The 137,838-nt window shown below is 40.9% G+C and overlaps 1 protein-coding gene across 2 annotated transcripts; it reads left to right on the forward strand.

Moving 5' to 3' along the window:
- Nucleotides 1–25,630: 25,630 nt before the first annotated feature.
- On the forward strand, nt 25,631–120,741 carry fibcd1b (fibrinogen C domain containing 1b). 2 transcript variants are annotated; one of them, XM_088435562.1, is made up of 8 exons: nt 25,631–25,952; nt 59,427–59,510; nt 64,541–65,020; nt 69,417–69,576; nt 74,400–74,536; nt 88,557–88,653; nt 113,825–114,004; nt 116,710–120,741. In XM_088435562.1, exons 1-8 carry the CDS (start codon nt 25,905–25,907, stop codon nt 116,973–116,975), a joined length of 1,452 nt encoding a protein of 483 aa, XP_088291688.1. In that variant the 5' UTR covers nt 25,631–25,904; the 3' UTR covers nt 116,976–120,741. The 2 variants fall into 2 exon arrangements, with proteins under 2 accessions (XP_088291688.1, XP_088291689.1); XM_088435563.1 differs by lacking the exon at nt 59,427–59,510 and having other exon boundaries at nt 25,632–25,952.
- The last annotated feature ends 17,097 nt before the right edge of the window (nt 120,742–137,838 follow it).

Genomic DNA, 137,838 nt, shown 5'->3' on the forward strand with positions numbered 1-137,838 from the left:
GACAGACCCAGTTGTCATAGTTTTTTGTTCATATGAACAGGTGTATGATTATTATCCCCACATAGCTAAGCGTTGGGTTGTTCCGTTCACATCCCCTGCGTCTTATTGTTTAGTCCGTGTAACCAGCTTTCTGGTTGTTGTCTACAGACACAAGGTCAGGTTATCTTTACATACACAGTTGTTGTTGTTTTTATTGTCATGTAACAATACATGTTGTTTTGTATTATTGTTCGCGAAGATTACCTAACTGAGTTTCACACTGAAAACATGAAAACCCTGACCTAGCTTTACTATAATAGTTACAATAGGGGAAAGAAAAAGACATACCATAAGCTACTGGGATGAATAAGAAATCAAATAAACTGCATGTAGCTTTGGCTGTGTGCATGCTGTATGCTGGTATTTAGTGTTGTAAATGTTAGCGTCATAATCTCAGCTACGGTTCACATGGAATTAGCAGTAAACAATCACATATGGGCACTAAATTGTAATAGTTCTCATGAGAGCCTTGGCGTAGCGCAGTCTTAATTGGCAAATAGTGGTTTTATTCTCGTTTATACCTGACGGCCCGCCACCCACCACCACGACTACCCCCGCCACGCGAAAGGAATTGCTGTCGCTCCGCGTTGTTCCGGCAAAGCTGCACTTCTGTTGATAAAGTTGATAAAGGAATGCTTGGCCATGCACCTGACGGATTAGACATCAAATCCCCCACTTTGCCACCCTCACCCGGCGGGGGTGCGCAGCAGCCAGACAGCAAACACTAAAAGTTCCCCGACGATCAACAAGCTCTGCCAGTAGGAAAAATAAAATGTCATCGCCCCGTAGATTTGTTTGTCTGGTTGGTAATGCGGCTTTTAGGCCGGCATTTTACAGGAGATTTGGACACCGGGAAGAAAAATAGATTTGTCAGAGGCGTTATTGATTGGATATAAACGAGTGGCGGGTGACATTTGAGAAAATGACTGGAATTCCAATTGCAGACAAATTGGAGTTGCGATCGCGAGACGCTGCGGCGACACCAAAGGGAAGCCCGAGATTTACTACAGAGAAAATATGCGCGTGCTAGATACTGTACAAAACTGCGGCTCGTACGGCCCGGCGTAGTTATAAACCCATGAAACGCGCGGAAACCAATTAATGAGCATCAGTGGGATTGGCTCGGGCCTCGCTTTTACGCACTTGTCAATCTTACGGGCTTAAATGGAAAGCAGATAGAAAAGTAGGCAGATTGCGGCTGCCGCATCTGTGAATGACTGCCGACCGTTCCTGCCTTTTGATAGGACGTTAGATTCCGCCTCGACCTTCACCCCCGGAAAGAAAAAGAACGATAGAAAGGCTTTTTTTTTCTGCGTTTGATGTTTCATAATTCAATCTTTCTGTCATCAAGAGTTGTTCCGTGGTATTACAAGGCAGGCGATGTTTTGGCCGTCGTTTTACTCTGAACTAAGTGTGATTGACTGATGGTCGGCGAGGACTGTAGCCTGCCCTCCGCCCCGAAGCCACCAAGGATAAATGTCAACAATTTGCCGGTTCAATTTGAAACCCAAGTTCCAGAGGGTTTGCTTTAGATAAGACGTCAGGAGGGAGCAAGTTCTGATGTACAAAGAACGACATGACTTTAGTTTGCTCCATTGAAATTGAAGAAGTTCAGTGCCAACCAGGATTTGATTTCCTCCAGACAGGAAAAAAGTGGGTGTAACCCATCAGAATCGATGGTCATACGGGTCCCTGGTGTAAACTTGGCAGAAAAAAAAGCCATTTGGAAGCATTTAGGAAGAAACGCACGCTGCCATTTTGAACATCTACCTGTTTTGACGATCTATTGTAATTTTAGCCTCATAGCCTCTTTTTTTTTTTTTGTTAGACCAACTGAAATTGACACCAATGTGAAAGCTTTTGCAGGACATAGTTCTGACTGTCATCCATATGCACTCCAAACGAATGCAAGTAGATGTGCAATTTCTTCAGAAATTGCTTTTGAATATGAAAAATGAGTCCAGAAATTCAATAACAGGTTCCATTGAAATGTTATTCCCCCCCCCAACTTTCTGTTTTGGTCTTGAGGAGGGTCCAAATTAAGCTAGTACTGAATGAGTTTAAGAGTTTTACCTGAATAATATAATGGGAAAAAATGTTGAATGCCAGTTGTAGGATGGATTATTAAACAACAATATTTGATGTTATATTGAACTATATACAACCATATTGCTTAAAAAAACCCTTGGATTTAGAACCTTGTTCAAGGAATCCATTTTAGGAGGGACACCGATTGAAACAAGTTAGCTAAACCCAAGGTAAGGAAGTAAATGCAATGTTATTGAATTGCATTAAAGTATGTGGACAACTGAAACTGGTTTACCTGGAGAAAAGTTGAGTATAAAACATTAAATCCTCTGAAAATGAAGTAGCTTGTGAGAAAAATAGTCATCTAGTTGGCGTGAATTTTTGGAGAAGAATCAATTTGAAAATCGGACATATGTGAGAGTTGAAGTGGAACAAAAAAAAGTGAAAAGAACAAAGGCTTGCCATTCACTTAATCAAAACAGCAGGGGCCCCGTAATTGAGCCCTGTGGAACACCATGCGACAATGCTCTCTCCTGTCAATATTCCAGAAATCTTTGAGAGTACTCGGCTTAAGGCATTATATTTCCACCGGCGCCACCTTTCAATCGTCAAAGCTGGTAACTGTGGGTCACATGGGCCGGCGTGGCTTTTCTACGGGGCCTGTCTCCTGATTGACAGATGGGTAAAAGGGTGCGCCGCGTGGCGGGTGAACCCCTCACCGCGTGATGGATGTCGTCTCCGCCGAGGAGCAGCGTAGCACATTTGGAGGCGCTTCATCAATGTGCTTTGGAGCGGCACTAACCATTAGTTAGCACGTCTACCGGCTGACATTTTCAATTTGGGACATATTTGCCGCGCTGCGAGCATATGTCGGAATCGCGTATCAAGAGAATAAAGTCGTAATTATGGGAATAAAGGTGAAATATTGGGAGACTGAAGATGTCATTTTACAATGGCAAAAACGGGATAGTAAAGCGACTGTTTTTTTTTGTTTTGTTTGTTTTTTAAGACAAAAATAACAATCAGAATAAAAACCTAATTTTACGAGAATAAAACTGCATGTGTTTTCTCAAATTGTAGGATTCATGATATTAAAAATACTAACAGTTAAGTCATTCAATCCCAAAGACGTGTTCTCACGTATCTTTCAAGAATCTTAAACGTTCGACCATTTTTTTTTTTTTAATGTTTGTAGATATTTACATGTTTAGTTATTTGAGTGTTATTTTGAAGATCTCCTTCACGCTAATATTTTTCCCTCGGATTGAATGTCTGGACTCTGAAAAGACGTGTAATTACGTCCTTGGGATTGAATGATTGAATGAAAAAAAGAAGCAATTTTTTTCAATGTTTTCCTACAAGTCTGAAAAATGTATTTCTTTTTGTCCACTTGATTTTGTCCATTCCATTAGGCAGCCATTTTGTTTCTCTAACTCAACTGAAAATGACATGACACAAGCTCATACAATTGTTATTGGTCGTTACTGCGATATAATTTTTAGTCTGATAATGACATCACACTTGCTCAGGTATTGACCAATCACGGTTGATTGTACAAATGTCACATGACCAAAACCTATGCACTGCGTTAGGATACAACTTTTTTTTCCACTTATGTTTGAACCAGTGGGGCCGCAAAAAAAATGTTCTGGTTGACACCCCATTTTAATCTCCGTCACGTCGTCAATCGTGCACAACAACGGGAATGAGTTTTAGTCGCGTTCCAGCTGTTGGCTTTCGACAAGCGTGCACTTGGGCGCCGGGTCGCGCGGGGACTGCCGAGTAGGATTAAAGTCATTCTGCCTTCATTAAGAGTGCGAAAGCAGAGTAGTAAATTTTGGGGGCCTCTCTGTCCACACTAATCTTTCCACTGCTCATCTCTCTAATCAACTCGACCGGGGGACTTTTTGCTTGTTGTCTTATTTGAACCAGAGCACCAGATCATGTAGTTAAATTTGATGTTGTTGTACAAATACGTTTGTTTATATGTAGGCTAAATACTGAATGGTGGGCTTGGTTAGTTCGGTTTTTTGATTGAAAGTACAATTCTTATTAATGATTTAAATAACGGTTGCAAATCTGCGCTAATGCTAGCTGTCTTTCAGGTTGTTTAGCTAGCTGTTACTGCAGAACAAGAGGACAAACACAAATGCATGAGGAAGAGTTAGACATTCAAGTATTTTCTGAAAATACGAAAAGTAGAAGAGAACACAAATTTGCTCGACACATTCGTTCGGAAAACTCATAAAGTCACTCGTGATATTGTGTTCACTGCTTTCTTGTACTTCGACCATGCTAACAAAAAAGTTTGTTTACATGTTGGCGCACATAGTTTTTGGACACACATCCCATGAATAATAATTATTTTCAATGTTATGTTTATCAAACTAAATGTTCCCAAATTTACAAGAGAGAACGATGAAATAAATAATACAAAAAAAAAATGAAATTTGTTACATTTGAACGGTTTTATTTGAGATTGAATTTGGTCATTACAGGATGCGAGACGAGCAAAAACTCATTTTAGTTTTTTTTTTCCTCAAGCATTCTTTTTTTATTTTTATTTTTCATAACTGTAAATTCAGTCATAACCTGCATGTTTTAGTAATTTGTAAACATATTGTTTAAAATTTGATGAGTAGGACTTAGTGTCCTCCAGTTCTGGAATGACATTTTTTTTCTCTGTTATTATATATATTCTCCGCATTTCAGGTACAAGTACATTCAAAAATATTTGCAAGGACGTCTGAACGTCCTTGCAAATATGTTCAAACGTATTATAAACCAACAAACGTGAAAGTATAACGTTGAAACAACCCATCGCATAAAAACCACCCTAAAACCCAAAACACTAAGTGTATAAAACCCCTAAAATATCTTAAAGCCGGTAACCAGACAGAATAATGGAGGTACTAAAGATGCGGTCCGTATGTCCAATGTCTTCCGTTAAATGAGGCAGAGACGGATTGAGGCAAAACGAAGGGGGGGAAAAAAAAAAACATCTTTTATAATACAAGGACGAGAAGAAGCTCTCACCAGAAAAAAAAACAACTTAATTTTATATGAACAGATGTCCCACCGCGACCTCGGGGAGGAGACGCGGCGGCCGACGGGTTTTGGCTGTAAACATCTCAGATATATACAGCCACTAAAAAAAAACCACACAGGTGAGGGATAAAGTGCAGATTTACCGTTTGCACGCATCCTTCAGTTGGCTGTCCATCGATCTGTTTTCGGCCTCCTTTCCCCCCACGGCAGGGCCATTGATTTCCGTCACGCCGATGCCATTTCCCCATTTGATGCTCGTTAAACCGGCCCGCCCCCCACCGCTTGTTATGGCGAGCGTCGACTAAGACGCGTCAAGCGGGACGGAGCGCCGCACTCGACTTTGAAGTACTCGGGGACGGAAAAAGTTAGACAACTAGTCCGGACCGAGTTGTAAATCGACGACAGTTTAGAGCTCGTCGCTAGTGTGAAGTTGTACAATTGGGTCATTTTTTTTTTTTTTTTGGAGGGTGCGCTAAAAATGTTAACGCTAACATTAGCTTTAAACTATGACTGGAATTGACATCCGTTTATCGTGACGATTTTTTCAATGATTACGCTGTATGTATTTTTGATTTTTTTTTAAACTGTACATTACAGTATATAAACAAAATAAAACCTAAAAAATAAACTTTAGGTAGCTTTGTGGCAAATTTGACTGTCAATTAAAATAATTTTGTCACAGGCCTTTGAAAAATGCATACTTTTCTTGACCCTTGAAAAATACGTAAAACTATGAATGAGTTTTTGCCTATTTATTGATTATATCTGTAAATTTTGGACTACAGTATAAGCCACAACTTTTTTCTCATGATTTGAGCTTTGCGGTCCCAAGTCTTGTCTGGCTTATCTGCATTTTTATGTTTTGTTTTATTAGTCATCAGTTTGCAAATGCTTGTAACTTTTCTAGGTGTCAATTCATGGAACAACTGTTAAACAAAACTGAAAAAATGGCCTGTGTTTCAAAATAGGTGTAAAAATATTGCATTAAAAATATAAATGTCGCAATATAGATGAATAATATAAATAATATTCATGCCTGAGTTGAATAAGATTTTTATAAGTTTGTTATGTAATTTATTTATATGATATATTTATGTAAATATGCATATAAATAAGACTTAAGTCTGATATGTTCAATAAAATAAGTAATAACAAATAAAAAATATGTTGGTTCTCAACATGCGGGCAGTTTTAAGTATAAAAAGTAAAGAATAAAAACTTCCTTGTACCATTTTTCTGCGCAAATATTTACCTGCGGTTTATAGCACGGTGCGGCTTATATACCGGTGCGTCTTATAGTCTGAAATTTACGGTAAATCATTTAGTCTAAAGTGATTAAAAACCTTTAATTCCGTCGTGACTCAAAAATCTTTTAACTCATCATTTTGGGATTTTAGTTTTTGTGAAATGAAATATACGCCTAGATGCGATTAAGGTCGTGAATCACGGCGTTCCATCACGCTACAGATTGGGCGCTTTTGTGGGAATGCTGACATTGATCCAAAATGGCGACGACGGGCGCTCATCGCTTCCCCCGGGGGAGGTTCAATCAGGTGCGAGACGTCCGCACACAGCAAGCCTTCGCCGGCTCGCCGTCCGCATCTATATTTGTCTTTCCGTACGTCTCAGAAGGTCAGCTGCATTCGTGTCTCCTTGTCATGTTCACAGCGGGGCGTTAAAGAGGCCCGTACTCATTATATCTTTACACGTACACACACACGCATACACACACACCCGCTGAGGTAGATGAGCCGGAGTCGGGCTAAGCAGTTCAAGCGTGTCAAAATGTGAGGACGTGGCTCGACGGGAAACGGCCAAAGCCTCGTCAGCGAGACGGCTGTCAGCTGTCTGATGAAGGTTGTCAGTGCCGACTCGGAAAAGTAGCGCAGTGCTTCGTATTGTTGCTGGACGTATTTTGCCCTTCGTATTTTTGGCTGGTGAACCAAAGTCCTAACTAAGGCGACCGCGGCGATCCACACGACGCACTTCTTCAACGTCCCCTCTCCGAGAACTTCGACCCAGGATCATTGGAAGTGTAGTGGTTTACATAGATGACATTTTTGCAGCCGATTCTGAAGTGTAATGATTCATATCGCTGACGGCCATACAAATGTATTATGCCCTTCACGATCTCACTCCTCAGCTCTAACCCAATGTAATGATTCACATAGCACGCTTCTGATAGTGGTTTACTTAGCTGACGTTTGTGAAGCTGTCATGGAAGCACTTTCACATGAGGATTAATTGATGATCCATAAACCTGAATTTTAGACCAAGGGCTAGTGCAATGCTTCACTTAGCCTTCTATCATGGACCTAACATGGGATCCATTCGCACTCAGATTTTAGCGATGATTGATAGATAGGTAGGTAGGTAGATAGATACGCAGATAGATAGATAGATAGATAGATAGATACGTGGGTGGGTAGGTAGGTAGGTAGGTAGATAGATAGATACGTGTGTGGGTGGGTAGGTAGGTAGATAGATAGATAGATAGATAGATAGATAGATAGATACGTGGATGGGGAGGTAGTTAGATACGCAGGTAGATATGCAGATAGATACATGGATGGAAGGGTAGGTAGGTAGGTAGGTAGGGAGGGAGGTAGGTAGTTAGGTAGGTAGGTAGGTAGGTAGTTAGGTAGGTAGGTAGGTAGATAGATACGTGGGTGGGTAGGTAGGTAGGTAGGTAGGTAGGTAGGTAGATAGATAGATAGATACGTGGGTGGGTAGGTAGGTAGGTAGGTAGATAGATAGATACGTGTGTGGGTGGGTAGGTAGGTAGATAGATAGATAGATAGATAGATAGATAGATAGATAGATAGATACGTGGATGGGGAGGTAGTTAGATACGCAGGTAGATATGCAGATAGATACATGGATGGAAGGGTAGGTAGGTAGGTAGGTAGGGAGGGAGGTAGGTAGTTAGGTAGGTAGGTAGGTAGGTAGTTAGGTAGGTAGGTAGGTAGATAGATACGTGGGTGGGTAGGTAGGTAGGTAGGTAGGTAGGTAGGTAGATAGATAGGTGGGTAGGTAGGTAGGTAGATAGATACACAGATAGGTAGGTAGGTAGATACGCAGGTAGATATGCAGATAGATACATGGATGGATGGATGGGTAGGTAGGTAGGTAGGTAGGTAGGTAGGGAGGTAGGTAGTTAGGTAGGTAGGTAGATAGATACGTGGGTCGGTAGGTAGGTAGGTAGGTAGGTAGATAGATAGGTGGGTAGGTAGGTAGATAGATTCACAAATAGGTAGGTAGGTAGGTAGGTAGATACACAGGTAGATATGCAGATAGATACATGGATGGATGGATGGGTAGGTAGGTAGGTAGGTAGGTAGGTAGGTAAGTTGCTATGTAGGTAAGTAGGTAGGTAGGTAGATACATACGCAGATAGATAGGTAGGTAGGTAGATAGATACGCAGATAGGTAGGTAGGTAGATAGATACGCAGATAGGTAGGTAGGTATGTAGATACACAGATAGATACACAGATAGATAGGTAGGTTGGTAAATAGTAGAACTGGCATGGAATCCATTCACCTTACTCCGATCTTAGGAATCACCCTGTGACCCCAACTACAAGTACGAACCCTAATATTGGATCTTGGACCCAGGGCCCAGAATCGTGTTGTAAGTCACGATTAAAGACACTGGTATTGGATAAAGCGTGTTTGACTGAAAATGTCCAAGCTTAACTTCCAGCTTATAGCGTAGCATGTATAAGTGACATTTTACACTTTGTGTCCAGCTCTGTCGCTTTGCTAGCCCTTTGCATTAAAAGAAAAGAAAAAACGCTTTCATCAGCTCACAGGTGGAAGTCTTGAAAGGCTTTTCCGCCTCATGATCAATAATTGCAGGTTCTTTGTTATCCCCCGTTATTGATTGGGGCTCGCTCGGATCCTCGACGGAGTTGATGTCACTATTAGCCGCCGGTCTTCTCCACGTCTAAAAACGGGCAAATGAAAGTGAGGTTGTTTGATTTTCTGACTAAATGGCGCGGCGCTAGACTCTCTTGTCCATATTTTTTGATGATGTGAAAATGGCAATTTTACTGAAAAGGTCAAACGGCAAAGGAAATGAGCTCACTCCCATTGACCGCCGGGCAACCCGCTGGCCGATCGCCCTCCGCTACCCGTCCGGCTCCCTCCCATGCCGCCCCTCTCATCTAGCGCTTTGACGCCGAGCCGCCGCGCACATCCTTGTGATCTCCTGATGAATACGTGGCGGATGTCTCGCCGGGCGGTTTCCCTTCAGCGTCGCCCTTCATCCATCTGACTTTTTAGATCCCGCAGCTGCGAGTCGTTACGGCGGCGAAAAGGAAAAATCATTACGGCAAGACGTAGCCGCGACCAAAACAGATGGCGGAGCCGCCGAGTCGTGACGGGCCTCGTCTACTTTCTGCGACGGGATATTTCTCGACGCTCCGTCATGTGATGTTATTATCCCCCTTGTTCCGTGTCGGCGACGTAGCAATTTAGCACGGCAACGGGTGCGAGGTAATGCCGGGCGCCTCCTTTATCGCGGGGGATATTTTTCAGACCCGTTGGAAATTCGGGCCTACGGAGACCGTTTGGCGGTAGAGCGTGGAGAATCCAAGCGGAGGGGACTCAAAAAACTATTTATCTCTACGGTGGCAGGAGTCTCACTGTTATCTCAGAATTCTGACTTTGCTCTCGGAATTTTCAGTCCAAAATCTGAATCCTCCCCCTAAAGTCAGATTGTTGAATTTTAAGTCAGACTTTTAGGTCAAAATTCAGAAAATAGTCAGATTTCTGATGTGATTGTCACAATCTAACGAGGATTTAGACATTCAGTAAGAATAAAGTCAGAATTCATACTTTACTGTCAAAATTCTGAGAAAAGTCAGAATTCTGACTTTTAAGGGAGGATTCAGATTTAAACAAAAATTCTCAGAATCAAGTCAGAATTTGATCTTAGGTCAGCAGAATTTAGATTTTCAAACAAAAAAAAACTGATAAGGTAAGGATTCAAACATTGACCAATAGTAAGAATTCTTACTTTACTGTCAAAATTCTGAGGGAACTCAAAATTCTGACAAAAAAAAAATCAGACTTTAAATCAGGGATTTCAAACTCATTTTTACGATGAGCCACGTTGTAAGAAATCAGACTTTGAAGGGAAACGTCTCATTTAACTCAGAATTCTCTGAGTGAAGTCAGTGACTTAAAAACCAGAATTTTCAAGTAAAGAATTCAGGCATCAAAGACAAGACCTAACTTTTCCAGTTTTTCCAACTTTTCAACCACGCAAAACATTCTAACAAGTTTTAAACATGTTTTTCCTACTCGAGCACTTTTTGAATCTTTTATTTCTTAAAACATTGATTTTTCAGGGTTCCCTCAGATATATAGTTACGGCGCTCGCTTTTCATGGCCCCGACGGTAACTTCTCACCGATTCGCAACACATCGTCGGACATAAATCCAAACCTCTTTTGACTTCCATTTCCGCCGCGTTTTCCCGCGGGTGACTGATTCCCGTCCATTTGCCTCCCTACCCGGCGGAAATTGCCGACAACTCATTTTTCACCCGGCCGTGACTTTAATTGTTACTAGGCGGGATTCTCCGATTTCCAGACCCGTACGGCGAAGTCGCCAAAGCGTGAACGTCATAAAAAGCCGCTTTTGCTTGCGCTAGCTTAGCTTTGAATTGAAACCGCCGGCGTTTATTTGACGGGATGGCGGGAGGTCGCGGCAAGGTTATCAACATTTGTCCAACATATTGATCAAAGCGTGCCGCCGGGGAAACGAGAGGTCGCCGGGGTGAAGAACTAAATCAAAGACAAATACTAACAGCGAGGCGCGGCTTCGGGTTCGGCTTCGGCTTCGGTGCTTAGCTCGTATCAATTACGCCAAAAGTTGCCGAGTGACAAGCGAGCCAATTAAAGCTTGAGAGGCTGCGGGGCACAACGGCGACCAGTCCTTCTTGGAGGTCAAAGCGCACGCACACACACGTACTTCTTCAATTTAACATGCATTATGTATGCTTTTTAATGAGGCCAGGTGATTCATTGTGAACGGATTTTTACTTATGTGTGACCACGATTTGCTTTTTTTTTCTTTCTGCCGCCGAGAACGCGCATTATTAATTCAGGCTTCGCGCCTCGCCTTATTGATCAGGACGTACTAGCTCCTGACCAGGCCAGAGTGCAGAGCCGTTACAGTTTTTTTTCCCCCCTTTCTCCCTGTACCGCATTACATTAGGTTAAATACTACGCCGTGGGAATGGCATGCAGTATGATGATAATAATACCCCATATTACGAGGCTGATAACCATCACGTGATTTTTTTTCTCCCATCGGTTAATATTTTTGGGGGAAAAAAAATAGCGTTTTTAAATTCCATCACAAAGGTTTTCCACTTGATCCACTTGAATTCGATTTGATAGCAATAATTACAAAATACCAGCTGATACTTTTAATCAGTCTCTCTGTGTGATGCGGCTCTACTGATGAGGTAGCATTTACTATAATATTATATATTTTTAATATTATCCAAATATCACTATACAGTATCACGCAGCCCCAATATATTTGATTTTTTTGGGCGGTGTTGATACTGTATACACTATACAGTGTAATAATATAATATATATCATTTATATATATATATATATATATATATATATATATATATATATATATATATATGGGTTCTCTAAAATAATAAAATAAAATAAAAATAAATAAAATAATAATAAAAAAATAAATAAAATAAAAAAAAAAGTGTCTAAAAATAAACGGTTACTGTTGTAGACGACGCACACTATTGAAAGACGAATGAGTCAAAATATTCACCGTGTTTTTCTGAACACTTGGGATTTCAATTCATTCGGTAACATTCAAATTGCTGTTACTTTGTCAAAATCAAGTGTAGAGTTACAAAATATATCTTAGTTTGAAGAAACGTCAGCCTGCTTTTGTGAAAATGCATATATATATATATATATATATATATATTTGTGAAGAGCTACATATCCATGGAGGTCCGCGGTCTACCGAGTGTTATTCCAGTTGCGTATTTTTCTTTCAACAAGTACACTGAGAGAATGAGTCATGAAATATTGACGCCCAAGCTGGAGCCCGGCCGACGGAGACCCACGCGCGGACCTTCACCCGTTTGCTCATGTAAACTACTACGTTCTACTTCGAAGGAAACCTTGCGCTTTTTCAGCCTTTTCAAATTCGCCGACCGGTATACGAGCTAAATAAAACCCGGCGGAATTTCTCAACAAGTCGATCCCATCCGAGACGTTTGATTTAAATCAAGCGGATGATGTGGCGCAACCGCGAGGTTTATTAAATGAAAACAAATCAAGCCTACGAGTCGGGATTACCTCCGGAGGAGCCCAGACTCCAAACAATTACTCGGCTCCGCAAAAGAAACCAAAATAGAACAAAGCGTACAGACGTCGCGAACCCGTAACGAGACCCGCGCAAACCATGCGAGGATGTTGGCTAATGAGGGGACGCGGCACACTCGGGGAAAGTACAAGGGAAGGTAAAACAGCAGTCAAAACTTCAACACTTCACACCCATGTGACGACTAAACACCCTATACTTAAAGTGTGTTTTACCTCCCGTACGTACGCGCGGTACCGTATATGCTAAGGATGCCTGATTAGCCCTCCGGGGAACAACTCTACCCAAATACGTCAACTGAGCTATAATCGTCAACATAATAGTACCTTGAGTGCGTCTGATGGAGACAAGCCATCTCTCCAGTCAAATGGCCTCCAGTTTTTTCTGTGGTTTGACGAAAAAACAGCCTTGGGTGCTCGACGAGAGATTTTGAAACCTTTCTTCCCGACATTCGTATTGCGTTAAATATCTCATTTAAAACACATATGAAAAAAAAAGGAATCTTCCCTGTAGGAGAGGAAAGGTAATCCGCGTCCGAAAAAGTTCTAACGGTTGTAAACCACCTCCTGTATATGGAAGGAACTAAAAAAATTAGAGGAGCACAGTATTGGTTGGAACAGGTTGGTTTGACCAGGAAAATGCTTCTCCTTTTATAAAGATAAAATATTAACGATGATAATGATGACTTTAAATCTCATCACGATGATAAAACTCATCATGACGACTTTGAGTCTGATCGTGATGACCTAAAATATCATCATGCCATAACCTCCTTGTGGATGTAATTCAAATGACTAAATCTCAACATGACTAAATCTCATCATGATGACTTTGAGTCTGATCGTGATGACCTAAAATATCAGCATGCCATAACCTCCTTGTGGATGTAATTCAGATGACTAAATCTCAACATGACTAAATCTCATCATGATGACTTTGAATCCAGTCATGACGACTTGAATCTCATCGTGATGCCCTTATCTCAGCATGACGACTTGGAATCTCATCTTGATGACTTAAATCTGGTCACAACGATCTAAAATATCATCATGATGACTTTGAATCCTGTCCTAACGACTTGAATCTCATCATGATGCCCTTATCTCAGCATGACGACTTTCAATTTTGTCAGGGACTTGGTATCTCATCTTGATGACTTAAATCCGGTCACAGCGATCTAAAATCTCATCATGATGACTTTGAATCCTGTCATGACAACTTGAATCTCATCATGATGCCCTTAGCATGACGACTTTCAATTTTGTCACGGACTTGGAATCTCATCTTGATGACTTAAATCTGGTCACAACAATCTAAAATCTCATCATGATGACTTTGAATCCTGTCCTAACGACTTGAATCTCATCATGATGCCCTTATCTCAGCATGACGACTTTCAATTTTGTCAGGGATTGGAATCTCATCTTGATGACTTGAATCTGGTCACAACGATCTAAAATCTCATCGTGATGACTTTAAATCTCATCACAATTCTCACAATTAAATCTCATCGTGAGAACGTTAAATCGTAAAAACTCCTGTTTGTTTTCACTAAGTGACCCTTATATGTCACGGTGGTGATATAACCACGGTGTGAACAATCAACGGGCAATTTGCATTCGCTGGGTTTTTCAAATGTGTCCTTGGTCTGCTTCTCGACTTCTGAATGGCGTTGACTATAACACAATGGAGCATTATTTCTCAAGGGAAACTAATGCGTCTCCTTTATCTGCGCCTTCTTGCGTTCCCCATGTGTCCGAAAAAGAAGACGACTGAGTACATGGAGCTGATGACATTGGTGACAGGTGCCGTCCCATTTTTCTCCCGGCTGCAGCATATCGAGGTCAAAGGTCGCGCCGCAATCACATCACCGCACGGTAGGTCCCCTTGATCATCATCTCTGCCCTCCATCCGTGTCTCTTCTGCCTCTAATGGGTCCTCTTCGCAGGCATCTGACGGTAATAGAATTATGCTGGAGAATACGTCCCCTGTGTTTTGTTCTCCCTTTAACTTATGTCTTTCACTAAGACACTGGGATTTTTTTTCTGAAACTAAATTTAAATCCATTGTTTACACAAGAAGGTTGCAAATTCCTGTTATATAATTTTAATATAATGTTTTTCTGCTGGGGATAGCAGCTGGGCTACAAGCAGGTAGCATAACGTGCTATGTAGCAGTGTTAGCTTACCTGGCAAAGTTAAGTGATTATATTTTAAAACGTTGGTAGCATCATTTCTGCGTTTTGGTTACCAAGCTAGCTACATAGCTTGCTTACGTGCTTATCTTACTTGTTTAGGTAGGTTTGGGTTCACAAGCAGCTAGTCTCATTAGCTTAGGTTGCTAGCATATTCGATGAAATCTTGGTACTGATTTTTTTTTAATAAGAGTAGGATCGTTAGCTCGCTAGTTATGTTAGAATGCTAGTTACCTCCCATGATAGTTATGCAGCAGTGCCGTTTAAAAACAAACAAATAGAAACGTGAGAACATTGGTAGCAACACGCTTGCATTTTGGTTAACAAGCTAAGTAGCTAGCCACATTAGCTGAATTTTAGCTTGACAGTGTCTCATCTAGCAACAGGGCCTCACGCTCATACACGTGTTTGGGTTCACAAGTAGCTAGTCAACGTTAGCTCAGCTTTTGAAGCTAGCTAGCAAAATGGTGTAGCATTTTTATTTTGGTTAATTCAATGGAGAAACTAAGCCCTAATGTAGGTAGCATATTCTTAGCAACGAGCTAAATAGCTCGTCTTGTTATCTGGACGCAGTTCTAAAGTTGATCATGTACGTGAAACCTCTTCAAAGAAAATAAGAACCTGATCTGCTCCTCTATTCTTAACACCTCTCGTTTAGCTTTCCAGTGTTCTTATTATTTGCATCGTTTAGATGAATGCTAAGCAGCATCCAACTTTTTGGTGGAATCGGGTTTTATAGTCCCCTCACGTCTCTGAGTTGTGAATATCTGCAGAATGAAAACATTCCTGCTTCCCTCCGCTCTGGAGAATCACTTTACACAACGCTAAATGTGCTAGCGCTATCGATAGGTGAAGCCTCAGTGTTGCACCATGTGAGACCAATTATAATGTTCAATTGCAGAAGTGTCATCCACTTTAGTCAGACACATTTGCCGCAGATACAAATAAACACAGGGGTAAAACAAAGGCACAAGCGCATCATAAATATTGATTCCCCGGAAGTTGAGACTAAGGGTACGTTAACGGGATGACAACAAAGCAAGTACTTTGTATTAAAGTTTCGCACGCAAATGTCAGTGTCATCAAAAAATATGAATAAAAAGCAGCAAAAAAGCCAATGAAGATTCACATACGAATTTTATTTATTATAAAAAACAACATCACAAAGGCTAAAATTTGCTTAGGAACTTTAACCATACAAATGGCAAGGTTGTCAAAATACACGCGACATTTTACTAGATTAAAGTTTCACATCGAAATACTGTTTGTAACAAAAACGAGAAATTTTGACAAATAACAAAAACTGACATTTTTTTGTTAAACGTATTATTAATGTAGAAATGCTAGTACAAAAATTATGGTGAAAAACAGTCATCGTTCCTCTAATTTCAATTACAACTTCTCAACTTGTGATTCGCGTAGAAATGTTAGCTAGCGTCACGTACAAATGTACAAAAACCTTCCGCTTCCGTCGTCAAACAAACTCCTTTGCTCAACTTCTGATTCGCTGAGAAATGTTAGCTAGCTTCACGTACAAATGTACAAAAACATTCCGCTTCCATCGTCAAACAAAGTCCTTTGCTCAACTTCTGATTCGCGTACAAATGTTAGCTAGCTTCACGTACAAATGTACAAAAACGTTCCGCTTCCGTCGTCAAACAAACTCCTTTGCTCAACTTCTGATTCGCGTAGAAATGTTAGCTAGCTTCACGTACAAATGTACCGAAACATTCCACTTCCATCGTTAAACTCGTGATTCGTGTAGAAATTTTAGCTAACTTTGGATAATATTAGGTTATTTCTATTTCACTTATGAATAAAAACAATGTTGTAAAATAATGACGTTAAGCGTGTGTGTTTTTACCCCCCCTCCCATCGAGTGCATCAAATTTCACCCACATGAGCGAAACGTAAACAACAACGTTGGCGAGGCGGCCGGTAAAGTGAAGGAACGCTAGCCGCTGTCGTGACGGCGCGAAATCAATTAAGCGCTGCGTCCATCGGGATACGGGGGAGGATGTTTGCTGTCGCTCCCTGATAAGAATATTTTCTGCATTTGATTTGCGCCCGTGCCAAGACGGAGATTATCGCCTGGCACGAGTGGCACAAAGTGGCGGGGCCTGCGCCAGTTTCCTCAGCCAACGAGGGGAAGAAACTCTTGGCCTTGTTCGATGTATTTTTTTTTTTCTTAAAGATTACTGACGATTCTTGATCCAGTTTTTGACGCCCGAGGTGGCGAAGGTATGGATTTTACAAGTCGAGCGCTTTATCCCGACACGGGACGTTACGCTGGATTTTCCGCAAACACTCTCTTGTAAGAGTGTAGGAATGTGGGCGGGGCTGCACTCAAGGGGGCGGGGCATAATCAAACTATAGGAGGTGGCATTTTTAGCAGGCTATATTTTACCACTATGACTGCAAATCTATTTGAATAAATGAGTCGTCGGTTGGAAATAATTGTCAAATTTCAGCCTTTGGACTGTAATTTTTCTGGTTGCTGCAGATTTTCATGAAAGTAATTTTTTTGTTTTTAATCATAATAAGACATCTGATTTTACTTTGCGAAAACGATGACCAAAAATTATGTCTTTATTTTTTTACTGATTGATTTATTTATATATTTATGTGTTTATTTAACAGTCCAGACATTGAATCCCCGTTACTTTATTTTTTTTCTATTTTTTTGTGAATTAAAGGTCTAAAACTATTTATTTTTATTTATCAATATTTTTCTTTTGGACATCAAATACTAATCAATTAGTTTATGTACCTAAGTTATCAAACTTACTTACTAAAGTACCTAAAGTGATTAATCACTTTAGTATTTAATTCATTTGATAATGTTCTTGGATCCTTCTTTATCCAAACACCTGAGAAATATTGTGAAAAAACAAAATAATAATAATACCCGGGATTACATTTCTAGATTCTTAAAAAAAAAAAAAGTAAATGTTTTCTTTTGATTTAATGATTTAAATAAAACAGATTACTAACTTCCTGGTTAGATGAGCCACGATCACGTTAGACTGGTTAGCATAATATTTTTAACGTAAAACGTAACATGAGAAACACATTTCCTTATTCGATGAATCTAGCATATACTTCGCCAAATGCAGTTGTGATTAATGAATAATGAACTTCAAAATATGTTACGCGTTTCCTAATGACACGAAACGCAAACAGATGAATTAGCCAAACTTTCATCCGCTAGATTAGCTCAATTTACTGGGAAATTGTTCATTTATAATATAGTTAATGAAAAACACAATATATCAACGTACTATCATTAAATACGACGAGGCAAACTGGAAAGCACAAAATTCAATCCGTTGACGAGTGGAATTAGCGCACGCTAGCTAACATTTGGCTAAGGTTAGCGCGTCAGGTTTGCTTCGCTTTAAGTTCATCGCTTGCCGGCAAATTTTTGAGCGTTTGTCAAATGACTTGTTGGTTTTTGGTCATCTTCTTCACGTTTCGAAGTTCTAATATTAGCCGCATTCCCCCGGGGGGTTGTTTTGCCGCCACCGTCGCTATGTTTAGCCCGGTCCGCGTGGAATTCCAAACTCTCCGAGCTCGGCTGGCAAACGGTGATAATTTTGGACGTGACTTCAAATATCTATGAGATGGGAGGCCTTCGTTTTTATTGAAATATTAAAACGTTAGCCGAGTAGCGTGTCAGGAAATGTCAATTTGATAGAATTTCGTATGAGCGCGAAGCCTAATTATTTGGAGTGTTTCTTTGAAAATCAATTAGACGGAAGGCATGTACTCGGAAAGGAGCTTTTTAGATTTATGAAATGATGCTCGTGGGGGGGTTACGATTCAATGTCAATTTATCGTCATATTACAGTGGGTTTTAATATGCGAGTGAAAATTTGCTTCCTTGGAGTGTTTCTTTGGAAGTGTGTCACATGGTAGATATTTACGTTGACAATGGCTTTAAATAATGTCAACAGTGTGTAATGCTCATTAGGTGAAAATAAAATCAAGTCCCTTATTTTCACGTACATATGAAATTAATCGAAAAATGGAATCAAAGAGAAGATTTTATTGAATGTATTAATTTTTTTTGCATAAAGACTCCCTGCCAGTTTTGACGGGCGCTGATGTTTTTGCCGTTGTTATTTTTGGTTCAAGCCGAGCGTGCGCAAATGCCATAATGGATCCAGCTGGGCCATATCCTGCTGTGAAAATAAAAGGGATTTTCACCTGGATGAAAGTGCATGAAAAAAAAACGAACGGATTGGTCGCAAGTGGAATAAATGTTAAAGAAATAACTCATGAAAAACTTTTCAAAGTCAAACTAAAAATCTGTGTCGTAGGCATATATTCTTTATCCTCTTACTGCGTAGGCAAGGCATTCTTCCTGTACAGTGCATTATACTGCCCCCGGTGGCCACGGCACATACAACAGATGGGGCAGCGCAATGAAGATGATTCCCTCAAATATCAACAAATGTAATTTATGCCTTTTAATGGCATGCACTTAAAAAAAAACCTGTAGATTATGGAATTTCAAAGGCTTTTCTCTACTCTTTCCCATGAAATTAAAAAGTTCATGCCGTGGCAGGAATACATTTTTATTTTCAAATTAAGAGCAAATTAATGAGAACAGGAAGCAACCTATCGCTAAATTGCATTATAGCGACTCTTTTGCAAAACGTTCCATGCTTTTATTTTGTTAATTCATACGCCGATATGTAATGCTGCAATTTTTTTTTTTTTTTTAACAGACAAGCCAAAAACAAAATACATTTAGTTCAGGAGGGTTTCCTACGACATGCTTTCATCTCAAAGTTTCAATGCTGTGACAAGTACACCTGTCTTTCTTTTCAAATTAAGCGCAAATCAAATGGAACACAGTAATTTATTGCTAAATGGCATCACTGTGACTTATTTGCAAAAATGCTTGTATTTTAGTGTCAATATTTGTCTGCAATTTTCCGGCAGACAACGCACAAACAAAATAGATTTGCAAATAACGTCAATGGCGTTTCTTGGTAGGTTTTACGTTGATGCCCCTTTCGCAACAAAGTGTTAATGTGTTACAGGAACAGTAGGGCCTTGTTTTCAAATTAAGAGCAAATTACTTGGAACATGAAGCAACCCATCCCTAATTTCCCTTGAATGAATACACATATTTTTTTGACAATTTTCCTGCAGGAAAATAAAACTGATTCATATTTTGGGGTTACTGGATAATATACACCATCACAAATGTGGTTCCAAATTTTATGAAATCAGGATTCAGTCAAATTGGTTTTCAGGTCTTTTTTTTGGGGGGGTGTACTTAAAAATCATTTCAACGGTTTGACCAAAATACTCGTGCGTCTTTCACCCGGATCTGGACAAAAAACGTTTCCAAAACCTAAAGGAAACATTTCATGCTTCCTTTTGACTGAAAATTTTGCAAACGCTTGCTAATTCCCTTGACTTTGACGCCAATTTTCCGTACATCTTCTACACATTCTTCTGCGGTATTGGGTTGACTCCTTTTATTATTTTTTTTCTTTGACCCTAAGATGAAAGAACCGGAGTCACTTTCATCCTGCTCGTCTCTCCGCTGTCAAGGTGCCCCCCCCCCCTTCTATTTTTTTCTCTTTTTCTCCCGGTAACCACTGTAATGTTTCCAAAAAAAAAAAAAGAAGTTGATTTTTACGATTTACGACGGGTCATTTTCATTCTCCTCGGCTGCTGGGCGAGGTGGTCCATTCTCATTCTGTCCTTTGGATTTTTTTTTTTCCCGTACAGTGCGGTCAACGGTTGCACCCGACACGGAGCGGTGGAAGAATGATGAAATTGCCGTTTTGGAACGCGACGGTGATAAAAACGACCTTTTCTTCCCCCCCCCCCCGGTTGACTCAGCGCACGCTCGGCGTTTGAGAATATTTACGCGGCCGATCGATCGTCGGGAATATGTTGAGGATCAATCAATAAGATCTGAAAGTTTACCATTTTTACCCCAAAAAACAGGTACCGTAATTACCCGTATATAAGACGCACCCGTGTATAAGATGCGTCGGTAATTTTGGGGTGAAATTTTGGTGTTTTCTACGTTACTGTGTATAAGACGTACTAAAGCTTTTGCAACGATAGGAAAACGGAATAAATGACCATTTTTGTAAATTTCTTGCATTCATAATCGCGGTATATTTGTTGCGCGTTGTTGAGCGTGTTTCAGATTTCCCACCTTGTGAGCGGCCAGTGAATGCCACGCCAGTGTTAAACGCGCTTGAGCAGTTTTTCCTTTTCCTCGCGACGCAACTCGATTTCATTTCCCCATATATAAGACGCACCTGTGTATAAGATGCACCGGTAATTTGGGAGTCAAATTTTGGTCTTTTCTACGTTACCAATCACATTTTTTTTGTAAATTTCTTGCGTTCATAATTGTCTTATATTTCTTGTGTGTTGGTAAGCGTGTTTCAGATTTCCCGCCTTGTGAGCGGTCAGTGAATGCCTCACCAGTGTTAAACGCGCTTGTCACAGTTTTTCCTTTTCCTCACGACGCGACTCTATTTCATTTGACCAGAATGAACTCTTTTTTTTTTTTTTTTATATTTCCAATTATGGCAGTAGACGAGCCGGACATGGGCTAAATTTGACATTTGCGGTGTGTACCTCTCAACCTCCCATTTGCAAGCGTTTACAAGGTACGGCATATTGAAAGTCGACATGTTTTGACAATCCACGCAAAAATTTTGCCTCCTAGTTTTATTATTTTATATAAACCATCAAAAACATCTAAAATTTGAGTCGAAATTTCCCCCCGGGGGTTAATCGGTCCTCGGCGTACTCTCTGGTCTTCTCGCCAGCCGAACGTATAGACACGCGGATCCAAATCCAAGCCCTGAACCCGTCTACTTTCAGACATATACGCTAACCGCTAGCTCACAGAAAATATGTCAAATATTTCACCTCACCTACTTGCGAACAAAGAAAAAAAAAAAAGAAATTAGCCCCTTCGACCCGCCGTGTAAATCCCGGGATGCTAGCTAGCTAAGAAGCGCAACAAATCGCGCATAAAGGTTGAAAGTTGCGCTAATGATTTAATAATAAAGAGTGCTATATCGGGATTAGCTACCTGCCTAATTCCCAATCCGCTGGAGAGGTGCGGATCGGACACAAAATGGAGCATTAAGGCCAACTTCTTTTCCTTCCGCCGGGATCCCATTAGACGTAATCTTGTTTAAGTCGTAACCGACGCGGGAAGCGGTCTCGCCCTTCGCCGCCGCGTTTCCCCTCGGCGGGTGGCGCCCTGGGGGGGGGGGGCCTCGCGGATAATTGCACGGGCAAACATTACAGAGTCGCTCGGGGCGAGCCAAACAAAAACGTCCCCTAATGTTTTTTTTTTTCTTTCTAATTCAGACAGATTTAACACAGAAATAATGAGATTATTTTGCAAAGGATTTAGCGATGAGTTTCTTCATGTTCCAATTATTTTACTCTTGATTTGAAAAGAAAACCGTTGCTGTCGTAGCATTTAAAAAAAAAAGATTAAATTGTATTAACTGATACCCATTTGAAAAATACTGGAGGAAAATGGGGAGGAAAATACTGTTTAAAAACAATAATATTCACCAATATCAATGGCAAAATTCATTTTTTATACATTCATTTTTATACATAACTACTACATACATAACTTATTGGAATGAACTTAGTGGTTTATTCAAATACATTCATTGGGATTAAATTTAGTCGGATATTACACACAAATAGCGGCTAGTGAAATCTGTAACAATATATATTGACACATTTTTTCTCTGCCATGAAATAACTTCAAAAAACTTGATAATCAAAATCCTGAAAGAACTTCAAAACAGTGCTTCAGAACAAAAAGGAGTGATTACAATATGATTTAGTAATAAGTATCATTTCAGTTCATTTGCTCTTAATTTGAAAAGAATGCTGTCACAGCATTAAAAAAGAGAGTAAATTATATTTGCTGATACCCATTCCAAAACTACTGGACACAATAATTCTGAATGGCGCCGGAAAACAGAATTTTTTTAAAAATACACCTTTAAAATTATATTTAGATAAGTCAGTGTGTATATGTGTGATACTACAATTTATGTCATAAGGAAAGAGAGGTTTATTTTCCTTTAATAAAAAAAAGGAACTTATTGGAAATAACACATGTTAATGGTTTATTAAAATAAATTTCGATTTATCGGGATTGACTTTTGTTGGATTTGACGTAAAAATAACGGCTAGTGGTTTGTGAAATATTGCAAAATATCTTTCGGCAATAAAATAAAAAGTAGAGCCTCACAAAATAAAAGCATTTAACATTTTTTGCAAAGGAGTCAATATAACATAATTCGGCAATAAGTTGCTTCCTGTTCCAATTAATTTGCTCTTAATTTGAAAAGATGCACTGTTCTGGTTTTCCTGTTGATAAAAGCCATTACATTTGATTTAGTTCTCTTAAATCGATCTTAATAATGATATAATTATAGATTAGACGATACTACATTTTTTTTTAACAACAAAAATGTTCACTTAATTACTTTTCCGGTTCAGATACCCACCAAAATTAACCACGATTTTTGTTTCGGTGTTGCCGTCATCCCTCTTGGCCCTTTTCTCAACATTTTATTCTGTTTATAGTCGTAAAATTATATTTCACCGCCTCGAGGGAGACGGGAAAAAAAAAAGTCCTTCACTGGTGCCTTAATTGCAGCCTTTTGTTTGCGTTTTCTTCTTTAAAGAAAAGAATCCTGCCTTCTTTTTGCTACTTTTTGTTTTTTGTAAATTACCAACCATCCTTGGCATTTCCCAGAAGGGCGAGTCAGGCCGCCATGCGTGCAAAAAAAAAAAAAAAAAAAAAGCTAAGGTGGGAGGAAGAGGAGGCCACATCTCCAAGAAGAGAAACTGCATTCGCCGAGATAAAAGCGAAAGCTCATCCTTGCGGAACCTTTACCTCCATTTGGGGGCGGAGCTACGAGGTGGCTGTTAACTTGAATTATTACGCCTTTAACGGCGTTGACAAAATAAGGAAATAAAAATGCAATGAGCATCATTTGCAAAAGTGTGTTAAAACAAGAAATAAATAAATAAATAAATATGCCCTACCAGAAGTATCCACTAGCTCCCCCTGGCTTGTTATCATATGGTTCTTATTATTGTTTATATTGTAACACGCCCCCCCCCAAAAAAAACAACAAAAAAACAAAACTAACAAATGCATGCTGTTAAATTGAACATCCATGCAGTTTGCAAGGTTTGCACATTTTCATGACCCCCCCCCCCCAACCCCCCCCACTACCTACTTCACCTCGATCGATTCTTTTTTTTTTCTCCCTCTATTTATTATTAATATAAATGACACCGGGCTTCACTCGAGCCTCAAGCCCATGGATGCGGGCCTTTCTTTCCCCTTTATTTTTTTTCATCGCGCGATCAATAAGCACGGGTCAAAAAAAGCACAAATAACGCTAAACGACAAGCGGCACAAAAAGATGCTAATCGATACAAACATGCGACTCAGGAAAATATTCTGCAGCGTTAAGAATCGCCTGGGCGGCAAAATTTATACTCCCGAGAGCTAACCTGTTCATTTGTGTCCGCTGTTGGGTCCAATTTGTCTCGGGAAGACAGCAGAGTGAATGGCAACCCAAAGAATTGATGGTTTTGGCTGCGCAGCATGTCGGCCATTTTGGATGAATATTTTGCTCCTGAAAATGTGGTGAGCGTGTTACTATTCAAAACATTTTATTTAATATAAAGCCTTAACTGTCAAACCTTCAACAAGTACCAATGGCATAGCAAATATAATTTTTTTGGACAACTTTATTGAAACATTAATCCAAAACGTCGGCCATTTTTGGGAACATTTGTCATTGGAAAAAAAAAACATATAATTTTTTGGACCACTTTATTGAAATATTAATCCAAAACGTCGGCCATTTTTGGGAACATTTGTCATTGGAAAAAAAAAAAAAAAAAAAATATATATATATATATATATATATATATATATATATATATATATATATATAATAATTTTTTGGACAACTTTGTTGAAACATTAATCAAAACGTCAGCCATTTTTGGGAACATTTGTCATTGGAAAAAAAAAAAAAAAAATATATATATATATATATATATATATATATAACTTTTTTGAACCACCTTATTGAAATATTAATCCAAAACGTCGGCCATTTTAGGGAACATTTGTCATTGGAAAAAAACCATATATATATATATATATATATATATATATATATATATATATATATATATATATATATATATATAATCAATTACTTTGGATAATTATGCATTAAAGCTATTCATTAGTGTATTTAACTTAGAAATTGATTATCTTTATATTAATCAATGACTTTAGGTACTTTACTAAATTAAGGTTAAAGACTCGCATAAAGGAAGTAAAAGTAAAAGTAAGTAGTAAAAAGAAGTAAAAGTAAAGTAAGTAAGTTTCATAAAGTTTGTAAAAAAGTTAAAAAGTCTAATGAATCGGATTGGTCACAGGCGTACTTAACTGTAACATTCTGTCTATAATTAATATAATCTAAAGTATTCATAACGTCCTTTAAGATTCCAAGAATAAAAGCCGTCGTTTTGTTTTTCTTCACTGGACATGCTCAGTACCTCCAGAAAATCCCCACCAAGAAAAAAGCGCATCTTCTCGATCCATCAAGACGCTCGTTGTGACGTCACGGCCCCCACCCGCTTACACGTCTTAACATATGACGACGGCTCATCCTCATCCTCGCAATCAGCCGTTTGCTCATTCGCACACACTGTGACGGAAGGGGGCGGGGCCGAGTTTGACGGACAGCGAGCGGGAGGGAGCGCAGTAGCGCAGCGGAGGAGCGCTCGGCTCACTCGCTCTCTTTTTTTCTGCTCGGAAGCAGATCCTGCGCGGATGCCGCAAAGAAGGAGCAGCTCTCCTTCAGACGACACCATCGGAACATCCGCCGGCATTTTTTTTTTCCCTCCCCCCCCTCCCGTGGAGTAAAAGACTTTTTTTCGAGGTGCGGCGATTGCGAGCGTTTTTTTTTTTTGGTTCTTTTTTTTTTCCTTCAAGATATTCCCTGCGGATAATCGTAAGCGGCAGTAGAGCGTTGGCCGCACGAAGTTCCCATCCAATGGAGTAAAGGACTTAAGTCGGATGCTTTGGCCGGATGTAATGCGCTGCACATTCTCCGCGGGACGCTGACCGGCCGATGGGGGAAACATGGACGCCTCTTCAGAACTCGAAGACGGGACTCGCCACAAGAACCAGGTGCGTCCACTCACACACACGCGCGCGTGTGTGTGCTAATAAACACCCGCCCACCCCGTCTTCCACCCATCCATCCATCCGTATCTTCTCCCCCCCCCCCCCCCCCTGGGTAATGCCCCCCCCCCTCCCTCCCCCCATTCATCACACAGAATGTCTTTAAATGAAACAAAATACAAAGCACGTACAGTTTTTTTTTTTGGGGGGGGGTAACTTTAGATGTGATTTCAAGTTCTTTTCAAATGGACCAACAGGGGGCGTTTTTTGGCCGTTTTTCAACACATAATGAAGTTGCACAAGGTCACAAGCTGAAATTTCATGACACCGATGCGCTTTGCCCCTCTTTCTTCTCTCCGGTAATCTTGAGCCATTTTGTGGAATTTAGAATTATTAATTCCTTCCCGATCGATAGTCCACGACCCTTTAAAAAAAAAAAGTGCAGGCAGGGTTCTTTTCTGATGAATCTTGATGAATTCCACAAAGAATACTTACCTGTCTAATCGATGTCACTCCAGTACCGCTCTTAACCTCTAGAGGGCGCATTTTCCACACTACTTGGTGACTTAATTAAATTCGTTTTTTTTTTGGACTCATCTGTCATCATTCACACTTTTTTTTTTTTTTTTAAAGTTGTCACTTCTGCTTTGAGCACGAATGATCACATTTTTGGCACAGTCTGCCAGATTTTTCGATCAGATCCGCCCGCTCGCCTCATTAAAAAGGAGAGCCGGTGAGTCATTTGGTGGCATCCTGTTTTCAGTTTCAAGTCATATCGACTCAATATTTAAGAGGTAATTTGTCACGTATGACGTCCGGGGTAAGCGTGATACTTCTCCGGAGGCGCCGATCGATTGCCCCCCCCCCCCCCCCCCCCCCCCCCGCAGAAAATGAGCACGCAATTGTTTGTAGTGTCGTCTGAATGGCTCTACATTAGGAAGGGGAAAACAAAAACAGTTGTTGTATTTTCACTTAGAAAGTGGAATAGATCATCATATACAATATTTAACGGCTTAACTATCTGGAATAATTGTCTCAAAATGGAAGTGGATTTTAAGGTATTAGAAAATCTAATTTAATGCGGTGATTTTCAAATCAAGAGCAAATGAATTGGAACAGGAAGAGTTTTTTTGTGATAAATTTCATAAATACTTGCACTGAGGTGCTACACGTCTACAAAATATGGAGTGTTTAAGAGCATTTTGTCGGCCATTTTTGTGGAGCTAATGCTGCTTGAAAAACAATACAACACTAAATTTGTATAAATATGGTCAAGAATGTTTTTTTTAAGCTGGTATTCGTTTTTGGGTGATTTAACAACAAGTTTTCTGTGAAATGCTTTTCTGGTTTTATCGTAATGAATAAAATAACTTAATAAAACTAATATATTGGGAACTATGTAAAAAAATACTAGGTGCATGTGGTGTTGGCATGTTTTTGGCTGCATTGTAGCAAGTTCTTAGCACAGCATGTCGGCCATTTTGGATGACTATTTTGCTCCTGAAAATATGTTTTTTTTGGACCACTTCATTGAAATTTTAATCTAACACATCGGCCATTTTTTGGAACATTTTTGTCATTGAATCTTTGGCTACAGTAAAAAAAAAAAAAAAAAAAAAAATCAGCTAAGTCCAATACCAAGTATGAATATCAGCGTACCATCTTTTGTTGCACGAAATTTTCCCTAAAAAATATAGCATTTTTTTTCTGAAATTATTGAAAATTTTCCATTGTTTTTTTTTTTTTTTTGTAATTTTCAGTTTCTGATTCGAAAACAGCTCCAAGAGAATAGGACAATTTTGGTATCGGCTGTAATCCCAGATATTGATACTTGGTATCAGTACCTAATTTTGATACTCCGGTTATGCAAAATTTGCGGAGTTGAAGAGTTTTTATTCTTTCGTTTCTTCCGGTGAGGAAAAAAAAAACGACCGTCCACGAGACGAAAAACAAACGGCGATGACTAAACGAGACTAATTCGCTACAACCGCGATGATTAAAGACCAAAAGCCGTCCCGGCACCCCCGAACGATCACGCGGCGTTGGGGAACGTCGCCAGATGCGCCGTTTGCGCTTCCTTCCTAATTTCCCATCACGCACGTCTGGCATCGACTCTATCATAGCAGCCCCAGATTTTTTCTTTTTTGATACTCCGCGTCGGCGAGGCGGCGGGGGGGCTCGGCAGAACAGACATCTTCCCTTTTGTCTGGGCGCCTCCCATTTTTTTGCATATTTGATTTGCCGGCGGAGGTGCGGCGTCACCCCCGGCGCCCTTTTTCCCGCAGATGGAGGCCAATTAAGAGGAAAGCGCAACTTGAAAGTCCGCCGGAGTCTTAAATCTCCCGACGGCAGACGGAGCCGCCTGGCGCCGGGCGGTCAGATACTACGTGGCTAATTGAGACTTAAAGAAACAAACGTGGCCGTCGGCCCGTTCCGGCGCTCGGAGGAAGCGCGCGCGTCACCGGCTCGAAATACAAACTCGTCAACGGTGTCTCCCCCCCCGGGGTCGGACGCGTTATCGGCCGGGCTGATATTTGGTGGCGGTATCCTCCGAGCTGATATCGACATTTGGCATTTCGACGCGGTATCGGTCAGGGGCAGATATGGGCTTTTTGGAGGATTCCCCTGGCCGATGCGCGGCGTTTTGACGACGTGTCCGCCGTGCCGATATCGGACCCCGCCGATACCGGACATTATGACAAAGTGTGCTTGGGTCCAGACTCGGCGATTTGACAAAGTGTCAAATACTGTGGCCAATACTGTTTTAACGAAGGGTTGGCATCGCCGATATCCAACATTTCCACAAAGTGTCGCCCCGGCCAATACCTGACATTTAGACGACATGTCAGGCTCACGATATCCGACATTACGACGAAGTGTCGGCCTCGCCGATATCCAACGTTTTGATGAAGTGTCTTTCCGGCCAAAACCCGCCATTTTGACAAAGTGTCAATGGGCCGATACCGGACATTTTGACAAAAATAGGGCTCGACCCATATCCCGCATTTTGACGAAGTGTCGGCCGGGCCAATACCCGACATTTTGACAAAAGTCGGGCTCGCCGATATCCGACATTTTGACGGTCGGGCTCACCGATATCGAACATTATGAAGAGTGTTGGCCTCGTCGTTATCTGACATTGTGACAAAAGTCGGGCCTGCCAATATCCAGCATTTCGACGACGCGTCGATCCCACCGATATCCGACATCGTGACAAAGTGTCGGCCGACATCCAACGTTTTGTCCGTCGGACTCACCGTTATCTGACGTTTTGACACCACCGGGCCGACATTCGACATTTTGACGCAGTGTCGATCTCTCACATCACCGAAAATTTGACAAAGCGTCGAGCTCGCCGATATCCGAAGTTTTGACAAAGTGTAGGCCTCGCCGATATCCATCATTCTGACGAATTGTCTCCTGGGCTTTTAATATTTTCGTATTACCTTTGAAAAAACATATCTCTCAAAACAAAATATCTCATATCTCTAAAGAGCTAGCTTGAACTTGGTCAATTAGCTTAAGCTAACGTCCACTCCCGTGGACACAAACGAATAGGCCGGGTCTGTTCCATGCGCTTCCTCAGCGTTGCATTCCTCCCGTCGCGCTCTCAAGTAGCGCTCTCTTTGACCATTGTGCTACAGCGGGCGGCCATTGTTGCGCAACAATGACGGCGGCGCCCGCCATTCTCCGCTCTTTCGCCACGCGCTCAGCTGGATGCTCTTGTTTCAAATCAAAATGTCTCCAACCTTATAGAGCCAATTTCAAAACTCCAATCGGGAGAACCAGAAAGCAGCTGAGAAGATATCACACACACGCGCACGCACACACACACGCGAAGCGTCTAGGAGGACTCGCCCATCAGTTTCGAGCGATCAATAGCACTCTGAACAAGTCCAAACTTTTCCAAAACACTAAAAGTCCAAACCCGCCTCAATCGATATCACGCCCACACGCGAGAGTTTCAAGAGGAACGTCCTCTTCGCTCATAAAATTTACCTACACTAGACACTTTAAATATGTCTAAACAGTTATATATACGTATATATTGTTGCTTATCCCCTGCAAAGAAAAAAAAACATATTACTAGCACATATCAACATGTTTGTTTTTGCTGCCCCCGGTGGCCAAGGCACACACTAGCAAGAGCTGCACAATGTCCATTGAATTGAAGGTAAAAAATATCGCAATTTCGTTTAAGACAGCAACTAACGAGAACTTTAACACTCGATTAATCAGTCGCTCGTTTTGTCGATGAATGAATGACTTTTTTGTTCATTTATTTATCAATTTAATCTCCATTGTTAACGCTTTAAAGCTGATAGTTCTAATTCAATTACCGGTTTGTATATAAACATGTTTGTTTTTGCTGCCCCCAGTGGCCAAGGCAAGAGTTGCACAATGTCCATTGAATTGAAGGTAATAAATATCGCAGTTTCCTTTAAGACCGCAACTAACGATAACGTTAACACTCGATTAATCAGTCGCTCGTTTTGTCGATGAATGAATGACTTTTTCGTTCATTTATTTATCAATTTAATCTCCATTGTTAACGGTTTAAAGCTGATAGTTTTAATTCAATAACCGGTTTGGTAGATTAGTCAGAAAAATATGAGAATTTTGTTTTTCAAAGTAAACCCTCGGTCAAATTCTCAGCTCAAACGTCTTTTTTTTTTTTTCTGCGCAAATGAAGAGACGTTGACAAGAAAGACCCTGACAAGTCCTTAATTGTTTCCACCGCTTCAAATTGACGCTGACGGGCGCGACGGCCAGTTCTGGCTTCTTCCACGTCGGTGTTGTGTCAACGCGGAAATGAATAATTAACCTCGAGTAATTGTGTTTGGGAAGGCGACACGCCGCGCATTTTTCGCCGGCGTAAAAAAAACAAAAGAAAAAAAAAACGGACTGAAATAAACACAGAAAATGCCAAGAGGTATTTAGTCTAGCAGGCACGGATGGAAAGTACCCAAAGTACCACAAATAATCTTATTATTATTATACCAAGAGATCTTTGTTTTTCTTTTTACTTTCACTAAACATTTTGATACGCTGCAAAAAGTGCTGCACTGAATATAAGCTGGAATTTTCAAACAAGATAACCACAAAATTTTGGACTGACTTTATTCATTAAAATGATGATTACAATACAGTAATTTAGCCCGCGGGTGTTTATGGTTGTACACGCCGCTAGTATAAAACTAGTTAGAAATGAGCGCATGGTTTTGAACCATGACCTATTTTGACCAACTTTTGTAAATTTTCATGTCCTACTCCTTTGTCTTTGGTGTATCAAGATCAAAGGCCCAAATTGGGCCAAATTGACACATGTGTTAGGTAAACATAATTCTACTATATAATTTAACTTAAATTACATAGTATGAAAGCATTTGTGGAATTTACGTCATTTAGTACATAATTAGTATTTAATGACCTAAATTAATTGATTAATTATCTTAAGTTCTTGATTAAAATTTAACCCTTGTGCAGAATTTTGGCGATTTTTGGTCATTTTCTTCCTCCTTATTCTGGAATGATTTCTGCCAAGGGATGCCACTATACTGGTAGTGTGATAAGAACTTGGGTGAAATTTCAACTCCCTACTACCTTCTTTCACTTTGACCATGAAATTAAAAATCAAAGGTTTGTAGAAAATACCACGCAAAGTTTCGTTACTTTAGTCGTCAAACACGAAACATTCTTTAAAACGCAAAATATGCCTCCGGGATTGAACGAGTTAAAAACGAGGACCGAACCGACCTTTGATCTTTTGACCCCTCCCACACACAAACGCTCGCCAGAGCATCTTTTGTCATCCACAGCTTCAATTTCGCCTTCGCCTCATTTTCCACGCGCGGCAGCGAAATTGGCGTCACGTTTCCCATGCGCGCACATGCCGCCGCACTGCTTTGCCGACTTAAGTGGAATCTATTCGCCGGAGAGAGTCGACGGCCGCGCTGGCCTTTTTTTTTTTTTTTTCCGCTTTTCTCCGCATCCTGCTGATATTATAGAATCTGCCTGCATCATTTTCAGCGCCTTTTTGCAAAAACATCGGAGCGAAGCAACAAAGCAAACAATCCCGCCGAAGATTTTTTTTTTTTTGGATGATGGTAGATTGGACGTCGTAGACGAGAGAGCGGTGGAAAACGAGGAAAGAATACAAATAATGCATCGTGAGGAAAAGTCGCGGTAAGAAGTAAACAAGTACAAACTGTTACTGGACTCGAGTAAAATTTTCAGGTATTTTTACTTGAAGTTTTCAAACTTTACTGCTGTCATTGAGAAAAAATGGTACTTTTTAATCAGTGGCACTTTAATTGTTAATACAATTATTCAAAAGCCGCTCCTTGGTAGCATAACATTAGCGGTTAGCATACGCTGGTTTACTCAATAATACGGCGCAATTGTAGTAAACTAAGTTGTGGGTGTCGGCTTTTGAGGGATTTAAGTGCAAGGGGGAATTTTTGTCTACGATTTGAGGTTTTGTAAATAAACAAACAAAAACAAAAAAAAACAGGAACACTGAGCTAGCTTTGATAATTTAGCTTTTTAACCTCTCCGCGCTAATCGTAGCTGGTTAAATTTGCCTTTAGCACAGCTCGTAAGACATCAGACTAGTTGTGAAACTTCAGCTGTTTTGGCTAACGAGCTTACGTCAACATGGCGTATTTTGACGTATTTTGCGCAATAAGTACCGCGCCCCCCTTTTTCGAGATCGAAACAATCGCGTGGACAGCCGCACGGCCCAATGATCATTGCGAATGCTCGTTTGTCTTTTTTGGAGCGGGGAGCAGATAAACAAAGATAACTAATAAGGGAATTAATTCGACTTTGAGATCCAGCGAATCATGAAAGATCAGCGTAATGGAGCGTTGGTCGCACGGCTGGATCCGGAGCAGAAAAGAAGAGGGTTTTGTGATTTTGGCGGGACAATGGCGGCGGGAGTACAGAGAAGAATACTCGGGCGCGGCGCCAGAGCATCTGTTGATGTCGGGAGCTTGGCGTCTGCCCCGCACTTTGCTGAATAGCGCCTCTTTTTGCTCTCGCCGGGAGCCCGACCGGCGGAGCGGCTTTGATGGAGCCGCCTTTTGCTCTTTAACTTTCCTTTGCAGCCGCCGCACGATTGCCTCTCCCGCCGATCCAAATGGAGCAATTTCCCGCAGTCAAATGCCATCATCGCTTAACAGATAGCCAATCGCAATGAACTCGCTCTTGATGAGTCGTTGAATAGCTCCGAACGTGATCGGCGTAGAGAGAAAAGTGTACGTATGCGCTAAAAGAGTCGTTTTTTTTTTTTTTTTCCGTGGTGCGCCATCTGCGAAATACGTCACGAGATTTTCGTCGTATGGCGGGCAAGCCAAACATATGTTAATTAGCAAATGTGTGTAAAACGCAGGTAAAATCATCAAAATTGTGTATACGTATTAAAAATCGGGATCAAAATAGTATAGTGAGTGCCACTTATATATAATATTTATTATTTTCCGCACTATAAGGTGCACCCTCAATTAATGACATATTTTAAAACGTTTTCCATATATAAGGCGCACCGGATTATAAGGCGCAACCTTAATTAATGACATCATTTAAAACATTTTCAATCACAGTATATTAAGATTCAAAGTAGTAACAATAATAACTCAAATTATAACTCTAAACTCAAAGTCAATATGAGCAACCTTGTTCAACTGTAAACACACAAAAGAAACATTTAAAGCTTTTTTATCAGTTCATTCCCCATCTACAAATCTCAATTTCGATCCATATATAAGGCGCACCTGATTATAAGGCGCACCATCAGCTTTTTTTTTTAAATTAAGGCTTTTAGGTGCGCCTTATAGTGCTGAAAATACGGTATACAATTAAATAACATTGTATATTAAAATTAAAGAAATGATTTATTTACCTTTGAGCCACTTTGAGCCACATATTCCAATCAGTTTGCTCTTACTTTGAAAAGAAAGCTTCCGACCCCGTCATGGCGTATTACTAGATTTACCGAAACCTTGTCGAAACGCTGTTAAAGTCTCACAGCCCCTTGCCACCAGTTTCATTCACGGAACATGGAATTTTCTTGACGTCTATCATTACAGGAAGCACGTCTGAAGGACCCATGCCTGAAATTTAACGGGAAATTGCCCATTTTAGTTTGAAGCAGCCATTTTGGAAAACACCGTATTCACCGGCCGACTTGAAACCGGATGGTCGTGTATCCTGACAGAATACATGGGGAAAAAAAAAAATCTCAAGGACCCATGCGCGAAATTGAATAGCAAGTTGGCAATTTTTGTTTGAAGCAGACATTTTGGGGCGCACTCGCACTAGGAAATTGGCTTAAATGAACCCCTATTCCATTTGCACTTTCACTGTCGTTGGTTGTCGTTGAGGTTGGCTGCGGCTAAAGCCAAGAGTCGCTTTGGGGAGAGAGCTAGCAAATGAAATGGGGCGTGAAAAGGCGACACAGGCAAGGTATTTATTGCCAGCGTCTTATTAAATCGCAAAGACAAACGGGCTCGTGTCTATCCGTCCGACATTTCTTCATCATCGAAAAATCAATCGAGGATGTTGTGTGTCATTATTTCAAACGCGCTATGGGATTGAAGGATTTTACTCGCCGTGTTTTTTCCCACGTTTGTTCCCAGCAACAAGTAAACCAGGAAGCAGAAGATATGTGAAATGAAACTAATGGACAGGTTAGCTCGCTAGCTAGCTAAAGTACTTGACAATCAATCACTGTTGTAGTTTATTTATGGGCCTAAATTTGATAGCGTGAGAAGTTTTGATCCAAGAAAAAAAAAAAAAAAAAAATATCAAATATAATAGAGTAGATTTCTCAATGGAAACTAAGCTAAATTTGTCATAAATTTCTCGGTGGAAACTGTTATTTTGTTGAGTAGAAATTAGTAAAATAGAGCCCAGTTTCTTGATGGAAACTGGGTTGATTTATCAAGTAAAATAAAGTAGAGTAGATTTCTCAATGGAAACTAGGCAAAATTTGTCATAAATTTCTCAGTGAAAACTGGTATTTTGTCGAGTAGAAATTAGCAAAACAAAGCCCAGTTTCTTGGTAAAATCTGGTTTAATTTATCAAGTAAAATAAAGTGCAGTAGAATTCTCAATGGAAACTAGGCTAAATTTGTCATAAAGTACAGTAGAGCAGAGTAGATTTCTCGGTGGAAAGTGAGATTTTGTCGAGGAGAATTTACTAGCATTTCTCTGTGCATTTCTGTGTGGAAATTTGCTGAGTAGAATAGAGTAGATCTCTCGGTGGAAACTGGGCTTTTTTGTCGAGTAGAGTAGATTTCTCAATGGAAACTGGGTTTAAGATCGAATCTGGAAAGTAGAGTTGAAGAAACCTATTTTTGGACTTGATTTCAAGCAACGAGGTACTTGTTAATGAGGTATTGTATTACATCGCCGTCTGTGTCGAGATTTCCCCAGTACGCATCCGCGTTCTGTCATCGGGTTGTTGTTTTTTCCATTCTCTATCAAAAACAACAACTATATCAGTCCAAATTTGCAGCGGATCACATTTTCGCCGGAAGAAAAAAAAAAAAAAAATCGGCATCATTTGCAACGGGAGCGGAAGCGCCGCTGTTTTGCACCGCCGGGCTTGTTTTTCATTAGCGGCGCTGGCAAACGTTTTTTCGAGCATATCATTCCCGACGAGCGAAAGCTCCCGCCCCCTGGCTACGGCTGAAAACAAGCAGCATATTTACTATTTCCCTTGTTTCCTCTGGTGAGACGTGGCACTCCTCTGCAATAGCAATGAAATTGGATATGGAAATGGTAGACCGGCGCAGGTCACTTCTTTTCCGCTGATGCCGCGCAACTCGGCCGGCGCGGCCGAGTCCTGGGAGAAAACCGACGGGCCGGCGCGGATAGCATCTCTCAAGCACGCTGACACGCGAAACCCGGCACGTGCACACAAATGGAAGCGCATCTAAGATGCAGGGCGGCGCGCGGTAGAGGGAATCCGATATATATGTCCTCTCGGCTGCTACTCCACTCCCATCCCCTAGGGGGCAGCCTATTCCCAGAGTGACGACAGTTTTTTTTTTCTTTGCTAGCCTGTTTCGATGTCACTTTTAGACATTTTATGGATGACTCCATATCCCTCTGAGATGGACGATTTGTGAGTGTCCATTTGTTTTTGGTCCGTATCTTTAGATTAATTCGTCCGAATGGACTCAGTTAAATACAATCTGGCTTTGCGCCCGTAAAAATAACCAATCTAGCTGTTGCTGCATTCATTTTATTTAAACAGTTAGCGCTCCTCTTGAATACATGTAAGTCTGTTCTCCTCCGTACTCAACAACTTCTCCCGCTGCGCACCGCTTCATGCATTCGCCGCATGCATCCGGGATGCCCCCCCCACACCCAAAGACAGCTCTTGCACTCACATTCAATCGCCTATCATCGTGAAGAGGTGTTTTTGCCGCTCTTGATTCTTTCAGGCCAAAATGCCCTTATCTAATGCCGTGACTCAGTCCATGTAGAATGATGTGCAGTGGTTTATTTTAAGTGCGGTATTTGGACTATTTTTGAGTCGTTTTCATCCACATCATTCTTGCAGTATTTTAGCACACTCCTGGTAATGTGTGGACTAAGCGGTCGTGCCATTTTCAATTTTGACATATTGGCACCCTGTGGGTGAAATTTCAGCTCCCTGGTGTCTTTTTTCAATGTTATGACCTGCGATTTATAGTCCGGTGGGGTCTGGTGCGGTTTTACTGAAAAATACAGTAAATATTGTGGCATATTGTCACCATCTGGGCGAAATTTCAGGTCCCTAGTGGCTTCTTTCGTTATGAAATACCTTTTGATGTAAAGATCTTTTTTTTTTGGGGGGGGGGGTTGTATCTTTCAAAGTACTAACAACTGGAACAACTATAAAATAGAACTGAAAAGATATGAATCAAGTCGCTGTATATATGAAATTTCAGCTCCCTGTTGACTTCTTTTAGCATGAAATATCTTTTTTTTGGAAGGGGGTGATACTAATGGTATCATATCAACATCTCAAGAATTGAGCGTCAGCGTATATGCCAGTGCGGTTTATAATCCGAAAAATACGGTAAATCCTGGCATATTATCACCATCTGGGTGAAATTTCAGCTCCCTATTGACTTCTTTTAACATGAAATACCTTTTCTTTGGAAGGGGGTGATACTAATGGTATCATATCAACATCAACTCAAGAATTGAGCGTCAGCGTATATGCCAGTGCGGTTTATAATCCGAAAAATACGGTAAATCCTGGCATATTATCACCATCTGGGTGAAATTTCAGCTCCCTATTGACTTCTTTTAACATGAAATACCTTTTTTTGGAAGGGGGTGATACTAATGGTATCGTATCAACGTCAACTCAAGAATTGAGCGCCACTATCCGTCTGGCATAAAAGAAAACGCTAGCAAATAGGATAAGGAGTTAATCTCCGCAGATTTTGACTTTTGGGTTTTTCCAGCCGAGCCGTCAATCATTTCCATCCGGTGTCGGGAGTCTACTTTTAAAAGCCCCTCTCGAAGTGCATCTCTCTCCGGTGCGTTCTCTTGAGCCATTTGTCCGCCGGCTCCAGTCAAATCTCCCCCTCGCACGCCATGACTAATGCATGAAGACTGGAGAGGGACGGGAATCGGCCGGCGAGCGCCGTCCCATGTCCGCAAATGTCAGCAATTACAGTCGGCACACAAAGAATGTCAAGAGTGCGCCACCCCGGCTCGGCGACGACGGGAGTAATTGCCGTGTAATGGCTGACAAATTGTTCCTCGGACTTGATGAAGGCGCCGCGGGTTTTTTTTTTTCCCGCGTTGTATTTGTTGAAAAGAAAGGAACTCTCTCAAGCTTCTTCTCGCTCGGGACGTTGAAAGCGGGCCGGCGCTTCCTGTGATGTGTTAACGCAAGAAATCAATCGGGCTCGCACACCTCCCGCGGCCCTTCGCCCGCTATTGATTTATCGCCGAGCGCATGCCCGGGGGACGGACACGGAGATGATGGACATCGGGGACGGGGGGTGGAAAAAAATACGCGCCTGAAAAAAAAGTGACGGGATCGCTATTTTGGGTCGTTTCCGGGTGTCTCTCGGAGGGTTCCTCCAGACAGGTGAAAAATTCGGGATATTTGGAAAAGTAGACCTCTGTCTGGTTGATGTTTTGGTTGGAAGACAGCCATTTTTCGGGCATTTCCATGAGAACTTTGATGGCCCGGTTGTTCGCGAGATGGTTTGAAAATCAAGCCCCGTATCAACACTGGATTTGGTCAACATGCCAATCTTGAGGAGATTTTGGTTTGGAGCCAGCCATTTGAGTCCTCAAAAGGCCGATTTGTTCATGAGATGTTTTGGAAATGAAGCCCTTCGCAACCCTGAATTTGTTACATGTGCTCATCTTGAGTAGACCCACATAAAAAACCCTCAGAAATCCATGCCTAAAATGACTTGGAGAAGCCAGCTAATTTGGTTCGGAGCCAGCCATTTTTGGCTCATTGCAGCCATTTTAAGTGTCCTTCAAAGGCCAAATTGTTCTTGCGATATTTAGACCCACAAAAAACCTCAAGAAGCCATGCCCAAAATGACTCGGAGAAGCCAGCTAATTTGGTCTGGAGCCAGCCATTTTTGAGCTCATTGAAGCCATTTCAAGTGTCCTTCAAGATCCGAGTATCTTCCAGGTATTTTGAAAATGATCACTCAACATTGAATTGGTCAACATTTTGAGTAGACCTACAAAAAGAACCCGCATCTCAAAGGACATTGGAAGCCAGCAATTTTGGTTTGGAGCCAGCCATTTTTTTAGCTCATCGCAGCCATTTCAAGTGTCCTTCAAGATCCAAATTGTCCTCAAAGTCCAGTATTTTGAAAATGATTAGTTTTAGCAACACTGACTTAGTCAACATCTTGAGTAGACCTACAAAAAGAACCCACATCTCAAAGAACATTGGAAGACAGATATTTTACTAGCCATTTTTGGCTAGTTTCAGCCATTTTGAGTGTCCTTCAAAAGCCAAGTCGTGTTTGGAAAATTGGAAGGTTGAATTTGGTTAACATGGCCATCTCCAGTAGACCCACAAAAAGCCTCGAGAACCCATTGCCCAAAATGGCGGTGGAAGCCTGCTACTTTGGTTTGAAGCCAGCCATTTTTGCCTGGTTTCTGCCGTCTATGGCTGTCCTTCAAAAGCCGACTTGTCCTCCATATATTTTGATAATTATCCCCCTCGCCAGTACTAAATTTGTTAAACATGTCTGTCCTGAGTAGACTCACAAAAAAAAAAAGGTTCTGTCATGCCCAAAATGACACAGCGAGCTGGCTAGTTTGGTTCCAAGCCAGCCGTTTTTGCCTCATTTCCGCCATTTATGGCTGTCTTTCAAAAGTCGAGTTGTCCTGGAGAGATTTTAAAAATGATTCCCATTAGCAACACAAAATTTGCTAAACACGTTTGTCCTCTCATGTAGCTCATTTTCGCCAAATCTAGATAGCCTTCAAAGTTCAACTTGACACAGAAAATGGCTTTTTTTTTCCACAGCACTAGTTCATTTTAACCAAGAGCGCCATCTAGAGGGGATGAAAAATATCAAGCGCTTCATGAAGCTTCATTATTTTTTCCAAGCGGGGTCGGCTGTTTTGATTTAAAACAACCGTTTTAGGCTAATTTTTCATCATTTTCAGGTCGAATTTTGAATGACTATCCAGTTTAGAAAAGTTTAATTCATTGCTACAAAATTCAAAGTACGTATATCAGACTTGAAAATCCGAAAATTCGTACTTGTTTTGTGGCAAGGGGCTGGTGTGTGTTTATTTGGTGAAAATGACAATCACAAACAGAACTGAAAAGAACCCCAAAATTTGGACAAAATTTGGTTATCATTAAAGAATCAATAGTAAAAAAAAAACCCACTAGGGATCTGAAATTTCCAGCAGATGATTAAAACATGTCAAATTTCAAAATGCACCAATTCTGACATTTCTGTGTGATTGCGGCTGCACGTGCGAGATTTTGTGTATTTTGTGTATAGATGATTAAAACATGTCAAATTTCAAAATGCACCAATTCTGACATTTCTGTGTGATTGCTGCTGGACGTGCGAAATTTTGTGTACAAAAGTAATCGTCCAAATTTTGGACCATAGATGATTAAAACGTCAAATTTCAAAATGCACCAATTCTGACATTTCTGCAAGATTTTCTGTACAAAAGTAATCATTGTCCAAATTTTGGACCATATAAAACCATTTTTATTACAATTTTTGAAATGCCTTTAAATAGGATTTATGACATCGATGTTCCTGCCATTTTTGCAACATTCCATTGAGCGGCGGTCAAACTATGTCAGCAAACAGAAAATTCTTTGTCGGCTTGTGTTTCACCGCAATACAGTAGGTGGCGGTAGGGACCAATTAATGACTCTCATCACTTACCATACCATTTTTCAATTTTTCAAAATTTTTCAAAATTTTTCAAAATTTTTCAAAATTTTTCAAAATTTTTCAAAATTTTTCAAAATTTTTCAAAATTTTTCAAATTTCACCTACATACGTATGGATAGAAATGAACAATTTGAGTGGTCGAAGCAAAACTAACAAATTATTACGCCTTTAAAAAAAAAATGGAATGTGTATAGTTTGCGCGCGCAAGGGTTAAGCCCGTTTCTCGAAACGCTATCGGATTGTTAGCACGTTTAAGTCGGCCACGAACGCGATCCGTCTTGAAATCCTTTCGAGACCCGTTTGCCACCGATCGCACCTTTAATTTCGATTGGACATCCGCACGTTGCGCCGCTGACAGCTCGCCGCAACATAGGTCGGAGGTCACCTGATGCGGCGGCGTCTTTCCATTCCCCGTAGATGCCGCGGTTAAACTCGGAGGCGACGCGGACAGCTGCTCCGGCGTCATTTGCATCGTAATGAAGCTCACATTTGAACCCGTCGCAGGCGTAGCATTAATCACGCAAACTTTAAATAAAACTCATTTAAATAAATTGTTTTTAAAGCCGGAGCACCGGGCGCCGCAAACGCCCTTGTGGAATCGATGTTGATTATTCTTCCTGCGACAAATGAAGCGTCCGATTTTTTTTGCACGCGCTTTCTATTTTGGGTCGTCCTCATTTCAGTCCTGGTTTTTTTGTTGAACCCTTGTGCGGGATTTCGTCCAATCCTTTTGGTTTTTACATCAAAATCCTTTCACTTCAGAGGGAAAGCATTGAAAGAAGGCTCTAGGGAGCTGAAATTTCACCCAGACGCTGAAAACTCACCAAAGTTAGAAATGGCGCGACCAATGACGTGGAAGAAAATGACTGAACGAATTTGTCCAATCATTTCATCTTTACATCAGAGGAATTTAACATTGCATTGAAGTAAGGCACTAGGGAGCTGAAATTTCACCCAGATAGTAACAATGTCAAAGCTCAAAATGGCATGCGAGAATACATGGAAGAAAATGACACTATTTTGTCCAATTGTTTGATCTTTACATCAAAGGGATTTCTTATCAAAAGAGAAAGCATTAAAAGAAGGCACCAGGGAGCTGAAATTTCACCCAGATGGTGACAGCATGTCAAAGTTCAAGATGGAACACCCAAAAACGTGGAAGAAAATGACCCAATAATTTTGTCCAATCATTTCATCTTTACATCGAAGGCATTTACCATTGCATTGCAATAAGGCACTAGGGAGCTGAAATTTCACCCAGATAGTAACAATGTCAAAGTTCAAAATGGCATGCGAGAATACATGGAAGAAAATGACACTTTTTTGTCCAATTGTTTGATGTTTACATCAAAAGGATTTCTTATCGAAATGGAAAGCATTGAAAGAAGGCACTAGGGAGCTGAAATTTCACCCAGATAGTAACAATGTCAAAGTTCAAAATGGTATGCAGGAATACATGGAAGAAAATGACACCATTTTGTCCAATTGTTTGATCTTCAAATCAAAGGCATTTCTTATCAAAATGGAAAGCATTAAAAGAAGGCACAAGGGAGCTGAAATTTCACCCAGATGTTGACAACATGTCAAAGTTCAACTTGGGACGACCACTTCGTTATCACACAACCAGGAGAGTGCAGTCTCTTAGCTAAATTACTGCGAGAATGATGTGGAACAAAATAGCCCAAAATGGTCCAAATATTGCACAAATATTACCGACATATAAATTGTAATACTCGGAAATGAGCTTTATTTTTCCTCATAGCTTCATAAAAAACGTGATTGCACGACACCCTTTTTTTTGCCTGTGAGTCCCTCAAAATTGAGCGTACCCTACCGGGACAATTAAAGGACGCTTGCTCTTTGTCTTCTTTTTCTAATTATTTTCCCAATGATTTCTTTCCCGCCTGGCATCCACCAGCGACGGAACGTCCATATTCAATTTACTTTTTACGTCTTATGAATGATTTGCTGTGGAAGCTTTCGCGCTGCGCTTTAAGTCTGCGCGGGGGAAATGGAATGGAGGCCCTACACGCTGGCATTCAAAATCGAATTGAATACATTGGAACAAAATTGGACGTAATTAAGTAGGGGAATGATTTGTTTTTCCGATGACGGGATGATTTAGATCCCTGTTACTTACAAAAAGACGTCCACTATTTTGCAAAATGTCACAACATGATTTAGGGAGACGTTGCTTCATGTTCCAATTAATTTGCTCTTAACACTATTTTCCAAGTACTTGTGTCTTTTTTTTTGTTAAATGTGTGTCAAAAGGAGGGTCAGTACTAAAGCAATGCCGTATTTGTGGTAATGAAGTACTAAAGTAATCGATTACTTCAAACACCAATGTGAGCACTTTAAAGTACTAAAATAATTGTCTACTTTGGGTAAGGAAGAATTCCAGTGATTATTTTAGGGACTGAAGCAATCCATTACGTGAGAATTAGTGACTGATTACTTTAAATGCTAATGTCATTGAATACTTAAGAACTTAAGTACATTATATATATATATATATATATATATATATATATATATATATATATATATATATATATATATATATATATATATATATATAAAAGAACATAAGTACATTTTATGTACTAATGTATTGAGATACTGGGTTAATTTATTTAATAATGGAAAAACAAAATATATATATATATATATATATATATATATATATATATATATTTTACATACTATATATATATATATATATATTTTATATACTTTTGTTCTTATATATATATATATATATATATATATATATATATATATATATATATATATATATATATATATATATATATATTTATATATATATAAGAACACAAGTACATATTATGTACTAATGTATTGAGATACTGGGTTAATTTATTTAATAATGGAAAAATGTGTATATATATATATATATATATATATATATATATATATATTATGTAATAATGTATTGAGATACTGGGTTAATTTATTTAATAATGGAAAAATGTGTATATAGTGTATATATATATATATATATATATATATATATATATATATATATATAAAAGAACTTACGTACATTTTATGTACTAATGTATTGAGATACTGGGTTAATTTATTTCATAATGGAAAAATGTGTATACTGTATATATATATATATATATATATATATATATATATATATATATATATATACCTTCAGGGACCCCGTTAAAATTTCCCGAAGCCGCCAAAGTGCTTTGACGTCCCCCGTTTGAGAACCTCCCATTTAAAATAGCTGGTAGATGATTCGCCGAAGACTCGCCCTAGCGACTGACAACCCGGTCTAAATTTAGCTTCCGCCACACGTATAAAAGTGGCCCGTCGACATCTATCACTTCAGCATCGCGCCTTGACGCCGCCGTACTACTTTCCTAATTAGCCACGACTTTCGCCCGACATCTTGAGAAAAAGCGCGAAAACCAATGAGTGATTTGTTTCCCGCCAGATATCGGGACAGGTTATATCGGGAGTATTTCCATATAAGGGCGTGTTTACGTAATGCCCGCGCTACATTAGCGCTGCGTGTCGGCGGCCATATGCGGCTTAGCGGAAGGGGACGGGGGTCTCTCGCAGCGGGGGCGGACCGGCCTGATTGAAGGGGTTAAAGAGAAGATTAAAGCGATAACGTACCGGGATAATCCCCGGAGGGCTTTAAGGGGGAGGGCCCGACCGTCTCCGAAGGCGGGGTCGCGTCGCCACGGCGACGGATTACTCCCGACAATTATCCCGGCATATGCGCCCCGTCGCAATTACGTTTCGGCCGCGAGCCGGGCGGCGGGGTCGCGGCCCGCCCTGGGAATTTACCGCACGCGGATGGGTTTCTCGTGAGGGGGGGGGTCGAGGCACCCCGGGAAAAGCGGTGACAAGGTGCAAAGTGGTTTATCCTATGAAATGATTGACTCGCGGGCACTCTGGGGTCCCGCCGAGCGCGCCTCTGTTCTTACCGCCGTGATGGATGACTCGCCGCTCTAATGGCTTTTAAGTGGACCGTATCGGACTCCGGTTTTACGCGGGGACGGCGGAGGGGTCCCTCGGTCTTCCGAGGCCTACGGGTGGCAACAGAGACCGTTGCCGGGACTTTTTAAGGCCACGCGAACATCGACCCGACGATGGGACGCTTATTTCACTGTACTAAGGCCCACTACCGTAATTCCCCAGATAAAAGAGGCACTTTGTGTGAACCGCGGCCGTCACGGCATTATTTTCAAGAAAAGAAGCGAGCGCACTGAACCGACGTCCGAGTCCATCCGCGTTCACAGAGGATTGTTACTAAAACGAAGAGGATCACGTCTGATTCAATGTGGACCGGTTAGAGAACACGGAAAGGAGTTCCATTTGACTCGTTCAGTAACTCATTCAATGCCAGGGGCGTATTTTCATGTTTTTTTTAAGAGGCCGGACATTCAATGCCAGATACTTTAGTGTCAATTTAATAATATCTGGAAATTAATGTCCTCAAAGTATTTATGTATGGATTTCGTACTTAGGTAATCTGAGATTGAATGTCTCTTCTTGTTCCAATAAATTTGCTTTTAATTTTGAAAAGAAAACTATGTGTAAATGCATACAGTTGAAACATATCACTCACTGGAAGACAATTTAGCAATTTTTCTTCGTGTTCCAATTAATTTGCTTTTAATCTGAAAAGAAAAATGCCCTTTTCCTGTCCCTCTATTGTTGAAAATTAACACTCAGACCATTTAGCAATGTGTTACTTCATGTTCCAATCACTTTGCTCTTAATTTGAAAAGAAAAATACAGTTTCTGTCCATCTATTGTGTCAAAATTTAAAATTCGCTGAGATAATTTAGCAATGTGTTGCCTTATATTCCAAATGATTTGCTCTTAATTAAAAGTAAAACAACCTTTTCCTGTCCATCGATATTGTAGAAGCTCAAAGACAATTTAGCAATGAGTTGTTTCATGTTCCAATTAATTTGCTTTTAATTTGAAAAGAAAAATGTTCTCTTCCTCTTAATGGATCCTGTTGAAACGTAACACTTGAACAAACATTCATGTTCTTGCAAACGTTAAAACTTAACAGGAACACACTTTTCCAATGAGTTCCTTCATGTTCCAACTAATTAGCTTTTAATTTGAAAAGAAAAGTGCTTTCCCCTCACGCCGTTAGAAAAACGTGATGTTCAATGTTCTCATCGCTTGCGTAAACTCTTAAAAATGCACGTACCCCCGTGAAGTATCTTCACGTACCCCCATTTACGAATTATTGGACTAGTCAAACAATCTGTTGCATGCCAACACTGCACTGCTTCCTGTTCCAATGAATGAGCTCTTAATTTGAAAAGAAACATGGTCTGTTCCTGTTCTTGCAAATGTTAAAACGTAACAGGAACACACGTTAGCAATGAGTTCCTTCATGTTCCAACTAATTAGCTTTTAATTTGAAAAGAAAAGTGCTTTTCCCTCACGGCGTTAGAAAAACGCGATGTTCAATATTCTCATCGCTTGCGTAAACTCTTAAAAATGCACGCACCCCCTTGAAGTATCTTCACGCACCCCCATTTACGAATTATCGGACTAGTCAAACAATCTGTTGCACGCCAACGCTGCACCGGCTTTGCTTTTCGGTCATCATTTTCATCAGGCCACTTTCGTCATCAAATTTTATGCTGAATAAATGACATTTAGTTGTTTTATTTTTTTAAGGCTGGTCAAATTTAACCAGAGGCAATATTTCGGAACGCTCCTCCCCCTCGAGGTTTGAGCGACCGGCGCGCCTGCTAAATCTGCTGAGTATGAAGATTGTCACCCGCCACCTTGTCAGAAAGCCCGCCGGCACTCCGGGAAAAATAATTACATTCTCAGCGAGTCTTAATTGCTGCCTTGAAAGCTTCCCCTTTTCACGTACTAACAAAGCGCACTTTCATACCCCCCCCCCCTCGCATTTCCCCCGCCGAGCGCCGCCTGAACGTCCCGTCCTGATTTAAGTGGCTTTATCTCGTAACTCCAGAAGAACGTCGCGCCAGAAAAGGCAGTAAGTGCTTCCCGGTATGTCTCGGTTCTTCAAAAAAAATAAAAAATAAATAAAAAGTTAGCTTTCTGAAATGTATTCCCCTTTTTTCACGCCCCCCCCCAACTCAAAATGAGTCGCTTCATCGCTTGTGATGAACGCAAGCGTCCAAAATGTCCCGTGTTGACCTTTGAATAATAAACGCTGTGTTGACTTGTTAACTAGATGAGAATAGATGAGAGCAGCGCCGCCATTAATATGTCGCAGCGGATTCAATTTGCATTCCGGCAGTACATTAAAAGAAGCCTTATTTTGCAAAAATGACTTTTTTCATCGCTTTTGGACGTTTACTTGCCGCTAGAGCAATGTTTCTCCCTTTTTCTTTTTTTTTTTTTTGGTACCCGATAACTAAACTGCACACGTTTTGCAGGTCAGTCACTATAACACGATTCGGCATCAAGTTGCCCCATGTTCCAATTCATTTGCTCTCAATTTGAAAAGATAACCATAAGGTTTTCCCATAGACGCCAATGAAAACTCATTAATATGTCACAGCGGATTCAATTTGCATTCCGGCAGTACATTAAAAGAAACCTTATTTTGCAAAATCGACTTTTCAATCGCTTTTGTATGTTTACTTGCCGCTAGAGCAATGTTTCTCCCTTTTTCTTTTTTTTTTTTCGGTACCCGATAACTAAACTGCACACGTTTTGCAGGTCAGTCACTATAACACGATTCGGCATCAAGTTGCCCCATGTTCCAATTCATTTGCTCTCAATTTGAAAAGATAACCATAAGGTTTTCCCTAGACGCTAATGAAAACTCATAACCCAGTTTGTGAATCACTTCAAATAAAAAAGCTCAATTAGCAAATAGCAGTACAGGATTTACTTTACATAAAAGCATTATCATATTATATTTATGTAAATGTATCCATAATCCCGGGGCTTTTCAATTATGTTTTGCAAAGTCTCCTCAAGGAAAGAAAAAAAAAAATCCCCCCCACTTCCTGCGGTGATTATAAATGAGATAATTATCTATGAAAATGTATATGGCGAGTACTAAATGAATTACCAGTGTACCAGTGTTCCTTAAATCATTTTTTTAACATTATCAAGACATTTAAATCGACTTTTAGCAAATGTTTGCATTTTGATAGGCTCTATGTGTATCATAGCTTGTTCTGAATCTGAAAAAAATTGCTTCAAGTTCATCACAGTGACTTAAAAAAGACAAAAAATGTCAATATTTCCTCAAATTAAAACAAAAATTCTGACCAATTGAACCGTTTGATGCTGAAAAACAATATAGAAATGAATAAATAACGAAATGAAAATTAATCTGGAACATTAACACCACAATTGTAAACGTAATTTTTTGAAGTGGAAGATTTTTTTCCTAAATCACATTATTATGATGATTATTATTATTACTATACATTATTATCAAATTTATATTATGGATTACAAAAAATGTATATATATATATATATATATATATATATATATATATATATATATATATATATATATATATATATATATATATATAAAAGAACATAAGTTTTAAGTACTAATGTATTGAGGTACTGGATTAATTTATTTAATAATGTGTGTGTGTGTGTGTGTGTGTATAAATATATATATATATATATATATATGTATATATATATATATGTGTGTGCGTGTGTATATGTGTGTATATATACACACACACACACACATATATATATATATATATATATATATATATATGTATATATATATATGTATATATGTGTATATATATGTATATATGTGTATATATATATATATATATATATATATGTATATATGTGTATATATATAAATAAATAAATAAAAATAAATAAATATATATATATATATATATATATATATATATATATATATATATATATATATGGGCAGTTGTGAGTCTAAGCCTCTCATTTGCAGTCTGGACAGGAAGCTTAAGAATCCCCAGAAAATTTTAACAGCACCACAAAAGACAGATGGATTTGTTGTTGATGGCTTTATTGGAAAAATATTCCCGAGAGGCGGCCGAAAAGTCGCAAAATAAAAATTGGCGACGCCCTGCCTCTCTGCCTTCCAGTCGTCATGGCAATAAAAAGAAAAAAACCTTGCGATATTGACGAGTGTATTTTCAGTGCGCTGTAATTCTTGATCTTTTTGTATGATTTTTAGCGATAGCTTTTGATGAAAACACCTGGGAGGCTTTTGGAATTGCGGCGGGCGCTCGCTGAATATAAACAAGATGCTAATAAGGAGGGAGGCCGCCGGTGGCTCCTGGATTTATGGCGACGGGCGACAACTTCTGCTGTTTTGACTGATTGGAAACATCGGGAACGCCAGATGGAACCTCGTAAATTTTTGGGCCCGTCCGAAGCGCTTCGACGTTCTTAGCGAAATGACGCGAAAATCTTTTGCGCCGCTCCCCAGGCCCGACCTCTAATTGCCGTCCTACTTTCTTTGGTTTTTGTTTGTCTCGCCATGTCCATTTTTTTTTTTTTTTTTTTTGAGGGATGAGACGATTCCAAGCTAGTTTTACTAAAAATCTACATACCCTCGTACTTGGATTTTGTCTACATTGACCAATCTGTACATCATGTCATTGCAAAAGTGTGCACACCCACTAATATATATATATATATATATATATATATATATATATATATATATATCTGTATATATCTGTTTAGGGACTGAAGCAATCAATTACTTTAGAATTAGTGACTGATTACTTTAGTAATCAGTAAAGTAATTGAATACTTACTAACAAGTACATTTTATGTACTAATGTATTGAGATACTGGGTTAATTTATTTAATAATGGCTTTTTTTTAGACCTTTCGTTAAGTCACTTGAAAAAAAAAAAAAAAAAATATATATATATATATATATATATATATATATATATATATATATATATGCTAGTATCAGCGGAAAACTAAAACAAAATGGCACACTCCAGGTTTAAAACAACTCGATCATGGGTCAAAAAATGGACCGAAGCAATTTCTGGATATATTTGAGGCAACTTTTTGCGGTGTCTCGCACACAATATTCTACAAGTCATTTTATTCAAGACAACATCAATAATTGTAAAAGATGGGTCAATTCAGCCCACGATGGAGTGTCTTTTCAACCCGGCTGCGCGAAACTATTTTGTGGAAAAAAATTCTCTTCAGTATAGCGTTTGAGACATTTATTCGATTTTCTTCAATAACAGCCAAATCGCTAAACAGCCCGAGCGCTCCGACGCCGTTTGTCGCAGTCTAAACGGGCCAAACAAAATCCAAAGTTGTCTTTGGACTTTGGGACCTGAGACGACCCCCAAGCCTCCGGAACGAGTCTTCCCCTCGGGGGTGCAAACACTGGGCACTTAGCGCCCGATAGCGCTCAGGCAGCAAGGCCTCCAGTCACGCCACGCTCACACACACACACACACACACGCACGCGGACTATGAGTAAAAGAGCAGACAGCATATTTGTTGCGTGCCATCAGCATCAAAATTGGATCTCCTCGCCAGCCAAGGTCAGCGAGTCAACGCATCTTCACACCAATTCAGGCGCAAAGACACACACGAGAGAAGGACGCCCAGACAAAGACAAATAGCGCGGCATGAACACACACACACGACACATTTTTGTTTCATAGTGGGGACGTCCCATTGACGCAATGTATTTCCCCGGTTTAGCTACAAGTATAAGACTTCCCCATAAAGACAGTCAAACATCAAATTTGGTCCTCAGCACGCAGCATCAACACACACACTCAGAAACTACACATTTCATATCATAATGGGGACGTCCCATTGACGTAATTTCCCCGGTTTAGCCACAAGTATAAGTCTTCCGCACAAATACAGTCAAACTCCAAATTTGGTCCTCAGCACGCAGCATGAACACACACACACAGGCACACAAACTACACGTTTCATATCATAATGGGGACATCCCGTTGACGTAATTTCCTCGGCTTTGCAACAAGTATAAGACTTCCCCATAAAGACAGTCAAACCCCAAATTTGGTCCTCAGCACGCAGCTTGAACACACACACACAGGCACACAAACTATACATTTCATATCATAATGGGGACGTCCTGTTGACGTAATTTCCCCAGTTTAGCCACAAGTATAAGACTTCCCCATAAAGAGAGTCAAACCCCAAATTTGGTCCTCAGCACACAGCATGAACACACACACTCAGAAACTACACGTTTTGGTATCCTAATGGGGACGTCCCATTGACGTAATATCCCTGGTTTAGCCACAAGTATAAGACTTCCCCACAAATACAGTCAAACTCCAAATTTGGTCCTCAGCACGCAGCATGAACACACACACTCAGAAACTATACGTTTTGGTATCCTAATGGGGACGTCCCATTGACGTAATTTCCCCGGTTTAGCCACAAGTATAAGTCTTCCGCACAAATACAGTCAAACTCCAAATTTGGTCCTCAGCACGCAGCATGAACACACACACACAGGCACACAAACTACACGTTTCATATCATAATGGGGACATCCCGTTGACGTAATTTCCTCGGCTTTGCAACAAGTATAAGACTTCCCCATAAAGACAGTCAAACCCCAAATTTGGTCCTCAGCACGCAGCTTGAACACACACACACAGGCACACAAACTATACATTTCATATCATAATGGGGACGTCCTGTTGACGTAATTTCCCCAGTTTAGCCACAAGTATAAGACTTCCCCATAAAGAGAGTCAAACCCCAAATTTGGTCCTCAGCACACAGCATGAACACACACACTCAGAAACTACACGTTTTGGTATCCTAATGGGGACGTCCCATTGACGTAATATCCCTGGTTTAGCCACAAGTATAAGACTTCCCCACAAATACAGTCAAACTCCAAATTTGGTCCTCAGCACGCAGCATGAACACACACACTCAGAAACTATACGTTTTGGTATCCTAATGGGGACGTCCCATTGACATAATTTCCCCGGTTTAGCCACAAGTTTAAGACTTCCCCACAAAGACAGTCAAACCCCAAATTTGGTCCTCAGCACACATCAAACGCCACACAAACACACACACAAGCACCCTCACGCCCCGAGCGTCAATCTGCAAGGTGGCCGCACTGCGACACGCACCCCCACACACACACACTCGTCATCCTCCTTAACATAACATTACGTATGAGCAAATGGACACGTTGAGACCACTCTTCTTCTCCTTGTTACGAGCCGACGCCGCCATCTTATCTCGCCACGCCATTAAAAAAAAAAAAAAAAACAGCGCGCAGGAACATCCATCGCGCCTCAAAATGACACGGTTGCGCTCGCACGTGCACGCTGTGGTAATGTAGCGTGAGAAAAATGGCTGAAAATACTGGGGACCCATTTGATTTTGGAATTATGTTTGTGGTTTATCCAATAAGGGGACGTGTGATTTTCATTGGATTTGTTGATTTTATTGAAGATGTTTAAAACAGTGGGATCCAAAATATGGCGCGGGTGTCGTTTTTTTTGGACCCTCGTCCGTTTTTTGGACCCTCATCCGTTTTTTAGCCACCCGCAGGATATTTTAAGAATAATTTTAGACAATGCTGTTAAAAATATTTTTTGAGTCATTTGTTACAAGTGTGGAGAAAAAAAAATCCAAATTTTTGCCTCATCGCCTTTAAAGGGATAGTGTGTAAGATTTAGACCGTTTTTCATGACGTTCAGAAGGAGATGCCGCAGGTGCTGCATTTACCATTGTCCGAAGCGATAACAAACATGGCCGCCTCTGAAGAAATGCCATATAATTTCATGAAAACTAGACCTGTGACTATATTTAAAACATACTCTTGGTTTTTAAGAACACATCCATTTGCAAGTTTTTGAAAATTTTCATTATTTCCTTTTTAATAAAACGGTCTAAATCTCACACACTGTCCCTTTAAGAGAAAGCCTTCACTAAGCGTCATTACGGCGTTTCAGTGGTTATTGCGGGGCTTACATTCCCAAAAATAGCTGCGATAACTGAATTTCGCTAAGTCCATTTTTTATAGATAGAAAAATAAATAGAAAAAAAAGTATGAGCAATTCAGTCAACATAAACCAATAAAAACACATTCAAGGCAGTTAAAGTGAAGATGCTGACTTCTAAAAATAATCATGAATATATACAGTCTGTGTAGCAAAAAAAAAAACAGCAGGTGGTATGGAATAAATATGAATATATTTTCTTATAAAACAACAACAACAATTAAGGGCAAGCTACACTCCTACGCCATAAAAAAATAATTGTTTTTCCAGTTTAGATTGATATCATTGCCAATTATTGGCACAGGTAATCAGTATAATATTAAAAGTTTTCACTTTTTTAAAATATGATTTCAAACTAAGTAGCACCAGCAGTAAACTATTTTAGACTCAAAAAACATTAGTGACATTTGACACTCTTTGTTTTGTGGTAAAAATAAAATGTCAAACCCAAATTAGCATTTTTGCTAGCTGAAACATCAAATTTGACTGGTTTGTGTAGAAAGTGATGTCAAATCCACATTAGCATTTTTTTGCTAGCTGAAACAGCACATTTGACTGAGCCGCGTTTGTTCAAAAGTGATCAGTGGGAACGGCAACGCTGCCAGTGGGTATTTCCATCTTTTAAAAAAGGAACGAAAAGAAAAGAAAATTGAAAATCTGACCAAGCGGTACCCACTTGATAAAATAAGAAATATAACGACAGAATACTACAAAATAAATTGGAACTTTTCCCGATTTTTAAACATGCTATCAAATCCACATTAGCATTTTTTGCTCACTAAAACAGCACATTTTACCGAGCCCCATTTGTTGAAAAGTGATCAGTAGGAACGGCAACTGTATCAGAGGGTCATGTTTCTAAAAATAAGATTTTGATCTCATGTTTTCGCCACATTGTTTCTCTCTTAAAAGTAAACAAAATAAGCAAAACTAAAAATGAAATATTGACCAAGTGGTCCCATTTTATGCTGATTTTCCTTCAGCCTTGCATAAAAATTCAACTCTCCTTCCTGATGTGAATGCATCCTGATGCTCATGTTGCCCTCCCCCCCCCCCCCCCCCCCCCCCTCCCCCTTTGCATTTTTATTTAATTCGCCTTCATTCCCGAGGCTTTTTTTTTTTTTTGGTCCTTGTTTGTATGAAAGTTTAATTTCTCAGTCAAGACAAGTCAAGTTTATTTGCGTGGCCTGCCGTCGTATTTAATGTCTCAAAGGGGCCCAAAAAAAAACATGTTGGAAAAAAAAATCAACAATCCTCTAACCTTTATTTCACTCGCGAGCAAACGCTGTGACCCGCCACACAATGAGTGTGTGTGTGTGTGTGTGTGTTAAGGCAGCGCGATGCGGGCGATGGACCGACTTTACTCCGCACGTGCGGCCGATTGCGTGGTAAGCTCCAAGGACATGCGGTAGAGAGTGGAGCAGGTGATTTGTCTGCTGGGATTGAGCTCATCTTATCTTATTTTCTTTTCCTCCACCTGCCTGCATGCCGTCTTCCGTCCAAAGGCAATTTCAGCATTGATTTTGCGTCGAAACTGAAACGGCGACGCCTTTTCGGAGAAACTCACGAGCGGGCGTTAGCGAGTCATCCTAGATCTTTGTTTTCTTTACTAAACGGTGTTATTCAAGTACGGAAGTTAAGGATGGTGGGGTAAATATTTTGGACTGGAAAACCCATTCTAAATTTTCTGCACTGTAGGGACCACCGGATTATAAGGCGCATAGTATAGAAGCTTCAGTAGTGGTCAATGCCAAGGCCACCTCTTAGTTAGAAATATGAATATACCTGTGGGCTAAGAAAAAAGATTTTTTTTTTCCTTTTTGCCAAAGGGCATTGACTTGCATATGCACATACCCTAAGGCATTAACAAAAAAAAACTGTGAAACAGACCTAATTAAAAACACACACACACACAAAAATGACTAGCAATATTCTCATACTTAATTTTCAAATATATTCAATTATATATATATATATATATATATATATATATATATATATATATACACAACATATTTGAATACATTCAAATGTATGTGTAGGTTTGAGTATTGAACTAGGTAAAATACAAATAAAAAGTTACTGTTTTTTAATTTTGCACCATACCACACTTTAACAAAATATTCCAAATGAAATGTTTTTTTTTATATTGTTTGTTATCATTAATAGGTCATTTTGTTTATTTTTTTTTTACTTGGGCTAATAAGCTAGTTTCTGGGTTGACCCGTTTTCGCATCCCGTATTTTTTATAACGTGCACCCAAAAGCCTTCAATTTTCTCAAAATCTGACAGTGCGCCTCTTACAGCGCATAAAACGTAATTTTTCTTTTTTTTTTTAAACTTAATCACCATGTAAATTCTTCAATTTGTACCTCTGCATTTCAGTTATAAATGTAGTTATCACATATGCTTGAAATTTCCATTTGCTATTCATATGCTCCAATTTTGATGCAATTTACACGGGGACAAGGCAAAAAAAAGGACTTTTTGTAAAAGTGATTTGATCGAATAAATCTGATTCTTTTGTTGACGCTGCCTTTAGCGCAGCTCCACCCACTACTGTAGCTTCTATTCTATGCGCCTTATAATGCGGTCTGCTTTAAATATGAAAACATTTTTAAAGCAGTCATCGAAGGTGCGCCTTATAATCTAGTAGCGCGGAAAATACGGCCGACGTGAAGCAGTTCATGTCAAAATGTCATTATGTGGCTAAGTATGAGTTTACAGGTCCCATTTGAATGTACGTCGCGGCAGAGTGTGAAGCGATTAATCGGCCCGCCGGTTAACTTATGCAAAGCCTTCCCCGCCGGCCCGCACTCTATCAGCTTAGCTAACGCTGGGATTATATGCACCTTTCTAACATCAACACACACACACGCCCATACACACACACATGCAGTTCAAGTCCAAGGACGACACATAAAAGAAATCCCGGCATTCTTCGACTTGTTTTGGCCCTAAGGATTTGTGTGCAAACACGCCACGCGTTCATTCAAAAAGTCTGCACGTACGCGTTCGGTCACAGCTGAGTCTGAGCCTCAGTGATTTTTTTTTTTTTTTTTTTTTCTGGTCTTGTCCACCGGGCTGCATCGCATTTCAGCGGGGACGCGGCAAACATGACAATTTTTCCATTAGGTGTAAATCCTCTGCGACGGAGTGAATATATGTTTTTAAACAGAGGGGAAAACTGCCACTGCAGATGTTGGAGTGGCCACTCGCGTTTGTGCATAAACCAGGGTTAGGGTTATCTTAGCATTACAGGAGGTCTGACACTTTTTTTTTTTTTGCTGTGTTCCCCCACATATTCACTACTCTCATATTCACTTGGAGAAGGGTAAAGATGTTGCATTTTGGGGCAAAAAATAATGAACTCATGTTAGCATAACATGTTATCTTAGCATTTCCGGAGGTCTGAGGCATTTTTTTTTTACTGTGTTCCCCCACATATTCACTACTCACATATTCACTTGGAGAAGGCCAAGGGCTTTAGCAATTTTGGGCAAAGAAATAATGAATTAATGTTAGCATAACATGTTATGGTGCCAAAAAGGCTAATTGCTTAAGTAATCAGCCAACAGAAAGAAAAAAAAAACAAATTGAGTGTTAGTTTCATTAATGCAAAGTAACCATTCATTGGTAGCTGAACACACAAATGGTAAAATTCAATCTCATAAAACCAGAACTGTTGCTTTAATGCGTTAAGTTATTTGTGTTCTTTTCCATCAAAATGGTTACAGAAAAAAAGTTAGAAAAGGAAAATAGTACAAATGAACCGTCAGCTTCAGTCAACTTTGAACATTTAATAAACGACACACAAGGAAGGAAGACAAGAGACTTAGATTGTTTTGCTCACGAGGAGAAAGGCTATTTGCTTTAGTAACCAGCCAACAAAGAAAAACAATACATTTTGAGTGTTTGTTTCATTAATGCAAAGTAACCATTCAATGGTAGCTGAACAAACAAATGGTAAAGTTCAATCTACTGTTGCTTTAATGTGTTAAAGTTTTAAAAGATGCTAACACTCCCTAGCCAGGTTATGGTGGCCTCCAGCTTTCTGATTGCCATGTTTGCTCTGGCGGTCAACATCGGTCGAGGTGTATTCCCTCCGCCTCCGTCCTAATTTGGTCTCCCCCAAAAACCCGAGTGTGTTTCCCGCCGCCGGCAAAGAGTGAATAAGAGCGCGAGCTCGGCCTATTTATCTTGGTGTTGTGGAATGGATGCACTAGCGGTTAGCTAATGAGAGAGAAGCTGGCGGGTGCGTGCAGATGCTGATGATTCGCAGGAATGTCGGCGGGAAATCATCCAGCCAGTGTCGGTGTCGTTAACGCTCCAAATTCAATTTGCGCGACAATTATCTAGTGAAACAAAGGCAACTGTCGACTGTTATATGCATGCCGGGCCACTAGTTGGCAATGTCACGCATGACTGGTTTATTGTTAACTCATTCATAGCGAAAACGAAGCCTCATAAAACACTTTTGAAAGATATTTATTCCCCTAGATGGCACTATTGTGTCAAAGATGCAATGTGAATTCAATATGTTTTTACTGCGCTAGTCTTTATTTTTCAACCAAGAGCTAAAAGTAAATATAAAATAACCACAGAGAGGCTGAATATCTAGAGGAGTAAAAATCTATCACAAGTGTTTCACGAGGCTTCGTTCTGCATCACTGAAACTTACATTGTGTGAAAAAGAGCAAAAAAAAAAACAAAAAAAACTTAAGTGTTTCGTGAGGCTTCATTTTCCCATCACTGAAACGTACCAAAAATGTGACAAAGAGCAAAAGCAAAAACCTACGAGTGTTTCATGAGGCTTCATTTTCCCATCACTGAAACGTACCAAAAATGTGACAAGGAGCAAAAGCAAAAACCTACAAGTGTTTCATGAGGCTTCATTTTCCCATCACGAGTAAATTTCTCAAAAATTGATCAACGCTGTCGGAAAGAAAGCATTCCACAAGAGGGCGCCACAGAACAGGCCACAATAATGCTAACATTATGCTACTATGCTGACTGCTATTAACAATCCACAGCACTAGCAATTTAAGCTAACTCATTTATTTTATTTTATTGTTGTATATTGTATATTTTATTTGTCAAGACATTTTTATTGTTAGCATAAGTAATCCAGCTATTTCCCGCCGAATTCCCAGACCAGTACTTGAGAAATAAAAAGTATAATTTTTTTATTCAGAACTACGTTCGCATAAATTATGTTCATACAATGATACGAGTGAAAAAAATGCCTGTTTTCATAAAGTAAGACTCCAGTGCAGGTACCCGAAAAGTCCGCTTCATTTCAGTCAGGAATATTTGTAGTCTGTTACTTCCCGCGACTGAATTAGCAGGCACGTCTGGCGGCGTGTTGAAGGCGAGGCGTTTGTCAGTCCCTTTGCCGCTCAAATGTGTGAAGGCAGGATTGCTGTTAGCGAGAAACTCAAAGGGAAGCCTGTCGGCGTGTTATTTGTAAGTCGGAGCTGGAAAGAGATAAAGGGAGGGGAAGAGGCGGCGAATTCTAATGGGCAGCCGCGGACGCCGCCGCCGCAATACAAACGGAGGAGAAACGCGCCGCCGTCAATCAAGTCGACCGTCGCCACTGTGTGTGAATGTTATTTTTGTCGCGGTGAAATTAACCGTGAAATTCAAACATTAATCAAGCTTAGTTTTACGAGACTGTTTTCAATGTTTTCCCCTTGGAATGAAATTGTTCATTTTTGGGAATGCGATTTTACAAATTTGGACAGTATACGCAATATCGGCACTTGGGTTTTGTATCGGGGGGGGGGGGGGTCTGGGCGGGATTTTGTGGACGACGTACCTGTGAGAACCGCTTTGTCTTTTAGAGTATAATTCTGAATTGGGTTAGGGTTGAGATTAGGGTAAGGGTAAAGGTAACGCGATCATTTCTGATGGTTACGATCAGGCAAGTATAGGCATACATACGTGTGTGGGGTTGGGGGGGGGGGGGCGGGATTTTGTGGACGACGTAGACGACTAGCGACTATACCTGCGAGAACCGCTTTGTCTTTTAGAGTATAATTCTGAATTGGGTTAGGGTTGAGATTAGGGTAAGGGTAAAGGTAACGCGATCATTTCTGATGGTTACGATCGGGGTTATATGCATTATGTCAATGGATGTCCTCACAAGTATAGGCATACATATGTGTGTGGGGTTGGGGAGGGGAGCTGGAGATGAAATAGAATCCTCAACTGGGTGTGGCTGACAGAGGCCACTCCCTCCAAATAATTTCCCCGTCTGTCCCTGACCACCAGGCTTAGCAAATGTACTGTCAGTATTTTGTACAGTGTACAAAGGCTTAACCGATTATATTCATCACGCAAAATTAATCTCGCTATAGGACTACTCGACACCATCAAGAACCTAACAGAATGCTAATACTTAGTCTTTATTCGTAGAAAATAATTATTCGTTGAAAACGTTTTAGTTTAGAATCAATTTAGCTAGGCAAAGTTTTTGTTTGCGGTACATAGTTTTTGTTAGCTAGTTTTTTTGAAGCTAGTTTTATGCATTAAAAATGGCGCTGACGGTTTACTTTGTGTTAATGTGATCAACACATTTTTTGCAGTCCTGCTCCTGGTTATATTACATTATTTATTTATTTATATTTTATGGAAGAGCAGCCAACCTTTGCTCCTTTGTGTTTTCACGTGGGCAATTTTGGCCTTGTAGCGCTAGCATTGAAAAGTGCTCGTATGTTTATTATGAGCACTTTGAATGCAGTATTCAAGGGTTTTTTTAGTCATGGAACATATCGCAAACATCTTGGCTCTTGATTATTTCGCAAGTATGCGACAAGGCCAAAAACACACCGCAAGCTCCTCGTAATTCGTTCTTTTGTCCGATGCTCCATTAATTTTGCCGTTGCTTTGATAGCGTTTTCTGCAGCATTTTTAAAAGTTAGCCACTGGCACGCGATATTAGCCGAACTGGAAAAGCTAACGGGCTGTTAGCGTACGCTAGCTTGGCATCCAAAGAACACAATACAAATGCAGCGTGTTTGTCCCATGCAGACGTTCTGCGAGTGCGTGCCCGGCTCCTCGCAGCTCAAACATCGTTGGTCCGACTCGGAAAGCGCCCGGGAGACGCCGGCCAAGGTAAGGCCCCGCCCTCCCCGTCGCTATCAAAAGCCCGCTAAATTATTTTAGCGATTAAAACGTCCGTCAATGTTATTCCTTTGCCGTTCGTCTGCGTCGATTCATTCAATCCCAGACACAACTAATATATATATAAATAATTAGTACTATGACTTTTTTGACTCAGACTCTTTGTAACTGACTTAACTCGGACGTGGACCTTAGTGACCTGGACTCAGATGTTTGGTACCCGGACTTTACATGAACTCAGACCTTCGTGACTTGGACTCTGACCTCTGTGACAGGGACTTGACTTTGACTCAGGTCTTTGTGACTCTGACATGACTTGGACTCGACCTTTGTTGATCGGAGACTTTTGTAACCGCCTTGACTTGGACTCGGACCTTCGTGACTTGGATTCAAACTTTTGTAACTTGGACTTGACTTGGATTCAGACCTTTGTGACTCTTTGTGAAACTAGGGTTAGAGTTGATTTGGGTCTTTGTGACCTGACTTGGATTCTGACCCCTGTGACTCGGACTTGACTTTGACTCAAACCTTTGTGACTTGGACTTGACTTGGACTCTGACCTCTGTGAGACTGGGACTTGACTTTGACTCAGGTCTTTGTGACTCTGACATGACTTGGACTCGACCTTTGTTAATCTGAGACTTTTGTACCCACCTTGACTTGGACTCAGACCTTCGTGACTTGGACTCAAACTTTTGTAACTTGGACTTGACTTGGATTCAGACCTTTGTGACTCTTTGTGAAACTAGGGTTAGAGTTGATTTGGGTCTTTGTGACCTGACTTGGATTCTGACCTCTGTGACTCGGACTTGACTTTGACTCAAACCTTTGTGACTTGGACTTGACTTGGACTATGAGCTTTGTGACTCAGACTTGACTTGGACATTGGTGACTAACTTAACCTGGACCTTCAAGACTTGGACTCTGACTTTTGTGACTCAGACTTGACGAACATTTGTGACTTGGACTGCTGATCTCTTTCACTGGGACTTGACGTTGTAATTTGGGACTTGACTTGGACTCAGACCCTTGTGTCTGATACTTCGTTTCACACAAAGATAGTTTACCTACAACCTTACACAGACATATTTCAAAACTGGTCCCCCCCACACAATTATTTGACAAATGATAAAACCTGACATGTAACGGGGTCTTCATGTTCTTTGCATTCTAAAATCCATCTGTCCACCTCACTTTTGATGAAGATCAAAGCCCTGTCACACTCGCTCTTCAGATCCCCTATTTCCTCTCACAGTCCTTCCACTCCGGTCCCCCTGGTGTTCCTGTTAAATCCCGTCGCGTGGAACCTGCTCGATTGGGAGCGTATACATAAGCGTCCTCATTACAGAGCAGGGACCCCACGTTGATAAATTTGAGAAATTCATGTGCCCCAAAAAACTGCGTAATAGCCTGCTGGCGTTCCATCCTCTTTGACCTCCCGCAGACGGTCTTTAGTTGAAAGGACCCTCGCGTTCCCCCCGCGGGTTTCGTCTGAAGGGTCAATGTAGAAAGTTGCTCGAGGGGGTGTCGGGGTCTGTATGCCATCAAATTATTTCAGCTTTTTTTTTTTCCTGCTCTTGTCGCTTTAGTTAGCCAAGTAAAATTGCGTTTTTGTAAATGAGCCAATCATTTATTTTTACAGCTCGATGGCTTTTAAGGCACGGCACAGACTACCCACTGATAAACGCTAAATGGACTTAATTAACATGGAGCCTTTCAGCCAAGCCTAAAGTGCTTCTATCTTGTTCACTCAAAGACCAAGGTTGAGGGAGGGTGAGAGGGGTTCAAGCTTTTTTTTTCTTCTTCTCGGTATCCGCGTTATTTGACAGGTGCCGATAATTTTGTACGACATCGGCGCCAAGGAGGTATACAGATTGTCTGAATGGATTACGGCGTAAGCGCGCAAACGTGACCTTGCCTTTGAAGACGTTTGCTGTCATTCACTCCACAAACGGGCCAAAAGGTCCTTGTGATTTATCTCGCCTCCGGCGGAGTCTTTCGCCACAGGATATGTGTCAGAAATTCGTAGGTGCTCCTCAACTTCCTTCGCCGTCTTTTGTGGTTGTCGTAGTGGTTTCTGTGGCCGTCGCCTGCGGGGATGACTGCCTATTCATTTGTGTCCACTGTAGTGGACAATTGGTCTCAGGATGATTGGAATGGACGCTAAAATCGCAGGGCAGCCATTTTATGTTGCCGTCAGACCTCCAAGGATTAACCGATTGATGGGTGAAAAGTTTTATGAAAGCGGTTGAAGTTCCTTCAATTGGGGACAGGCTAATTTACGGGTTAATCCATAGGTGTGGATCTCCAGTCCTTGAGGGCCGGTATCCTGCATGTTTTTGAACCCCCTCTCTCAAACACACCTGATTCAAGTGATCAGGATCATTTCCAAGCTCCTGTTAATGAACTAATCATTTGAATCAGGTGTGTTGGGGGGAGAAGACCGCAAAACATGCAGGATACCGGCCCTCCAGGACTGGAGTTTGACAGCTAATCCTTCACGTTGCCCTGTATTAGAACCGCGGTGGCGTGTTTGCCATAGAGAAAATCACTAAAATCACGCTTGCTGCGTGGCAACATAAGATGGCCGCCAGCGGCGGAATGTTTACAGCGATGCCGCTGTTTGAAGGCCCCCCAATGATGTCTCTGAGCCCCGCCAGCAATAACGCTCCGGTAAACTTTGCTAACGTCTGCAGTGGGAGAGGCATAAGGATGGCAGGAGTAGCGGAAACGCTGCCTAACTGTGACGGCATTCAGCTTGAGCTCCATAACCTCCAATTAGACCCAAATAGCTTTTACTTTAAAAAGCCTGCAGAGGATTGTCCAGCTCCCGTTTCCAAATGTTCACGCCGTCTTGATGCAAATACTCGACTGAGTGGCACGCTTTAAAAGTGGCACCCACCGAGCTGATTTTGTACTCCAGGTAGGGTTTCAAAATTAGGGTTTAAGATTAGCGTTTGAAAGGTTTTAATTAGGGTTTCATACTGAGTGTAGGTTTTTAAATTAAGGTTAGGGTTTATAATTAGGGTTGAAAGCTTGAGCAGTGCAGTTATGTTTTAAAATAAGAGTAGGGCTCCAAAGTAAGGTTTTGATTAAGATTTATTTACAAATATGCTTTCAAACAAAATAATGTTAAACGTAATGTTCGGGTGTCAAATTGCATGATTGAAACCGGGCGTTTTGCAAACTGTACACATTGCATTTTATCCTTAATTTTGGAAAAACGTTTAAAGGCGTAATTAAAGTTATTTATGAATATTTTTTTCCTTCAAGCACTTTAACTGTTCAGTGGTAAAATAAAAATAATTGAAAAATAACATGATGATGACACTCAGACCTAGACATTAACTGGTCTCTAACGCCACCTACTGTCTTGAGGTGAAAAGTCAACAAAGAATTTTCTGTTTGCTGACCTATTTTGACCGCCGCTCAACGGAATGATGCGAAAATTGCAGGAAAATCAATGTCATAAATCCTATTAAAATACATCTCAAAAAGTGTAATTAGAATGCTTTTATATAGTCCAGAATTTGGACAATTATTATTTTTAAACACAAAATCTTACGCATCCAGCTGCAATCACATAGAAATGTAATAATCATTGCATTATTTTAATCATCTGCTGGAAATTTCAGCTCCCTGGTGTTTTTGTTCCTCATTAATTCTTTTATTATATCATAAAAAAATCCAAAAAGTGTCCATAATTTGTAACATACTTATACAAGGGTTAAAGAAAGGTGAGGGTTTAAAAGTAGGGTTCCGATTTAAAATAAAAGTTTTAACTAAGGATAGAAAGTCTTTAGATCAGGATTCTAAATTAGGGTTGGGATTCTTAACTGGGATTAAATTGAAGTTGTGGTTTAAATTTTAAACAAAATTCAAAGTGGGATTTCAAACAAGGATCAGGGTTTCAAATCAGGGTTTTGAGTTGGGTTTTAATGCTTCATGTTCCAAATCCTTTTATTTTTTTTTAAATGGTCGGGTTTTGGCTCGTGAGCGCTCGACGAAAGAGAACGGCGAATTGTTTGTTATTGCGCATGCGGATGTGACCTTGCATCACTTTTTCATAAGTGTAATTTGTGTGGCTCATTTGTTAGTTTCCGGGCACAAGCCAATTGATTTTCTGCGCATTAAAGAAAGCATAAAGCTCTCCCGCCGTAAAGCATTTACCGTTAGCTGTCTATTAGCGCGCCGCCCTGCGCCGGGCCCGCATCATTTGCATATTAATAAGCCCGCCGTCTCTCGCACATACACAACATAAAACAAACACGGCATATCCCACTCCTCATTCATCCCGCCGTGCCGACGTCATAAGAAATCATCAGGGCCGTAATGCCCCCCCCCACCCGTGTCCGTCTCGCGCCCGTCCGCTGGAAAATCCGGCCCGGTCGTAAAAGGCCGAACAGTGCGGCCGTATTGCCGGCTCGGCAACGGCTCCTAAAAGACGGCTGCTTTAAAGGGGCCGCGGTACTCTCCCTAAGGGGGGCCCTAATAAAGTACGATATTTTATTTGGTCTTTTTTATGGTTTGAGTTAAGGTTTCAAACAAGTTAGAGAGTTCACGAAGGTCAAAAGTTAAGAATTCTTGATCGGAATTCTTGTTTTCAGAAATCTTCATAAAAAAAAATCGAGCAATCGATCTTTAAAGTGAGTCAAAATTCTGTGAAAATTCGGTAGAAATGAGTCAGAATTTGTAGAAGTCGGAATTCTGATTGAAGTGAGCATTCTGCAATCGTGAGAATTCTGACTAAAGTCGAAATTTTCACCGTGTTGGGATTTCAAGGGTTAGAGTTACTTAACCCTAACCACAAAATATTCAAATCCCGGTTCTAGACTCCTCGCTTTTGCATTTCTAATAAGAATCTCAGGATTTGGTGTTTGAGTTCGGGTTCTAAGAACCCTGGGGGTTTAAGAGTGAAGGATGAAAGTTCGGAGTTTGGGTTTTACACCGGGATTACGGTTTTGAAAATTTGTGTACTTTGGAGCAGTGACATGTTTTGTGTCCTGGTTCGGTCCCGCCAGAGGATGAGCTGCAGCTACCTGCTGTGCACCATCCTGCTCTTCGTGGCCGTGCTCCTGGCCGTGACGGTGACGGGAACCATCCTCTTCATGAACCACAACCAGGCTCCGCCCATGTCGGACGGCGTTCCGCACATCTCCACCAACCAGGACGAGGCCAACGCCCTGGTGACGGTGGAACGCGGCGACGGTTCCCGCGTCAACATCTTCATCGACCCAAACTGCCCCGACTACAGCGGCAATTTTTTGCGCCTGGAAGGCGTGCAAACCTCGCTGCTGCACTCGCTCACCGACCACGACTCGGACCTCAAGTCCGTCAGGGGCCAGGACCGCTCGCTGCTCGTCAGCCTGGCCGAGGAAGTGGCCAAGCTGTCGGCCCACGCCGGGCAGCTGAAGATGGACTACGAGTCCCTGCGCCGGGGCCAGGGGGGCCTGGGCCAGGACCTCAACACGCTGCAGTCGGAGCAAGCGCGCCTCATACAGGTAGGAAGAAGGAACTGCGGCCGGGGTTGAGGGTTAAGGCTTAGGGTTATGCTTTCAAATCTAAGTTCGGTTTTCAGATTTGCGAGGTGGAAAAGGGTTAAGATTTCTTTGATTTTTACAGAGAAGGAAAGTTCGTTAGCATCCGATACCCTTCAATCTCTCGTTACGTTAATGAGATGTCGTTACTTGGTCAGTAAGTTTTGCCTTGTACGACAGAAATCTACTTCTTTTACTCTCATTTTTTATTATTATGTAATTTTTGTTAAAGCAGGTAAAATGTGCCCCATTTTATGACTTGTTTTAGGCCCCGTTTTTATTAGTTTTATTTTTGTACTGATGAATTGATACAGTTGCAGGTAGCTACTGTAAGCTAGCTAATTAGTGTCTCGAGAAATTTCATCGTCAGTTAGCTAAAGTAAACACAATAGCTAGTCAACAAACAAGCTAGCTAGTGTCTAGAGATAGAAAGATACTGTAAATACAATAGAAACCAGGATAACATGCAGGATACCGGCTCTCGAGGGCCAAATTTGGTGACTCCAGGTATCGATGAATAACGCCTGGAAATATAGAGCTTGACAACCAGCTAACTTGTGATTAAATGAGGGACTCTAAAAACAGTAGTTAGCTAGCAAACTAACTCGACATTCGATACCTAGCTAACTAGTGTCTAGCTAGCTAGCTAGCAAGATAGATAGCTTGTTATCTCATTGCGTCCCGGCCAATCGTCTCTCCAAGCCGCCTTTGCTACTGTTTACGCGCCGTCCTTATTTAGTGGGAATTGATGGTCGTCGCCAAAGCGAAAAGTCTCCGTCCCGAAAGGGCGAGAGCGGCGACGGCGTGGCCGGACCATCCCCGACGATTGATGGTGCCTTCGGGGCGGCCGGGCATGCGGCGCGCGCCTCCAGCGTTCCCGCCAGGCGCCGCGTGATCTATGGGCCACCTGTGGCCGAGATTGCATTGCGGACAGTGACGCACGGCGTCCGCCGCGCCTTCAGCTTTCTCCGAAAGCAAATGATGGAGCTAAAATAAAAACACATTGAAAAGATTTTTTCCAGTACGGTATCCACTCGGGTGTTTTGCTACATTCCTAATACGGTCCGTCTCGCCGTTCTTTCGCTAGTCTTGTCACAGAGCGGAAAGCAAATGTTTGCTTGGGGTCACTTTGATCGGCGTTCGCAGACCTTCGGGGCCGATCGGATGCTCGAGCAAACATAACACCCGAGTCCACCTTGACACGAACGGAAGCTCCTAAACCGGTGGACCCGATCCAAGGCGACTCTCGGCCCCAGACGTTTATCGGTCCTGACACGAGGTCCTTTGAGGCGACGTAATGAGAAAGAAAAGCTCGTCACTGCGGCGCAATTAACTTTGAAAGCTCCACCAAATAACCGCGGATAATGATAATTGGATCATTGGCGGATAACCATCAAAGTCACGTCGGGGATTAAATCCCCGCTCAATTAAGCAAATAGCCAGCTGGGAAGATTTAGGACAAAAAGTACTTGGAATACGCACCCACTACTTGAAACATCAAGTACTTCTCTGTACTTGTATGACTCACAAAGCCTCTGTAGGGCCCTCAGCGGAACTTGATTTGGGCTCTTAATTCACAATCGTTTTTTTATAATCTGCGAAAACTATTTTTGAATGAAAAGATGAATACAATATTGACCCATCCATGTCTGGTTTGATAAACTTTGGAAGTTTGCATCATTTGGATCCATACAAATGTAGATTCCGTTTATTAACACCCACGAAAAAATTTAAATGGTTTGGCCTGTCTTTGTAATCTGTGAAGACACTTGAACTGGTCTCTACCGCCACCTACTGTCTCGAGGTGAAACAAGACAAAAAGGAATTTTCTGTTCGGCAACCCAGTTTGACCACCGCTCAACGGAATGTTTCAAAAATCGCAGGTAAATCAATGTGATAAATCTCATAAAAATGCATCTTAAAAAATGTAATTATAATGGTTTTATACGGTCCAAAATTTGGACAATCAATAATTTTTGCACACAAAATTTCGCACGTCCAGCTGCAATCACAAAGAAATGTCAGAATTTGACAATTTTAATCATCTGCTGGAAATCTCAGCTCACAATTGTTTTCTCCCGGCTTGATTTTTTTACGTCACGAAAATAAAAAGGTAAAATAATGCCACACGGGTTAAATTAACCGTCTAATTATTCAGTTATCCTAATTGTATTTTGCCAAATATTGGAAACAGCCTAAAACAAATCACATTAGTGGGAACTTTCTGTAAATCGGCACTTGATGTCGGAATGGAGTTTTCTTCCCAGTCCGGAGCCCGGTCCCCCCAAACATACGCCGGCGTTTAGCGCTGATAACGAGCGTTTAATGGCTTGATAATGAGTGAATCTGCTGACTTACCCCGCCAGCCAGTGTGAAGGGTGTCTAACGAGAGCTAATTACATCAGCGTCCTAATTGATGAGCCGCCGCGCCGCACTTCCATGATGAGGCCCCAAGAACGCTTTGCCTTTCTGGGGGGGAGGGGGGCAGCCATGAAAGGCGGGGTGTCTATGTGCATTTGTGGGGGCGCGCCCTCATTTGTTGCCAATATGTTGCAGTAATATGAGCCATTTATTGTCGAGGATAAAGAATATATGCCGTGCACATTGTATTCTCCATCTGCTTGTGTTACTATTGACAGTGTGGCGTTTATGTGAGGGAAAAAAAAAAGATAAAAATGTGGCATTTTTTGGCAAATTTTTGCCGAGTGTTTGGAAAATTTTGTGTTCGTGCGGCTTAATGTCCAATTAAATCTAAAATCTTTTCAAATTTCAGTTAAAATTCTAATAAAAGTCTAATTCGAGTTTCAAACAAAAGGTTACGCTTTTAACTCATTCATTCCAAACGAAAATGTTTGTCAAGAGTCCATTTATTAAATCCCAGGTACTTAATTTTTCTTCATTTACTTTTTTTTTTTTTACTCAAGGAGGGCCTAAAAATACCTAGAAGTAAATTAGAAGTAATCAATGATGTAATTGATTACCAAAGTAGCCAATTACTTTTGGTTTCTTTAATAGTTGGAATGCATGTAATTCCACCTATTTGTGTATGTGTGTGTTTGTATATAAAAAAAAACGTAAAATTCCGTCTTTGGGATTGAATGAGTTAAATTGATTCGGAGAATTTTTTTGTTTTGTTTGACAAACCATACCCAAAATGCATCTTGGACACCAGGGGCCTTTGTCCCATTGCCCCCGCCCCCCTCCAGCCAGTTTTGCTAACTTCGATGACATCACTGTATGTCACGTGACCATAGCAACCCCCACAGGTAAATTTGTTGCAACAAAGGCGTTTGAAACACGAAAATGCGAGCGCAAGCGTGCGAGGCCAAACACCTGGCAGAGCGGGGCCGTTAGCCAACCGGGGCGCCGCGTCCAAATGACCCCCTTTCATCAAAGGGAGGGGGGGGGGTCGCACCGGGGGCTGGGATGGCACATTCATCACAAGGCTTCCCGCAGGGCCTTTGTGCTGCCGTGTTGCCCTTTCTATGTCTTTGGATGATGCAGTTATCATAATGACGCTTTTCTCTTTGATTCCAGGCACTCTTTCGAATATTTATTTTTCATATTCACGAAAATGTATGGAAATGAGGAATCTCCGAATTCTGATTTTGTTCTCAGTAGTCCTCTTGTAAAGTTCTCATTTGAGTCAAAATTCTGGTTTCATTCATCTACAGTCCTTATGAATTTTGACATTCTGAGAATTTTCAGCTTTTTATATTTATTCTAAATGAATAATTTGGCTTTTTACACTTTAAAGTCAGAATTCTGACTTCTCAGATTCCTGACTTTACAGTCCAAGTTCTGACTTTCATTTTTTAAGTCAAGATTTCTCATTTTAAAGGTAAAATTCTCATTTTGAATACAACATTCTTGTTATTTTCAGAATTCTAAGGATTTTCTATTCAATGAGTAATTCTCATGGTCAAAATTTTCATGGTTAAAGGGAGAATTCTTCTGTCTAGAATGAGAATTCCGAGAATGAAGTTAAATTTCTGAGATAAAAATGAGAATCTTGACAGCTTTTCAAAGTAAGAATTCTGTTATGTTCTGACTTGAAAGTGGGAATTTTCAATTTTCAATTTTTTTTTTTTTTTACACCGGCCTTAATCTGAGACAGACAAAGACAGTACTATTATTTTATAATTAGCTTTGAAAATGTTTTTTTTTTTCTTTTTCGCCTCTGTCACTTTTTTCTGGTGCGTTCAATGACACTTAGACAGACTGGATCATAATTTCCGATATGGCTTGCAAGCTCAGGTTACTCTTTCGCATTAGAGTTTTGAAACATTGCCCGTTTTGACATAAAACACTGCAAATATGTTTCTTTTCACCTTGAAATGCATTTTTTTTTTTTCGGCAGCTGCTGTCAGACAGCCAAGTAAACATGGTGAAGGTGGTCAACTCGGTGAGTGACGCCCTCAACGCCATGCAGAAAGAAAACGTAGGTCTGAAGGCGCGCACCAAGGCCGACCTGCAGAGGGCGCCGGCGAGAGGCGCGCGTTTCAAAGGCTGCGCAAACGGTAAGCCCTCCAAAAACAAAAAAGAAAATTATGTGCATGAGAAACCATCACAATGCTCCGAGAGGAGACTACCTGGCTGCCCGCAGCCTCATATGTTTTCAAGCAAAAGTAATTGCATATTTTCAGTAACTAACTAATCAATTACTTTAAATACCTAGATTAATCGATGAGTACTTTGGTACCAAAAGTACTTTAGCCGCTAAAATAATCGATTGTTTTCGGTAATTAAGACCTAATCAATTACTTAAGGTAAATATCTAGAGCATTTAATGAGTACTTTAGTGCCAAAAGTACTTTGGTAGCTAATGTAATCGATTATTATCGTAATTAAGACCTAATCAATTACTTAAGGTAAATATCTAGAGTATTTAATGAGTACTTTAGTGCCAAAAGTACTTTGGTAGCTAAAGTAATCGATTATTATCGTAATTAAGATCCAAACAATTACTTTGGTAGCTAAAGTAATCGATTATTATCGTATTTAAGATCCAAACAATTACTTTGGTTAAATACCTTAAGACACCGATGAGTGCTATCGTGCCAAAAGTATTTTAGTAGCTAAGTAATAAACTATTTTAGGTAATTAAGACCTAATTGATTACTTGAAGTAAATGCCTAGCGCAATTGATGAGTACTCTAGTGCAAAAAGTACTTAAGTAGCCAGAGTAATTGATTAATTTAGTTACTTTAGTAGTTTGAGTCCTTAATTGCTAAAGTAAACAATTAAGACTTTGGAACCAATTAATTACTTTGGATTAGGGATATTCAAATCCTAAAGCAATCAATATTTCAGGGCCAAGAGTGTAAAGTACAAAAGCAATCAATTGTTAGATATTAAGTACTAAAATAATGGATGACTTCATACTTTATTTTCTATTATTTCATTACTTAATTATCTACCAATCGATTACTTTTGTAAATCAGACTATTGTGGGATCTAAAGTAATTGATTCCTTTAGTACTCGAACAATCGATTAATTACTTTAATACTCAATTACCTAATGTAATTTATTACTTGAGTACTTGACTTGTTTTGTAACCAGAACTTTTTAGACCCTCCTTTAGCCAAACACAAAAAAGTGTCAAAATTAAATAGTACAAAGGATTTGGATAGCTGGATTCTTAAAACAAACAACAACAAAATACGTAAAAACACGACTTTGGGGTTGAATGGAGAAATTTAATTGATTCAAGGTTTAATTTTTTCGAAGTATGTGGAAAGGTCTTTATGTGTTTCTGCTATTAACACGTCAAAAGCTTGTTTCATTCCATAGGAACGATTAAAAATAACCCGCGTATACTAGCATGTTTTTAGCATGCTAGCAAATGTAGCATTAACATGTTACCACTCTTATTATTTTATTTATTTTAGAGGAAACCAACGTTTGTATGCAGACCGTTCTCCATTACAGGAAGGTGTCGTCAGCCCGCCGTTGACGGGCGCATCGTCAGCGCCGCCGTGACCGCCGGCGCCGGGTCCTGTCAGCCGCCGTCTCGCCGAGCCGCCGCGTTCTCATTATTTTCGACAAAAAGCCCGGCGGCGCCAGGTGTCCTGTCGGCTCAGCTGTCTGTCAGGGCTCACGGGTCATCTGGCATCCGACGAACGAGTCGCGCGTGTTTCATGGCGCAAACCGCGCTCGCTTTCATCTAATATTTATCAGGAATGGAAATACAACCGTATCTTCCGTCGTCAATTTTCTCCGTTTTTATTTGAATTTTGAATTCAACTCGCAAGGAGCACGTTTCAGAAATGGCGTCGTAGATTTGCAATTTTCATACGTTTTTTGCTTTGAGAGTTATGACTGGGGATGGGCAAGTAGCGATACCGAGTATCGATACCGGGTATCGGTACGTGCGGCGATAACAAATAACCAGGAATCAGGCTGGCTCCAGGCCTTTTTTCACAGTATCTGTACACACGACCCAAACTGATATTGTGTACTGTATCGGGCCGATACGAGCAGTCACTATGGTGGACGATATCAGTTGTTGTGATAGGAGAGATACCAAGCCTCATTTCAAGGTATCAGTATTCGCAACGGTGGAAGATACCAGGTGTCGTGATAGGGAGGATACCAGGACTTATTTCAAGGTATCACGGCTGGCAACGATGGACAATACTAGGTGTTGTGATAGTGCCGATACCAGACCTTCTTTTAAGGTATCGGCACTCGTAAGTCCATGATACCAGGTCTTGTGATAGGGCCGATACCAGGTATTGTTTTAAGGTATCAATACTCGCCACGGTGAACGATACCAGGTGTCATGATAGCACTGATATGAGACAGTATTTCAAGGTGTTGGTACAAGCTAATACCTCGTATTGTATCGAGCCAATACCAGGCTTTATTTTAAAGTATTAGTACTCACAACAGTAGACAATACCAGGTGTTGTGATGGAGCCGATACCAGGACTTATTTCTGGGTATCGGTACTTCCAAAGGTAAATGATACCGGGACTTATTTCAAGATATCAGTACTCGCAACCCATGGACAATACTAGATGTTGTGATTTCAGGGTATCGGTACTCGCATAGGTAGACGATTCCGGGACTTATTTCAAGATATCACTACTCAATGTAGAATATTATAAAATATGCATTTTTCTTTAATGACAATGATTGGCGTTAACTACGAACCTTGCTCCGGGCTCATGATGTCATCAACTAGGCCACACCCCCAAATGGAACACAGCACACCAAATTGTGTGGCTAGAGTGTTTGTGTGGAAAAAAACCTTCACATTGTGGTTATGTTTTTAATCAAGAAAATTGCCCCTTTGTACCCTGTTACTATTTCAAAGCGGACTAAAGTGTGTTTTGGTAAAAACAGCTGGAGTTGAGTCGACTTGGCCAAATCCGTGACAAATAATGCCTTTTATTCCCGCTTAAATATCAATTTGGCTTTGGCCTTTTCTTCTCTTTTTACCCACTGAGTCACTTTAATGATTAGCATGCTCCACTTCATTTTTAACAATGACTACATCTGTGAACCGCACTAAATATTCATAAATAACTAGCTTTGTTTATATATATATATATACAGTATATATATATATATATATATATATATATATATATATGTATATATATATATATATATATATATATATATATAAAATGGTCTGTATACAAACGTTGGTTTCCTCTAATATTAAAAAAAATATTGGTAATGTTAATGCTACATTTGCTAGCATGCTAAAAACATGCTAGCAGGTCATTTTTAATCGTTCCTATCGAATGAAACAAGGTTTTGACGTGTTGATAACATAAACACATAGTCATATGCATTCATTAATATACATATGTATTCACCGTTAGATGAAATTTCAGCTCCCCAGAGTCCTTTTTTCAATCCTTTCTTTTCTGTTTCCACACTCATCTTTTCATATTTCCATAAGAGTTAATGCTACATTTGCTAGCATGCTAAAAACATGCTAGCAGGTCGTTTATAATCGTTCTTATTGAGTGAAACAAGCTTTTGACGTGTTCATAACATAAACACATAAAGTCATATGCATTCAATATTACACATGTATTCACGTTAGGTGAAATTTCAGCTCCCCGGAGTCTTTTTTTCCACTCATTTCATATCTGTCTCCACACTCATCTTTTTATATTTCCATAAGAGTTAATACAATTCGGCAGTCATTCATCATGAATCCATTTTTCGCCGGCATCGAAAATCGCAGCCGGCGACGGGCGCGATCACGCCGGAAAAGCGTGTTTACATGAACTCGGCTCAGCGAGAACAAAGACAAGCGGACATAAATCAAAAGTGACCTTCTTCACCCAGCGTGAGCGAGTTTGTGCCGCGTCAGCGTCTTGCTCGTCTCGCAGGAGGAAGAAACCCCAGGAATAAATCAAAACGGAGGGGAAAACCGCAAAAATTCTTGATAGCGCTAACGCTGCTGGCAAGCTAGCTGGTTAGTTTTTTTTTTGTTTTTTTTTAACAATTTTGTGCAGCAACTCCAGAACTTAAATATTATGATTATTTGCAACTATTAAAATGACAAATCCCTACAAAACCGAATAAAAGAATATAACATTTTGTAATCCCATGTAAAACTGTGTAAAAGCATTGAAGGTTTTTTAAATAATTTCAAAATAAATTTCAATAAATTACTTCATGTTCCAATTTAGCATTAATAATCACAGTTAGCAATAACGTTTGAAAACATTAGCATACATTTAACAACATTTGACATTAACTTGTCATGTTCCAATCAATTTGCTCTCAATTTGGAAAGAAAAATGAACTGCTCCTGTCAAGCCATTAAAAAGCAACAAATTGGATTTAATGTTACTTACAGAAACTATTAAACATTCTTATGTTTAGCGTAGCTTTAGCGTTAATAGTAGCAGTTAGGAAATAACGTATAAAAATGTTAGCATTCGTTTCACACAATTTGACAATAAATGACTTCCTTTTCCTGTCAATTTGTTCTTGGTTTGAAAAGAAAAACGAACAGTGCCAAGCATTTACAAATTGGCTGATTTTTACCCCCCCCCCCCTCCCTCATTAAATCAAATACTAATTATCAGTATTGTCATGGTTTTATTATGGCTTTTTTTGAGCCCATCTGCTGAATATTCACCATATAAAAATGAACAAAAATGAAGGCACATGTTTAACACAATTTGGCAATGTAGTTCTTGATTTCCTCTTCCAATCAATTTGCCCTTGGTTTGAAAAGAAACAGAAGCGGGCCTCGGAAATGGAATGACTGCAAAAACGAAACGTTGGCGTTGAGTTGCGTTTTTGATCAGAGTGTTTCATGTGCGTTTCTGTTTTGCCGTCCCCTCCCCTCCCCGGGCGGGGCAGGCTCGCGGCCCCGCGATTGCGGCGACCTGTACGCCAGCGGCCAACGGGAGGACGGCATCTACTCGGTGTTCCCCGTCCACCACCCCACCGGCTTCCAGGTCTACTGCGACATGACCACGGACGGAGGCGGCTGGACGGTGAGTTGGCCGGCCCGCTACCTTTCGCGCACCAAGCCGGCCCCTTTTCAAATGCGCCAGCGAAAAAGTGGCCCGGAGCCGAAACTGAACGGAGTTGGAATGCCACACGATGCTTTTTGTTGCCAGGTAAACAAAACGGACTCAAGATAGGTTTCTCGCGGACACATTTTCCCATAGGAAGGAATGTATAACACTAACCAAAAAAAAGTTTGGGGATCTAAACCCTCATTTTCCTGCTCGTTATGTAGACAGAACTTTTCAAATGCTATTTATAGCGTTAGTTCTTTATTTTGGCTTTACCTTTGCAGCGTTGCCATTTTCTGATTGAAATGTTATGATTTTTTTTGTGTGTTTTACTGTGTTTTGTTTTTCGTGACGCATTTTTCTAGCACGGTATCTCTATCTTTGGACTCAATTGAGTTACCCTTCTAAGTCCCGGTGTCCTCGGTAGAGGATAAATGGACACAGCTGTGACAAAGACGGAATGTCTTATTTATTTGTGTCCGTTGAATGTGTCAGGCTTTTTTTTTTGTATTTTGTTAGGTCAAATTTTTTTTTTTTTTTTCAAAAGTATCAAAAGTATGAGTGGTATCGGTACTTGGTATCGGTGACTAATCAAGAGTTACGTATTTATATTGGTATCAATTTGGAAAAAAAAGATATTGAATATTCCCAATTTTTATCTTAATTAATTAATCGAGATTAATTAATGATCTTAATCTTAATCTTATTTTAATTAATCTTTATTATAACACAATTTTAGTGTTTTTAGTGTTTTTAGAGTCTTTATTTAACACTATTTTTAGTATTTTTAGTGTCTTTAACACTATTTTTAGTGTCTTTAACACTATTTTTAGTTTTTTAGTATTTTTAGTGTCTTTATTTAACACTATTTTTAGTGTTTTTAGTGGCTTTATTTAACTCTAGTTTTAGTGTGTTTCCTTCAGGTGTTTTTTAATTGAAAAAGTCGTGTATTTTTGCCTTTTCTGGGGTTACAGTGGGTAGTATACTCCATTTTGCTTCTCGCAAAAAACTGGCGGTCTTCCTGCGGTAAACGGCGCCCGGAGGTGAACAAACATTGACGCGGCGGCGCTTTTTCAAGTTATATTTGGAAAAAAATGATTTTGAATGTGTTTCGGCGACACAAACGTGCACACGGTGACACACACACACACAGACACACACACAGAGAGGCGCAGTCCTCCGAGGCTTTTATTTCGGTTTGTTCTGAAGTCAAGATGTCCTCGAGGGAGCCGGGGGGGGGGCATTGCAAGCACTCTAATGGAGAGTTGACACCTCATGACATCTTTAAGTGTTTTCATTCCTTTCAGATTCTTTTGGAATCTGTCCAAAGCGCACAAATCAAGAACTGTGTTTTATTTTTTTTTTTTTTTTCCCCTCCCGGCTATGAACTTTATAGAAATAATTGGTTCTTTTCATGTCTGCCAACTAGTGCGTGAAAACGGGCCGTGCGCTTAAAGGGGGTGGGAGGGGGGGGCGCATTTACATTTTAATAAACCTAATATCCGCTTTTGTCGTCCTGCCATTTGAAGGATATTTGAAGACCTTGGAGGATGGAAGCAAGTTTTTTTTTTTCTTTTCCTTTCAAATTTCTGGCATCAATTGCGTGTTTCACATGAAATCCGGGTGTCCAAAACATGGCCCGGGGGCCATTTTGGGCACGCCGTACACAATTTTGGGGCCCGCAGCCTGTGTGAAAAATACATTTCAAATACGTGGCCTGCAATGCTTTTTAAAAAGTTAGAAAAAAGGTTTGATGCTGGACAAGTTTGAAAAAACAACTTAATTTTGATTCATTTCTAATTAATTGTTTAACAAGGTAAAATAAAAGAAATCACCGCCATAGAAGATCATAACTTCCTACAAATAAATTCCTAAAAAATTAATTTGGGGGCTAAATAAATCAAAAAGTTGTCAAAAAGAAACATACATATATATTTTTTTCAATATTCTTCAGTATTTTTTCTTAGCTTTAGTTTTTATGTAAAATTCTTATTGCTAATTATATAAAAAAAATATTGTTTAAATAGCTGCAGCTTGACACAACAATGGGGAGGGGCTAAACTTAACCCCGCCCACACTGACACCAACTGGGGGTGGAGCTAACTCTACCTTTCGACATCCATTTTGCGCAAACGGGCCGTGAAAGAGTGAGACTGGTTTTGGTCGAAAAATGTCAGAAATGCCTGAGATAAGTGCAGTACCGCTTGACCCCAGCAGAGAGCGCACTCTCTGGATATAATGTTACCAAAGCAGTACGTGTGACGTCACAAGATGGCGGTCCATTTAAGATGCCAAAAAAATAGTTTAGAATATGCATGGGTGGAGTCAAATTATTAGCTCCACCCCACATTTAGCCACGCCTTCATCTGAAAGCTCTAACCAGGACTAGCTCCATTGTTTTTTTTTTTTGTTTTTGTTTTTTTTTGGGAGGGGGGTAATAAAAAAACCAAGATGTCCACTGTATTGCTTTGACAGCATCTTGTGATATCTTCTCGCCAAGGAACTATGATGAAGTGATTTGATGAGTTTCACGTAGTGCTTTGCCGCCTTCTTGTTGCTCCCGCTTGGTTTTTTTTTTTGTTGTTTTTTTTTTGAGACGCTTAGCCTCACATTTCTACAGGAGTCGGCTGAGGACGTAAAGGTTAAGTCTGAGGGAAACACGCTTGCTGAGACCTTTTCAGCTGCTTAAGCGCCGGAGAACAAGAAGAAACGTGTCAATTGGCGCTACGTGTCAAGTTAGCGGCGAGATGGCCATTTTCCTGCCCTTTTCCTTTAAAACTTTTAACTTATCCTTCAAAAGAATGACTCCTTTTAACACCTTCTTTTTCCGACCGATACCAGATTGAGTATTGACTGTATTTGATACCAATATAACTAGTAAGCATCCTTAATTGTGTTTTTTTTTTTTGGTTGATATATGACTGATATCTGATATTAGTTTTGTATCGGGGAAATATCTTAGTCTTGGTACTCATCCTAAATGGGTGTGTTTCTCTCATTTTTTTTTTTTTGGTTGTCATACTGATATCTGATATCATTATTGGATCGGGCATATGCTCGTATCAGCGCTCAACCTAAATTGATGTGTGTGTTTGTTTTTTGAATTAATGTAGTTTTTTGGGGTATAGGGATTGATAGGGGACTGATATCTGTTATTGGATCAGTAGTATCCTAGTATCTGCATTAATCTTTGATTGATGTGGGATATTTTTGTGGTTAACATCGGACTGGTATCTGGATTGGATCGAGACTAACCAAGTATTGGTACCGATCCTGAATTATTGTGGTGTTTTTTGTTTGTTTTTTTTACAGACTGATATCTGATATCTGTATCCAATCGCGACTATCGATACTCATTCTTGATTGATGTATTTTTTTTTTAAATGGACCTTTTCTGGGTGGGCTTTGGGTGTAGGGATTGATATGGGACTGATATTTGTTACATATTTTGGATCAGGACTATTATGGGAATATTCATCTTTAATTGATGTGGGGGGGAGTTTATGAGGGTTCCTATCGGACCGATATCGTTATTTGATCGGGAAATCCCTAGAATTTGTACCTATCCTGAAAATTTGTTTTTCTTAATACCAAAGTCATTCAATCCCAAAGACGTATTTATACATTTTATGCAGCGCAGACTTTCAATCTTACCTTTTTGTCCGTTTGTTTGTGATATTAAGAACAAGAATCGTTTGAATTTAGCTGGCAACGAATGAATGAATATCAGGCATGCTTATTAATCTGATTCCTTGCCGATTTTTATTGGGTGAGAGGGTAGAAAAACACCGATACAAGGTATCCAAAATGACCATTTTTGGCCAATTCCATAAACAAACAAGCTTCTGTTTCTACGTTTCGCGTCTGTATCAAAAAAAAAAAATCCTGTTTGACATCTGAAAGTGATGACACAGGATATTTTTTGTTTTTTTTGTTTGTTTGTTTCCCCCCGCGGTGACAGGACCCCCGTCGCGCGGGCGTCACTCGGAGTGCGTCGGCGTGACAGCGAATTTGCCAGACGGGCAAGGTCGCGACCTCACAATCATCAAATAAAGCGATACTGTCAGAGTGAGGGATTGCTCAGCGCGGCGTGACGGGACGGAGCGCCGTCGCCGGCCCGTCTCTCATCCTCACCCCCTCCCCCCCCCAAAAAAAAAAAACTAAAGCGGCAAAGCTTTGCGACACCTTTCGCAGGTGTAACGCTCCCCTAATAGGATTTGGCTCTCCGATGGCGGCCGCTGATCCCGCCCGGCGTGCTGAGCCGATTGCCATCGCACTTCAGCCTCATTAGGAGATCAACGCGGCGCCATCGGAACCGGGCGGGAAGCCCGGGACGCCGAGCTTCGCAGTCTGTTTCTTCGGGCTCGGCTTAAATAAGGAATGAGCCATATGCCGCAGCCGCATTAGCATAGCGCCGTGACGCGGCGGCGACTCCGGGGAACGGGCGCTTCGCCGGAGGGAGGCGAGAAGAAGAATGGGGGGCGCCTGAGCGGGATGAAAGGGAGAGGGTCGAGAAAATGTGATGACGACCACAGGAAATGAAAGCCACTTCCTGTCACGCAATAGTAACGAAAATGTGATAACCATAGAAGAAGAAATAGGACATTTGTTCGACAAATTCGCGGAGAGAAAAACGTGACGGCAAAATCAGAAAGAGGAAACGGAATTTAGCGTATTTTCCGCACTATAAGGCGCACCTAAAAGCCTTAATTTTTCGAAAAAGCTGATGGTGCGCCTTATAATCAGGTGCGCCTTATTTATGGATCAATATTGGGATTGGTAGATGGGGAATGAAGTGATAAAGTAAGCTTTACCTGTTTCTTTTGTGTGTTTACAGTTGAACGAGGTTGCTCATATTGACATTGAGTTATTATGCTTTTGAGAGTTATTTAAGTCATTATTGTTATTACTGTGGGTATTACTATATTGTGATTGAAAAAGTTCTAAAATGTGTCATTAATTGAGGGTGCACCTTATAATCCAGTGCGCGTTATATATGGAAAAGGTTTTCAAATATGTTATTAATTGAGGGTGCGCCCTATAATCCGGTGCGCCTTATATATGGAAAAAGTTCAAAAATATGTCATTAATTGAGGGAGCACCTTATAATCCGGTGCGCCTTACATATGTAAAAAGTTCGAAAATATGTCATTAATTGAGGGTGCGTTTTATAATCCGGTGCGCTTTATGTTTGGAAAAAGTTTTCAAATATGTCATTAATTGAGGGTGCGCCTTATAATCCGGTGTGCTTTATATTTGGAAAAAGTTTGAAAATATGTCATTAATTGAGAGTGCGCCTTATAATCCGGTGCGCCTTATATATGGAAAATGTTTTCAAATGTGTCATTAATTGAGGGTGCGCCTTATAATCCGGTGCGCCTTATAGTGTGGAAAATACGGTATATTGCGATGTGGAAACGTTCAAAAAAATGTTGCGATAGCGTAGAATAAGAACGATAGCTTTTGACGAGCAAATTGGAGCGATAACCGTAGAACACGATATGGATTTTATTTCCGACAAACTCAATTACACCCATAGAAGACAAAACTAAAAGTTTGCAATGAAGTTTCCATTTCCGTGAAAACGTTAGCGTGAAAACACGCCAAAAACGACAACCGGGAAATAAAACTCGTCTAGGTGTCGGAAAATGCAAATGAGAACAAAAAGTTAGCACATTAATAGAGAGTGTAGAATAATAGAACCCTCACAGAAAAATAAAATACCCTGAAAAAAAAAACCGACAACCACGAAACGTAAATTTTCACCAACTGCTCCGAAAAACGTGAAAACAACGGAAGGAAATAGGAACTCTGAAATCTTTTGACTTTGCAATCTCCGGACGCAAAAGTAGAAACGCTGGCAAATACTAAAAGATGTATCGCTGGAAGTGGACAAACATATTTGAGCTAGCTTTTAAACATCCCCGATTGCGACTCGTGTTAAAAGGTATACGCTGTAAAAATAAGCCCGCCGTGCATTATTGAAGGGACCCGCATCATCAAATGCCGGAGGGGCTTTTATCACAAGTCGCCCACAAATATACCATTCCGAGAAATGTAAAAGTTTCATCTTCGATGTCGCCTTCCCGTCTGTTTGAGTGCCCCCCCCCCGTTCCCGACCGTCGGCCTCAATATTTCATGTTTTAGTTTACTGCTTTGAAAGAAAATAGGCGAAAAAAAATGTCTTGCTCGCGGATGCACGTGTGTCCTCTTCACGTTTTTCCAAGACCTTCAAAAAAATCACTTTTGCTTCCTCCGGTATTAGCTTTTAAGCAGATTTTTTCCCCTCGACTTTTCATACGCGGTAAGTAAGGAGTGAGGTCCTATTTAGAAACGACTTCCTCCAAAATGAAAGATCTCACTTTTAGTCATCGAGTAAAAAAGGGAGTAATTATATCCGTTCACACTTAAATGCTGTTGCTAATCAAAACAGCAGCACAAAGCAAAGCGCACAACATTCATGTTAGTAGTTCTCAACCAATGATATTTTTTGCCAAGTTCCCTCCATTTTATATATATATATATATATATATATATATATATATATATATATATATATATATATTCCCCCCATTATATATATATATATATATATATATATATATATATATATATATATATATATATATATATATATATATTGAAAAAGTTTCCAAGACCTTCAAAAAAACCTTGAAAAAGCTTGAAACTTTTTCAAATTTCTGTAAAACCCTCAAAAATTTACTAAAAAAAGTGACTTAAAAACTTCATAAATGTGTATTTTTGTCATTGTGCCAGTGATTAATAAAATCTAAATAATAGTATAATAATAAATCGCAAATTTTACTCAACACAAAATTAAGTGCCTATCATAATCATAAAATTCTTTTTTTTTCTTCATTGTTTACATACATTTATTATATAGATTTTTTTCCATTAATAAATCGCAAAATGGTATGTATAATATTTATACGTATTTTTTTTTTAACCGACCATAAAATTTTCCTAAATAATTCACTATTATTCACAGTATTATTCATAGTATTCACAGTATTATTAGAAGCTTGTGTCCGATTTTTCCTTGAGTAAAATTCTTTTATTAAGGCATCGATCATCAAAAAATCACAAGCAATTGCTTCATGAAATTGAGAAATTTTCATTATTTTTAGATTCATCAAAAATTCACGTAACGAGTAATTAAGTACAAAAAAATGACGGTAGTTTTCACCCACGTGATTAAAGTCCAATAAAAAATTGCATCGGCTGATATGAAGAAAATCCCGGACAAGGTCCCTTCAGGCACCCCCAGCTGTCCTCGCACCTCCATTTGAGAACCGCCGTTGTGATTTTGCGCCCCTTGGAACTCTGTCGCTAACCAAAACAGCAGCTTTCCGTCTTTGTCGCCCATATGGCAAACGGGGTTTCTCTTTCAAGGCGACAGCCAGCGATAATCTCATCGGCGACGGCGTACGTAAAAAGCAAGAAAATGCTGGAGGATGATTACGTTTCTCCGTCTGCTCCCGCTGCGTCGCCAACACATCTGTCTCGCTAATAGGATTATAAAACATTCACCGGCATATGTTGCTTTGGAAAATCTTCTCACTTTTCATCATCCGATTCATCCCGTAATCATAATTGCTCATCAAACTGTTAGCTAGCGCTGGTATGTTTTGCGTAAAGGCTCGCCGCGCTAATAACGCGCCGCTAACGGCGCAAGCTAGCGCCTTTGACTTCCCGCCCGTTCGCGCGCCAGATTGTAAATCTCCCGCAAACTGTTTTTTTTTTTCCCCGTCTTCTTTTTGTCGCCAAGGAGCTTATGTTGATTCTCGGCCGGTGTTCCGCTCGGGCTGTCGGCGCGTCCCGTCTGCGCGCGGCGCCGACTCCCTGCCGTTGACAGAAATCCTGCTGAAGTGCTTAAGGCGCCTTGTTAAGTAGCCTTCATTTACTGCCGCCATTACAGAGAGGTTAATGCCACGCATGCAAATCCAACCGCGGGGACCCAGGCGGAGCGTCGGGTGCCGGCCTGGCGCCCAACTCGCCTTTCTTTGCCGAACTAGGTTAGCTAGCTCTAAATATACATATATATATATATATATATATATATATATATATATATATATATATATATATATATATATATATATATATATATATATATATATATGTGTGTGTGTGTGTGTGTGTGTGTGTGTGTGATGCACTTAGTTTTTTTCTCAGTTTTAGACTAAGCTGTAACCGTTTAAACGCTGTAAAAAATAGTCAATGATTGTTGAATGTTTGTTTATATTGTTTATTTTTCTTTAGTTGTTGTTCGAAAGGATACAGGTTTAGCTATAATTATATTATTTTTATAGATAATAATCGTATTTACAGTCAGGTTGTCAAGTGGGTGGGGGTGCGAAAAGTATTCTCATTCCTGGGGGGCCTTGGCAAAATATAATTGTATATATATATATATATTTTTTTTTTTTTTTTTTGCATGTGTAACAATACCTCGCGGGATTATGGGAAAGCATTCTTGCGTTTGCAAATACGTTTAAAAATATTTGTTGGCCAAATGGGAAAACGATCGATGTAACAGGAATTAGCTTGCACATACATATAGCATTATGGAAATAAAAATGCTAAACAGACATAAAAAACAAACAATGTTTTCACTTTATTATTTAACGTATTGAAATAATGTGGACAATAACATCTATTTATTGATTTATTTTTTACAACCATGTGTAACAATACCTCGTGGAATTATGGGATATCATGCTACGTTTTTAGCATTTAGCCATAAGTTCATTTGAGCGTATTTGGAAAACTGTTCAATCGTATTAATGTACCTGCAAATACGTTTGAAGGTAAAATGATTTTCACGTGGCAACTCCACGTTTCTCTACGTACTATTACAACATATATTAGCGAGAGTTAGCAAGTCATTTCCTGAACAAAAAGGCGGCAAAACAAACACGCGGAAGAACATTTAACAGGGTTGTGTGAATGTGTGACGATAATTATATGAATTAAATATTTTCACACCCTTTGATACAAAAGGCAAATTTACCAAAGAATCGGCCGAATGGCTAACAATCCAAGAAGCATTGAAACGTCTCATGCTAGCTAGCGCTGAAGGGGCCCGGTTGACTCGCTCGATTGAACATCTTGACGTCTGCTGAATTAGCCGTTCCAGACAGCGCGCCCCCATTATTATGCTTCGTCGCCGCTAATTCTATAAAGCCGCGCTTCTATTTTTTGGATCCGCCGAGGAGAACCATCTCCGGTCGCGAATCTCAAAAAGGTAGACGGGGAGCCGGGTTTGGGCGCGAGCTAATCCCGAGGAATCGGGAAGGTTTATCCGACGGGAAAAGCGGCGCGGATCCTCGGTTAAGACGGAATTGACAACGCGAGGGATGCCCGCCGGGAAGTTTCACTTGAAAGAATGGCTTTTATCTCCGCACGAGAGGTACTGACTGTTAATTGGCTGACGCCGAATTGGCCCGGGCTCTTAATGGCTGAGTCTATATGTCAGGCCGATTTTTCTTGTCAGTCCCTCCGGCCTTGCTATATGCTTCTCAAAAACACCATACTATGTACAAAAAAAAACAAACAAATAAATAAATAAATATGTATATATATGTATATATGTATATATATGTATATGTATATGTATATATATGTATATGTATATGTATATATATGTATATGTATATGTATATGTATGTATATGTATATATATATATATATATATATATATATATATGTATATATATATATATATATATATGTATATATATATGTATATATATGTATATGTATATGTATATATATATATATGTATATATATATATATATGTATGTATATATATATATATATATATATATATATATATATACACAGTATATATATAAAAAGAAGAGAAAAAAGGGCTATTTTCTTTTTTTTGCCTTTGGCCTATATTATGCTAACATGTTAAAAAAATCAAGCAACATTGTTCAAATCACCTGTGGCAATATGGGAACAACTACTTTGTTTTTATTTGTTTGTTTTTTTGTTTTTAGCCCACGAGTACATTCATGTACTGTACATGTATTTGCAAGTATATTTCGAATGTATTCGCTAGTACGTTCAAACAAGATTACCGGTCCAAAATAATCCAAAACATCGATGAATCTTATTGGCTAGCAAAGACTTGAGCAGGTCAACCACTATTTTTTTTAGCGCTTCTTGAAACGTGTGTGACTTTAGCTGGAGCCGCCTTTGTGTTTTTGTTTCCCTGCCAGCAATTTCCCGACTTTGCTGGCAGATTACGGGCGACCTCAAAGCGTCCATATTGACAGTTTTCTTTCAGTCATGTCTGAATAGGTCGCAAAGCAGACAAGACGGGAGGTAATTCCGGGGCCAAAATGACTTGTTTAGACTTGCCGGAGCATGTAGAACAGCACATATAAAGAATTTAATACCTAAGAGCCGGCGCCGAGAGAAAAAGATTGAACTGCAAAACGGAGACGTTCTGACTGTCCCAGTTTCAGCCTCGATTTTTTTTTTTTGATTCTCAACTCCGCAGGAGGTGAAGACAATCGATCTTTTTCATTTAAACTAGTCCGTTGCCGTGGAAAATACAATTTTCCGTCTTGAAGCGTTGCGTTAAAAGCCTGGTTATGCAAGTCGATGGCCTTTTTTCTTTTTTTTTTTTTTGGAAATGAATGAAGCATATTTACAGTAGCCGGCGACCTAATAAGACGTTTTTCACCTCGGCTTTGACGGCGCTTTGATCACCCGTTGCCCTCGGGCTAAACGGCGAGGATTTGGAAGGCGGCGCGGATGTTTTGATGCGGAGCGCAAACATGGCGGCGCGCTGACAATCCCCGTGGTCGTCTGTTCTTTCAAAAGGTGTCAACGCCAGACCTTCTCAGCTGCGCCGTTCGAGATACGGCGTCAAATTCCATCGAGGGGAAATGATACACATGCGGGACTTGTCTGTGCGCCTGTGTAGGATAATAGAAGATTACTGTTTATCTCCGGGCTACATTCAAACAAATATGTGAAAGTCGCGGCGGAGGTCAAAAACGGAAATTGCCTCCTCTTGATGTCTGAAGCGGGATCCGAGTAAGCCCCAAATTATCCCGAAACAACAAAAAGAAACGCTTTGTGTCCGTGTCTGTTTTACAATGGCGTTCAAAGTATTACCGCAATTTGTGATGTCAGAAGTGGGATCCAAGGATTGACTCACTCCGCAAAAGTTTCTGTGCGTTGATTAGAATAACAAAGTGTTGGCCAAAGTTTTGATGTTGGAAGTGGGATCTCTTGGTGTCTTTGTTTGACAGTGATTTATTATTTTTTGACAATTGGGGTCAGAAGTGGGACGCAAGGATTCACCCATCCCACAAATGAACAACCCTTGAAGTTTATGAATTACAGTTACATACAAAAGCTTTGCTTGGTGTCAGAAGTGGGAATTTTCCTTAACCTGACGAATAAAAACACAACTCTGTGTGTCAGAAGTGGGATCCAAAAATTGACAAGTAAGCCCCAAATCACCCCCCTTCAAAAAAAAACCTTTAAACAAACTCTTAGTCTTTATTAGATTGATATACAAAGTATTACCACAACTATTGGTGTAAGAAGTGGGATCCAAGAATTGACAAGTAAGCCCCAAATCACCCCCCCCAAAAAAATAAAAAAAAAACCTCTTTGTGTCCTAGTCTTTGCAGTGCTATACAAAGTATTACCACAACTCCTGATGTCAGAAGTGGGATCCAAGAATTGTCACGTACGCCAAAAATCAACCCCCCCCCCAAAAAAAAAACAACAAACAGAAAATCATTGTTCCTAGTTTTATTTATCAGAAATGGGATGTAAGGCTTGACCCATCCACTAAGCAGAAAAATTTACAGTTATGTAGAAAGTTTTGAATGTAGTCAGAAAAGGGGTCCAATTACAAACAAACTCCCTTAATTAGCCATTTTTTAAAATAGAGTTGTAATCTTTATTAAGATAGTAAACAAAGTATTAGCACCACTCTTAGTGTCAGAAGTGGGATCCATAGAACACCTCTCCTCGTGAAAGGGAAATTCTTATCATTTTCTGTGGCTCATTTCAATTTCATATAAAGTTTTGGCAGAACGAAAAATCCTAGAGGGGAAGTGGCAGTAAAACAGGCCAAAAATCATGTCAGAGAGTAAAAATAAACGACTTTCTTTTGTGCCCTTTATGTTGGCGTCAAAATATTGGCTCCTCCAACATAATAATCACCTGAAAGTAAACAAAACGTTGAACTATCCTAACACGAAATCCAATCGACATCGGCGCAAAACCAAGACCAAAACGTTTCAATTCAGCTAGTTACCCGGAAGGGAGAGTAATAATTGTCCTGTCGTCAAGACGGCGAGATTGCGGGCCCCAAGGTCGGCTTGTAATTAAAGCCGCTGAAGGAGCTGGCCGGTCGCGTAAGGACGGCGGATATTGAATGGAGCCGGTCCGAGACATTTTAACCCGAGGCCGTACCCCACGGCTCGCCGCTTGACTCGGACCGCAGAGGAACCGCTCGGGTTGACCTCGCAAAAGTATCGAGCTGTAGTCCAAGGTTTTCGCGCGGACAATAATTATAAAGGAAAAATAAATCCACTGAACACAGCTATATAACTGGATTTTTTTTTTCCCCAAAGTTTCAATCTGTTAGCCTTGATCAACCCTCGTGTTAAGTTTGTTAGCAAGGAACGGCAAATAATAGCCCCGGGTCAGTTTGACCCAGAGGTGTGTTTATTCAAAAATTTCAAAAACTCTAGTTTTTATGTGGAGTAAAAAGTAAAAAAAAGGCAATACTTATATTGAGTTTTTTGGAATAGTGAAGACATCCTGGGTCAATTTGACCCGGTGTCATGTGTAAGTATCCAAATGTTTCAGAGACATTTTGTATGTTTGTGTTTGTGTGTGTGTAATCCTGCTAGGAAACAGATCCTCTGATTCTTTTTTTTTTTTCGTCCTTCAGAAACACTAACAACATATGTGGGTCAATATGACCCGGAAGCTTATGTATATATCAATAACTATATAGATGATTGTAGAAATCAAGTAAGAAAATATCGAAGGCAATACAAAATTTATACCTGTGTGTTTTGTTTATTATTTTGGAATAGTAGTGACATCCTGGGTCTATTTGACATCCTGGGTCAATTTGACCCGGTGTCATGTGTAAGAATCCAAATGTTTCAGAGACATTTTGTGTGTTTGTGTGTGTGTGTGTAATCCTGCTAAGAAACAGATCTTCTGATTCTTTTTTTTCGTACTTCAGAAACAGCAATAACATATCAGGGTCAATGTCACCCGGAAGCTTATGTATATATCAAAAACTATCTAGATGATTGTAGAAATCAACTAACAAAAAATCAAAGGTAACACTTCAATTATATCTGTGTGTTTTGTTTATTATTTTGGAATAGTAGTGACATCCATGTGTAAGTATCCAAAAGTTTCAGAAACATGTTCTTAGTGTGGAATCCTTCTACTAAGAGATCTTCCTTTTATTCCTCCTCAGTAACAGCAATAATATCTCTGGGTCAATATGACCCAGGAGCGTATATATTTATCGAAAACTACGTGATTTGTAATCAACTCACCGTATATCAATACTTAATGTGTTGCCCTCCCCCTTAAGTTGCCTTCAAGATGTAGCTAGAACTCAAGGTGCTGGATGATGAAGCGCCGCTTGGGCTCCTCCGTGCGAGGAGAGCAATTTTCTCAGGTTCCGCAGTGAACTTCACTCCAATTCAATCCATGTTTAATTACATCTTTTTTCTTTTTTTTTTGACAAATTGCCTTTTGGCCACACGTAGCGCTTCCTTCATTTGTGTTCATTCGCTGGCTTCATTTTCTGTCCGGCGTGAGTTTGAGCTCACTGAGCTCGGTCCAAAACTGGAACACTTTGAAGGAGTCATCACAGAGGCGGGATGAAACGCTGGACGAATCTCCCGTCTGGTTTGCTAACCCCCCGTCCCGCCTTGTCCCGCTTTGTCTCGTCCTGTGTAGGTGATCCAACGGCGGGAGGACGGCTCAGTAAGCTTCTTCAGGGCCTGGGAGTCCTACCGCGAGGGATTCGGAAAAATCACCGGGGAACACTGGCTGGGTAAGTGGAAAAATACACATTTTTCTACATCAATAGTAGCAATAACTCCTCCGGGCCCTTAGTCTCCCGTTGGATAAAATGTGTCTCATCTTGTTTTGGTGGCGTTTCGCGGTTATGTCCTGAAGTTTACACTGTGTTGCAGTTTATGGATAACAATGTAAATATAAAGGCCCTTAGTCTCCCTTTGGATAAAATGGCTCTTGCTGAGATGGGAGTAGATCCTCAAGTGCAACATGAAGGCACTCACACAAGAAAAGCATGGCACAAAAGAATGCGTACTGCTGCAGTTTACTGATAACATTCCTCAGCCCTTAGTCTCCTCAGAGATAAAATGGGTTTCAGGCTGAGCACTAAATAAAGTTTTTGTTCTCTGTTATTTGCCAGCAATTTGATGATCCGCTGTCTATATTTTACTGCACTCATTTTTTTGTCTTGCTGTCCGTAGTCTCTTATTGGATAAAATGTGGCTCATGCAGAGAAATAATGAGTTACTAGTTCTCATCTTAATGTGTTCCATTTGAACTGTAGAATTTGACAATGTTGATACTGGAGGATTGTCTTGCCACCCTCAGTCTCCTATTGGATAAAATTTTGCTGGAAAAATACCCAGATATCCTCATCTCCTCCATATTTTGTTAGCAGTATGCCACTCCATAGTCTACTCATAGTTAGAACATAGGAAGCTCCTTCTGCCCTTAGTCTCGTATTAGATAAAATGAAACGCTTATAGGAGATATTCATTTCTTCTATTTTTTGCATGCATTATGAGACTTCACAGTCTACCGTCGGATCAAAGGGTTGGTGTTCTTGCTGCCCTTCGTCTCCTATAAGATAAAAATGAACTCATACTGCAAAATTCCTACAAGCAACCCTCCTCTCCTCCAATTTTTGTTGCAGAATGATACTCCACAGTCCACCCTTGGCCAGAACTGTTGGCTTTTGTGCTGCCCATATTCTCCTCTTGCATAACAAGTTGCCTTTGTCGCAAAATACCCTCAAAATACTGGCCAAAGTCCCTCGGCTTTTCAAATCTTTGCTGGCAGTATGATATTCCACAGTCTACACACTCAGTTTTGTTGTCGTCCATAATCTCCTATTGGATAAAATGTGTCTTTTGCTGGAAAACTCATTTGCTGCCTTAGTTTTTCTCCAATGTTTGCTAGTAGGTCTCTTTTCTTACCTGAATTTAGTCTCCTCTCGCAAAAGCCCTCCAGCCGCAACCTGTCAGATCGGTCGCGGGAGGCGCGGCCAAATTGAGTAACCTCGACCCCCCCACCTCTGCCGCCGCCATCCCTGGATGCAGTCAGTCTACATCAAGCTGTGACTTTCCTCCAACTTGGCCACATGCCTTTCAGACAAGGTCGCTGCCGAGAGAAAAAAAAACAAAACAACAACTTCTAAACTTCACAGTAGAAATACTTCGATGCCAACCTACACACACACACACAAAAGAAATCCCCCCCCTTCCCAAAAAAGCTAATCTTTTGCTGAGATGTTGTTTCCTGAGGAATTCTGGCTCCGGCCTCGGCATTTTAATGAGCTTTCACAGTTGTAACCGTGTTGTTTGTGTGTGCGTGCGCTTCTTTCAATCCTCTCATCTCAGCCGCGCATCACTTTGGAAGAGCAAATGGAGCCTGAAGAAGAAAAAGCGCACGTTTGTCTCGCTGCCGCGCACCGGCGCGGTCAAGGTTCCCGGACGCAAAAGACGTCCTCTCTCATCCGCGCTCCAGATAAAAAGCACTCTCTCCAACACTTTGGGTGCGCGATGCGCCCCCGGGGAGCCGGCCCCTCCCTCGCAAGGCGAAGCGGACATAATGTTTGGAATGGAGTGCGCCAGCCCCGGGGAGATTTCGGGCAAATAGCCGCAAAGTAAAACAACAAGCGAGCGAGGCAAGAAAACGACTCGTTTTGATTGCCGGATGCTTGCGTTGGAAATTAGAATAACGCTCCATTAAGACTATTCAAAATGGGACGAGAACATCACGCATCACTCGAATTTAATACCGAGTAAGCCCTTAATCTCCACTTGGATAATTGTTTCCTTGCTTGGAAATGATTGAGGGAGTCGCTTGTCTTTCTGTTGGTGAACCATATGGTGCGCCACAGTCATTTTTTCGCAATGGTCCGTTGTCTTGCTGCCCTTATTCTCCTTTTGGATAAAATCTCTCATGCTGAGTAAGAATTGACAATGTTCCTAGTACTCTATTGTTTGTGACTTGTGCGATAGCTCACTATCTCCCCTTTGTTGAAATGATCTCTTGTTGCCCTTAGTCTCACATTAAATAACACAGTTCTCTTGCATATATATGATGCTAGCAGATCATTTTTCTTCTCAGTTACTCACCAGTTTGATAGTCCTCATTCTCCACTTTGTTGCGTTTGTCTCTTGTTGCCCATTGAATTAAAGATTTCAGATTTGTAGGAATACAAATCACTCCCATTGTTTGTCACGTTTAATAATCCTCAGTCTCCACTGTTGTAATCGTCACTTGCTGCCCTTAGTCTCCCTTCAGTCAAAATGTGTCTTGTGCATATAAAAATAATGTAGACACTTTCTGCAATATTCGATTTGACTCCAAACTTTGAAGTCCTCCCTTGTATATCTGTATGATACTCCACAGTCTCCAACTGGTTGCTGCCGTCAGTGCTCTTCCTGCCCTTATTCTCCTTTTGGATAAAATTGGGCATATAGAGAACTGGAGGTTAAGATCCTTCATTTTCCTCTGTTTATCAGATTTACATCCCAGACTCTCCATTTTACCGTTTACCTATTTTTACCGTTTTACCTATTGCCCTCAATCTCCAAGTGGAATTAGGTAAATGTCCTTTCCTGTATATTATCCACCATTGAAAAGGTTGGTTTTCTCGGTTCTCTTGGGGGTTTTTCTGTGGGTTTTTTTTTGTTGTTGTTTTTTTCTAGCCAGGCGGTTGTTATTTCTGTGGATGCGAGGCCGCTAAACGGCGCAGCTTGCGATTTTTAAAAACAACACAAACGACGGGAAGCCGAGCGGATCCCGGCAAAAGCACGGCAGGATGTACAGCTTTCCCGCTACGTGTACACACTCGAGCGAGGAGCCAGCAGGCTAGTTCCACTCGGAGCCTTTTGTGGCTCGCCCAGGGTGCGCCATTGTCTCGTCACCCCCGTCATCGATTGCCCTCGGGGCAAAAATGAAAAATGGATTCAGTCTGCGGAGAGAGAACGTCATTGCGGGCTTGCCGCCTCCAGACGAATAATGCTCGCCTGCGTTGTTAGCCCGCCACGTCTGAAGACACGGCCTTCTGTTTTGCTCTACATATTGCACTGCTCTACAAATTGCCTTTTTTCTTTTTTTAGCCGTGGGACCAATCCAGATGTAATAGCTCCAAAATGACGGCGCTAAGATGAAAGATGTCGCCGTTTCGCAACCGTAGACGGGTTATAACACATATGTCGCCTTCGCTTTTTTTTTTTTTCCCCTTCGGGCAGCTTATTTCCTTTGCGTGTAGCTCGACAACTAAATGCTGCTTCATCATTTTTGGTTTGAATTCTTGGCTCTAATTGATCAGAGCCTCGTTGATATTATGTGATATTTATCTTGCTGTCCAGTAGTTTGTTCATTTTTTTCACAAAAAATTGTCAAAATTTTTATTTATTACTGGCAACTACAACTAGACTGAAATAAAACAAAGTAATATGCTTTTTGCAGCGTTAAAACTGTTAAAAATTTGCTAGAAATGGGATCCAAGAATTGGCAAGTAAGCCCAAAATCACCCCCCCCCCAAAAAAATCCTAAAAGAAACTCTGTCTGTATTACAATACTATACAAAATATTGCCCCAAATATTGGTGTAAGAAGTGGGATCCAAGAATCAACAAGTAAGACCAAAATCACCTCCCCCTCCAAAAAATAAAAAATCCTAAAGGAATCTTTTAGTCTTTAATACAATGATATACAAAGTATTACCACAATTATTGGTGTAAGAAGTCGGATCCAAAAATTGACAGGGCCCAAATCACCCCCCCCCCCCCAAAAAAAAAAAAAAAATCCTCAAACAAACTCTGCCTTTATTACAATGATATACAAAGTATTACCACAACTATTGGCGTAAGAAGTGGGATCCAAGAATTGACGGTTAGGGTTAGGGTTTGGGTTAGGGTTTAGGTCGAGACCAAAAACACCTCCCCCTCGTAAATAAAAAAAAAAAAATATCCTAAAGGAAGTTCTCAGTCTTTATTACAATGATATTCAAAGTATTTTGGTGTTAGAAAATGAAAAGTAAAGTCTTTCGGCAAATTTCTCGGACTTTTGACTCCACAAGGCCGTGGTACGACACGTCGGTCGTCTTTGGACGTTTCCTCGCAGTGTTGCCTATTCCCCTTCATCTTCTTCCCGCTCTGCGTCTTATCCGGCCAGTCAAGCCCGACGGCGGACGTAAACACTCGACGAGAATAAATGAGGACAAATGCCTGCGGTGAGCGAAAGTAGCTGACGCGTTAATGGAAAGAGCTCGGAGGGTGCGAGGGAAACAGATTTTCTTGAAAACGTCCACATCAATGCGGCAACCTTCAAGCGCTTTCTGTCGCCGCCGATTCCCCCGATAGTTGGACGCTTCCCTCCGGGGTCCTCAAATTGATAGATAAACTCACCTTGCGAGCCTGCTCACATTTAACGTCGGAATCTATAAAGACGGTGATTTTTGGGGCCGACGCCGAGTGTGAGGTACAGTAAAACGCAAAAAAATTTGACACCTATGTTGGAACCTGAGACAAATACAAAAAACTAAAAATCAAGAGCGCTACTGATCATTTTGCCGATATGCCGTTCGTTATCGCCTTCGGCGCTCGTGCTACATCGTCAGTCCGCCGTTTTTCCGAATCGGACTAAACCGTATTCGTCGCTTCGTCGTTATTTCAAAGACCCTTTCGTCAATGCTTCCTTTTATCGATTGTCAGCCAGTTGAAATGAAAAATTAAATCAGTCCAACGTGAAACATTTGGTGAAAATGGGAAATGAAGTGCAGTGTGTCTATGTAACTACGATTAGAGTTATTCTGGACGACGTTATAGGCAACGAAAACTTATAAAACATTTAAAGCATTATATTTATTCATACAACATCATACAAAATATCTAAATAATGAATAATGATAAACCCTTAAAAAAAACATATGATCACAGTACCGTTGCGATCAGGGGTGCCCAAATACGGCTACGTAACTACGATTAGAGTTATTCTGGACGACGTTTTATGCAACAAAAACTTAAAAAACATTTAAAGCATTATATATATTCATACAACGTCATACAAAAATATCTAAATAATGAATAACGATAACCCTAAAAAAACATATAATCACAGTACCGTTGCGATCAGGGGTGCCCAAATATTTCTATGTAACTACAATTGGATTTATTCTGATGTAGTGTAGATGACGTTATACGCAACAAAAAGTTATAAAACATTTAAAGCATTCAATTTATTCATACAGCATCATACAAAAATATCTAAATAATGAATAAGCGGGTAGATTATGTATAGAACCTACCTTTTATTCGTGCGTAAAAAAAATCCATCCAGGCCAAGTTGCTAGGTGGGATTAGCTTCCCCAAATCCCGTCCAATCAAAAAAAATGTCCTTGACGTCACCGGCGCATTTGTCGGAAAATAGAATGATTTATAAATATAACTATGGTTTATGATTAAATAATAATAATAAAAGCGGATCTGGAGAATTTAGCGAATCTCCACTTTGCTTTAAGTGAAAAAAACAAAGCAAAAAGCGCAGGCATGTACACTGAAGCAGATAGGGCGAATCAGAGACATTTCCCGCCCGTTCGCAAAAATCCGGCTACACGCAGACGACGACTTTGTGTTATTAAAACCAAGCGGCCACTCCGAAGGGTGATATTTGGAAATATGGCAGGCATTTAGTCGCTTGACACGTGCGCACGGGGGACGGAATCAAAGCGAATATTGGCGTCATTACGTGGAGCGCGCTCGGGTTTTGCGGCGGCGCGGCGACCGTGAAAGCCTAATAAGTTGTATTAAGAGTCGTAATGCAGACAAATGTCCTTGATTGGCGGCGGGCAAACAAAACACATGTAAGCCCTTATGGATTGTCATTATCCCAAAAAGCAAAAAATGCTAATGCGCCTACTGGAGTGTTTAATGAGCCAGCTGTACCGAGCGTGAAGCCAGACCTCATCAAATTCATTTGATGCACAACAGCTTTGGCCCGGGGACGTCAGACGTGCGGGCGGATGCTACGGACGGGCTGCCGGCGTGCGGGAAAACGCCCTCGACGCTCGCTGACGTCTCCTTTAGCGCTTCTGACTCAAACGATTGCCGAAGTTGACGACTCCGGGTTGAAAAGTTGCTAAACGTGTGTGTGTGTGTATATATATATATATATATATATATATATATATATATATATATATATATATATATATATATATATATATATATATATAGAGAGAGAGAGAGAGAGAGAGAGAGAGAGAGAGAGAGAGAGAGAGAAATTTTTGTATGTGTGTATATATATATATATATATATATATATATATATATATATATATATATATATATATAGAGAGAGAGAGAGAGAGAAATTTTTGTATGTGTGTGTGTATATACTGTATATATTATTATATATATATATATATATATATATATATATATAGAGAGAGAGAGAGAGAGAGAGGTTTTTGTATGTGTGTGTGTATATATATATATATATATATATATATATATATATATATATATATATATATATATATATATAGAGAGAGAGAGAGAGATGTTTTTGTATGTGTGTGTGTGTATATATATATATATATATATATATATATATATATATATATATATAGAGAGAGAGAGAGAGAGAGAGAGAGAGAGAGAGAGAGAGAGAGAGAGAGAGAGAGAGAGAGAGAAATTTTTGTATGTGTGTGTGTGTATATATATATATATATATATATATATATATATATATATATATATATATATATATATATATATATATACCTGGACTTAAAAAATAAATAAATAAATCAAATTACGTTTTTTTTTTGTTTGACATAGCAGACCCAACATGCAAATTGAAACAATTGTGCGGACAAATCAAATTGAGGCCTGGTATTATATTACAATACGCTACATTACATTCAGTTCCATTCTGTTATGTTATTATTTTACGTTACATTACGCTACGTTATGTTACTACGATTGACTAAAAACAAACGCTGTATTGTTTAACATGTAGCGAGTCTCTCGCAATACCCCCAATTTATTTATCGAGAGTAGAATCATAAAACACACCAAACGCCGACTGTTTGAATTAGACCCTCGCAAGACGTATTTCGCTTTTTTCTTTTTCCCTCAAGACCAACGGATTTCAAGTCCTCGCCCCGGTACGGGATCCTCGCAGTAAAGCGGGCTCTCAACCGGCGGCCCGTCCCGTTCCGGCGTCAACCACTCTCGTATATTATACGGCCGACCTTCCGCCCGGCGCGGCCAATGGGAGCGAGTCCTTCACAGCGGCCGTAAAAGCCGCGGTGGCCGTGCGTGGCGGCTTCCTTTTTAATGGAACACTTTCCCGCGGCGCCCGCGACCCCGCCGACTCTCCTGACGGCTTTATGTCCGCCGCCCAATTGAGACGAGTCTCGTTCGGGTCCCCGGGTCGCGTGTATTCATTTCCATTGGTTGCTACCGCTCATGTCCTGAGGTAATGACTTTTCGCAGGGTTTTTTTTTTTTCCGTCGCTGCAAAGCATCGTTCATCATCGGAATTACAAAGTCGCAGTTACTTTGTTTTAATAAACCGACGCGCTTGAATAATGCGCGTTCTTAATCGGAGGATTTTGTTCGAATAAAAGGATACTTGTGTTAAAGTCACTGCTATTAGTTTGTGTTAATAACCCAAAATTTTCCCAAAGAAATCCCAAGAAATCCCAAGAAAGAAATAACCCAAAGAAATCCCATTTCTTCATGGGAAGCTACTTTTAAAGAAACAGGAAACACGAAAAAAACGGGTTCTTGAAAGGTGAAACATTGACATCACTTTGTATTCTTTGTTGCCACTAGGCGGCGCTCTCTTTGTGATAGGGTAAAGTTAGTAGATGTCTTCAGAACAAGTCATGTTAAATGTGTGAAATTTTGAGACGATGGGATCAGCTAAGCTTTTACCGTTACGGTGAATCATCGGAATTTGCGCTGGCGTATTGGCCACGCCCATTAACGAAACATCGTGAAAACTTTACTTTTAAGTCGCTATTCATTATTTTAGGCTTTTCGGACAAGATTTCAGGTATATCCGCGCTATTGGCGAAACAAAGAACATAAAAACTTTTAAGAAATTGCTATTTTTTTCTTTCACTAGATGGTGCTAGCATGACGATAAAAAATAAGTTTATAGACGTCTTAAGAACTGGACTCATCAAATACATAAAACTTTTATCAGATCGGATTATCTGGGTCGAGTTACAGCAGCTTTTACTTGTACGGTGAATTACCGGATTTTGCCATGCTGTATAAGCCACGCCCATTATACAAAAATAAAAAATGTTGGGCATGAAAGTGTCTTTCAAGCATTTCTGAATCATTTTCAGGTATATTCATTTAACACAGGAGTCAAAAACGTAAAAATAACAATTTTTTGCTGCCACTAGGCGGCGCTAGCACTACGATGAAAAATATGTTCGCTGATGTCTTAAGAAATCAACTTTCATCTAACGTGAAAGACCATAAGATCATCGGGTCAAATTCCAGCCGCTTTTACTGTCACGAAAACGTTTCGTAATTCGCGGTTTCGTATAGGCCACGCCCATGATCGAAACGTCGTAATATGGCAAACTTTAATAATTATAATGAGCACATAATTGGGACACGAGATGAAATAACTCCCTTCAATAACAACCTTCAATAATGACCATTCTTTAAGACCGTCCTGAAGCTTTTCGATAATTCGACGAAAAATCGAAAAAAATCGACGATTTTCGGCACTTTATACTAATAAACTCATAGCTCTTTTTTCTCAAAATAGAGTAAATTCACGCCGCACAAAACAAGACGTCGTTATCGCATCGGATTATTAAAGCAGACGGACTCCCTTTTTTTTGTGTGTTTTTTACAATTGTCCCGTTTCAATAATGAGCAAGGCAAGTATGAGTCATCGTAGCACGCCGTCGCGCACGCACACATACCTTATCAAACGGACCAAAAGGGGACACGCGCGTCTTTCAATCGATTCACTTGGATGGCGAATAGAAGCGGGCGTGACACAAAAGATATGTTGTTTACATTATACAAGGACCTTCCTTTCTCTTGCTTTTTTGCGCCACTTAATCATTTATCCTCGTCCACGGGCTGATGCGCATAATCGCGGCCCCTTTTTACTTACGCTCTTGCCACGCGGGTATTCAAAGGAGAACGTATTTGCACTAAAAAAAAAAGGAGCATTCCGCCAAGCCTGACAGCCCCTGTTTTTCTTATTTAGTATTTTTTTACTCATTTCTTGCACGTGAACTTAGACGTGACTGCTGAAACCCATTTTAGCTTTTTTGCTAACCAAAACAATGGGTTAATTCATATATATATATATATATATATATATATATATATATATATATTATATATATATATATATATATATATATATATATATATATATATATATATATATATATATATATATATATATGTACTTGTATGTTAAGTTATACTGGGCAGGAGTCATTAAAGGAGCCAAGTTGAGCCAACTGCATTGAAATAATGAGCAAGTTGCAGAGATGGAGCAAATTGTGGAAGTGAGGAAAGCAACGGGAAAGGCAAAAAGCAGTTAAGATGATGGAATGGTAGCGGAAAAAAAATAAAAGCGTTTCTTTAAATTACTGTATATTTTATGATCTGAATAAGTGATTTCATAAAGTACAATAATTTTTTTTTCTTCAAATAAACGGTCCCCATTTGGTCCCATGTGAAAGGAGGCTTGACAAGTATCGCATTCATATTTAAACCCGCTGTAATAAAATGACATTTTCTCTATGACATATTTTCCGAAAATGCTTCTATAGATTTCTTTTTGTATGGTTTTTGTCACAGTAGTCCGAACCGCAGGCAATAATTGAGGCTTTTCGTGGCAGGTAATTACCGGCATCCCGTCCCGGCAATCATAAATCGACACGTCTGCTGACGCCTCTGCAAACGCGGGCGCGTTTCATCATAACGCGCCAACGGTTATTTGGACATCTTAGACTTATTGTCAATGTTGAACTACACAACATTAAGAAAAGTATCATATCAATGGAGGGATCCCACATTAGGGGCGCGGCGTTAAATTTCAATCGCTCGAGGGACAGTTTTGCTCAGCTATCCCGTTGCCAAGGTGCGAAATTTTTGGGGAAAAAAATTATATATATATATATATCGTTATGTTATAATACGATTAGCAGTGGCTTCAACATTAGCTGTAGGTAGCACTAGATGCTAGCAGATTTAGTAGCTAGCAGCGCTCACCTGCTCCATATAGGCTGGCGAGATCTTTTGGATTATTTTTCAAAAGATGGAAAACACCCAGTGACAAAAACACCCGTCCTACTGATCATTGTTGCACAAACCAGGCTAGGTTTTGCTAAATTTTGCTGTTTTAGCTAGCAAAAACTGTTCATGTTGATTACGGCTAAATTACATAAATAAAAAGATTCAAGACTTTTATTGTCATATGCATCGTAAATGAAATTCTTTTTCTGTTCATTTCCCCGAGCAGACTACATTCCACACAATAATCAAGTAGGCAATAAAATTATAGGGCAAAAGGGGCAATAATAATGTGATAAAAGGCACTAATACACAAAATGAGGTCTAAAATCTCAGTTTCTTGCAGAAAAATAGTCCAAAAAATGTGATGATTTTCGTTTATTTTGCTTCTTTTTTTATTTGTTGTATAGAGGAAATGCCGTGCCAAAAATAAACAAACTGTTAAAACCAATCTCGTCAACAAAAAGTCGACATCCAAGAATGTTTTTTCTTTTCGTCACAATAGCTGCGGAAACCGATAACGCTTCACTGTCTTTGATATCGCTTCCTAAGTTTTCATCCTTATCTCGTTCCCCAGTGAAATGAGCGTTTTCGCTAGGTCCCCTGTTATTGCTCCAGTTTCTATTGTCATCCAAACACCCGGACATTCACTCGAATTTTCAGTCCGATATCCAAATACCGAAAGATCGGATATAGCGGCAGCCCTCGGCTACTTGCTATGCATAAAACGAAGAGAGAAGAGTGAAAAATCCTGCCACCGATTCCTTTCCCGCCATCAACCTACCCGCATTCACCTGCGGGTGACCCCCAGAGTCGGCGCAGGCCTACGCGGCCCGTGCGCCTCCTTTGCCTTTTGGCTTCTTTGCACGAAGCCTCCCCGCCGCTCACGTATAATTACAAGGCAGCGCCACTTCAAGCCCAGAGCGCTGCTTTCAAGTGTTGCTGGGAAAACGTTTGCCGCAGCCTGCGTGGACCATTTTGTCTGAAAAGAGATTTATCAAGCCGTCTGCTCAATTTATACTCGACGTGAAGTGTTGTAGCACTATTTTGAAAAATAATCCCACTTCGCCCTGATTATTAGTGAAGACGTTTTAAATTCAAAGCTAAGGCTAATGCTAAAGTGAAGGCTAATGCTGCTAAGATGGACTAGCATCAAACTTACCGAAAAAAAATGATCGTATAGCGCTTTGGTTGACTACGTTCTTTTTAAATGCGCTTTATAAATGAAATTTGACTTGATTTGAAATGTTTTGTAACCTGAATTTTTCGTAACCTGAATTTTTCGTAACTAGAGACGTCCGTAAGTAGAGGTACCATTGTAATAATGGATAGTGATCAATTATTAGGGTTCGGGTTATTTTCATGTATTTTTATGACTCTTACGCAACGACGAACATTCATACAAGTATTTTATCTACGTTTTTATTTATATATTTATTCATGTATTTATAAGGAAATTTATACAAACCCTCATTTGCGCTAATATTTGAAAGAAAAAAAAAATCTGTACCCAGCAATGAATGTCTGGATTCTGTAAAGACGTATTAATACGTCTATGGGATTGAATGAGTTCATGGTTGCGCCTAGGGCTGCACAATTAATTGAAATTTAATCGTGATCACGACAATGGCTGCCACGATTAATGAAGCTAATCCTTGGCGATATTTACATTTAAAAAGCCGGCTACCTTACATGTCAAATCAAGCAATTTGTCATCCTACCACCAGGGGGCGACGTTTCCCACATCTCACCCTAATATATTATTTACCAGTGTAAAACAGCGTTGACTTTTTCACCTGTGCTAGCTGTCAATCGAGGCCCATTTTGAAAAATCCCATACATTTGTTTTGAAATGACCAAAAATGTCATTTTGACCACAAATCGATGAAAATTAGTTTCCCATTGGTTTGCACTCAGCAAGTGAGGACCGGTCAACTTCCGAATGGAGCGGCGCGACGGACGTGATTGACAACCGCCGCTCGCGTGCACCCCTGCGAGTGATACGATAGCATGCTAGCGTATCCCGCACGAGCGAGGCCAGACGACTACTATCCCCCTTTGTGATCTATTATTCAGAGAGCACCTAAGTGTTTTCAGTTAAGCCTCCTCCAATCCGCCATTCCGATCCCATCAATTATTCAAGAGCGTCATTCCTGCAGAGGGGGGGGGGGGGGGGGGGCTTCCCGTCCCGCCCCGCTAGGCGAGGCCCCGCGAACGGGCCGAGAGCTCCTGTCGCTCGGCGCAATCACGCCGATTGGTCGGCGGACGCTCCATCTGCTGCAGATTGCAGCGGCGGATGGCAGCTAGCCGCAATTTGCCGCAATTGGCCCGCCATTTCGCTATGTATGAGGGGAGCGGAGAAAAGCGCCCCCCCGCCACCGCCACCCCCCTCCTCCCCCTCCCCTCCACAAAGCCTGAGTGCTTCATTTGATACCTCTCATCGCACGGCTGTTTTGCCCGCACTGCAGCTGGAGTCCGATTTGTTTTGGCTGGGGTGAAGGATGACGGAGCGGAATATACGGATAGCCGGGTAATACGCGGAGATGAGGCCATTAAAGGTTTGATGATTAGGCCGCTCGTGAAAGCGCAGTTGGTCATGCCTGGCCCGGATTCAGAAACTGTAATTAAAATGTAAGTTTTTATTTTTACAACAGTTTTACATTCTGTAATCTCTATGCCATTTCCCTTTATAGTCACAATTCAAAGTTTGCGTTCGATTGTTATTTGCCAGCTTTTACCAGGCGCTCCTATATGAAAAAATATAGAAATTCTAAATACGTCTATGGGACCAAAACAATAACGGCTAACAGCAGCCACCCAATGCTCATTTTCTCATATATATATATATATATATATATATATATATATATATATATATATATATATATATATATATATATATATATATATATTAGTGGAAGATTGTTTTGGAGCTACCTAAACTAGGCCCTGCCTTATTACAGAATTATTAAAAAAAATAACTAAATAGAAAATCCAGAGAAGCCAAGCACAAGTCTTGACTGAGCTTGTTTTGTCTACAGTCTCTCTTAATGATCATTCTCACACATTTCTCATGATGTCGCATTCTTTTTTCCGGGATTCAGACACATAATGAACACAACGGAGTAGGCTGGCCCTCGGGAACGTAATACTCTGATTGGCTAAAAAAAAAAAAAGGAAAAAAAAAAGATTTAGGGAGTTATAGCACCCCCTGTTGCTTCGGGGTGCACGTGACATTCTGCTTCATTCAGATTTTTTTTTTTTCCTTGAAACTTCCAACGCTAACAGCTTAGCCACTTTTGGACACTTTAGTTTTAAGAGATGATGGGCATGTACCGCGCGTGAAAAAAACGTAACAAAAAAATCTCTCTCGGGAGCAGAGATAAGTAGACGCTCGCTGCCCCTATTGTTTCTTCCCTGCAAGTGAGATGGGGATGAAATATTTATGGGACAGCAGGAATGTTGGGTGTTTCAGAAGCTGTCAAAAGGCATGTTCATGTCTTAAACATGACTGCACGCTCATCAGGTCATACTTGAGCACGAGTTGTTTACATTTTTAATCAGTACTAGGTGTTCCTGTAAAAGCTTGTTTAAATATAAAGGATTCAAATGAGCAGTTTTTTTTACTGAATAATTGAATCATTAAATTGAAGATGTTTAGTCATCAAGCATCAGGAAACGATGCGCTCATAAATGTGTTGATTTTTCCCATTTAGGAATTGGAGGGTGGGGATGAAGATCTGATTGGCTGATTCACGGTGCCACGCCCACTTAACTACTTTAAAAAAAAAGAAAAAAATACATCAAGTCTTTCAATATATCTAATGACATTTAAATCAGAAATATGTTTAAAAACACAAATCCGAGATATTGTCTTTGGTGTTCTTAGTCATAAAATTACCGTAATAAAAATGCAAATTTTCAATTTTCCCAAATTTTTGTAACCCCTCACTGCAAAACCTAGGTGAAAATGACCCGTAAATATATTGTTGCTGCAATTGTTAGTTAGCAGGATTAGACACACCCCAAAAAAAATTCTCAAACTTTTTGTTAACATGGCTTCGGGTCAAACTGACCCGGGATGTTTTTATTATGGCAGAAAAATAAACATAACACAAAGGTATAAATCAATTGTTCCCTCGTTACTTAATGAGTGAAGTTCCAAACAAAAAAACATAATTTTGCTTCTGGGTCATAATGACCCATAAAACATTGTAATAAGGCCCCGGGTCAAAGTGACCCAGGGAGCATTTTTTCATTTTTACATTATTCGTGGCAAAATAAGACTTCGCCAACGTTCTAAGAGGCTTTGTAAATTGTGATATTTTAATGACGGCCCGTGCTTAATTAGTGAAGAACATGTCTCAATGTTGCATCAGGAAAAAAACTGCTGGAGGCCTGGATTCTCGTTGCGAATAAACAAATTAAAAAATTAATAAATAATCTTATCAAACGGACATCTTGAAGGCTTTCCTCTAAGTCCTGTTGTCCGGCGTCCTCGTGGCTCGTCGTCTCATCTGCATTCCGGCGGCTCGCCCGCTTTTTTTTTTTCAAGTTCCTTTCATACGAGCCTCTCGAAAAGCAAGGTCAAACCCTCAGGGGGACAAAATGGATGTAAGTGTCCAAGCGCTTACAAGTAGGCCTCATCTCGGACCTGTCATTCGTGTCATGTTCATGGTCCTGTTCCAGCGGAACGCCGATTCGTCTGCTTGTTTTCAGACGTGCGGCCACCATATGTGACGTTCTCAGATCTGACAAGCTTGAATGGAACCGAAAAATTCTGAAATTCCGCTTTGAAGAGAAAAATCACACCACTAGAAACAGCTGAGGGGCCAAGATGAAAAAAAATCACGTTCGAAAAATCTTACGGGACGCCGTAAAAAAAATCCTTATTTTTCGCTAACAAGACTAGCTTGCGTTTACATATATATTTGTATAAACAAATTTGAAGCATTGTATTTAGCTTTTGTCCCAAGACAGCAAGCAGGTTAGCTCCCAAAACCATCATATCAAGTTGTAGTAGGCTATCGCTAACTGCTTTCCATGTTTGGTCATGTGACATTTCACGTCTAGTGGCTTGTTCAATGAGTTTTGCTTGTTAATAGATATAATACTCAAGAGTTGTAAACTAGGATAGCGTGCTAAGTAAGAAAGCTAGCTTTGTACTTATATAAAATCCCTCAAGCTAACAATGCTAATTAGGTGCTTCAAGTAGCAACTAGTATTTATTTAAAATTTCAGTAAAAAATAGCTATCAGGCAACGTATAGTCCTCTAAGCTAATTAGTTGAATGCCTTTGTTCTCATTTTTTAGCAGGTATACAACACTCGGAAATGAAAAACAAAACATGCTAAGCTAGCAGATAGCAAGGTGCTATTTTCTGCAACGTTTGTGTTGTGTCTGATCTTTTTGAGTGATTATAATGGTGCGTACGAAGCTAGCTAACAAACACGCGGCGGCATAGTCAGCTGATTAATCTAAAATAGCCTTGTAAGCTAACAAAGCTAACGATGAGTTCCTGCATGCAACTTTTGAAAGATCGTAGTAATAAACAGAAACCGAAGTTAATTGATAACCCCGCGCCTTTGGCGGCTACAAACACGTAACTTTCCTGGCGGAGGTATCGAAATAAACAGGCACACCCCCATCCATCATCCTGGTGAATGGCGTCGTCACGGCAGACATTTTTTACTGCCCCCTCAGTGTTAAATTACCCGCGCGTGAATTATTCTGGCCGCAATGTTTAATGCACGACGTCGTGTGCGACTGCGGCGACGCGGGAGCAAAATGATCGCGTGGGCTGGTGACGGTGTGATAAAATCAAAGTATAAATCTACTGGCGTGATGCTAAATCATCATCAGAAACTGCCAATTAGCATGACACCCACCCTTCGCTGAGGAAGATCTACCCGCCGGGGAATCGGCAGAGGCGGCGGGATGTAATATAGTACGAGCAGAGATGGTGAAAATACTTTGAATAAAAGTATAAGTACAGTAAAAGTAAAAGTATAAAAAGATTCCGGTCAAACTGATTCGAATCTTTTACCGTCAGCCGCAAACGCTCGTCAAATTTTACCATTGACCGGAAATGATTTGCTCGACAATCAATGACAACCAATTTTTCGGCAGGGTATTTCCAGCTACCTCTGCGTGCGTTATCTCCATACTCAAGGAAAACGCAGATGTTACCCGAGTACTTTTACTGTACTCCCGACTAGCGGGTTACAAGCGGCGCACTTGTTTCTCCGGCTCGTAGATGGCTACGAGCTGACACCGTCGGCGTCAACAAGCAAGCGAGCGTGCCGGCGTTCATTCATTTGGAATGAGCGCTGGGAGGTAACGAAGGCCGAGTGACAGCTGGCGGGAGCGGAAGAGCAGAAGGAGGCAGGAGTTGGGAAGGAGTCGAGCGGAGTTCAGCGAGAACTGAGCGCGGTCCGACACTGGCCTCGCTTTATTTAGCGGAAATGAGTCTCTGAAGTCGAGTTCTGCAAAGTAATTGCGTAAGGAATCCTTGCAGGGTCGGTTCATAAAGTTTCAGCGCCGGTCTTAGTCTGAATGATCTGGTTTTCGTTCCGAATCAGGTTGTATTGAGACTGGCATGAACTGAGTGGTATGGTTGGGGACTATGAAGTCCTCAAAAGTTTGGTGTCTTTTTCAGGGAAGTCTTGAGATTTGCAGTAAGCACCCCTGACTTTTGTCTTGGTCCACGGTCCTTGTTTGGTCTGTTAAAGTCGTTTAGTTTATATGTGAGTCCTGCTCCATATGGCTATGATTCATTGGTCATGTTTTTTTTCTACTCTCGTCTTCAGTTTATGAGGCTTGGTCTGTGTGATTTGGTCTTTGTTGGGGACTGTAAAGTCCTCAAAAGTTGGATTTCTTGTGTGGGGAATTCTTGAGCATTTCCCCTGGTCTCAGTCTTGGTACATGGTCCTTGTTTGGTCTGTCAAAGTCTTTTAGCTGTTTAGTTTTAGAATTAGTCCTGGTCCACATGGTTATGCTCCATAGACCTGGTCATGTTTATCTCCGTTCTCAACTTCAATTCATCAGTCTTTGTCTGTATGATCTGGTCTATGTTCCTGATCTGGTCAGGTTGAGTTTAGCCTTATTTGAGTGGCATAGTTTGGTACCGTGAAGTATTTGTTTTGCTTTTAGTTTGCTTTCTCAGTCAGGGTTATTTTAAACTCTGCATCAAGTAATTCTGACCTCAGTCATGGTCCGTAGTCTTTGTTAATCAATTAGTCTTTTAACTGTTGTGTTCAGTTTTTAAATGAACTGGTGTAGGAAGCCACCTGGGGTTCATACAGTCCATAGTCCTGGTCATTTTTATTTCTGTCTTGTATTTCTGTTTTTGGTAAATGGTCCTTGTTTGGTTAACAACTGTCTTAACAGGAGTCTCGTTGAGTTCTTATGAGCCATAGTTCCGGCCTTGTCTATTTCCTGACATTTTTTGCAAGAGGGAGTCACTGGAGATTCTTTTCCTCACACACTACAGGAACTCCGATCTTCACGAGAAAGAATCGCCGAGTAGTTTTGAATGGACCTTGGATTGTTTAATGACAGGAAGCAATCTGAGGTCTACGATCTTTGGTCTGGTCCGTAACCAGTCTTGCCTTGTTTACGGGTGCGGATCGTTCGGTTTAAGAAGGGGCAACGTAATATACAATTACATTAGCGACAAAATGTTTGTCCACGCGTTTGTACACTTTCAGGTCAACATCAATATCATTGTATATACAACATGAAACAATGAAAGCAAATGCCTTCTCTTCTATGCAAATTTTTTCTATGCGGATCCGAACAAAAGGCACAAACAGCTCCCTCGGATAATGTGACCATTTAGGATGCTTTAGTGCCAATTGTACCGACGCCATCATCACAGAACACAAAGCAACGGGTCATTATCGGCGAGTAATTTGCTGATTGCTTTTAAAGATCAAAACAACGACCGCTCCATAAAAGGACCCCTCTGACACGGTTGACCCACGGTATCTAACGCTATCATTAAGCTCAGATTGAGGCACCTCCCACCCCCGCCACTGAACGGATCCGCAAGTTCTGCTCTCAAATCAGCAGCTGTATGAATAATGTACTGCGAGAATGTCAAATGTTTCAAAAACCACGCAAGGGGGGCTAATGAGGGCGCTTTGGGCGAAGTGAACAAACATTCCCGTGGTAATTATTCCCGAGTTAGACTCCGCCCGGGGAGGGAGCAAGAGAACGGGAGCGTTCCCCTTCCCGCGCTCGTCAAAGTCCCGTGACGGGATCGAGATGTTTGTCGGTCGACTTTGAGGTGGCCTTATATCAAACAGCGCGATATACCGGTAGCGCCCTCCCGTCAGGAAGCGTCCCCTGGCAGCTTTAAAGGGGATAAGCGACGGGCGGTCGGGTTGGTGGGGGTCCTTCATCGCTCTTTGCGAAAAGAAGCCTTAGAAGAAAAAGCCAGATGTGACAGAATCAGACAATTATTTCCTTTCTTTCTTTGTGCCGCCAAATGTCACCGTCGCCTTCGGGAACAGGGGCGTCGACGCTGGCGGCGGGGGGGGGGTCTTAGGGTGTCACAGTTCAGCACACACCTGTCTCTGTTCTATTCTTCTAACCTTTTGATGTCGGCTTCGCCCGCCACGACGATGTCGGCGCTTTTCGGAAGCCGTCAAAAGCCGATGACGTTAACCGTCAAAAAAAACAAGGCGGCCCCGCCCCTGGACCGCCCACCGTATTTTGCTCCGGTGAAGAAAGCAGCGGCGTGAAACTCACTTTATCGTACTAGGCGACACGGTAAAATTATAGCGTATTGACGTGCGTATAGCTTTTACGGCGATTACATTCCCAAAAGTACCTGAAGTAACCGAATTTCGTGACAGTTTAACTTTTATATTTTGGACCCATTTTTCGTTTGTTTCAATTGTTAAACAAATAAATATATAAAATCCATATATATATTTTTGCCTGGTCCAACTTATAGAGAGGAAAATAATCAAGAAAATTAGCGATGTACAATAGATACAAATGAAAAACTGTGTCGTCGAGGTTTTTGACTTTAAAGGAAGAAAAATTGCGTGAAAAATAGCAATGTAACCCCGCATTTGAAAAGTTATGGTCATAAATGAAAATATTCAATCGGATGAAGTCGCAATAATTGAACCGTGATGTAGCGAGGGAATACTGCATATCAAAAAATTAGAAAATTAGGTAAACATGTTTTATTAGTCGTTTTTATACCTGTTATTTCTGTTTGGCGTTTTTCCCATAATTCCAAGGGGTATGCACATGTTTTTATCATTTGTTTTTAAAGTACGTTAGAACGTATTTGCAAGTACGTTCAAATGTTTGAGTACTTTTCTCTTGCATACGTATACACAACTGAAATACTTCCACACACTATTGAAATGTTCCAATGCACAATACAGCTAAAAGAACTTACACAATATGTCAGAACGTACTTGTAGGCTAAAGCACACAATCTGAGCAAAGCTTGACAGGAAGAAGAAGTAAAAGGATGAGAGTGAAAGGGTTATTTCTTTTATTCGGGGGGGGGGGGGGGGGGGGGGGCTAGAAAAACACAGAAGGATGGGTTGAGTTATGGTGATGCGAAGATGGGAGCCGCTTCTCTCCTGTCGAGTCGTCTCAGGAGCCGGCCCCCCAGGCAACGCAGGGAGAAAAGCATGATGAATAATTAACTGGGAGAAATGTCACGAGCGGCATAGGAAAGTGTAATCATTCCTCTGCTGGATTTCGGGATCATCTGCCTTTAAGACGCCTTTATGTAAAAAAGATGGGTGGATGGATGCTGGATATGGCTAATGACTGGATGGATGGATGGATAGATAGATAGACAGATAGATAGATCTAACAACCTGTTAATACTCGATCTTGATGGATGGATGGATGGATGGATGGATGGATGGATGCTGGATATGGCTAATGACTGGATGGATGGATGGATAGATAGATAGACAGATAGATAGATCTAACAACCTGTTAATACTTGATGGATGGATGGATGGATAGATGGATAGATAGATAGATAGATAGATAGATAGATAGATAGATAGATAGATAGATAGATAGATAGATAGATAGATAGATAGATAGATAGATAGATAGATAGATAGATAGAATAGCCTGTTAATACTCGATCTTGATGGATGGATGGATGGATAGATATAACAGCCTGTTAATACTCGATCTTGATGGATGGATGGATGGATGGATGGATGGATGGATGGATGGATAGATAGATAGATAGATAGATAGATAGATAGATAGATAGATAGATAGATAGATAGATAGATAGATAGATAGATAGATAGATAGATAGATAGATAAAATAGCCTGTTAATACTCGATCTTGATGGATGGATGGATAGGTAGGTAGATAGATAGATAGATAGATAGATAGATAGATAGATAGATGGATAGATAGATAGATAGATAGATAGATAGATAGATAGATAGATAGATAGATAGATAGATAGATAGATAGATAGATAGATAGATAGATAGATAGATAGATAGATAGATAGATAGATAGATAGATAGATAGATAGATAGATAGATAGATGGATGACCGCATAACGATTGGATAGATGGGTAGATGACATGGCCGATGCATGGCTGGACAGATGTATATTCCCATAATATCCAAAAACAAGCTTGTTCCCAATCCAAGGGCTCGGGTTAGGCCTTGCAGTATTTCAATCGAAAAGTGAGAAAGGACGGTCCCGGTATTCCAAACAATCTCAATCTGTCCCGCTTCCGGTGAGAAAGCTCAGCTGTGGAAAATGACTTATGGATGATGGTGACCCAGTTTAATGAGGTAATTGCAGATATACATCATCTTTTATGGACGGAACAATGCTTTGTTCCCACGTGGATGGCTTCTAAATTTAATACAGGCCTGTTTTATTTTTTCTCACGGGTGGAAGGGGAGGACATTCTTTGTCTTCTCGTCGTGTTTAATGTCTTTTTTTTGTCATGAGAGGGTTTAGACATTAGAATTTCATCATCCTTTTGTTTGTATTTTCGTTTGCCTTCATGCAGTTTTTTTTCATGCATTGTTACGTCTGTTTCATCGACACAAAATGCGAAATATTCTGAAAAAACATTTGTTTTTACCAACATGTGTACACATTCAACTATTGAGTAGTCATGGTTACGATACCAAAAACCGATACAGCTGATCATTTTGTGTCACAAATTTTCCCCAATCTATATATTAAAATCTCAATACCGATACCAAAAACCGATACCATTGATAACTTTGAGTCACAAATGTTATACATCTTATATTGCATATTCAAGTATAGCAATTTTACTTCAAATTATTATGCATCTATTTTATAAATCTCAACTGTAGAGTAGGCGTGGATACCGATACCATTGATATCACTAATACTTCTGATGCGCAAAAGTGATCCAAAAAAACCCAGCTATATAGTCCAATTTTGCTTTTTATTCAATAGCGTAATGCAACAATAATATTATAATATTTAATACCCATATAAAATAAATAAATATTTAATTTAAGATTTTTTTTAGGTTTCAAGAAGATATTTTAAGAAAAAAAATACACATACACAAAAATTCACATACATATATTTATTTTATATATGTATTTTATTTTATTTTAAGGATGAAGGTATTTTATTTTCAAAGAATACCAGGACAGAAAAAGTCGATTTTCATGGAAGCAAAAAAAAAAAAAAAAATTGCCCGTTTGACTGCAAATTCTTGGGGCCGCGCGACAGGGCCGCCATGTTGAATTCACGGTGACAAACCAAATAAATAAATAGAACCCCCATCGACGGAAATAGTCTGCGCGCCGTTCCCTTTTGAAAGGGCGCTCCTCGGCGCCTGGGGGAGCGCCCCCCTGTGGAGACATTTGCCAAACTTCAAAAGACTTTGGGGCCACTTCCTCTTTCAGGGGAGAAACAAACACACACAAAAATAAAATAAAAAAAAAACAAGACGGAAAATAATCATCTGGATGCATCCCCGCGCACGCGCAACTATTTATAAGCCGGCGCCGGCGTATTTACATAACTTTAATTCAGTGTCTAATTAAAGCCCCGGAGATTCCCGGCTCGGCTCCAATTTGGAATAATTAAAGAGCAACGCGAGCAAAGTGGCGGCAGACGCGTCTCACCGTGGGAAACTAAACGCTCAGGTGTACCTGGCCGCTAATGAAATGCTATTGTTCCAAACCCAGGAGCGTTTGCAGGTATTTTGCCGGCTGAGTGAACGCGCCGGATGCTGATTGGCCCCCCGGGGGACCGCTCCGGGAAGGGCTCTTTAGCGAGGAAGTCACAAATAGAAAAGATGTTACTTTTGGTGGGGGGGGGGGGGGGGGGGGGCGCGGCCCGAGAGACGGCCGTCTCGCTAATTAGCGAGGAATGCGAAAGGAATTTGCCGACGCTCCATCCCGCCGCTTGATTTGCCCGTCGGTTTGGCCCCGACTTTCGACGAAAAACCAAGCGGCGGTCGTACTGCGCCCGTTCCTTGGGCTGTTTGTTCTCGGCCCGATTTTGAGGACGCCGTTCACGCTTGAGCGCGAATGGGAGCTTGATTAAAACTGACTGAAGGGTCAACATCTCGGCGATGCCCAAACGGTGGCCCGGGGGCCACAAGTGGACCGCCGTCGGTCTTCACGCGGCCCGCGCCATTTGGGCCAATAGAATAGGAGCAGTGAATAAAATTTGGGTGTTTCTTGCTCATAGTACATAGAGAAACAAGATACTCAAGATCAAAATCTTGTTTCCTTCTTTTTCTATGAATTTTTCAATTCCGGAGCTCTCGGAACCCCCATTTTGAGAAACGCTCAAAACAAACGTTTGCATCATAATATTGTGTTTGGTTTTGTTTTTTTCCTGCAGTTACGCAAGCTGGAAGTAAGCCACACGAGTGGCTTACGAGCCTACTGGCCCGTACCAACTTGCTAAAAATGACATTTTCTACCAATAAATTCACAGGATGTGTATACATTCATTTATTTATTTATTTATTTATTTATTTATTTATTTTCCCCCAGGGATCAATTGTTTGAGAACATGCTACATTATTTTTCTGGTAAAGGGTTAGGGTTATGTTTTTTCTTCTTCTTTTTCGGTTACTTCTGACATTTGGATTCCTTGCAAAAAATGTTGATCTGGTTGTTTTTCAACAACAAGAACAAAAAATTCTATCGCTGTTCCTCAGGGCAACGGGAATGACTTAACACAAATTCCATTCACGTCGATTCAGATTTGGTTGATTTTTCTCTCAACAAAAAATTTTGTGTCTTTTTTTGGGGCACGTGGAACGGATTAACTCCATTCCCATTCATTCCAGTTACGAGAGATGCTTTCAAGTCAAATTGTTTTGAAATACGGCATTCCTGTGTTTGTTTTCAAGAGTTTTTTTCTGATAAAAAAACTGATAAACTTCCTGTCAGATGTAACCGAAAATCGTCATTTTTTTTCGCGCGGCCTTGGTGGTTGCCTTCCACTGTCGAATGTGGCGTTTGATGGACCCGTGACGCTTCTTTGATCAAGCCGGGGAAGGAAAACCCGCACTGGGAAGCGTGCGAGCAGGCGCGAGGGATAGAAAGCTTTTCTCCGTTTTAACGTGCACCGTTTCAGGACCGAGCAACAATTAAGAAGTTGGTTTGACATGTGAAAGTCAAGTCGAAGCTGACGGTCGTCCCCCCCCCCCCCCCTCCCCCCCCAAGAGAGACTTGTCAAAGACTTGGCAGCTGCCTCCGCCCACTGCAAACGTAAAAGCAACAGCAGCGTTTATGTAGTCAAGACAAACAAAACGTGTCAGATATCAACAAAAAAATATATATGGAGAAAAACACCTGTTTTCAAATCATTACACATGATTGAAGCAGAATGTTTTTGTCTATTTGCAAAGCTAAGAGGGTCTAAAGGAAACATTCATTTTCTATTCTCCATTTTCTTAAAAAAAAACATAGAAAAATGTCTTTTAGTTGGAATGAGTTCAATGGAACCCTGGACCTGTGAAAACAATGAAAACAGCAAGGGTCCCAAAATTGAACCATGTGGAGCGCCAATTGACAGGGAGATAGAACGTCTTAAGAGAATATTCATTTTCTATTCTCTGTTATTTGAAAAAACATGTGTCTTTTGTTGGAATGATTTAAGATGGAACCCTGGGCCTGTAAGAAAATGACACAAACAGCAAGGCTCCCAAATTTGAACCGCCTGGAACACCAATTGACAGCGAGATAGAGTGTCTTAAGTGAATATTATTTTTCAATTCTCCATTTTCTAAAAAAAATTTAAAAAACTATCAAAATAAATAACAGAAATATGTGTCTTTTGGGTGGAATGAGTTGCAAAGGAACCCTGGGCCTGTGAAAAAACGAAAACAGCCAGGGTCCCAAAACTGAACCCTGTGGAACACCAACTGAAAGTGAGGTAGTGTGGGATTTATCCTGTGTATTTAACTGGGTCTCTGAAGGTCTCAAATCTCATTTAATGTCATCACAGCAGCTGGTTTCTTTTCCATTTGAGAACAAATGAATTGGAACATGAAACAACTCATCGCTAAATTATGTTATTGTGACTCCTGAAAAAGCCGTCGTTGCGTGTGTTACAGATGTGCTTTCATTGTCATTAGCGATGCAATTTGAAGCCTATGTGACCTTTCTCCAATTCCAGGTCTGAAGCAGATCCACGCTCTGTCCATCCAGGGCAACTACGAGCTGCGAATCGACCTGGAGGACTTTGAGAACGGCACGGCGTACGCTCAATACGGCACCTTCGGCGTGGGTCTCTTCTCGGTGGACCCGGACGATGACGGCTACCCGCTGACGGTGGGCGACTATTCGGGCAACGCAGGTACATTTTCTCATGCGATAGTCTCCTTCGATTATAATTTTCAAATCTTTAATTCCTTTATTCTAAAACGGTGTGATATGTGCTTTTTTTTTAAAAACGCAATTTATTTATTTTAGTGTTTTAGTTACTTATTCAAACCCAAAGACATTTTTTTTAAGACTCTAGACATTAAATTACAGCTAATTTGTTGTTGTTTTGGATAATTTAGAGTACAACACTTGATATCATTCATAAATTACTTTAGATACTTTAGTAATTAAGTACTATGTAGTTGATTATCCTAGGTACTAAGGTAATGATATTTTTACTGCATGATTACCTAAAGTAATTAATTATTTTAGTAGCATTTATCTAAAGTAATTGACCTATGTAGTACTATAGTACCTAAAGTAATTAATTACTTTCTGTACTGCTTTTACATTTGGTACTTTTTTACATTCAAGTAATCCATTATATTAGATACTTTAGTAATTAGGTACTCATGCGATTGCTTACTTTAGATACTAAGATAATGATTATTTTAGTGCTTGGTTATTTGAAGGAATTATTTACTTTTATACTTTTTATCTAATATACCTAATCACCTAAAGTAATTGATCAAGTTAGTATTGCAGTAACTAATCCATTCCTTTGGGAAATTCAGTACCTAAATTACTTTAGTATTTAAGCATCTAAGTTAATACTTTAATGTACCTGTGATTGAATGGCTGGACTCATAGACATGCCTGGAAACGTCAAAATACGTCTTTGGGATTGAATGAGTTAGGGGCAAATCAAGCGTTTGTTTTTTTTTTGTTTGAATTAACACAACATCAAAAATGAGTATTTTGAATGTGATTAATTAAAAATAAAAAAAAGAAAATGGATGGTTGGAAGAACAATGTCAACTCATGTCAGCACCATTATTTTGGAGCATGACGTTACCTTCTTACGCTCAAATTTGCATCCAAATGTGAAATTTGGAACAGTCATGCATGCGTTGAGAGTAACCGCATCAGATGGGAGGCGCCGCGCCCCGCCGCCATCCTGATGAAATTACAGGAGATTAATTGAGCCGCAGCCTCAACAAAAGCCGGTGACGTTGGGGCAACGCAAAGCAATTTGCCCGAGCGTTGGGGAGCGTCGCTCCGCCCGGAGAGAATGGGGACAGATGTGAGCCGTGGCGCTCGGGGAGGGCGCGCGGCGTGGAACCGCAGCAGCAGAAAGCTAGCTGCCTTGTGTTCGGCGCATGGAGAACAAGACCAAACAATTGAAATCAAAAACAAAAAGCTTTGTTTCACAAGAAGAAAAAGTCAAAAACCCAATTTGGGGAAAATCAGAAACCTTTAAAAGGGACTGCAGGTGGGAGGAGCCCCCTTCCAGGCTCGATAGGTTGAAGCTGCGCGTACCAAATACAGACAAATAAAGAAAGGGATCAGGAAGGAAGGAAGGAAGGATATAGCGACGAGGGAGGTAGGGAGGAAGGAAGGAAGCAAGAAGGAAAGGAAGGACAGAGCAACGAGGGAGAAAGAACAAGGAAGTAAGTCAGGGAGGACTGAAGGAAGGAACGGCAGAAGGATGAGGGAGAAAAGAAGGAAGGGAGGTAGGGAGGAAGTAAGTGAAAAAGAATGTAAAAAATGAAAGACAGATCAGGGAGGAAGGAAGGAAGGATGAAAGCAAGGAGGGAGGGAGAGAAATGAAGGAAGGAAGGGCAGAGGGATGAGGGGGGAAGGAAGCAAAAAATGATCAAAAGAAGGAAGGACAGAGCAGGGAGGAAGGAAGAAAAAAGGAGGGCGGGAAGATGGAAGCAAAAAAGGATCAAAAGAAGGAATGACAGCAGGGAGGAAGGAAGAAAAAAGGAGGGAGGGAAGATGGAAGCAAGAAAGGAAGGAAACAGGATGGGCGGAAGGAAGGACAAAGCGATGAGGGACAGAGGAAGGAAAGATGGCAGGAAGCAATGGAGGAAGGAAGGAAGCAAGAGAGGAAGAACGACACAATGAGGGAGGGAGGAAGGTAGAAAGGAAGGAAGGATGGAGGGAAGAAAATCAGGGAGGAAAGAAGGAAGGAATAAAGGAAGCACAGAGTGAAGATGGAGGGAAGAAAGTCGGGAGAGGAAGGAAGGAAGGAGACACAGAGTGAGAATGGAGGGAAGAAAGTCGGGGAAGAAGGAAGGAAGGTAGGAAGGACAGAGTGAGGATGGAGGGAAGAACGTCAGGGAGGAAGGAAGGAAGGAAGGAAGGAAGGAAGGAAGGAAGGAAGGACAGAGTGAGGATGGAGGGAAGAAAGTCGGGGGGAAGGAAGGAAGGAAGGAAGGACAGAGTGAGGATGGAGGGAAGAAAGTCGGGGAGGAAGGAAGGACAGAGCAACAAGGGAAGGAAGGAAGGACAGAGCGAGGATAGAGGGAAGAAAGTCGGGGAGGAAGGAAAGATGGTAGGAAGTTATGGAGGAAGGAAGGAAGCACGAGAGGAAGAACGACACAATGAGGGAGGGAGTAAGGAAGGTAGGAAGGACGGAGCGAGGACAGAGGAAAGAAAGTCGGGGAGGAAGGAAGAAAGGAAGGACAGAGCAACGAGGGAAGAAAGGAAGGAAGGACAACGTCTAAAAAGGAAGGGAAGAAAGTTAAAAGGGAGATACGAGAGAAGGAACAATAAGGATTTCTGTTTACCGCCCCGCCCTCCCACCCATCAACCCCGCCCCCTTCATTTCGCCCCGCCCCGCCCCTGCAGGCGACTCCCTTCTGAAGCACAACGGCATGAAGTTCACCACCAAGGACCGGGACAACGACCACTCGGAGAACAACTGCGCCTCCTTCTACCACGGCGCCTGGTGGTACCGCAACTGCCACACCTCCAACCTCAACGGCCAATACCTTCGCGGCCAGCACACGTCCTACGCCGACGGCATCGAGTGGTCCGCCTGGACCGGCTGGCAGTACTCGCTCAAGTTCTCCGAGATGAAGATCCGGCCCACCCGCGACCCGGACGGCAAATGAGGCCCCTCCCCCCACCGTCTCCCGCCGTCTCCGCCCCTTTACTTGCGTCTCCGCCCCTCGGACTTTTTTTGTTCGCCGTTTGAACCGGCGAGGATCAAACAGGAAGTGGAGACGACGATAGAGGACGTCCTTCCTCTGTCCGTCCTCCGAACCGGGCCGCCCGTTTTGTATGTCCCCCCCCCCCCCCAAAAAAAGAAGCTCTTCAATTCAGTCATCTTCAACCCATTTTTTTTAGTTTTCCTTTTATGCAAATGAGACAAAAAGCACCATATAAATAGATCTATATAAATAAATCTCTATATATATACATACAAAGAAAAGTAAAGAGACAAAGAGTGCATTTTGAATTTGTACGTTTTATTTATTTTATTGTTTTTCAGCGTCAGGGCCACATGGGGGATTAAAAAAAAAAAAAAACACAGGAATTAAAAGCGCATTTGCCCCAAAAAATAAATGAACATAAAGTCAGATTTTAGATAAATGGTATTTTTCAAGAAAAAAAAAAAATCTGAGAAAATGTCTGGTAAATCTGAAAAATTTTGTGTCCATTTTTTGCTTGTTTTTTTTTGTACGAATGGGTAAGTATCGGTATGGAACCCAATTTAAATATATCGATACTGGCGATGACAGCCGATACTAGCATTAGCCACTCGATCATCGGGTAGAAATGACAAATTTGGAAAATTAAAAAATTGCCTTGTATATCAAAAATTTAAAGGAAAATGGTAATTTTTTTTATTATTTTTAAAAAAATATTAGTTGTATCGGTACTTGGTATCGATACACTCACGGGTATGGGTGGAAAAGCAGTATCGAAAAGGGCCTTTTTTATTTTTTGAAAGCGCCTATAAATCTCTAATTTGACTCCCTTCTCGAACAAACAAACCGTAAATAATTTGAATATTTTTTTTTTTAGATGTAATCTTTATCCTTCTCATTTAATTATTTTTTTTTCCTCTTTCCATTGTGGCCCTTTCTCTCTTTCGTCCCTTTCTTTGGATGTACTGAAAGCTTTAAAAAAAAAAAGTGTAAATTTGACTGTACAGCGTGTATGACTTTTAGAGCATGTCCGGTTTTTCTTACGATGCTAAAAAAATAACATAAAAAAAGCTAAAGCACATGGAAAACAAACAAAAAAAAGGCGGGACATTCCAAGCATTAACTCTCTGCGATGCAGGATCCCCCCTAGTGGCCGGATGGAGGATTGCGCCCCGAAAGCACATGCCCTAAATGGACTTTCACACACAAACACACACACACGCGTGTGTGTGTGCGCCCCCTTCTCGGCTGATGTTTTTGAACATCGGCGTGCGTGAGGATGCGACAAACAAACCGGAAAAAAAGTGGAAACCGGTGCGGCCACGCGTGCAAATTCGCACGTGTGGTCAATGTGCGCACGTGTACAAAAAAAAAAAAAAAAGAAAGACCAGCGAGACACAGAGACACGTCCACGTGTACAACTGGGTACTTTTTAAACGATTTTTTTCGATAATCGGATGAGAAAATTGACAAGTTGAGGTTTGAACCAATCACAAGCAGGAAGAAAAATGCTTCCGAAAAAATACACAAACAAAAATGTCCGTATGCATGATTGGATTTTTTTGTTTTTTCCCAAGTGCAATTCAAATCGTAATTTCATTTTTTATGTGACAAAAACTGAATGACAGATTAGCAAATTTGAAAGTTGACACATTTCAACCAATCAGAAGCAGGAAGGAAATTGCACTTGTAAAATACACAAAAATAAAATTAAATGAAAAAAATGGAGCGGAAATGACAAATTGTAAGGCTAGAAAATTGAGGTGAATTTAATGATATTTGAAAAAAAATACTTTCCACCTGAGACCCAGCCAAATCTATTGTGTCCACTATTGTGTCCATTTTGTCTCAAGAAGACAGCAGTGAACGGCCTCCCAACCAAACACATGAGATATCGTTGGACCTGCCAGGATGTCCTCAGCTGAGCGCACTAGGACTTAGTTGGCTATCTCCACTGCGTCAAAATCTCCAGACCAAAAACAAATGTCCTCTAGAGTGGACACAAATGAACGGCTGGATCTCAGGAGGACATGCTGTACTGTAGGTCTTTCTTTAAATTCATTTTTGGACATTTCTTTGTTGTATCTGGACCGATTTTTAGTATCAAAAAAAAAGAAATGAAAACTACCCACGTGTGCGTGTGGACGTGTCCTCAAGTCACTTAATGCTTGTGTACGATACCCCCCCGTCCCAACATGCCCCCCCCCCCCCCGCCCCCCCGGCACCCCTCGCTGCTCTTTGTGTTGCCCGACGGAGGATTTCCGCCTCGTTCTAGACGGAGCTTTTACTTATCGTGATCGTGAACCCAATGGAGTGGACGCCGCCTACTGGTAACTGTGTTGAACTGCGCTTGCACCCTAGTCCCGCCCCTAACCCCGCCCCCCTCCAGCTCAACCCACACCGCCACGTTGTGCTTCTTGTATACGTTGCTGCTATGTTCAATAAATGTTGGAGCCGAACGTCACCTGAAATCCACCCGTCCCCGATGTCCACCCACCTGCATTTTTTTGTCTTTTTTTTTGTCCTGTATACGATAAAAGATTACAACCAGATTTCATCGCTGCCCGGGATCTTCTGCATCCCTATTTCGTTGTCTTCTCACTCTCTTGCATATATCGTCCTGAGAGCCAGCCTATTCATTTATGTCCACACTAGTGGACATTAGTTTTTAATTGATGTCTTTTGACTCCATGAAGCTTCTTTACTTAAGTTTTACTGTCCTCACTAGAGGACATCCCGGCCTTTCCGATGATGTCATACACGTTTGGGTGGGATGCAATCTAATTTGCTGTCTTGCTGAGACTCAATGTCCACTACAGAGGACATAAATGAATAGGCTGGGTCTCAGGAGGCTAAAATGTCCCCACATCTTCTGAAAAATGTTCCAAACCTTTTCTAAAAGGTGAAGAGCTAAAATGATCACGTGTAATCCTATTTTGTTGCCTCCTCACTCGCCCAAGACCCAGCATTTTCATTTGTGTCCACTGTAGGGGACATTATTTTTTGGTCTATATCTTTGGACTTATTGGAGCTCCCCCACTAGGACCTGGCATATTCAGGAGAAGGCATTCTGGCCTTCCCATCGATGTCCTACACGTTTGAGTGTAATGAAATCAAATTTGCTGTCTTGCTAAGACTTAGTGTCCACTACAATGGACATAAATGTAGAGGCAGACTCTTGGGAGGGCAAAATGTCCCCACACCATCCAAAAATTTTTCAAAACGTTTTCTAAAAAGCAAGGAGCTAAAATGATCACGTTTAACCCTATTTTGTTGCCTCCTCACCAGAGACCCAACCTTTTAAGTTGTGTCCACTGTAATGGACATTCGTTTTTGCTTTTTATTTTGGGACTAATAGGAGCGACCCTCCTAAAAAAAAAATCCTGTTATCTTCAATAGAATAGATTCTGGCCTTTGCAATGATGTCCTACATGTGTGGGTGTGATGCAATCAAATTTTCTATCTCGCTGAGACCCGGCGTCCACTACAGTGGACATAAATGAAGAGGCTGCGCCTCAGAGGATGAAATGTCCCAACATCTTCCAAAAAGGCCTAAAAGTTACCAAACCTGCCCAACCCTAATCTAAAAATGCATTTTCCCATGAGGTGCAACCGATGTGTTTTATTTTTGTTCTCATATATTTTTTTTGAGGGGGGGGCTGGATCTTGATTCTGTGTTTTATTGTTCTCGTCAGCATTCAATAAACGTTCACATTTTATAAATGGAGGAGAGGGAGGCCTCAAGTGTCTCTTCCTTGCTCTGTAGCTCATCAGGGATGAGCATTTCAGCCCTTTTCCTTGATTAAAAAAAATTGATTTTATTTTTATTTTTATTTTTATTGAGCCCCTGAAGATAGTTTCACTTAGCAACACGCAATTTGGGAAGCATGTCTTTCACGGGGATACCCACAAAAAAAAAAGTCTCAAAACACAATGCCTGAAAGGAGACAGGAAGTCAACTGTTTTTGTTTGATTTCCCAACTTTCATCATTACCGTAGCATCAATGCTAATTTGCTAGCTCCGCCATAGCGTTTCAGACGATATGTTAGCATAACGTTTAGTAGACTTTCATTTGGTGAAATTTTATGGTTTGTTTGAACATTTTGAAAAATGAAAAACGCAGCTATTAAGTTTTTCTCAACCCGCAAACTTTCTGGACCTGGTTTTCCAATCTGTAGTCATTATCGTAGCACCTATGCTAGTTTTTGTTAGCTTCCCTGTAGCGTTGCTGAGTCTATGTTAGCATAAAGTTGGCAGATTTTTGGTTTGCTTGCGCATTTTGGAAAATAAAAATCCTACCAGAGGTGCTTCTACTCAAACGACAAACCTTCTGGACCTGGATTTTCCATCTCTGGTCATTACCGTAGCCTCAGTGATCATTTTTGCTAGCTCGCCTGGAGCATTTCAGATTATATTTTAGCCAAAAGTTAGCAGTTAGTTTGATTTGTTTAAAAGTTTTGGAAAGTAAATACGCTACCATAGGTGCTTGTACTAGACCAGCAAAACTTCTGCTGACCTTCTAACCCTAAACTGGATTTCCAATCTCTGCTCAATACTGTAGCACCAATGCTAATATTTGCTAGCTGAGTTTTGTATAGCATTTCAGATGATACGTTAGCGTAAAGCATGCACACTTCCGTTTGATTACGATTTTTTTGAACATTTTGGAAACTACAAATCCTGCTAGGTGCTTCTACTCAATCGGTAGACTTTCTGGACCTATATTGACCATCGCTTATCGTTGCTGTAGTATCAAAGCTATTTTTTGCTAGCTTCCCTGTTCCATTTCAGGAAATATGTCAGCATAAAGTTAGTAGACGTTCATTAGATGAAATTTGATGGTTTGTTTGAACAGTTTGAAAAGTAAAACCCCGGAGTCCCTTATTATTATTTATACTCGATATTATTATTAATATCAACTGTTGCTTTGACGCACACGCAGCTCCAACAATTTCAGAGTGCACCACAGTACCGACTCTGATTCCATCAGCTAAATCCTTCAATTGTAGCTTGGAAGCTCATCATTTTTCGACTATCCTTGACACGCACGCCACGGCGGCGGCGCCCGCCCCACTCCGCCCGGAACCCCTGCGGAAATAAATACTTAAAAGCAGGACACATTGACAAAAATCCAAGCCGCCTGCATTTAATTCAACGGGGGCCATCAAACTTTGATGATAACAAATGTTCTCACAATTCCGTTTTACATTCCAATCTCTGCTGGAAGCCTGCTGCTTCTTGTGAAGTCGGCGCCGTAATACGCTCAGACACCCCCCGCCCCCCTTTGGGCGTTTGCGAACCATGGCAACAACCGCCAGTCGTCTTATCAGCGTTGGAGCCACCGGGTAGAAACACTATCAGATTAAGCGCCGCAACAAAACGGACAGGATTTACCGCTCGGATGCTCCGATAGCACGTTAGCGAGCGTCGTCGTTGCCGCATCTTAATCCATCCCGCAAACGTTGAACCATTCAAGACGGGAATGCTAATGATAACGGGAAAAAGACGGGGAGGAAAAGCTGCTTCGCTTTCGGGCCGGGGGCTGACGTGACCCTCTGGTCTGACGAGTCCCCGATCGCTAACGCGATGGAAAATGAAGATACTAAAACACAGAAGGACTTCCTAGGATCTGGGGTGTGACAATCAAAAAATGACGTGATTCATAAATAATGGATTGACAATCAATACTTGATGGATTTTCATCTGAGGTCAGGGGGTCCTGGATGGTCTCGGATCTTGGGTCCAAAATTGAGAAACAAATCGAGTCTTAAATTTGGTGTTTCATGCTAGTCTAATTAGTGTTGCGGTTTTTGATCCGTCTCACCTGTCGCGAGGCATTTTTGTGGGTCTCAAACTGAGGCGGACTGGATTCTTGATCAAGACTGGTTGGGACCACTACAACTACTTAGGTGCATTGGTGTCAAATGACAGTTGACCCTTAAAGGTCTTGGTCATGTCTCTATCTCGACTCTTAAAAGTCTTGATGTTTTGTGGGTCTCAAACTGATTCGGACTGGGTCCTTGATCAAGACTTGTTGGGACCACTACAACTACTTAGGTGCATAGGTGTCAAATGACAGTTGATCCCTAAAGGTCTTGGTCATGTCTCTATCTCAACTCTTAAAAGTCTTGATGTTTCGTCCGTCTCGATACTTTCTAGTCTCGATAATGTCTTTGTTTCAGTTGCTGCGGTCTTTACCGAAACTCGAAGACCTCATAACTTCATCTTTGTACTTGGTCACTCATAGCTCTCCTACACAAGTGTAGAATTTCCACCTTGGAGTCAATATTTCGGACTGTAAACCCTTTTGAACGTACTCACATGTTTCTGCTCCGTTGGTCTTTGTTACTCTTCGAAAACCATCAAAATAGCTTGTGGTCTTCCCCCGTCCCTTGTCGCTGGCGTTTCCACATCCTGTGAAATCTTTTGCAGGCAAAGGCTCTGCTGTCTTGAGACGTAAGGAAGCCCTCATCCAGATGTTGTACGCCTGACTTTTAGCTCGCCAGTCGAGCAAAACGGGCTCTAATGACCTTGCAGAACTAAATACCTGGCAGACGGAGATAACCAGAGAGCCCGCGGGGACAAGAGGGGGAATGTCAGGTCGACAGCTCTCCCCCAGAGTGTGAAAAGTGCTTCTTATTGCTAACCTGCAAGCGCATGCCAGGCCCAAATTGACTTTGAACTCACCCGCGGTTCCGTAACGTTTATCGAGTTGACGACTATCGCGTTTCTCGTCTGATGCCTGTGACAAAAGCCTTTTTTTTCCTTGTTTGTTGACTGCTCAGTCAAGCTGTTATTAGAAATGCCTTTACTGTCCTCGCTTTCGTCAATAGAAGCTAGCCCAAAGTCGCAGTACTGGTTGTCATGGTGACAGCAGCGGTACTCTTCATTGGCCGTACCATGAACGCCTGATTATTTGCCCTTTGCAAATCTGTGTCGTTTGCTGCCGTTTTGTAGCATCATAGTGACAAGTAACTGAGCATCACTTGGGCAAAAGTAGTGCCTTGCCGCCATCTTGTGTCATACTGATGCCAAAGAACTATGTTGAAGTGGAGTTATGAAACATCGTGTGGATTCTCGGAGCCAAGGAATTATGTTGAGTTTAGTGACGAAGCTGCATTTGGACATAAGTAGTGCTTTGCCGCCAAGCTTGGGCACAAGGAAATATGATGAAGTGATTTGAATAGCTTATTTTTGGATAAAAGTAGCGATTTGGGGCTGCCTAGCTGGTCTCAAGGAACTATGTTGGGATGATACGGAGCTTCATTTGGAAAATCAGTGTTGCAGTCAGAGATCAGCAATTTCATTTTGACAAAAGCTGCGCTTTGCCGCTATCTTAAGGCCGACAGCAGTAGTGATTTTCTGCTACCTCGTGGCTTCTTGGTACGATGGAACTATGTTGAGATTAGTGATGAAGCTTCCTTTTGACAAAAATAGTTATTTGTCAAAAACCGGCAAAGGCGCCACCTTGAGTTCACAATTTATATCAAACTGATATGTGGAACCTTCATTTCGACAAAAAGTAGTCCTTTCTGGCCTCCTTGCGGCACATATAAAGAAAATTATTATTATTGCTACCAAGAAACTATGTGATCCAGGGCATTGAAGTTGAGGTTACGGTGGAGGAAAAAAAAAAAGGTGTGACAAATGTTTGACACAAGTGTCAAAAGAGAGGGATTGGTCACAGGTAATCCCCAAGTTTCTAATGGTACATTTGATGGAGGATGACAGGGAACCTAATCTGTGTTTCCGGGGCGACGTTAAGTGTCTCGGGTCTTGTCAGAGATGAGTTGTCACGAGGCTGTTCAGTCCCTGACCGCATTGAGACAGTCAAGGTGCCTGGAACTTATGGATAACTCGAGGCCGGAACAAAAAGCAGAGTTGCGGCTAAAATGCATTTCCTCCTTGGACCCGGCCTATTTATTTGTGTCCGCTTTTGTGTCTAATTTGTCTCAGTAAGATAACAAAGTGATTTGCATCCCACACAAACATAAGACATCATTGGAAAGACCAGGATGTCCTCTATGGAGTACACTAGGACTTAGTAGAGTACTTTGAATGAGTCTAAAGATAGAGTAAAAACAAATGTCTCCTTCAGTGGACACAAATGATATAGGAGTGATGGAAGTAACACATTGAATTTAGCGGTCCAGTGGGAACCGTTTAATTAGCTCCGGGACCTAAACTCAATTTATTTCAAATCAATATTTGCCACTGAAATGATTTGAACTGCTAGCGAACTAAGCAACTCACAAAAACGGTAGATATGATGTCGTTTGTGTGTTTTGTGGCTCGGCCGAGTCGGTGACGTCTGGAAGAGGGTCGCTGCCACAGTTCGGAGAAAAGGAAGGGGACCCGACATCGAACCGAGTGGAACACCGTGCAGCAAAGGCCGGTAATTACAAAAATAGCTTCACAAATTTGGACGGACACAGCAAATCACTATAGTTTTATGGGGAGACTTGTTTCAAATTCTAAAAAATAAAAAACATCAATAAATACAAACTCCGCCCCCAAGTTCAAGCCCATTTAAAAAGCTAATTTTATTATTGACAATTTGTGGCCTCACAAAAGTCTATATAAAAGCTTTGGTTGGTGGGTGGGGGGCGCAAATCTAATGCAGCGTGAATAAACGATGAGTAAGGGGATGTGTTTAGGAGCGCGCCGCGCTTCCTTCACCCTTTATTTATTCCGCTTTCACGTTACGCAGCCGAGGCGATGCAAATGACGGGGGAGGAGAGTCGTAATCGGCAGCCGAGACCGATGATCTCTCAGCGGATTTAGAAAGGAGGAGGAAAAAAGTACTTTGTCTTTCCCTCTACTCGAAAAGTGCCGTTAATGGGCAATGTTTCAATGGCGGCGTATAAATGCTTGCGTTTACTTTGCTTTTTCAGGCGCTGTATTTGAGGGGGCAGAGGCTCATGAAAGGAACATTCGTGGAAATAGAAATCTTACAAATAGATTTTACTGCTTTTTAACGCGGGTCGGGTGCTGGGTTTTCCCAAAATTAACGAGCGATTGGACTTTTATGGCGAGTCGTCAAACCAAAATAAAATTTGCTCTGACCTTGCGGAGCTGAGTTAGACTTTTTGTTTTTAAAGTCATCAGATTTTGCTGGCTGGAAAATGGAAATGCAGCCCGACTTTTTCTGTCTTATGTGAAGCTGAAATCTGTTGAATTCAACAAGATCACTCAGGTGATAGTGAAAAAATTCTGAAGTGTCATTTTAGCGTCCTCTGCGGTTTAGTCGAGACCACATCTACCGAGACCAAAGAATTAGCAAGACTAGAGAGTACCTAGAGACAAGATTTCTAAAGGTTCTCACTGAGAAAAGACCTACATCTTTAGAGGTTCAAGATCAGGACCATTGGCGTTCGGGACTGAGACAAGACCAAGACTAATTCATGTTAAGACAGAGACAAGATCTAGACCTTTGGAGGTTGAGAAGAAAACTGTTGGAGGTCAAAACAGAGGTAAGACCAAGACCTTTGGAGGTTGAGAACCAAAGACAGAGACTTCTAGTTTTCAAGACTCAGACAAGACCAAAACCTTTGGGGGACAAGATTGATACTAGATTCAGATTTTTGGAGTTCATGAATGAGAAAAAACTTTCAAAGATGGAGATGAAGACAAAACCAGAACTTCGGAAGGTAGAGATGAAAACAAGACTGTTAGAAGTCAAGACAGAGACAAGACCAAAACTCTTTAGAGTCAAGACTCAGGCAATACCAAGATTTTGCAGATTGAGACTAAGACAAAACCAAGACTGTTAGAGGTTTAGACAGGGACTAGACTAAGGCGCTTCAACATCAAGACCAAGACTTTTGGAGGTCGAGATAGAAGTAAACTCAAGATTCTTTGACGTCAAAACTTTGGAGTTTGAGACCAAGACTCGATCAAAATTATGGGAAATTGAGACAAAGACAAGATCAAATGATGCAACTTTTCACTGAACAATCTTCAAAACCACAATCTACAGAACCACGCACCCAACATATTTATTTTCTTGTTTGTTTGACTGAAATGTGGATGCACACTGATGAAAGTTTGTATCTTTTTTTTTCTTCAGTGACATTTCTACAGAATCACCGCAAAAAAACAAACGCAAAAGGTCATCGCACAGCTCGCGATATCTTTCCTCTCTCCAAAGAAACGGTCTCGGATTGTGAGATGACTTTAAATTAAGCGCACATTTCTTAGGCAATCTAAAGAAGCCTTCGGGATGGGACGGGACCGGCTATATCCTCCGCAGATTGCCGGCATATAGTCGAGACGGACGAGCAGGACAAAAGCCGCGTAGATCAATATGCCGACAGCCAGCGTGAAGATTGCAATCGCTACATTTGCAGCTTCTATCTTATCGCAGATGAAGTTACACAAAGCCCTCTGCTTTTTACACGGGTGGGAAATATACAACTGCTAGCATATGGTACATCCTTTCTCGACATTTTCCAACGGAGATGATCGTGAAAGGTGTCTCGAATTTTGGTAATTACATCATTCACTCCCCAAAAGGGTTTAAATCCGTTTTTGTTTTTTTTAGGAGTTCAGAAATTCAATACCAGGTATCCATTTATATATATATAAAAAATTAGCTAGTACTGAATAAATTAGCTACGCTGTGATCTGGTTGTTGTATATTTATTCAGCTTTGTTTGGAGTGGAGCAAGGTTGAAAACTAAGATGGGGGTTGGACTAATGGGAGCCTAAGTCCTGAGGTGCTGGAGTTTGGTTGAGGCAATAAAGGCGGAAATCTAATATGGTGGAACTTTTTGTCCCACAAGGCTCACAAACAGCATTTGTAGGTGTCTCCTCCTACACACACACAAACACACGCACACACACACACACACACAGTTATAAGTCTTGTCTGGCATTGGGCCGTAACCTGATTGTGATGTTTATTGGGCAGCGCCGATGTCGAGGTAACCTTGTTTTGCCTGCTGGAATACCGAGTCAGCTATTTGTTGAGGTCGAAGCGCAACAGCCCTTTTGCCTTTATATATATATATATATATATATATATATATATATATATATATATATATATATATATATATATATATATATATATATATATATATATATATATATATCATAGTTTAGAGAAAAGGAAGAGGACCCGGCATTGAACCTTGAGGGACACCATACAGCCAAGGCCAGGAAATACAGAAAGTTGGACAAATCCATCTTTCCATTCACAGGCCGCCATATGGAAATAAAAGTCCAAACATCCATCAGCACTCGGTCTGCCTGCTTGACAAAGTCGAGTATTACACTAAGTCTTTGGCGAGGTCATGCGCCGGTCCGGGCCTCATCAGAGAGTTAGCGGCCGTGTCGCTTAAGTGGGAAATCATCGGAGTCGCAAGTGGAATGGCGGCCTTAATGACCTGATATTCCGTAATGGAAAGAAAGGGAGCTGATGTAATTGAATTCTCGGCGCTACAGCTGGAATCATCTGACCTTTGCACCCTTGCGCGTCAGGCCTCATCAGCCCGCCTACCGTCAGAAAATGGAACCGCGAAGGGAGTCGAACAACCAAATGTGAAGGTTTTTTTTTTCTTTTTACTTTGGCCTGAGTTCCACTTTGCGACATTAAAAAAAAAAAAAAAAAAAGCTTTTACTGATCTTACGCAAGTGTGTCATTTTCTTCAAGGCTATGTAATTACCTCCCACATGCTAGCAGGTTACTTAGGCAACATGAAATTACAGGTAATGTTCACTTTTGACACAGCGTTTGTCAAATACAGTAGCGCCAAAAGAATTTGCTCACCGACCTCTTCTTGCATCTGAATTTAAAGTCATCTCATATAAAACAAGCTAAACAAAGTTCTCTTTGATACACAAGCGCCATCTCAAGGTAAACAAATAGATTGCATTGTATGATCAATTCCTACAATTGCGAATGTAAAGGTTCAGGTGCAGTTTTTGGGGGTCTTGGAACGGATTAGGCTATTTACATGTAAAACGTGCCTCAACTTACGCAAAATTCACATTATGAAATTCCTTCTGGAATGAATTGATTTCACAGCGGCGCAGCCCTCCAGTTAGTCAAATAAATAGAGCCTTTCCTGTCACACTTGATCAGGTTTTCATTTTTGGGGGGGCGAGCATGGAATCCGGGCCAAACAGATCATCCGTGTGACTCGCTGTTGTGACCCCTGTTTTGACAAGAACAACTGTCACAAATATATATGCATATTTATAGCCGCATCACTTCCCCCATCTGGCCCGAATTTCACGCGGCTCATTTTTCGCAGCCTTTATTGCTCTCTGTATTAATTGTTCGGGTCTGTACCGATGTTGACTATAAAGTGCAACGCTGCACAGATGTAACACCTTCGCAATGACATGCACGCGTTTGCCTGGCGGGTTCTTGCACACGTCGTAAAAGATCGGCCTGGTATATTAAGGCAAACTCGGAGCACTTGGGATTAACTGTCCGCGGGAAGCCTACTGGGCCGCCGGCCCAAAATAACCTGCGGCACTCGGGGAGACTTCAGTGAAGACATCCTAATCAGATGCTCCCGTCTCAGTTTGACACAAAGCACAAAGGAGCAACCGGTGCAGGGAAAGGTCACTTAGTCGGATAAAGTAATGGAAAAAAAAAAAATGGGAGGAGAATCATCTGCTTGCATCTGCGGTTTGAAGGGTTTTTTTTCCGCACGGCGGGTTTTGAATGCGGAGGAGGAGATCAGGATTGACGCGAAGAGAAACACAATTTCCATTCTTCAGCAGACCCGCAGGACGTGTTTTTGTAAGCTTCCCCGACAATTTACTTTTCGACAAAATGCGGCCTTTTCCCAGCGCCGAAGACAGTTTGGAACATAGGTGTGGAACTCCAGTCCTGGAGGGCCGGTATCCTGCAGGTTTTGCGGTTTTCTCTCGTCAACACACCTGATTAAAATGCTTAGCTCATTAGCTCTGATTAGCTCGGGTGTGTTTAGGGGAGAAAACCTCAAAACCTGCAGGATACCGGCCCTCCAGGACTGGAGTATGAAGTATGAAGCACAATTAAAAACATGCAAGTCATTATTGTGACAATTAATAAAAGGTGCGGAAATATCTGTGATTTATGTAAGAGGGTCCCGCTGTTTGTTACGAGCAACGCTGAGAGTTCCAAAGTGTCTCGCAGACAGCCGGTGGCAGATGTGATGCTCTCTAATTGTTTTCCAGGGGGAAGCGGAGGAAACGGGCCAAGTGGCGGGTGGCCGTCGGCCGCTAGCGTACCCCCCGCAGGACTTCCTGTCGCCGCGTTGCCAAGCTGGATCAAAGCCACGTAAACTTTAGACGGGCAATTTTCGGAGGTGGGTCGGGTTTAGATGAGCGGGTCAGCTGAATGCCATTTTAGCACTTTAAAAATGGAATTCCCGTCGAGGTGCTAAGCGCTAGAAGCTAAGCGATAGCCTTGTTTCGTAAACGTTGGAGCGTGAGCTTGGGCAAGTGTAAGAGCAAAGTCGAGCCATCTGCCGGCTCCGCAACGGCGCCTTTTTGTTCGTCTTTCACACTTTCACGGGGGTGTGAGGATTTATTATCTCTGCTGTGCTTGCTTTGTGAAAAAAAAAATGACAAATTTGTGCTCACGGTTATGAAGTTTAGTTTGCTGATAATGGGGTAAAAACGAGTCATTTGAACACCCCGGTTAACCGCCTCGGGGACCCATTTTATTGTGTGTAAATTGTCGAAAAAATAAGCTAACAACTTCAAGATAAACCTTACCATACCCTTGTACACTTTTATTTTGAAGTATATCCTAACAGCGTGCCGTAGCAAACTGTCATCAAACAGAAAATTCTTGTTGACTTGCGTTTCACCTCAAGACAGTAGGTGGCGGTAGGGATCAGTTAACGGCAATGTCTAAGCGCCATCATCACTTTCAGACTACAAAGAGAGGCTATACTATTTTTCAATTTTTTTTTGGCTTTTTATACATTTAACAAACTGATGCCATAGAAAAATTTGAATGGATGAACAAAAAAAGCATTAAAAAACTCATTAATACGCCATTAAAAGCACCTGTAAAATTAGGGAAAAAAATGCAACGTGTATAGTTTGCAAAGTATGTGCACGAGGGTTAACCCTTGTGCAGTATTTTGTACGATCTTTTGACCTTTACAACAAAAACAATAACATCTAATGGAGAGCACTGTTAAAAAAGGCACTAGGGAGCTGAAATTTCACCCACATGATGACATCAAGTCAACGTTCAAAAGGCCACCTGCACTTAGTTATCACACTACCAGGAGTGTGCCTTCCATTGGCTAAACTACGCTGAGAATGATGTGGAAGAAAATGACCAAAAAAGTATCAAAACAAATAGAGGTTCTAAGGCTCTAATATACGCTGAAAAAGGCAACATTTGTAATAGTTTAAGGCTTGCAGCCTATGCACTGTACGTAATACATAATGTTCAATGATTGGTTTATTGTTGCCAGCGTATATATTGTACATAACGCGTAATGTTCAATAATTGGTTTATGGATGCCAACGTATGTATTGCGCATACAGTATTACATATTGTTCTGATTGATTTATCGTTGCGAGTGTACGTACTGTTCGTATTCCGTCCCGGTATCGAGGAAAATGTTGTGATAGTCAAGCGGAGAGCTTACCAAAACCTTTTTCCGGGACACACCAGCACACCGTAAATTTTTGAGAAGATTCAAGCCTTTTCGTCTGCGCTTTACGATACGGAAAATACGGCGCTCACACCTCAAAACCAAACAATCGTTTTGCTAAGTGAAACCGAGTTCCTCTCCCGTCGTGTATATTGAAGCGCCCTCCATATTTCGGCCGATATAATACGCCGCGCACCAGAGTTAAATGACTTCTCATTCCCCGTGACATGTGCAAACATAGCGAGCCCGCCACTTCCCCGCGGTTGCAGACTTCATCGTACATTAGCGCTTTGATGGAAGCGGCATGTCGCGGGCCCCGTTGGGACCCGGAGGCGGCGCCGGCTCCGATATTGCCGCCGACAGACACAGGTGGAGGTAATCCGGAGCCTGATTATTACCCGTGACACTTAACAAATGCGACGCCGCGGCGTAACGGCCGAACGCGCCCCGGCGACAGCTCCTGATGGAGACGTGTCGTCCGGCGGAAATTGAGGTTTAGGTAAACGGGGGCGCCATTGAAACGACGCCCGAAGAACACACAAGATGAAGGAAAGAACAAAAAAAACCAAAGTACATATTGACGCAAGTCCCACGCACTTCATAAGAACCGCGTGAGACCTTTTCATCTCAGCCGCTTGAAAACCCCCCGGGAGGATTTCGCGCCGGAAAGGTTCAATCATAACTCCATGACGAACGCGAGCTCGCAGCGAGCGGGTGAAAACAAAGTGAGAGTATTTTTATACGACTGCAGAAATGTGCTCGTATAGGTGACAAAAGTCCCTTTTACGGCAGCCGCTCGACTCAGCTCGATGACCTACGTGTCGGGAACGGACGCGGGGAAAGAACGCGGAAAATTTGGAGGATTAATGGGGAGCGATTGGCGCCGGCGCCATTTGGCGTTTCTTATTTTCGATTGCATGGCGCCACGGCCGTAAACTCAATCGCTAAATGTTGAACGGGTGACAATATAAATTCAGTTGCGCAAGTAATGCAGCCATCTCTGCCTTCGAACCCCGATCGAAGCTCAATTGCGAAGAACAAGGAGAAAGAACACTAAACACCTGGAAATATATTCAACTTTGAATTATTTTGTATCTAATAAATTCTCTTTAAAACCCACTGGGAGAGGTCTATTTTTGCATATCCCTTTTAATACGGTGCTAATGCGGCTAATAATACGGTGCGCCCTATATTCCAGAAAATACATCAGTTTTATTATCATATGCATGGTAACACTACACCTTTTGATTCTTAATATGTTCACTTCCCCGAGAATCAATCAATCAATCAATCGATGAAATTTTATTTGTATAGCCCTGAATCACCGAAGTCTCAAAGGGCTTCAAAGATGTAAAGAAGTCATGTGGAGACTTCTTTCGAAAAAGGAAGTCATACAGAGACATCTTTTCGGTGTAAGGTACACAGCATACCCTGTCAAAACTCCCAGAAGGGGAAGGAAAAACTCCAAAAGCCATATTTTGGGAAATCAGAAACCTTCAGAAGGAACCACAGGTGGGAGGGGCCCACTTCCAGGCACACAGGTTGAAGTGGATGCTGCATGTACTACATACAGTCTTCTCTGAGAATACTTATATTCAACACAATAGAGCAAATAATAAAGTAGGCAAAAAATAGTTATATGGCGATAAGGGCAGTGATAATGAAGCACTAATAAAGGGATAGACTCTACTGAACATATTATTATGGAGGGTTAGGGTTAAGGGGTTAAGGTTAGGGTTGGATAAATGGATTGGAAGAAACTATACGTATGAGGATGATAAAAAGTCAAAGGGATAGCATGTAGCTCGGAGATTTTTTCATTCGCCTCCTTTTTTTTCGATGAAAATCCGAATAAGCAACCCCAAAAATATTCACCATTGTGCTGTATCCACGCAGACCCTTAAAAGTAATCCAGTTCATTCGTTTTGTTTTGGCTAGCTGTCACCTCATTGCTGTTTTTGCACATTTGCTAGCCGGAAATCATACGGGCAGTCTTGCGTCACATTTCCAAACCAACTGTGTACCGCGTCTCGCCACGTTATACGAGCTGTCAACGGCGAGCGGCTATCGCGCAGGGGTCCCCGAATGACGTGTGGGGCTTTTATGGGGGGCCGTTACAGACGGATGGTCGACAACTGGCTCGGGTCTCAGGGAAGCTGAACGGAGGCTGCTGATGGACAGCTCGCTCACTCCCAGAGTTGATTTTCGGATTTATTATTATTGTTCCAACAAACAGAGAGGTATGCTTTACAGGGGTCGGGCCCTGTTCTCGCTTTTGAGTCGAATATAAATCCTAAAACCAAAACTAAGTAGAATTGCTCTGAAAACTTTTATTTTAACCTTGAGAGGAGTTACCCACTTATCCACAGATTCTGCTTTGGTCGTCTCACCATTTCTGAGGTTTTGTTGTTGTTAGATCCAGTTATAACACCCGTTTTGTTCTTTAATTTGGATGTAATTCCTCTTTTGGCCAGTAGATGGCAGCACACATGTTTTAAAGACATTGTAAATTGGGAATAATTAGAGAAAGCTGCAAGCGATTCCATTTCTCTTTTTTTTTGTCTCAGTCCTTTATTGTCCTGCATTTTTTCATCTCCACAAAGCAACAGATGTTTATATTTATTTTTTATAATAGACACCTTATGATTTACATTATTAATTTATAATGAATAGACCAGGTTGTGTTTTATCAAAAGAAATCAAACACCGTTTTACGCACCACTAATACGTGTAATTAATAAAATAAAACGGTAACGGTAATACCCTATTTTAGTTGATTTTGTGCGTCTTATGTTATGAAGTTGGGGTATTGTTATTTCAGTAGTGCGGTAATGTTGACCTCATAGCGGTTCAGATGATATTCCCCCCACCGGTCCAGAACTATCAGCTATAATCTACCTTCCGCAGATGCCGCAACCTTGACCCAAGTGTACCCACTGCACCGCATAAGCCATCCACATTTGCACTCTCTCAAAGGCGCCACATCCGCCCGTGAATAATGGACTGTTTTCTGATTTGACTTTTAAAATTGCGTCTGTCTGTCAAGACGCCGCCGCCGCCGCCGGCCCGTTTGAAAGTCTTTGGAGCAACGTTTTTTTCCGAGGCTAAGCCAAAGTTGACTCGTCCTTGAGGCTTTGTAAAACCTTTCTGCAGGGCAGTCAGATCGTTTGACAAGTGTGGTATGCAACACAATCTCATTTGGATATTCTTTGCGCCGTCTACTGAACTGTGCCTCTTTTTTTTCGCGGGACGTAGATAATAAATCATTCCTCGCTCCGGAACCCATTCTCACGTTCTAGATGTTTTACCAGAACCAAATTCAGAACAAAACAAGAATATAAGTAAGAATATAACGAGGAACTCATAAGAAAAGGAAAAAACAGACGGAAAGTGGGTTTTTATCCGTCATTGGCATTCCACCGACGGACGCCCGTTTTACAGATCAATGACGAACCGGGTAATCATGTATAATTTGCCCAGGTTTGCTAATGACGGAGTGACGAGGGAATCGAGAGTAAACTGAAATGATGAAGCCTGTCAAATCTCACGTCCTGCGTTTTACACCGACGAAGTTGAGATTCGTTTCCTAGGGTAAATTATGAGTTTGGGGCTTAAATTTAAGTTTTGGGGCTTGTATTTGTTATCTTTTTCGATCATGTGGGGTTTGTTTTTGTTGTGTTTTTTTCAAGTTATTTTTTTTTCCTCGTTACTAGTTTTGTGCCATCAATTTCTCATTGACTTGTGTCATTGTCTTCTTGTGTCCACTCCTGGTCAAACTGCTTCCCTTGTGGCAGCCAATCAGTTCCCTGCACCAATTGTGTCTTGTTCAGGTGCTCGTCACTGTCTCGTCAGTTCGACGTGTATTTAGTTTCCTGTTTTCTTTCAGTTCTTTTCAGGTCATTTTTGTTGTGGTTGCTCTTTAGATTTCTTTTTTCTACCTGAGTCTGGTATCCAATTCTTTAAGTCTATTCCTGATTTTTGGTTAATACTATATTTTTGGGCTTTGTTAATCTGCAATTTTTTTTTCTTCCAAGTACCTTATGTCCCTTATTTTAATTTTTATGACATAATTACATTTCCGCAAGTTTACACCTGCATCGTCGCATTGAGTCTACGTATTGGGGTACACACCCTCCACTTCCTCCTCAACCCCTCACCTGACAGTTTTTTTGAGTTTAGTGTTAGGCTCTTGTGGGGTTTTGGAGTAGGGCTAGCATTTTTGCATTTGGATACTTGGTTGAGGTTAGGAGAGTAGTTCTAGTTTAGGGGATAAGCATTTGGTATCAAGGTAGCCTCTTGTGACCGAGCCTGCTCATTTGTGTCCGCTGTCGTGTCCATTTTATTTCAGCAAGGCACATGAGACATCATTGGAAAGGCCAGTATGTCCTGTACTGAGGACACCAGGACTTCATTGAGTTAAAAGATAAAGCCCAAAAACCAATGTCTACTACAGCGGAGACAAATGAATCTGCTAGGTCTAAGGAGGTTAAGGGGTTTTGCGGTCAGTTTAGCGCTCCAGGTGAGGACTTGAAGTGTCAAAGAGGTCTGAGAATACCTTGGAGGTAGTTTACAATTTTGGGGGGTGGCGGTAACTCTTCCAGGAAGTTCCCATGCGTTATAAAAGATATCGGAGGACTTAGTCAGAACGGCTTTTATAATCTTACTACACAGGCCGTTTAAGAAAGAAGCACTTTGAGGGCACTGAACGGCTGATGATAATATCAAGATTTCTGGGGTGCGTGACAGGGCGGGAGAGTGACTTTATGAAGTGGCCATCGAGGCGCACGATGGCCTCATCCATCGTCTTTGCTTTCCTTTCAGCGTTGATTAAATGAGCGTGATGGATCCCGCCGTCATTAGGGGAACTGAGGGCTGGCACATCGGAGCCGCCGCAAATCACTTTTATGCGGGACGGCGGCGGCGTGGCGGCGACAGCTTTACGGCCCCTGCGGTATTAATGGAGTGCCGCGTTTTACATGGCGTGCCCACCCGACAAACCCGCCGCCGCTTTGCCGGCCTCGGCGTTATGATTCTTTCCTTCCGACCTGAATCAGCACATTCCTCTTTGTCTTGGAGTGGCGGCTCTGGAAGCCATTTGCTTTGTTTTGAAGACAAACAAAGCCTCGCAGGACGACCCTGAGTTTGTTTTAATTACCAGGCTGTCAACAAGCGCGCATAATGAACTTAACGGTACCTGAAGCTTTGAAGAAGAACAAAGACTGGAGATGGTGGGAAGGATCGGTCTTACGTTCTTCGTATTCATTCTGTTATTCTTGAATTGCAATGCTCTTCGTCTCGGTGAAAACTGTCAACTGTTCTTGCATTTTTTTTAATACTCTAAGTTTTGACAGCTGTGGATTGTGATTGCCATTGTTTTAGTTTTTTAATTCATCAAGTCTCGAAAACAGTCGAGTATTAATCTTCTGATGTACGGCGCAATACTTTGAGGATCGTGAAGGCTTAGGAGATGGTTCTTCCTTTTTTGTTGGTCTTCACAAACCGAATCTTGGCAACGGTGGCTCACGAATGTGGGGGAACCTGAATCGGAGTTTTTTTATGACGGGCAAAGCCTCAAGAAGATAAAAACGATCGTAGGACACAGATCCTTTGACCAGTGAAGACCTAAGAAGGCAGAGACGAGTCAACCGTCCTTACTTTGTTTTAACGAACCGAGTCTCAACAACCGTGGATTATATCGATTTTATGATCCCTTGAAGCAGTGTTTTTTTGAGGCTGAGCAAATACTCAAGAACATAAAAACAGTAGTGGGTCACAGGTACTTTGTTTTAATGAACCGGGTCTTGAAAATCTTGAGATTATTTATCCAAAGATGCCTCATACTCAAGAACATAAAAACAATAGTGGGTCACAGGTACTTTATTTTAATGAACCGGGTCTTGAAAATCGTGGATTATTTATCCAAAGATGCCTGAAGTTTTGAGGGTCTGTAAAAACTTGCAAAGATGGTGGAGACCATCATCAACTGTAATGGTTTTAATGAACCAAGTCTCAACAACCGATACACGAAGAATGGCGTTAAGGGTGAGCAAGAATTCAGGATGGAGACGATAATGAGTCACAGTTTAACTAGAACCAAGTCTTGGTATCTGCGTATTATTTGTTATGATGCCTGGAGCAGTATTTTGAGAGTCAGTGAGAACATAATGGAGACAATAGTCTGCTGAACTTCATGGTTTATTTAACC

The sequence above is a fragment of the Hippichthys cyanospilos genome, chromosome 15, assembly GCF_059441005.1.
Source record: "Hippichthys cyanospilos isolate Australia breed blue-spotted pipefish chromosome 15, RoL_Hcya_1.0, whole genome shotgun sequence".
In the NCBI taxonomy this organism is placed as follows: Eukaryota; Metazoa; Chordata; class Actinopteri; order Syngnathiformes; family Syngnathidae; genus Hippichthys; species Hippichthys cyanospilos.

What these genes read in the sequence shown, in the direction of transcription:
- fibcd1b (XM_088435562.1), top strand. Translation starts at nt 25,905, where the DNA reads ATGGACGCCTCTTCAGAACTCGAAGACGGGACTCGCCACAAGAACCAG. An exon ending in GGACTCGCCACAAGAACCAG is followed by an intron (nt 25,953 to 59,426) that starts GTGCGTCCACTC and finishes TGTCCCATGCAG; the next exon opens with ACGTTCTGCGAGTGCGTGCC. An exon ending in CACCGGGGAACACTGGCTGG is followed by an intron (nt 88,654 to 113,824) that starts GTAAGTGGAAAA and finishes CTCCAATTCCAG; the next exon opens with GTCTGAAGCAGATCCACGCT.